The following is a 128,162-nucleotide window of genomic DNA, read 5'->3' as shown; positions in this document are numbered from 1 at the left end:
TCGACTCTCCACCCTCCGACTCCTTCTCGTTTTCCTGACTGACGAACACCGTCCTTTTATCCCCCCGTAGCTTCGCCTTTGACCCCCTCCCTTTGACCTTTCACCTCGCTCCCCATTGGCCCGAGAAAAAGTGGGCGTGAAGGCTTTTTGATCCACAAATTTGCATATATCGATCGTTCTGGAGGCGGGGCCAAATCGCCCCTCGCTCACCGATTGGACGGCAAAAAGTGGGCGTGTGTCGTTTTTGATCCGTTTTTGAAGCACAAAATCCGTGATTTTGTACACGCTGTTCAACGTGCGCCCTGCACGAGTCCAACACCGGTACCCACAGCGGGGCAAGAACGGTGGCGATGCTACGGTTGCGAGGTGTGACGGGAAGGTCGTGGCGGTTGTGGTGAAGCGGCGTTGTGGTTGGTGGTTGATGTTGTGGTTGTGGTGGTAATCATGGCGGTTGGTCCAAAATAAAGATAGTAAAAGAAAAACGGCTATCCTGAAGAGTCGCAGCACGTATAAATGACATGTATTCCCACTAGACAACGGGTTTGGGCCTAACTACACATGTACTTGCCGAGATACCTCACCTAAGGGACCTGAATGGTGGTTTGCGAATCTGGTAACCACAACAATATATATATATATATATATATATATATATATATATATATATATATATATATATATATATATATATATGTTGAATAAGGCTCACTTGGCTGTTCCTGGATGAGTTTGAAGGGAAAGGTCGAGCAGCTGAAATGTGAATCCGATGCAGGTTCCTTCTGATGACTTCATCTTTGTTCTTGCTTGTTTGGGTTCCTTCTGATGACTCCAATGTTCCTATTTGGTCTTCCATTTGATTTGAATTGAATTTATTTTTTTTATCCCATGATACATTCAATTGAATATGAATGAAAAACTTTTTGGTCAGGTGTCCAATCAAAGCGGGACGTCTTGGTACCCGGTCATCACTACCAGCAGTTATAAAGTGACAGTTCTAATTATGTCTCTTATCAATTATGTAACAGCAATATACAAACACCACACAAAACAAGTTCTGATGAGTAGAGTGTACGAGGTGCAGTGGAACACGAGAGCAAGCGTGCCAGCATCCACTCCGCTTTATTGCGCGTCCGGATGTACATTCCTGCCACCCCGAGCGGGTGAGGCATGATATACGAAAACCCAATCACGTGATACAGCACACTCCTCCACTCGTAAAATGACAAGTCAAATGAGAAAGGACAATCATAACATGACCACCCGAAACCAATCAACACTCATAATCCTCCAAGTACCGCGGCCGCACCCTGACCTGCCTCGGACGGGCAGCGCCGCCAGATAGCCCAGGCTCAGATGCCTCCCGGCTTGGTCGAGGTGACACCCTCGCCGGACTCGCGCCATCTGCAATAACAACCGCCCCCGGCCGACCAGCCTGCCCGACGTCCCCGGGTAGGACAGAATCAGGCGAAGACCTCCTGGGCGTCGGCACATCCGGCCATGGCGAGACAACGTCTGGCCCCGGCGACTTTACAGGTGGGGGTCCCACATCGTTCGGCCCGGGGGTTGGTGTGGGGGGGGGTGACGCTGGACAACGATCATGCATTTGGTCCACGTGCCGCTTCCACACTTCCCCACCATCAGTCCGCACCATGCAATTCGCCGGCCCCAGTACCACAGAGACCACAGCCGGCACCCATTTGGAACTGTGGAAATAATCGCGCACCATTACTCGCTGCCCCACATCGAAGCCGCGCAGCCGCGTCGGACGCGACTCCGCCCCACTCCGCGACCCTCCCAATCGCAGCAAATCCAGTCTGGACCGCAATACCCGTCCATAGAGATGAATGGCAGGCAAATCACCCGTGACAGGATGAATTGCGTTCCTGTAATGGAGCAAAAAGACATCGACCACCGTCTACACAGGTGCAACACCCCCCCTGCACAAAGCCCGTTTCAACATCTTATCAAACGACTCAGCTTGCCCATTCGTCTCAGGATGATACGGTGCGGACCTTAGATGTCGAATACCATTTTGGCACATAAACTCATCAAATACACCCGCGATGAACTGCGGACCATTATCAGAGACCAGGATCTCCGGTAATCCTTTCTTAGCAAAGATCGTCCGCAGTTTTTCTACTGTAATGTTTGCTGATGTATGCTGCATTACTACAACCTCCGGCCATTTCGAGAATGCATCGATCACAATCAAAAACATTTTGCCATTAACCGGCCCCGCAAAATCTACATGGACCCTGTGCCAGGCTCTTCCTGGGGTAGGCCATAGTCCCGAAGCTCGACGCGGGTTATCAGCATCTGTTTAACACGTGGCGCAACGCTTAACCAACCGCTCAATGTCTTTGTCCAACCCTGGTCATCACAACAGGCTACGAGCAAGACTCTTGGTCTTCACGACGCCAAGGTGACTGACATGCAGTTCTTCCAAACACCGCTGCCTGAACTTCGGTGGAATCACCGTCCTCATTCCCCACATAACGCACCGTTGGACCAACGACAGCTCCAATGCGCGTGACGTGAAAGGTTGAAATGCCGGTGTCGAAGGCAGATCGCTCCAATTCCCCATAGAAATCGCCTGGACGACATGGACGAGCACCGGATCACGAGCCGATTCCACCGCGACCTGTCTGGCCGTGACCGGCCCGCTTTGGAACTGGCCCAGCGCGTACACATCGACCCGGTCAGCCAACTCAGACGCAGCTGGACCCTCCGCACACGGCAAGTGTGAGAGCCCGTCGCAGTTAGCATGCTTCTCGGTGCTTCGGAACTGAATATCATAATCGTAAGCACCAAGAAACAGACACCACCGCTGTATTCGCGCGGTCGCTACCACCGGCACCCCGCGTTCCAGTCTCAGGGTGAATTGAAGCAGTTTGTGATCCGTCTGCAAAGTGAAATGCCGCCCCAGCAGGTATTGATGAAACCTCCGCACACCCCAGACGAGGCTGAGAGCCTCGCGCTCGATCTGGGCATATCCCCGCTCTGCTGCGGACAGGGTCCGGGATGCAAAACAAACAGGCTGCTCGGAACCATCGTCCATCCTGTGGGAGAGCACTGCCCCGATGCCATATGCAGAGCTGTCGCATGCCAATAGGAGCGGACGCGCAGGCTCGTAGTGCACGAGGACTGTATCCTCTGTGAGCAGCCACTTGATGCAGTCGAACGACGCCTGGTGCGCAGGCCCCCAAGCCCAGCGCTCGTCCTTCCTGAGCAACCGTGTTAATGGCGCAAGTTGTGAGCTGAGCCCTCGCACGAACCTTTGGTAATACTGGGCCATACCAATGAACGAGCGCAGCTGCGTCTTGTCGCGAGGCGGTGGCATGTGTTGAATCGCTTCCACCTTCCGAGGACCTTTCAACAGCCCCTCCGGCGTGATGATGTGCCCGAGGTATTCCAAGCGCTGCTTGAAGAACGCGCACTTGTCCCTGTTCAAGCGCAGGCCGCACGCTTCTAGCTTTGTCAGAACTTGGGCAATGTTCGCAAGGTGCTCGTCCGCCGTTTTTCCCGCAATGAGCACATCGTCCAGGTAGGTCTGAGCGGGCAGGCCAATGCAAACCTGATCCATGGCTTTCAGCCACAAGGCTGGGGCCGAAGCAATCCCAAAACAGAGTCGGGTATATCGATAGAGTCCTTGACACGTGTTGATTGTCAAAAGCTCGCTACTCCCGGGATCCATCGCCAGGTGAAAATATGCATCACGCAGGTCAAGCTTCGTGAAGTATTGACTCCCCGCCAATCGCGCATATATTTCATCGATTGACGGCAGTGGATATTGCTCCACGCTGAGCCCCGGGTTAACCGTGGACTTGAAGTCCCCGCACAATCGGACGTCTCCATTCCGTTTCAGCACCGTGACAACCGGGGTGGCCCAATCTGAGTATGACACCCGTTCAATCGCTCCACAGGCCTCCAGCCTATCCAGTTCACCCTTGACCTTGTCCCGCAGGGCATACGGCACCGGATGTGGTTTACAAAAACGAGGAACCACCCCCTCCTTCAGGAAGAGTTTTGCCTCCATGCCCTTGAGTTTCCCAAGGTCGTCGCAAAACAAACCTTGATGTCTTTGAAGAATCTCCTCCAACTGATCCTCCCACCAGCTCGGCACGGGTTGCACAAGGTGAACTGCGGCCCAGTCTAGCCTGATGCGGGCCAGCCAATCTCGGCCGAAGAGAGATGGTCCCCTCCCCCGCACGACGTACACCCGAAGCGTGGCGACCTGGCCTTGGTATCACACAGACACGTCTGCCATCCCGACTGGCATTATCTTCTCGCGGGTGTACGTAAACAGCGTGAGCTTTGACCTGATAAGCTTCAGGCCATTGAGTCTACACGCGGTCTGTTCGCCGATGATCGACACAGCCGCTCCCGTATCGACCTGAAACGTGATCGGCGTTTTGTTCACTTCTATTTCCACCGTCATCGGGCGCGCCGCCGCCGGGCCAATTGAAAACAGGCTCAACAACGGCCGCCGGTTCCGCCCCGGGTCGCCTCGCACATCGCCGTCCATGACCCTAATGGTGGCCAGCGCCCCACGGCACACACGCTTCAGATGACCCACCTTGTGACAATTTAAACACACTGTGCCTTTACACGGGCATGCACGGCGCAGGTGTCGACCTCCGCATCTCAAACACGTCCGCACGGTCACCTCGCCGCACGTGCGGCCGCGCGGCGACGTCCGACCCGCACTGAAGGTCGTGCGCTCGTCCCGGAGTGCCCGCGACCTCGCGTGGCCGGTGATGGCCCGAACATCCCCGCGAGTCTGCTCGACCGCTGTAGCCATGCTGACCGCCGAGTTGAATGTAATGGCTTCACCCTTCAGCCGTAGAACTGCCGAAACCATCTTCGCATCTTGTAAACCAGCGATAAAACGATCTCTGAGCCGCGCTGGCCGCTCCCCCGCCGTGAACTTGCATTCCACGGAAGAATGCTTAATCCGCGCCACGAAATCAGCGACGCGCTCCTCTGCACCTTTCGAGAGGCGATCGAACTGGTATCGAGCGAGTTGTAATGACATCTCCGGCGCCATGTGTGCTTTCATCTTCTCCACAATGTCCCGAAACGACAGCCCGTCATCACGGGGCTTGTCCGGCGCCACCAAATCACTCAGTAGTCGATCATGCTCCGCCGAAAGCGAAGCGAGCAAGATCGACTTCTGTTTGCTCTCGTCGACCACATCATTCGCGTGGAAATAGCATCCCAATTGCTCCGAAAACAATTCGAAGTCGTCTCCGACGAAAACGGGCGCATGTCCATTTCAACCATCCTCGTCACCAACTCGAGTGTACGAGGTGCAGTGGAACACGAGAGGCAAGCGTGCCAGCATCAACTCCGCTTTATTGCGCGTCCGGATGTACATTCCTGCCACCCCTAGCGGGCGAGTCATGATATACGAAAACCCAATCATGTGATACAGCACAATGAGGGTCTGCAATCCCCAATTGCTCTTTTTCTTGTTTACAGACTCTTGGGAGTATCGATGACTTGGTAAGAACTCCACTTGTCCTCCCCTTGGACTCACCTTCCAGAAGGCCCCTCAGGACATGGGGCTGGATTCTCTTCCTATTATCCTCCTTCATAAAGTTCCAATCTGGCCTCCCTGGACTCTCGAATCCCCCCACCTCCACTTGGATCTCTGGGGAACACGGACAGGGCTAATCCGATGGCGTCTCGCAACCAGGCAATTGAATTTATTAATTTGAATTGGAATCACTCCGTGCATGTCTATATGGATGGATGGATCTAAAGAACCCTCTCGAGGGAGAACAGCCTCTGCAGTACTGTACGTATCCCGGACCTCAAGGTGGTCAGATCAGTTCAGCTCACCAACCATCTCTCGGTTTTCTTGACTAAACTTTTTGCTATCGTGTTGGTCCTAGAATGGGTAATTGAATTGAATCCTCTCTGATTCATTTTCTGCGTTGTAGGCATTGGAATCCCTGCATGATGGTGGCAGATATGGCCTGGTTCTTGAAGTGCCGCATTTGGTGGACATTGCGAGGTGGAGGGGGTCTGATCGACCTGTGCTTGGGTCCCCGCTCATGTGGGAATTGGTGGGAATGAGGTTTGTGATCCGGTGGTGAAGCAAGCCCTTTTCAAGTGATAAAGTTATGGAATCTCTCTGGGCCCATCAGGAATCGTCGGTCGAGTTAAGGAGCGGATCATGCAAAAAATGGCAAGTCCAGTGGGGGACACTGGCATGAAGGCAAGATTTTGTCACATGGTGCACCGGGATGTGAAGCCTCCGGTGGAGCTTCCCCAACTTGCACGAAGAGATCAGGTGGCTTTAGGTACAGGGTAGCCTGGTGATGGCTTCGTGGTTCGGGTCGTGGCTTTAGGTGCAGGGTAGCCTGGTGTTGGCTTCGTGGTTCGGGTGGTGGCTTTCGGTACAGGGTAGCCTGGTGATGGCTTCGTGGTTCGGGTGGTGGCTTTAGGTAGAGGGTAGCCTGGTGATAGCTTCATGGTTCGGGTGGTGGTTTTAGGTACAGGGTAGCCTGGTGATGGCTTTGTGGTTTGGGTGGTGGCTTGGGATCCTCGGGTCCTGAGTTCAAGGGCTGCGCTCGATAGAGAGAGGTACAGGGTGAGAATGGGACACTGTCGTCCAAATTCTTACCTTCACAGAATAGGATGTCATTCTGCAGGGCATTGTGGGTATTGGAGGAAGCCTGATTTGTTAAATGTCTACTTTATGAGGAAGGTTGACAGCGTCTTATCTGGAATTTTTTCAGAGACGGAGATCAAAGTATCAAACCCGCCAGAAATCTTAAGCAATGTGAAACAGAAGCACCCTCGACTCTGTAGGGCCAGGCTGAGATTCGTAAAAGAGAGCGGGAGGGCCCTATAAAAATTTTGGGAAAACATTATAGCTTCTTTATTATGACGTCAAAGTTTGGCTCCGTGGCATATATAGAGCCTCGTAGTTCTGAAAGCGCCAAAAAACCCTAAAAGAGACGGTAAATCCCCCTTTTCCCCCTCCGATTCGCACCCTGGCTGGGGATTGGGGGCACCAGCGCACAAGGGCCTACTGCTTTGGAAATACATCCCCGTGACTCGTCGTCAATCTATTAATCAGACCGAATGGCCGACTCCGGTCCCCGTGTTTATTTAATTTATTTGAATGAGTCACGTGATAATGATACGAGTTTTCCTCCCGACCTCCCGTCGTCCATTTACGAACCTCACGGGTATTTATTGGCAGGTTGTTTCATACTTGAGCGAGATTTTGTTTGTTGTGTTAAAATTTGCTTTGACATTTTGAACCAATCTCGCTGCTGCGTTCATCTTCTGTCTGTGGAACCGGTTTTGGCGGTGTTGCGGATGCGTTTGTTTCGTGAATGGTGGTGTAAAGCGATGAAAGTAGATTATTTTATTTTTTGGTGTAAAGCAATGAAAGTAGATTTTTGTTGTTGTTGTTGTGTGGTTTGTATTCTTGCTGCGGATCTTCACTTTCTGTTTCATGAGCTTGTGGGTTAAAAAAAAAATAAAAAATTGCGTGATTGCGTCACGACGTTCTGACGTCATCACCATTCCTCCGCTGCAGAAGCGTCCGCTTTTTTTTTTTTTCTTGTCAATTTACTGCAACGGTTTTGGTTTCCATCGCTTTCACCCTCCAATCCTCTCGTCAACCCGAACACAAGTCCAAGTCGCCGTCATGTATCGCGCCCTGTACGACTTCAAGTCGGCCGAGCCGAATTCCTTGCGCTTCAAGGCTGGTGAGCGGTTCGTGGTTCTGGAGCGAAGTAATCAGCACTGGTGGCTCGCTTCGCACGGAGGTGCTGTGGGTTACGTTCCGGCTTTGTACCTGCACAAGGATGAGGTGGGTCACTGCACGATCCGCACACACTTCACTCTGGCATCTTATGAACACCTTCGTTTTCAGGTGTCTGGACATTCGGTGTGGAACTCTCTCCTTGCTTCTCCCTCACTGCAGATTGGATGTGCCTCTTCCCTCGGACCGTTCACCTGATACTGACCCTCCCCCTCTAACAGCCTTGGTGTTGGCTCAGAATTTTAAAACTGCGTTTGCTGTGATGAACCAACAAAGCAGAAACATTTGACCATTTATTGTGCTTCAAATGTTTGTTTGGAAGGAAACTCCAGCTCGCTCTTTTGATACCTCTTCTGAGCCCAATCACTCCCCACCCTGACCTCCCTCTTCTCACTCCCCACCCTGACCTCCCTCTTCTCACTCCCCACCCAGACCTCCCTCTTCTCACTCCCCACCCTGACTTCTCACTCCCCACCCTGACTTCTCACTCCCCACCCTGACCTCTCACTCCCCACCCTGACCTCCCTCTTCTCACTCCCCACCCTGACCTCCCTCTTCTCACTCCCCACCCTGACCTCCCTCTTCTCACTCCCCACCCTGACCTCCCTCTTCTCACTCCCCACCCTCCCCTCCCTCCTCTCACCCCCCCCCCTGGCCTCCCCCTTCTCCCTCCCCCCCCTCCCCCCCCTCTTCTCACTCCCCACCCTGACCTCCCTCTTCTCACTCCCCACCCTGACCTCCCTCTTCTCACTCCCCACCCTGACCTCCCTCTTCTCACTCCCCACCCTGACCTCGCTCTTCTCACTCCCCACCCTGACCTCCCTCTTCTCACTCCCCACCCTGACCTCCCTCTTCTCACTCCCCACCCTGACCTCCCTCTTCTCACTCCCCACCCTGGCCTCCCTCTTCTCACTCCCCACCCTGACCTCCCCCTTCTCCCCCCCCACCCTGACCCCCCTCTTCTCCCTCCCCTCCCTGACCTCCCTCTCCTCCCTCCCCCCCCCCACCTCCCTCTTCTCACTCCCCACCCTGACCTCCCTCTTCTCACTCCCCACCCTGACCTCCCTCTTCTCACTCCCCACCCTGGCCTCCCTCTTCTTACTCCCCTCCCTGACCTCCCTCTTCTCACCCCCCCCCCTGACCTCCCTCTTCCCTCTCCCCACCCTGACCTCCCTCTACTCACCCCCCCCCCTGCCCTCCCTCTTCTCACTCCCCACCCTGGCCTCCCTCTTCTCACTCCCCACCCTGACCTCGCTCTTCTCACTCCCCACCCTGACCTCCGTCTTCTCACTCGCCACCGTGAGCTCCCTCTTCTCACTCCCCACCCTGACCTCCCTCTTCTCACTCCCCACCCTGACCTCCCTCTTCTCACTCCCCACCCTGACCTCCCTCTTCTCACTCCCCACCCTGACCTCCCTCTTCTCACTCCCCACCCTGACCTCCCTCTTCTCACTCCCCACCCTGACCTCCCTCTTCTCACTCCCCACCCTGACCTCCCTCTTCTCACTCCCCACCCTGACCTCCCTCTTCTCACTCCCCACCCTGACCTCCCTCTTCTCACTCCCCACCCTGACCTCCCTCTTCTCACTCCCCACCCTGACCTCCCTCTTCTCACTCCCCACCCTGACCTCCCTCTTCTCACTCCCCACCCTGACCTCCCTCTTCTCACTCCCCACCCTGACCTCCCTCTTCTCACTCCCCACCCCGTCCTCCCTCTTCTCACTCCCCACCCTGACCTCCCTCTTCTCACTCCCCACCCTGACCTCCCTCTTCTCAGTCCCCACCCTGACCTCCCTCTTCTCACTCCCCACCCTGACCTCCCTCTTCTCAGTCCCCACCCTGGCCTCCCTCTTCTCACTCCCCACCCTGACCTCCCTCTTCTCACTCCCCACCCTGACCTCCGTCTTCTCACTCGCCACCGTGAGCTCCCTCTTCTCACTCCCCACCCTGACCTCCCTCTTCTCACTCCCCACCCTGACCTCCCTCTTCTCACTCCCCACCCTGACCTCCCTCTTCTCACTCCCCACCCTGACCTCCCTCTTCTCACTCCCCACCCTGACTTCTCACTCCCCACCCTGACTTCTCACTCCCCACCCTGACTTCTCACTCCCCACCCTGACTTCTCACTCCCCACCCTGACTTCTCACTCCCCACCCTGACTTCTCACTCCCCACCCTGACCTCCCCCCTCACTCCCCACCCTGAATTCCAGCTCCCTCACTCCCCACCCTGACTTCCAGCTCCCTCACTCCCCATCCTGATTTCCTCCTCCCTCACTCCCCATCCTGATTTCCCACTCACTCACTCCCCACCTTGACTTCCTGCTCCCTCACTCCCCATCCTGGTCTCCCTCCCCCCCTCACTCCCCATCCTGATCTCCCTCACTCCCCATCCTGACCACTTATAGCCCTGCTCCTTTACCTACAGTCTCTTGTCCCTTTTCCCCATTTTTCTTCCGCTTCAATCAGGATGTTCACCAGACTCCTTTTTTTTGAAAACTAACCATGCATGCGCTCCAACCCCATCCTCCCCCCGCCGCCCACTCCCTCTCTCATTGCTGACTGTGCAACCCCATTGAATCTACTCTTACTCCTCAGTGTTACTTCTGAATTTGTGTGCACATTGTTGAACACCTGATCTGAGCCTCTTGCCTTGATAACCTTTTTCTGAAACATCTTAACTTTACATTGGTCCAAGTAGCGATGAGAACGACTCCTCATGAGCATATCACGTTCGTTGTGTTTGGAGTACTTGGTATGCAGATATCGCTGGCATGCCTTGTCTGCCCAGAAGCCTCCGTCATCAAACCCACATTGGAGTTTGTTTCTGCACTGGTTTTACCTACCTTCTATGAATCTTATCTACCCTTACCTACCCTCGCCTCCCTTGTTGTCAGACTCCATTAATTTTTTTTTCCCTTCGCCCTGCTCTTGGCATCTCTTTGCTGTTCATTTTGGTTTGTTGCATATAGATCTGTTCTGTGTTCTAGCTCTTCCACAAGCTCTGTAAAGAAAAAAAGGTCTGGGGTGGAACCCGTGTCGGCGGGGGTCGAGGAAAGCCAACACTGCAAACAACATTCTTCTCGATTGACACCTCTGGGCATGAAATGTAGCTCAAGGGGACTGGGGGCATGGTGGTGGCGGTAGGTTATGCCGATGGCGTTGGGTTAATATTCTTTTTTCACGGCCACAATTATTCCCATGTTCTTGTGGGGTTATCTGTGAAAATCTTGGCCGAAATCTTTCACGAACCACCTGCCCAGGACTCTCATTCGACGAAGGTATTCGTTCATAGCTCACCTACTCTTCATGAAGGACACCATGGGATCTTCAACATCCACCAGTTTGCGCTGGCAGATGGGATGCCCAGCTTCGCATCCATCCGAGGGACGGCACACATTGATGAATCGCCTTGCTTGTGAAACACCATGATGACAATTCATCGCTGCGTCGGGATTTAAATCCACATTAGACCCTTTTAGAGGAGTGTGTGCGTTACGAATGGTGTTATGCATCGAATAAAAGTCCCAATTGGGTCGTAAGTGGATCAAGGGCGATATCGCACGTCACACTTGAAGCCACGGCTGGGAGAAATGACGTATGAGGCCCCAAGGTACAAGTTGTAAACAATCCATGTACAGTCCACAGAATCTTGCGTCGAGAAAAATTGGACAGGGAATGGGATTCATCATTCATTGAAGAAGTATTACAGTAGATAACTTTGGGTGCTCCTCCTGTGCCATGCTATGTTCTCAGCCAAAGTGGTTCATGCTCTCGTACCGTTGGAATCCCTACATTGAAGCTCCAGATTCTGCTTCCTCTTCTTTTTCTTTTTTTGGAATGACAGGCTTTTCAAAGCAGCATTTTTTTATGATTAAACGGACCGAAATTTTTGTTCCATATTAATAGATTATTCGCTTTCCAACCAAGTAAATATATTCTTAGCTTTAAAAGGATACCTTTTTATTTATTTTTAATAAATGCTACAGTTCAGCATCTATTACTGAAGGGAAAAGCGTCTATCCTTCACTCTTTAGAACGAAGTGCGACGGATGGATAAAAGTTCATATTCTCCTTTTATTCATAGATTAAAATTTTATTTTATTACTTGCGAAATCTAAAGATTTCGTAAGTATATTGATGCCTTCTGTTTCTGTTTTTTGTTTGTTTGTTTGTTTGTTTGTAGGCATGATAACTCGAGAACGGAAGAAGCTACCGATGTCAAATTACACCACGTGATTCAAGAGGGTGATGGCTAGTGCTGATTAGATTTTGGTCAAAATCGGTCAAAGGTCAAGGTCACAGTGAGGTCAAACATAATTCCGTAAATTCATGTGGAGAAATGGAGTATTTTTGCTTCGCTCGACGTTACGAGTTCGTTTTAACTTCGATTTTAATTTTGTCTTTGGTTTTTGCGATCGCTTTGGACGCTTAAAACTCGGTTGTCGAAATTCTGGAACAGCGATGAATAACTGATATATATATATATATATATATATATATATATATATATATATATATATATATATATATATATATATATATATATATATATATATATATATATATATATATATATATATATATACACGTCTTTTATCAGATTCTTCTGAAAAGTAATACACCTATTATCTGGCATATCCTGCTGGTACTGAATCACTTTAAAAAAAATAATAACAAAAAAATGGAATTTTTTATAAGAAATCTGGTTTTGTCTGGGACTCATTATCTGCAAACCACAGTGTAAAATCGTAGACCACAATGAATTCAGAATTCAAGCTCCCCTTGGGCTTCTGACTGATTCATGCTTTTATTAGACAAGGTCAGAGGTCAAGTTGAGGATTTCGTAAGTACCAGTCTATGACTGCTTGTTTGTTTGTTTGTTACTTACGAAATCTAAAGATTTCGTAAGTATATTCATGCCTTCCGTTTCTGTTTGTTTGTTTGTTTGTTTGTTTGTTTGTTTGTTTGTAGGCACGATAACTCGAACGGAAGAAGCTACTAATGTCAAATTACACCACGTGATTCAGGAGGATGATGGCTAGTACTGATTAGATTTTGGTCAAAATCGGTCAAAGGTCAAGGTCACGGTGAGGTCAAGCATCCAAAAAATGATAACTCGAGAACTGAAGAAGCTTCCAATGTCAAATTTCACCACGTGATTCAGGAGGATGGTGGCTAGCGCTGACTAGATTTTGGTCAAAATCGGTCAAAGGTCAAGGTCACAGTGAGGTCAAACATCCAAAACATTCGATTTTTGATGGTTTGGTGCAGAATCATCATAGAAACTTCTGGTTTGCGTCGCGACCTTCTCAAGAGACAGCTTTTGTTGGACAAGGTCAGAGGTCAAGTTGACGATTTCGTAAGTACCAGTCTATGACTGCTTGTTTTTATTATTACTAATCTTTATTCGTAACAGCATTGAAAGTGCTTGGAGAAACTTGCTCTCAGTATCCTACATGCAGAATGTGCTCTTTAGGAGATATCGGTGAACGTTTGCTGAAATTACAGTCATTTGTAGACAAAAAGCATGACTTATAGGATTTTGGTCTGTCTTATGATTTCATGATGAATCTTAAAAACTCAAATTGGAACACCAAACAGGCCAACCCAACGTTTGTTGTCAATTTTTTTTTGTGGCTTTTGCAAGAGAATAACCAGCTCTCACGTGACGTTGTTTCTGATTAAAATAAAAATAAAAGGTGACGTCCTCAACAAATGTGTGTTTGATGAAACATGTTTGGACAGAACCTCCTTGAGGAGTCCTGGCTTTAGTCCTGGCCTTGTTTTTCCCACAATGTGTGCATCTCAGCCTTTGCTTGCCCTGCTGTGCCGCATACATTGTGGAGGTTATTTTTTAGTTTTTTTGCATGACTTAAGTCCAATCTTTCTGCCCACTTCAGCTTCCATTCTTCCATTCCCAACTTCATCAGTTGATGGATAGACTCGGAGAGGCGATTTCCAATCGTTCAAGTCCATAATCGCACAACCATCTCATCCTGTCGTTCCATGGTTACTATTGATCTCGAGTAATTTTGCCAACTCTGAACCCCTCTCGACCTGTCGTAGTATATTTTTCCATCCTGTCTTTTTCATTTTTATTTTTTAATAGTTGTCTGCATGTGTAATTGTAGCACCTGCTAATAGGATCCCAGGGCTCTTTGCTTTGATACCAGCTCTTCCATGATGCCGGATCTGTGTGAAAATGGATTGATTTTTTTTCCTTTCTATTTCAGAAAGCCAATTATCGAGTTATTTGATTTTTGTATATCACGAGAAGGCTCATGGAAGAGTAAGGTGACAGAGGGCAAAAAATGCCATGACACTGGGCTCACTGGGACCTAAGTTGGACACAAGCACAGGAATCAATTGGGGCTTTAATAATTTTTTTTTCCTTTGTGGTGTTAATTGCACATTTCATTAAAAAAAAATGTTGCTTTTGTAGTAAAATTGTAACATTATCGGTTTGGGATTTCCTCCGAGGGGATTGGCGCACTGCTGAGCAATCGCATCTCGCTTGCGTTCCCGCTGGTTTGTGAAGATATTAATGAATTTCATGATTGCACAATGTCAACATATTCCAACCCTTCCCCCACTCCCAGACCCCCGATCCCCTTCTCTTGGTCAAAATGTAATGATCTGCTGTGTGTAACTCGTATGGGTCTAACATGTTGGAGTCAAACTGCCAGGATCCAGGCTCTCCTTGGAAACTCTCAGGAACAGGGACAGTAATCACAGGGCAGTGAAAACATAACTGGCAAACTTGTTTTTCCCCAATCGCTAACTTCATTGTGAAGAATTCCAGTTAAAAAGTTAATGGTAGATATCCAAATAGTAAACCCTCTTAAAACAGTGAAATGGAGTGCAATGCAGTCAAGCTGTCCTCTTGGAATATCTTATATATATATATATATATATATATATATATATATATATATATATATATACATATACATATACATATACATATACATATACATATATATATATATATATATACATATATATATATATATATATATATATATATATATATATATATATATATATATATCTTCTTCTTCTTCTTTCGGCTGCTCCCGTTAGGGGTCGCCACAGCGGATCATCCGTATGATCCGCATAGTGATTTGGCACATGTTTTACGCCGGATGCCCTTCCTGACGCAACCCTGGTCGCCTCTTACGACACAGGGACAAAATATATATATATATATATATATATATATATATATATATATATATATATATATATATATATATATATATATATATATATATATATATATATATATATATATATATATATACACACACCTTGTCGAGGCTCGTATGAGAGCTAACACACAACGCACAGCAAGGGGGGCATGAGACAGGAGGGGCGGGAGTGGGAAGGACAAAACAGTCGCAAACAGAGACATTAGGAGATCTGTGGAAGAGAGGGATGGGGTGGGGAACATGGAGTATACAAGATGGACATTACAGGGACTTTCAGGAAGGAAAGCAGGGAATTTGAAGGAGGTGGGTTTGGGGTGGATTAACGGGGGTAGAAAAGATCGACGATTTGGATGGGGTACGATAAGAGGTGCCGGTGAACAGCTGTTTTGAAGGCCTGGGGGGAAGAATGGGATATCTGAAAGTTTAATGTAAAACTATATTTTTATAACCATTTAGTGTTTTGAAAATGGCTGCAAAGATAGCCTAAAGATATGCGCATTCATCTATGAGCTGTCTCGCCTGGGTTTAAATCTCGACCCAGCTACAAATGGTCACCCTGGTGTTTGACACGCAGGATGATTCATCAAACATGTGTATGCCATCCTTCAGATTGATGTTAAGCTGGAGGACCTGTCTGCCAGCACTGGTTTTTGGTGGACGTTAAAGATCCCACGGTGTCTGTCGTGAAGAGTTCCAAATTATCACCGGCACCCTGAAACAAATTACAAATTCATACCCAAATTGCCTTCAGTCGAACATTCGGCCTGGCCAGCAGGTTCTTGAAAGAAGAAGAAGAAGAAGAAGAAAACGTTCCCCCTGCCGACCACACAATAATGGGGTGGGGGGGGGGGTAATTGTGATGGTCGTGGTAGTAGGATGAGTAGTCGTCTATTTTCGGAACTTTCTTTACTTTTGATGTTTGGCCAGGGTGAAGTTTTTATTTATTTTATTTCGATGAACCTTCCAAATTATTTTCGTGATTGTATTCCTGGCATGCTTCAGGAAGTTTATAGCACAGGGATAGATTTGTTGATTGCTGTAATCTCATAAGCATCGAGGATTTTTTTTTGTAGGTTGTGATATTTGGAATGTAATCACCTATTCATCTGCTTCAGCTTATGTCCTCCTTGTTGCCTCTGTAATTGCAAGAGCACTGGATATACTGATTTTTGAGGCTGTACTTAATATTATTGGCTTTCTTTATTGTTTTGCTAATGGAGCAGATTTGAATTGAAAATGCAAATAATTAATTGGTGTGCATCCATGTACCGTACGTATGTCCAAAGACAACTCTGTTACTGTTTCGATTACTCCGACTACTACCACTGGCCCATTTCATGTCACGTAAGTTACAATTCAGCGACATTTTTAGGCTAAATGTCACTCCTGACTCCAGAGGACTTGAGTCTGGACAGCATTTTTATCTTCATGAAATACAAACATGAATTTGTTCCCTTTAATTTGGTATGATAATTCAACGTCACCCAGAGCTTCTGGTTGTTTATGGCTGGTTATTTCCGTCTCGTATAAGTTAATCGGCGAAATGCATGATTTCAAAACTTTTTTTTCCAAAACTGTAAAACCCTGTGAAGTTTTAAGAAAATCAAACAAAGTTTGCTTGAAAGGGGTATGCAAAGGACTTGAGTTTATTGTGACCAATATCATACCATTTGCTTTTGCCATCATGCCATTTGGCTGGGTGTGGGTACCTCACTCACCTGCCATGGTGCTTCAGCAAAGGACTTCTGTGTTACTCATTGGGACTGAGAATCTGTCAACTTCCCGACCCGCATTTCAACCAACGGTACTCCATCTCTTCTGGATCTGATTTTGACCAATTTCCCAGAAAATATCTGCTGCTGCTCTGCTCCAGTCGGTTCATCTGACCATATGTTTGTCAAAGTGGACATCTCCTGGCTGTTATTAGAGAACCACCTCAGCGCCGACGATTCTGGCATTTCACTCAGGCCGACTGGCAGGGACTTCAAGCAGCCATCAAACGTCTTGACTGGTCTCCCATCTCTACTCTCACCAACATCAATTCATCCTGGGAATTTTATCAAATAAATTTGCTCTCTCTCATGCACAGATTTATCCCATCTCGTCTTCAGTTGTCCTACTCTTCCTCCCGCCCATGGTTCACTGAAGCTTGTGGCGAGGCTGTTGTCCTGAAACAACTTGCCTTTGCCTCCTGGAAGGCTAATCCAACTGAGGGTAATCTCAGTTTCTTTCACAAAGCCAGGAAACAAGTGTGTGTCTACCCTGAGGAGAGCCAGAAAACAACATCTTTCTAATCTCAAGTCTGAACTGTCCAACGTGTCTCCCTCCTCCAAATCCTGGTGATGTCGAGTTAAGTCTGTTTCTGCTGTATGTTCCTCCTCCATCCCCTCCCTTACCTCAAATGGCGACACAGCCGACACAGCTGACATGGCACAAGAATAGACTGATTGCCTAAACTCTGTGTTTGCTTCTAAATTTTGTCTCCCAAACCCATCGCTTTCTGTTCCCACCTTTCCCAGTCGCACCCAGCTGTTCCTGGACTCTGTGTCCTTTTCTCCTGACAAGGTGGAGAGTGCTTTCTGTCAAATCTCGACTCAGATTCTGCAACCGGTCCACACGGCATCAGCCCTCGTGTTCCAAAAACCTGCTCTGCTGCTCTGGCCACCCTCTGTATTCAATTCACCCTCAATGTCATCTGCCATCTCCTTGGAAATCGGCAAACATTACCACTCTGCATAAAAAAGATGCAAAAAATGATCCCTGCAACTGAAGACCAATCAGCCTGCTCCCAATCATCAGCAAGGTTATGGAATTCATCATTGTTTCTGACATCAAATCCTTCCTCTTCTCCAATGGTTTTATTTCCGACCATAAATTTGGTTTCAGACCAGGTCACTCTAACCTGGACATGCTGCTTCTGCTTTCCCAACAATGGATGGAGGTCCAAAATGCCAATCATGAGATCAGCGCCATCTCCCGAGACATATCACATGCTTTCGATATGGTCTGGCATCTCGCATTGTTCACCAAACTTTCTTCTTATGGTATCCAAGGCAATGTCCACTCATGGCTCGCAGACTTCCTCTCCTGTCAGTCAACGCGTGGGTCTTGATGGAATTCTCCCATATCCTCTTCCCGTCCAGGCTGGAATTCCTCAGGGCAGTGTTCTGGGCCCTGTTCTTTTTCTGGTTTTTATCAATGATCTCTCTGACTCTGTGGAAAATCCTCCTGATCTCTTTGCTGACGACTCCACCCTCTGCCGTACCATCTGCCATCTCTCTGATTGGCAAGCAGCAGCCTCTTCACTCTGCAGACCTGGATAAAATCACAAGATGCTCAAACACTTGGAATATGTCTTTCAATCCTGACAAATCTCACATCCTCACAATGTCTCTCTGAAAGGACTGCTTGGAAACCCCCCCCCTCCCCTCAACAATCCCCTTGAAGTCCTTTCATTCAAGATTTTGGGCCTCACTATCTGCCACAATCTTTCCTGGGAAACCCACATCTCTAAACTGGCATCCAAAGCCAGTCATGGCCTGGGCATGCTACATTGTGCAACGTCCTTCCTTGGCACACCTGAGCTTCTAATCATTTACAAGGCTTTCATCCACAGTCTGATGGAGCACTGCTCTCCCCTCTGGGGTGGTGCTCTTGCCTTCCACCGAGATTGACTTCATGCTGTGGAAACCAAGGCTTTTCGGATCATTGGTATCTCCCACGATGAAGCTAATTCCTTGGGTGTCTCTCTGTGTCTCTCTGTCTCTGGAGACATGCCAGTGGTCTTTGTCTTCTTCCGTCTCCTCTCTGGCCTTGCCCCCCCCCCCCCCGCTCTGTCTGTGATCTGTCCCACCTACATTTCCCTCAAGGTCCATCAAAAAACCCCTTCTGGTGGAACTGCCAAAATGAAGAATCACTACTCACCTTCACTCTTTCATTCCTCTTCCTTCCCTCCCCCCCAACCTCTGGAAGAAACTCCCACACTCTTCAATCCCACTCCTCCCTCCAGGTCTTCAAAACAGCTGTTCACCACCATCTCTTATCTTCTCCCATCCAAAACCTTGATATTTTTCTATCCCCGTTAATCCACCCCAAACCCACCTCCTTCAAATATTGTTTTCCTTTCTGAAAGTCAATGTAGTACCATCTTATTTACCCCATGTACCCTGCCCAATCCCTCTCCCTTCCACAGATCTATTGTCTCTTCCCCACTATTTTGTGCTTCCCTCTCCCACCCCTCTTGTTTCCTGCCTTGTTTATGCTTCTGTGTATTAACTCTTAACCGAGCCTAGATATGGTATCCAAAAAAAATTAAAAATCATTTCCACGTCAAGACTTCATTTATTGTCACATAAGTTACTTGTGTAAATTTTCATGCTCAAGTAGCTCAAAATGCCAACATTATTGCATGTGAATATTGCACGATCAGTCATTGGACTGATCGGTGCAAGTGCAAGAAGCCTGAGAAGTTTCATCTCAAAGTCCAGACCATAGGGTTGTCTTAACTAAATGCATTTTGGTCAACCACGCTGTGCATCTCAGATGATTTGCAGTCAACATGCTGGAAGGAGGAGTGTCAAGAACGCCAGAGGGAAAAAGTTGAATGTCGATGATGCAGAAAAAGGGTATTGGAGTTCATGAATAAAGGATGACAAATGGGAGAATAAAGAAAGTAATGCATCATTTTTTCAAGGTCGGACAAAAGGTACAAATGACTTTGAAGACTACCGTGAACATGTCTGAGTCAAGAGAATCATGTCAAACTCTTTTGGTAATGACGAGTGACCATAAAGTCCACGGACTCCAAGTGGATTTTGCAATGGCGTATTGCTGCAAATATCAGGATGAAATCCAATCAACACTGTGGTCCTGGGAGAGTGTCAATCTCTTCACAGCAGCTATCTACGGCACCAATGGATAATGCAAATCATGCCATCATAATCGACACCAACGACCGACACCAAAAACAGTGTTTTGGCTTTTGTGAATAAACTTTGGAAAAAATTCAACTTTTCATCTGGTGAAGAGGAGTTTGTGATCTATTCTGATGGCCCATCAAGTGAATTCAAAAGCAACTTCATCACAGGCAAATTTGTTGGCCTTCTGGCAAGCAAACTTGGAGTATCTGTCACCTGGAAATACTTTACCACCTCACATGGCAAAGGAGTTGTTCTTGGTGTTGTATAGCCCTGGACAGTTCTGTCGAACAAGCCCGTGGCACAGATACAGCCGATTGATCTCCCAAGAGGGAGAGATGGGTCCATAGAAACCGATCGGCACTGACCACGGCCACGCTGCCCTGACCAACAATCTGGACAGCAGGGAAGAAGGGGGAAGATTTGGCTCCTGATGTGCAGTTAGGGCGACAACTTCCACAAAAAGACGTCCCCTGATAGTTGCACAAAGGAGTTGTTGATGGGATTGGGGATGCAGAAAAGGCTGGAGAAAGGGAAAAGGTTTAGAGTAAAGGGACCAACACTGGGTTTTTTGGATGTCTTGGATGACATGCTGGTGACATGTTTTGTGGATGACGTGCCAGTGGATGTCTTGGAACTCACCGCAGGGCAAAGAAGAATTTTGTCTCTAAAGGGACAATGGGTACCATTGACCAGAGTTGCAGGGCCAGGCTGAATGGCAGAGCTGAGCTGTTCAGGGCGCTGAGGCGTAAAACTGTACGTGCACTAAGGGTGGACAAGGAGGCCTATGTGCGAGGAATCTGTGAGGGGGTAGAGCATCACCTGTGGACAGATGATTCTCGTCCCGCTTTCAGGGGAATTCGCGCATTGCGTTCATCCAAGCCCATCCCTCGGAGCACTGCAGTTAGAGCAGAGAGTGGTAGACTCTTGACAGAGGAGTCTGAAGTGAAGGCCCGCTGGGTCGGTTACTTTGAGCGGTTGTACCAGGCTGATCCCCCAGCTGTCAAGTTGGACGTCAAGGGTGTTACAATCCCTGTTGCTGACCCTCCAATCAACTGTGGTCCACCTTCGCTTGTGAAAACACGGGCTGAGGTGAACCAGTTGAAACGGGGTAAAGCTCCAGGGATCTGTGACATCCATGCTGAACTTCTCAAGGCTGGTGGAAATGCTGCACTCCTGTCATTGCATGCAGTTTTGTGCTCTGCCTGGAACACAGGCATCATCCCAACTGATTGGAAGAGGGGCCTTGTTGTCCCTCTCTGGAAAGGGAAGGGTGATCGCCACGACTGCAACAACTACCGAGGGGTGACGCTGCTCTCAGTGCCGGGCAAGATCTTTGCTCAGATAATTCTTGATGGGGTTCGCCACCATCTGCTTGAGCACCAGCGTCCAGAGCAGTCAGGCTTTACACCAAAGAGGTCAACGATTGACCGTATCCTTGCTCTTCGTGTCCTCACCGAACGCAGACGAGAGTTTCAGCAGGGGCTGCTTGCAACCTATGTTGACCTCTGTAAAGCGTTCGATTCAGTGAATCGGGATGCCCTCTGGAGGATTATTGGTCTTCGTGGGGTGCCACCAAAACTGATCGATCTGATGTCTTTACTGCACTCTGGCACTGAGAGTGCGGTGAGATGTGGTGGTACCATCTCTGACTTATTTCTAGTTGTTACTGGAGTTTGTCAGGGGTGTGTACTGGCCCCCACACTTTTCAGGACTCGTATGGACTGGATTTTAGGGAGGATGTCGGAAAGATCAATCTGTGATACATCGTTTGGGAATATCAAGATCTCGGACCTTGATTTCGCAGATGATGCAGTCATCTTTGCGGAGACTTTAGATATCCTTTTGGGGGCCCTCGAGGTGCTGAATGAGGAGTCTGAGCCACTGGGATTACGGGTTTCTTGGGTAAAAACTAAGATCCAGGCTTTCAATGACATCTTGGATGCTGCTGTCCTGTCTGTGTCTGTTTGTGGTGAGGATGTTGAGGTTGCGGAGAGATTCACTTACCTTGGCAGTGATATTCATGTCTCTGCTGGCTGTGAGTCAGAGGTCAATAGATGTCTGGGTCGGGCCTGGGGAGTCATGGATTCACTGGATCATGGGGTGTGGCACTTGCCGGTACCTGTGCGGGAGGACTTAAGTCTGGGTCTTCGGGTCCTTGGTGCTTCCAGTCTTGCTCTATCGATGCGAGACTTGGACTCTGACCAAGGATCTGAGAAGACTTGATTCATTTGGTACCAGGTCTCTTCGGAGATTCCTTGGCTATCGCTGGTCAGATTTTGTGTCCAACGAGCGGTTGCTGAGAGAGACTCGGATGAGATTTGTTACCTGCATGGTCCGTGAGCGTCGTTGCGGCTGTATGGACATGTGGCTCGTTTTCCTGATGCTGATCCTGCTCACCAGATTCTCTCAGCGATGGAGTCTCGTGAGTGGAGGAGGCCAATGGGCCGACCACGTGCCTCGTGGTTGCAGCACGTTGATCAGCATCTCAAGGAGATGGGGATGGGCCTGGCATCTGCCTGGGGGAAGGCCAGACGGAGGCCCCTGGAGTACCGGCGGAAAGTGGACGCAGCGTCGTGCTGTTCTGGCACATGCTCCTATACCTGACCTGACCTGACTGTGGGTTTGCCTAGGCCGTATCGCATCTCTTGCCTCAGGTTGAAAGCTGTCTTGTCAAAGATGATGAGATATTAGCAGCTATACAAGAAAAAGATCCTTGGTCAGAAACAAAGGATGTGCAGGGTTTAAATAAAATTTATGAAACCAAAGCAGAGGCACAAAGGCAGGGCTTTTGAAAATGTGGGCAACAGCTTTGAATATTCATGATCTCCCAAAGATTGTTGTCACATATGATGCAGCTCAGGCCAACCCTGGAACATTGGAAATCACAATGAAGTAGATGTACATGCAGGTAACTGGGTGGTGATGCAGCATGATGACAAATGCAACTGAACTAAATTGCATTTTAAGGTCACCGAAGTTACACAAACGGTCAAAAGTTTTGGAACACCCCTGTTTTTCAGTTTTTACTGAAATTTAAGCAGTGCAAGTCCAGTGAATAACCTGAAATCATACAAAGCTAAGCAGTAAACTGCCAGAGGTTAAAAAAAAAAAGTTCAGGTTCCCAAAAACTGAAAAATAATGTAAATTTCAGTTGTTAAAAAAGGCCCTTTTCAGGGAACAAGTAATGGGTTAGCAACTGCAGCTGTTCTGCAACAATGGAAGTAAATTAAGCCTTGAAAGTTGATGCAAACAATTCCTACAGGTGTTCCAACTTTTGTTGATTAGTGACAAACCCTTTGTTTGTATAAAATCAGTGTTGGAACAGACTATTGCTACACCCTCTGAAGCATTTTTTGGACAATATTGCACTGCAAGAAGTGGCATATTGCTATCATAATGGGCAGAAAAAGACAATTAAAAAAGGAAGACAGACAGACCATTATCTATCTATTACTAAAACGCTCATCTTGTATATATGAATGTATGTATGTTCCCGAAATACAGCCAAAACGGTACACGATAGCGCAAAAATTTTAGGGCCACTTTACTCACCATTCTCCTGCGGTGTGCAATATCAAGTTTCGTTAAAATCGGGCAACAAAAAATTATTAAAAAATAAATTCCCGATTCAGTGAAGTACTCTTCGGGAGAATTTGATCATTGCAAACAACCTCAGCGGTATAGTTCGCTGGAGCTATCTTTTTTTTTTTATCAACCACTGTCATAACGGGAACCCAACAGTTTAACGGGTCGTCTAGTAACCCTTAAAAGTGTGGGTCTTTCCTTTAGAGAAATTGCAAAGGAAGCCAAGGTGTCAGTGAGTTCAGTTCCCCCACACCATCAAAAGGCACTTGGAAACTGGAGGAAACTCTGACAGGAAGAGGTCTGGCAGACCCACAGCCACAACACAATCAGAAGACAAGTTTCTGAGAGTCAACAGCTTGTGTGATAGGGGGCTCACGGGACAGTCGCTTCAAGCACAGCTTAACACTGGTTGAAGTAAAGAAGTCTCAGTTTCAACTGTGAAGAGAAGATTTTGAGCTGCAGGTTTGACAGGTCGAGTGGCAGTAAGAAAGCCATTGCTAAGATGGCAAAATAAGAAAAGAGACTTGCCTGGACCATGAAGCACCACCAGTGGTCCACTGAAAACTGGAAGAAGGTCTTATGGACCGATGAATCAAATTTGAAATCTTTGGTTCATCATGCAGGGTTTTTGTATGCCGTCGAGTAAGCGAAAGGATGGTCCTCAGTGTGTGACACCAACTATCAAACATGGAGGAGGAAGCGTGATGATCTTCTTCTCTTCTTCTTTCGGCTGCTCCCGTCGCCACAGCGGATCATCCATATGATCGGCATAGTGATTTGGCACATGTTTTACACCGGATGCCCTTCCTGACACAACCCTGGTCGCCTCTTGCGACACAGGGATCTGGTACACCTATTTTAACCGGGGTATACACCGGCCCAGTACACTGGTACTCATTTCGCCGACCTCGGAAGGATGACAGGCTGAGTCAACCCCCTGGTGTATTAATTCAGTGGCCCAACGGGGCTTGAACTCAGGATCTTTTGGATCCCAAGCCGCTGCCCTAACCACTGCGCTAACACCAGGCTATTGTTACTGGAGTTCGTCAGGGTTGTGTACTGGCCCCCACACTTTTCAGCACTTGTATGGACTGGATTTTAGGGAGGATGTTTGAAAGATCAATCTGCGATGCATCGTTTGGGAATATCAAGATCTCGGACCTTGATTTCGCAGATGACGCAGATGGAGGAGGAAGCGTGATGATCTTGGGCTCTTTTGCTGGATCCAGAATCGGCGACTTGCACAGAGTGAGTGGCACCCTGGACCAAAAGCGCGACTACAGCATTTTGCAGCGCCATGCAACACCCTCTGGTCTCCGCCTAGTTGGTCAGGGTCTCATCCTACAGCAAGATAACGACCCAAAACATACCTCCAGGCGATGTCAGAACGACCTTTAGAAAAAAAGAACAAGACGGTAGGCTTCAAATCATGGAATGGCCAGCACATTCTCCAGACTTAAACCCCATCGAGCTGGTTTGGGATTAACTGGACAGAAGGGTGAAAGCAAAGCAACCTACAAGTGCAACACATTTGTGGGAACTTCTGCAACAGTGTTGGGAAGAACTTTCCAAACAATATTTGATTTCCATTGTGGAAACAATACCACGAGTATGTTCGGCTGTTATATCTATATATATATATATATATATATATATATGTATATATATATATATATATATATATATATATATATATATATATATATATATATATATATATATATATATATTAGCGATACCCGTGCACATGCACGGAATAGCAGTACAACATAGCTGGTAGCAGACGACAGACCGTACGCGGGGAATGACAAAAATACGCATTGTGCAAAATGCAAGTGGTACTATGGAACGCCAAGACTTCCCAAACATTGTCGGCATGTCCGCTAAGTGCCACAGCAATTTCATAGGGATCGTGTGACGGCGAGCCGAGTTTTTAGTGTGCAAGCTTGGTATTATAATTTATTTATTTTTATATATATATATATATATATATATATATATATATATATATATATATATATATATATATATATATATATATATATATATATGCCTGGTGTTGGCGTTGTGGTTAGGGTAGCGGCTTGGAATCCAAAAGGTCCTGAGTTCAAGTCCAGTTGGCTGCTTGAATTAATACACACCAGGAGGTTGACTCAGCCTGTCATCCTTCCGAGGTCGGCGAAGTGAGTACCAGTGTACTGGGCCCGCTGTATGCCCCGGTTCAAATAGGTGTACCATATCCCTGTGTCGTAAGAGGCGACCAGGGTTGCGTCAGGAAGGGTATCCGGCGTAAAACCTGTGCCAAATCATTATGTGGATCATAACGGAGATCCGCTGTTGCGACCTCCAACGAGAGCAGCCGAAAGAAGAAGAAGATGTTCGGCTGTTATATCTGCAAAAGGTGGTTACTTTGAGTCAAAAATTTAGATTAAATTTTGTTCAACAAACTATTCCATGATTTCTTTTTTATCTGCAATTGTTTATTTGTTCTGTGCTTTAATTTCAGAGTACACTGAAACATTAAACTGCTTAAATTTCAGTAAAAAACTGGAGAAATGGGGGTGTTCTGAAACCTTAGACTGGTCGTGTCTGCTGATACCGTTACTCTTTATGCTCATGAAAATTATTGCTGGCTTGTTAAATTTTCAGGTGAATTTGTTTCATTGAAAAGAGAAAACGTACCTTTCTTGTGTTCTGAGCATAAGAACAAATGTTTTGAAAGTATATCTTTTCATTTGTCTTCAATTTGTATAACAATTTGATGCCTTTTCTGCATGAAAACGCATGCTCATCTTGTCCCCTATTTTCAAATCCTGAAGCTGAATCACAAAGTTGAGTGCTTTTCAGAAAGACAAACGTTTTCCTTCCAAAATAGCATGTGTTGTCAGTCGTATCCAAGTTTACAATTTTCACTCGTCAGGCCCACCTTCTATGAAATGAGCCTAGTATGACTCTGACTACCATGATTACTACTACTACTACCACTACTACTATTATTATTCAGCCCCAATTATTCCCAGCTTATTGGAGGGTCACCTGGGGAACATTGTGTGGCCCAAGTCTTTCATGCATTGGCTTGCCTGACGTTTGTTTGACTAAAAGTAGCAGGGATTTGTAGATTTGTTCAGGGTTCCGAGATCGATTTGCCGACTCGTCGCAAAAGATATCTTGGGATCTTTAGCGTACACCAACTCGTGCTGAAAGATGAAAGATGGGACACCCAGTTTTTATCCCCCACCGCGTGGCGGAAGGGGGATATTGTTGTCACCCGGGTCGTCCGTCCGGCTGTCCGCCCGTCCGTCCGGCTGGCTGGGCGTCAACATTTATAGCTGTGAGTGCGATAACTCAAACTATTCGCCATATTGATTTGAAATTTGGGTCACACATGTACCACCTGAAAAGGAAGAACCCTATTGATTTCTGGCATGGCCGGATCCAAGATGGCCGACTGGGGTGGCCATCTTGAAAAAAATGTTTTTTCGTCATATTGATTTGAAATTTGGGTCACACATGCACCACCTGAAAAGGAAGAACCCTATTGATTTTGGGAGTGGCCGGATCCAAGATGGACAACTGGGGCGTTCCGTCCGTCCGGCTGGCTGGCTGAGCATCAACATTTATAGCTGTGAGTGCGATAACTCACAAACTGTTCGCCATATCTATTTGAAATTTGGGTCACACATGTACCACCTGAAAAGGAAGAACCCTATTGATTTTGGGGGTGGCCGGATCCAAGATGGCCAACTGGGGTGGCCATCTTGAAAAAAATGTTTTTTGTAATAAATGGAAAAACGCTTATCTGATTTCAATTATTTTTCAATGGCAGGGGATTCCCCATCTCTGATGGTATATTTAACATCAATCTGATGGATGGGCACACACGTTGATGCATCTCCCTTCATGCGAAACACCAGGGAGATTGTATTTTTGCAGGTTCAAGATTCAAACCCAAGCCTGACAACTCAAAAGTGTATGTGTGTCGTTGGAAGCTATTCTTGTGTCCCTCTCCTACAGTTACATGACATATTCATTTTCATGTACTTCCAATATTTTGATTCTCTTTGCATGCAAAATCGCACCTTATTCCAGCCTCCAATTTGGGTGCTCAAATGAGCAAGGCAGTGCCGTGTATGTGTATGTGTATGTGTGTGTATATATATATATATAATATATATGTATATATGTATATATATATATATATATGTATGTATATGTATGTATATGTGTATATATGTATATGTATATATGTATATGTATATGTGTATATATGTATATGTATATGTGTATATATGTATATGTATATATATATATATATATATATATATGTATATATATATGTATATATATATGTATATATATATGTATATATATATGTATATATGTATATATGTATGTATATATATATATATATATATATATATATATATATATATGTATGTATATATGCATGTATATATGTATGTATATATATATATATATATATATATATATATATATATATATATATATAATATAGAGAGAGAGAGAGAGTTGAGACAATGAAGAATTGGAAGCCATTTTGTGTGGGACAGTGTGTGATTGTATTTTTATTCTTACCCAATGAGGAGAATGTGTTCATACTTTTCCATTTTCATTGGTGGATGAGTACCAACCGAACTATTTGTTATCTGAATAAAAATAGCCAAAACTTTAAATGTACTTTTTTGTTCCAATTTCATTTTCCTCCCTTCCTACATTTTCAAATACAAGTTGGGATTTAGGGTCACGGATCAAAACGGGGAAAACATTTTAATCTCAAAATTTCATATTGGAGCCTTCCTGGTGGAACTTTATGCCGTTTTTCGACTGTGCTTTAGGTGGGAAGTGTGGGGATTTGTGATGGCTCAACGTATCGTTTTGAAACTTGGCATCATGATTCATGACATGGATGCACAAAAACGAATGGAGTCCTTTAAAAAAAAAATTCCATCCAGGTGGTGAGGTAATTAGCTAATTAACTCAAAAAATGTAATCTGTATGTCCATCACAAATCATGACATTGTCATCTCAAGAGATGTTTTGTTCTTTGGTTTAATCTCTTGATTTAACCTTTGGCTTACCCTCGTCAGAGGAGAGAGCATTGCATTTCGGTCCGTTTGTCCTCATAGAACGTGTGTAGGTGTATGTTAACGACATTATTTAGAACCCGAAAGCCATCTTTATCACCAAATGCAGGCCAACTACAACGGTCTCCCTCCATTTGGAGACGAATGTCTGACCCACTTGGGACTGTTCATTTAATCTTATCAATGGTGCTGATGCTGAAAATCCCAAAGAGAAAATAAACTTTGCTTTGTCTTTAATGTCATAATTATGCTATCTGCAAGATATTTGATGTAAACCTAGACAATATTGTGTAGGCTATGCATCGCTGTGATGACCAAGCACACTGTGAGTAGGCCTAGTGTAGAGGCTCGGCTCGGTCTCGCCGACTTGACATCCACATTCTTTCAAATGTAGTGATTGATACGAGAGGCTTTTAACCAATCGATTAATAATGTGATGATAAACTGGAAATATATACACATTCGGGCAATTCCACAGAAAATGTTACCTCAGGGTGAAAAAATGAAATTCATTGAATAGCTTTGTTTTCCCCTAAAGAGTCATGGAAAAGGTCCATATTTTGAAGACCAAGTAAAAAAAAAAAGTCTGAAATTATATGAAGAATCTATATATTTTTAGCTCTCCAAACAGAGCACAGTTGAACCAAGCTGTAGTGAAAATATCAGTCTTTTTCATCCATTAAGTGTTAAATGAAAATTATAATACCAAATAAATCCTGTGAAGCAGTAATTATAATTCTAAAAGAAAGCTTAGGCCTTATATTAACAGCTTACAAGAGGAAATCATGAGAAAGTATCTATTATTTGAAACACATACCCCAAAGGAAGGGTTGATTTGCACTGCACATCAGTGTAATGTCTGTGACGTTTTAGACAAGTTTTTGTAGCATCATGAGTTTTTGGTCACTTTTGTTCAAAAGCCATTTTCAAAGCTAGAATGTGATATCTCATAATATCTCAAGAGGATTAAAAAAAAACTTTCTTGGTTTGTCCACATTTAGCGTCACGGACATTACAATGGCTACACGTCACGGACATCACATAAAGCATATATGTTCAAACGTGAAACTTTGAATTCTACAGCATAGTCTTATTTTATAGTCAAAATCGGGATAATGTGGCCTGATGTCCTATAAAATTGAGCAAGGCCTGCATTCAGCACAAGCCTTACTTCCAAGCAGATGCAAGCCAGTTGGGAGTGCATTTCTTCAGCGACACTTACCGACCAGAAACAGACAAGGAGCAACCACAAAGTCACCAACCCACATCAATTCAGATTGGATCATTTGTCCGTGTGAAGTTTCTTACAAAAAAATCAGAAAAGTTTTTTTGTTGCACAAATAACATGTACTCACAATGATGGATGCACAGTGAAATTTCTGAAGAGGCAAGGCACCTCAAGTCTCTTTGTTTACAGTGAGGAAGAAGTCATTCATTGAACAAGAACAAATCATGGAATTGCTTCCTGCTCCCATCATGGACAACAGGGACAGATATTGTTTTCAAGATGATGTGGAAGCTGAATGAAATATATAATATTGCTCCTCTTGATTCACTGTCTATAGACATTTTATTATGGTATATAGACTCATTTTACCCACTTTGTAACAATTTCTGCAACAAAACAATTTCTCTATCTAACAGTAAGGATTCATGTTGTTTTATTGTAGATCCGGGGTTCTCAATGTAAAATGAAGATGCACTAGTACTGACGAGCCTCTCATGTCCATCATAAGCAAAAGTGTAATGTCCGTGACATTTAGAGGACTTTACATTCTTAATCATTTTCAGTGTCAAAAGACGTGCCAGTGTCTAGACTCGAGAATGTCAAACTTTACATTGCATATTAGGCTCCCTAAAATATTTCTCACAAAACGAGTGTTTCATATCGTGCTATAATTCAAAATCGGGCATCCGTGAAATTGTATATAGATTATATAACATTTTTCATCGCATTGAAAATTCTTTATGCTATGATAAAAAAGTACATCCTGAAAACCATTTGGACAAATGTAAACTTGATAATAATACTGAAATATATGAAAAGAATTCAAAGTTTCCTTGACTTTAAACAATTTTATGAAAGTGGACAAAACTGTTATGTCCGTGACGTTGAAAATGTAATGTCTGTGACGTGATTTTCTTTGTTCTACAGAGCACATGCTCAATCCTTTTTTTTCAAAATGAATTCACATACTATTATACCCTGCATTGCAAATCATTCAATATGAAAATTGCCTTTATATCATCTAAAAACTGACAGACTTTTCAACAAACATACTAGTGTGCAAAATGTAATGTCCGTGATGGCAGAGATTATTTATGATAACTACCAAACCATTTACAGAATCCATCTCAACCTCTCAGTGCATACTGGCCAGGATGAGTGTGTGGTAATACCTGTAGATAATTTCAGATTAAACATTTTGTATGTATGAAATGAGCTCTTAATGGTACCATAAAATGTGTGAAATGTAATGTCCGTGACGCTGGAATTTCCATTAGCATAAACTGAATGTGTCCAAAAATATACTAATAAATTTACCTCGCACAGCCGAAGATGATACTTGCGAAGATGATACTTGCCAGTTCATTCGATTGACTTTATCTTCTCATATTATCTTTGTTGCGGTATTTGTGAGAAACCTGTATGTTAACATTTTCTGAGCGATTGGTCCATCCCCAGGCACAATAGGTCATTTTTCTCATCAGGTTTTTTATTTTTATTTTTTGCGTGCATGTTTTTAACTCTGATGTCTGAGTCTCTGCTCTGATGTGAACACACAATGGTGACCATGCATCACGTGATCATGAAAAAAGGAGGATGCCATTGTTTTAATTCTCTGTATATGGCTCTATACCAAGGCTTTCCCAAATTGTTTCTGCCTGAGGCTAGTTGGTAAAATGTACATTATTCCTGTAAACAGCCATTTCACAGGACGCATGTTCTGCTTTGATGTATTCAATTTTTCTTTCAGGCCGACCTAGATTCTGTGGTCCTTTCCATTGACCGTGCCATCGAGACGATCCACAACTTGGCAATGGAGAATGGAGGAAAGTATACCTTGGAGCAGCGAGAAGTATTGCAGTGAGTTGGTTGAAACCTCTCCAAATGCTCTATGTTGCTGTTAATGCAAAATTGTGACGTGTTTATGTTCAGCTTTTCATGGTGCAACAAACCAACTGCTTATGTTGTTTGTAGTTATTTTTAACTACATCCTTGCAGAATTTTTTTTTTTCTGGAAGGCTCACTTGGTTGTTCCTCGATGGGTTTGAGGGTAGAGGAGTAGCAGCTGAAATCCAAAACCTATCCAGGTCCTCCTGATGACCTGATCTTTGCTCTTTACTAATTTGGGTTCCTTCTGATGACTGCAATGCAGTATTTGGTCTTTCGTTTGATTACCCTATAACATCGTGTTATGGTTCTGCGAAGCCAGCGCTCCCCCCAGGCAATGGCACACAACATTTAGCGGTCCCAAGACTGTTATTTCATTAGTATTCATTTTCGATAGCCCTTCCTTGATGTCTAGTGGGTTTATAAGACAAAATGTGTTGACGGATTTTAGGCAGGTCTTTATTCCCATTCTTTGTCCTTTATTTCTTTTCCCTCACACACAGGAGTCTTTCCCTTCACGCATGCATGCACGCCACTGACTCTCGCAACATGAGCACCTCATTAGCATATTCCGCTAAAACCTCATTCAAACTTCGCAGCATTCTTCATCGGCACATCACCTCATACCTTCACCGTACTCGAACCCTAATGCTACAACATTTTTACAACTACCACAACGCCTTTATATAAAGCCCTACATCAACCTAAGCCCACTTACCTTCACCATTAGGCGCCACAACCGCGACTACGCTTCAACCACCTTGCCATAACTCACTGCTATGACCTCCACAACCAGTCACCACCATAGACGCCCACCACTGCCCTTTGGAGGTGGTGGGGAACAATGGGTGCCACGTTCCATTGCAGATGCTTATGCTTGGGACATTCTGGCATGTAGTTTGAGGCGCTAGTGTGTGCTAGAATACATTCAACATCGTATGGATAGCCCTCGCGCTCTGCTAAATTACGGCCCCTATTTGATGTCCAGCGCATGTTCGTGGCCAGAGAGCACCACCCGATACCCTCGCTCCATGTTAATGTCAGAGATGAAGTGCAGAGCGAATGAAGCCATTTCTGGTGCCAAGTCCACGCATGGGTGTGGCCAACACTTGGGGAAGCATCTGTGCCCCAACGTGGGTGCTCGGAAACTCCTACCATCCGTCGTGATTGGCGTTTAGGCTCCTCCCTCACAAAACAACAATAAAGACACCTGCAGTTGCGATCGCAGATGCTTTTGGCTTGGCCGGTAGTATGGGATGGAAGGCGGAGCTGAATAGGCAGATGTAGCTCGTCAAACAGAGTGTTGGGTGGGCGAGCGATTCGGACACCGTGCTAAGCGCATTCATTCGGGCCGAGCTGATAACACATTTACACTTGAGAGCTGTCTTCTCACATGTCAGAGCTGTTTTCTTGCACGTTCTGTCTCTTGTTTTTCTGCTTGTCTGCTGTGGATGCAAAAGAGCAATCAGCAAGGCAAGTCCCCAAACCATCGCTATTGTTAGAGCGACCCCACAGACATGCACCTCTTTCCATTTTCTTCTCTGCACCTCACCCGCATTCCACCTGCACCTCATCGCACCTCCTCTGACCACGCACCATTTGACATCCTCAGTTTTCTCCTTTCTTCTCCCCCTCCAAAGTGACTTGGAAGCTTGGGTCCATCAACCGCGCAAGGTATTGAAAAGGTCGCACACCTCATACTGTTTCTCATCTTTCTTTGCTTTCCAACCTTCCGTGGGGAATGAATCTTGAAGCTCCTGTCATGTTCATATAACTTGCGCTTGCAGAACTTTTCAATAACTCATGGCGAGTCTTGAAATCCGGATCTGGAACAAAATGTACAGCATTCATTCTGTCTAATTATATTTGTGTCACTGGTACAAAACAATGGAAACTTGTTCAAAAAGGCCAAACTGTTTTCACCATTAATGGGCAAGTTATCAAATACGTTTGTGAAAGTTGTGGAATTTTTGATAACGTACTCTTCCTTTCTCGCCCCTCTTAATTGCCATACAGTTCCTTCCCATCTCCTTCCCTGCCTTTCTCATTCTTCGCCCTTCTACTCTTTCATTACCCTCGCCGAAGGAGAGGGTATTGCATTTGGGTTTGTTACTTACGAAATCGAAAGATTTGTCCTGTGGCACTATGGAAGTGGAACTATGGAACATAGTAAACGTGAACAGAGACACGTGAAGACACTTCACGTGAACAGAGACATCCATACCTCTGACCAGCTGAGTCGATCGCTTCCGTCCTCTGTTTGTGTGTTTGTTTGTTTGTAGGCACGATAACTCGAGAACGGAAGAAGCTACCATTGTCAAATTACACCACGTGATTCAGGAGGGTGATGGCTAGCGCTGATTAGATTTTGGTCAAAATCGGTCAAAGGTCAAGGTCACAGTCCAAAACATGATAACTCGAGAAAAGTTACCACAGGTATTGTTGACGGAGCGTGGGTTTGGAAGATCGAGGTAAGTTCGGCGGAATTTGTGTGTCAATTCATCGAGTTACGGCTGTTTTAAAAATTTCAGTGTTGTAAAATAATAAATAATTCCGTAAATTCCTGTGGAGAAATGGAGTATTTTTGCTTCGGTCGACGTTACGAGTTCGTTTTAACTTCAATTTTAATTTTCTCTTCGGTTTTTGCGATCGCTTCGGACGCTTAACACTCGATTGTTGAAATGCTGGTAAAAATCGGATGTTTTGGAGACGTTTTAAGATTGTATAAAAATATTTCACCCGCCGCATCACGGCTCGTCACGTGGCGCAGCGCACTCGAGCAGCCGCGTCGTTGAGTCACGTAAAGGTTTTGCGTGTGCGCGCTGACGTCATCGCGCTCGCCCCGGCATCCTTTCGTGTTGGGTGGGGGGGCGTTGAGTGTGGCCTTTACGTTACGTTAATCCTCGGTAACTCGAACGGAAGAAGCTACCAATGTCAAATTACACCACATGATTCAGGAGGGTGTGATGGCCAGCGCTGATTAGATTTTGGTCAAAATCGGTCAAAGGTCAAGGTCACCGTGAGGTCAAACATTCAATTTTTGATGGTTTGGGACAGAATCATCGTAGAAACTTCTGGTTTGCGTCGCTACCTTCTCAAGAGACAGCTTTTATTAGACAAGGTCAGAGGTCAAGTTGACGATTTCGTAAGTACCAGTCTATGACTGCTTGTTTGTTTGTCCACACAGAACTTGAGTGTTTTTCTCTGCAACCACTTGACTGGTTGAGACAATTTTCACCATCGGTGTGACGACTCATGTAGAATGTTTTAATGACAATTATGATGGCACAGGTCATGTGGTGTGGCAGACATGTTGGAAAAACTTTGCACCTCTATCTCTGAAACCACACCAAGGGAAAAATTGAAACTTCAAACGTGGCAAGTACTCATGGGGAATGTGCAATTATTATTACTATTATATTTTTTAATTACTTTTTCTTTTTTTTTAATGATTACTATTTATATATTTTTTTTGTATTTTTTTTTTTAATTATTGCTATTTTATTATTGTTATTATTATTTGTATTATTACTTTTTTATGACATCATAGGTGCCTTCGTTATGATGGCCTTGCACTCGCCGAAGGAGAAGGTATAGCATTTGGGTCCATTTGTCTGTTTTTTTTACTTACGAAATCTAAAGATTTCATAAGTATATTGATGACTTCCGTTTTGTGTGTGTGTGTGTGTGTGTGTGTGTGTGTGTGTGTGTGTGTGTGTGTGTGTGTGTGTGTGTGTGTGTGTGTGTGTGTGTGTGTGTGTGTGTGTGTGTGTGTGTGTGTGTGTGTGTGTGTGTGTGGGCACGATAACTCGAGAACGGAAGAAGCTTCCAATGTCGAATTACACCACGTGATTCAGGAGGGTGATGGCTAGCACTGATTAGATTTTGGTCAAAATCAGTCAAAGGTCAAGGTCACAGTGAGGTCAAACATAATTCTGTAAATTCATGTGGAGAAATGGAGTATTTTTGCTTCGGTCGACGTTACGAGTTCGTTTTAACTTCGATTTTAATTTTGTCTTCGGTTTTTGCAATCGCGTAAGACGCTTAAAACTCGGTTGTCGAAATTCTGGTAAAAATCGGATGTTTTGGAGACGTTTTAAGATTGTATAAAAAATATTTCACTTGCCGCGTCACGGCTCGTCACGTGGTGCAGCATGCTCTAGCAGAGGCGTCGTTGAGTCATGTAAAGGTTTTGCGTGTCCGCGTTGACGGTGTTTTCGATAAAGATGGTGTTTAAAAGTCATTTTTTATCCCAATAAAGGTTATCGTCGCATGCCTGACTCGCTAAGCCGTCGGATTATGTAAAGATTGTTGGTGGATGGCCGAATATTATGGTTTTGTGACAAATAAAATAATATTAAATAATTGCGTGGAGAAATGGAGATTTTTGCTTCGGTCGACGTTACGATTTTTGATGGTTTGGTACAGAATCATCGTAGAAACTTCTGGTTTGCGTCGCTACCTTCTCTTGAGACAGCTTTTATTAGACAAGGTCAGAGGTCAAGTTGACGATTTCTTAAGTACCAGTCTATGACTGCTTGTTATCTTGCCAAAACGAAGTTTTTGCAAGATATGTTAGTCAGCTTGTATGTTTTTTTTTTGTTTTTGTTTGTTTGTCTGTAATCATGTATAAAAAAATTCTGCAGAGCACAGTTATCATTGGAAATTTTTGTAACTTCGCATATCAGAGGCCTATAGAGGTCCCTTTCAGCGCACAAAATTTTGAAGGTCAAGGTCACTGTCGCAAATCGGGGGAGTCGACGAAACCCTTATTTTTTGAGTAATTTTGATCGGCCATCTTCAAACTTCATGGGAATATAGTTCATGGTCTGGAGCTCAGCTGATTCATTTTTGGTGGCGATTGGCCTTGACCTTCATATGTTTTTTTTTTTGTCTGTAATCACGTATAAATCACTGCAGAGCACAGTTATCATTGGAAATTTTTGTAACTTCGCATATCAGAGGCCTATAGAGGTCCCTTTCAACGCATATAATTTTGAAGGTCAAAGGTCAAGGTCACTTTGTCGCAAATCAGAGGAGTCGACGAAACCCTTATTTTTTGAGTAATTTTAATCGAATCGTCTCCAAACTTTATGGGAATGTAGTATATGGTCTGGCGCTCAGCTGATTAGTTTTTGGTGGCAATTGGCCTTGACCTTCATGGTTATCACCTGAGGTCAAACATATTTGACCCCAAGGTCAAATTTTCAAGTTTTAGGAACCATATCGTGTGGTACCTCAAATTGAACACCTCGATGAGTGCTTTCTAGATATGTCAAGCTTGAGACATTATGACGTCATTTGGTGACGTTATGAGGCAAACACATATTTTTCATGGTTACTCTGTAGAACGATTCTCATCGGAATCTCTCGTAGGCAGATATTCCTCAAGGAGTCGCTCCTGGTGGATAGCAGCTCTGTTCACCTCAGTGTGACCTTAAAGAAGTCACACGTGGTCACCTTTTGGCAAGATACGGGTCACCCTGCGGTTGACATTGTTTTTATTTTATTATTTATTTTGTTTGTTTGTTTGTCCAAACAGTACTTAAGTGTTTTTCTCCAACGGCTTGTCGGATCAAGACGAAATTTTGCCAATCGGTGCAACCACTCATGTAGAATATTTTAATGATAATTATGACAGCTTAAGGTCACGATGTGTCGCAGCCATGTTGGTAAAACGGAAAAACAGTGGACCAATATCTCTGACACCACACCAAGGAAAAAAATTGAAACTTGGCACAGCAAGTAGTCCTCATGGGGAATGAGTGTGATTTTTTTTTTTTTGTGATGTCATACATGTCTGCTATGACATCATAATTTCATATGCAGAACACTACATCCAATGAGTATGAAAACTTTTGAGGGTCATCGTGGGATAAAATGGTCCACAAAAGAACATGTTTTGATGACACCATCGGTCACATGATTCGGCAGCCATGTTGTTAAAAAAAAAACCTTCAAAAATCTTCTCTGAAATGGCTGAACAGATCGAGGCGAAACTTTACACGTATGACTTCCTATCCATGACGAACAAAAGGTTCACGCACATACTCTACCTGTCAAACATTTTAAAATACCCCCATTTTTCTAGTTTTTACTGAAATTTAAGCAGTGTAATGTTTCAATGTACTCTGAAATTAAAGCATAGAACAAATAAACAATTGCAGATAAAAAGAAATCATGGAATCGTTTTGTTGAACAAAATTTCATCTAAATTTTTGACTCGTCAAAGTAGCCACCTTTTGGAGATATAACAGCCGAACATACTCGGGGCATTCTTTCTCCAATGGAAATTAAATATCGTTCGGAAAGTTCTTCCCAATACTGTTGCAGAAGTTCCCACAAATGTGTTGCACTTGTAGGTTGCTTTGCTTTCACCCTTCTGTCCAGTTCATCCCAAACCAGCTCGATGGGGTTTAAGTCTGGAGACTGTGCTGGCCATTCCATGATTTGAAGACTACCATATTGCTCTTTTCTTCTGAGGTAGTTCTGACATAGCCTGGAGGTATGTTTTGGGTCGTTATCTTACTGTAGGATGAACCTCTGACCAACTCGGCTTAGACCAGAGGGTATTGCATGGTGCTGCAAAATACTGTGGTAGCCCTTTTGGTTCAGGGTGCCAGTCACTCTGTGCAAGTCGCCGACTCTGGATCCAGCAAAAGAGCCCCAGATCATCACGCTTCCTCCTCCATGTTTGACAGTTGGTGTCACACACTGAGGAACCATCCTTTCACCGACTTGACAGCGTACAAAAACCCTGTGTGATGAACCAAAGATTTCAAATTTCGATTAATCGGTCCATAAGACCTTCTAGTTTTCATTAGTCCACTGGCAGTGCTTCATGGTCCAGGCAAGTCTCTTTTTCTTATATTGCCATCTTAGCAATGGCTTTCTTACTGCCACTCGATCTGTCAAACCTGCAGCTCGAAGTCTTCTCTTCACAGTTGAAACTGAGACTTCCTTACTTCGACCAGTGTTAAGCTGTGCTTGAAGCTGCTGTCCTGTGAGCCGCCTATCACGCAAGCTGTTGACTCTCAGAAACTTGTCTTCTGATTGTGTTGTGGCTGTGGATTTGCCAGACCTCTTCCTGTCAGAGTTTCCTCCAGTTTCCAAGTGCCTTTTGATGGTGTAGGAAACTGTACTCATTGACACCTTGGCTTGCTTTGCAATTTCTCTGAAGGAAAGACCGACACTTTTAATGGTCTGTCTGTCTTCCTTTGTTAATTGTCTTTTTCTGGCCATTATGTTAGCAATATCCTACTTTATGATCGCAATGTACTACTTCCTGCAGTGCAATATTGTCCAAATAATGCTTCAGAGCGTGTAGCAACAGTCTGTTCCAACACTGCTTTTATACAGACAGAGGGTTTGTAACTAATCAACAAAAGTTGGGACACCTGTAGGAATTGTTTGCATCAACTTTCAAGGCTTAATTTACTTCCATTGCTGCAGGACAGCTGCAGTTGCTAACACATTACTTGTTCCCTGAAAATGGCCTTTTTAACAACTCTGAAATTCACATTATTTTTCAGTTTTTGGTAACCTTTGCTTTTTTTCATTTTTTTTTCAACCTCTGGCAGTTTACCGCTTAGCTTTGTACGATTTCAGGTTATTCACTGGACTTGAACTGCTTAAATTTCAGTAAAAACTGAAAAATGGGGGTGTTTCAAAACTTTTGACCGGTAGCTTCTCATGTCATTGGTCACATGGTTTGGCAGCCATATTGGATTTACCCGAAAACATATAAAATCTTCTCTAGAACAGCTGGACAGATCGAGGGAAAACTTCATGCAAATGTTCCCCAAGGCATGCATGTACAAGTTTGTAAAGGAATATTTAAATCATATGGTTTGGCAGCCATATTGGTTTTAAGAAAAAAATTAACGATGTTTTCTCTGGAACCCCTTAATCGATTTTTTTTTTTTTTTTTTTTTTTTTTTTTTTGTATCCAATGTCGAGGCTCGTTTAAGAGCTTACACACAGAATGTACAACACAGTGAACAGGAGACAAGAGGGGCGGGAGAGGGAAGCACAAAACAGTGGGGAACAGAGACATTGGAAGATCTGTGGAAGGGAGAGGGTTGGGATGGGGTACATGGGGTATACAAAATGGACATTACATGGACCTTCAGGAAGGAAAGCAGGGAATTTGAAGGAGGTGGGTTTGGGGTGAATTCATGGGGTCGAAAATATCGAGGATTTGTATGGGGGAAGATATGAGATGGTGGTGAATAGCTGTTTTCAAGACTTGGATTGAAGTGAGTGTGGGAGTTTGTTCCAAAGGTGGGGAAAAAATAGAGGAGTGAAAGAGTGAAGGTTTGCAGTGATTCTTGATTTTGGTAGTTTTACCAGAAGGGGGTTGCTGGTGTACCTTGAACGCCCTGCAGAAATATGGGAGGTGCAGGTCGCAGACAGAGCAGGGGATGGGGTCGGGGGGAGGGGGGTGAGGCTGGAGAGGAGACGGTAGAAGACAGAAAGAGCACTGACCTGCCTGTGGTGAGAGAGTGAGAGGCCCAAAGACTCGGCCTCATCTTGGGCGATACCAATGATCCTCAATGCCTTGGTTTCCACAGCGTGAAGCCGAGAAAGGTGAGAGGTGGGAGCACCAGCCCAAAGGGGAGAGCAGTACTCCATCAGGCTGCAGATGATAGCTTTGTACATGGTCAGGAGCTCAGGTGTGCCAAGGAAGGACTTTGCATGATGGAGGATTCCCAGTCGGCGACTGGCTTTGGAGACTAATGCAGGACTGTACCTATTTGGTCTTCCATTTGATTTGAATTGAATTTATTTTAATCCCATTCTGAATTCAATTGAATGATAATTTAAAAAAAAACATCATGGGTCTGGGTCAGGTGTTCGATCAAAGCGGGGTGACATCAAAATTGGACGTCTTGGTACCCGGTCATCACTGCCAGCAGTTATAAAGTGGCAGTTGTAGTTATGTCTCTTAATCATGCACACACCACTTCACAAACTCCACACAACACACTACGCAAAACAAGTCTTGGCTTGTTTTGACCATACCTCTTCAGGAAAGGGGGCCATGGCCCCTTCCCCCCTGATCTCTCATTTTCACCACCCCCTTGTTGTGGAAATATCTGTCAATCCCCCATGGGGCGATTTTTCGAGATTGGTCTAATCTAAGGCCTTCGACCATGTAAGCCATTGTTCTTTTCCCAAAACTGCATAAGTACGGTCCATGTGGACCGATATTTAACTTGTTCTGTGTTCTCTGTTCTGTTCTGTTTTCTGTGTTCTCTGTTCTGTTCTGCTTTCTCTGTTCTGTTCTGTTCTGTTTTCTGTGTTCTCTTTTCTGTTCTGTTTTCTGTGTTCTCTTTTCTGTTCTGTTTTCTGTGTTCTCTGTTGTGTTTTGTTCTGTTTTCTGTGTTCTCTGTTATGTTCTGTTCTGTTTTCTGTGTTCTCTGTTGTGTTCTGTGTTCTGTGTTCTGTGTTCTGTGTTCTGTGTTCTGTGTTCTCATTTCACCGACCTTGGAAGGATGGCAGGCTGGAACCAACACTTGGTGTTAATTCAGCCACCAACGAGGCTCAAACTCAGGACTCTAAGATCCTAAGTCAGCCACCATAACAATGAAGCCAACACCAGGCTCCTGGTCCCAGTCATATCTCAGTAATAGACTACAACGGGTTCAGTTCATGGGTTCTCATTCTGATTGAGCTGTCTTCTTCACAAACCACATTCTAGTGTATCTCAAGGACCTGTACTTGCTCCTGTACTTTTCAATTTGTTTTCTTTTAATATGCCGATAATGCTTTTTTGTACAGAATTATCAGAAAACTCAGAAGTGGTACTCCAAAATGACTTGCAACACATAGACGTTTGTTGGAATTTAAATCACATTGCTCTCAACACAAATGAATGTAAACTTGTATGCATTACTCGTTCTAGAAATCCGTCAAAACCAACTTATCAAATTGGCATTCATACTCAAGATAATGTGGAAAGTTACAAGTACCTTGTTTTTATCATTTTCCAGATACTTTAGCGGGACACATTAACTGTGTTACCTCCAAAGCGAGCTCATGAAATGGTTTCTTTGGGAGAGTCATCAAATCAAGAAATCCTAAAATTCTCACTGCTCTTGAATGTTCTGTTGGTTTTTACCCAAAAGTTTGAGTGACTGAACCTCTTTGAGAGGGTTGTTGAGAAACTCGATGGAAGGGTTTGTGATAAGACAGACACATAGAGATCTCAGGATTGAAAGACGTGTTCCAAGTGTTTGATCAGTTTGTGATTTTTGTCAATGTCTGAGGAGAGAGGGAAGAGGCTGTTACCTGTCTGTCAGAAGATGTCATGACAGAGTAGTCATCAGCAAAGAGATAGAGGGGATTTTCCATTGTCAGTGAGATCATTGATGAAGATGAGTAATAAATGAGGCCTAGAACACCTCTTTGTGGTGCTCCAGATTTGACAGGGAGAGGAGAAGAAAGGGTAACGTTGGCTACAAGTGTGGAGGAAGTCAGTAACCCAAGAGTGGAGTTGGCCTTGGATTCCATCGGCAGAGAGTTTGGGAGAGCAAGGCAGGATGACAGACTTTATCAAAAGCTTGAGATGTGTCCAGAGAGACAGTCCTGATCTCATGTCGGATATTGACATTGAGGGCCTCCATCCATTGTTGGGTAGTAGAAGCAGCATATCCAATGTTGAGTGACCACATCTGAATCTGAATTGATGATCTGAGATAACGCTGTTGAAGAAAAGGAATGATTTTGTCAATTGTGATGATGGTTTCCATTTGACCATTTTGTTGCCTTACACTTTACCTACCTATAAGCATTATGTAAACAAGGACAAATGTGTCCAAGAGCAGCGTCCTAAAGGTTTTGTCGGCTAAAAAAAAAAAATTAATAAATTTTTTTTTTTTAAAGCAACAACAACAACAACTTCCGATATTTCGTCACGTGCCTTGATTAAGCCAATAGCGAAACCCTTGATTTTGGTAGTTTTATGTATTTACTGTATTTACGTATCATACTGTACGTATCATACTGTATTTTACGTATCATACTGTATTTACGTATTTACGAAATAAATAATGTATTTACGAAATTTCAATACGATAAATGGAATAATCTTTAAATAGTGACGTGAACTTTTCGAAACTTTAAAGCAAATGTCCGAATATATTTAAAAGTTCATGATAGACGCTCTCAAAAGGCACCGTCTATGTGAGGATATGTACATGTGCTCAGTATTTAAGGAGATCCGGATCTTGTATATCCAAGAGCCGAGTCCTAAAGATTAAGGTTCTGTCTTCACAAGAAGAAGAAGAAGAAGAAGAAGAACAACAACAACAACAACGCCGGGCTCTCTATGAGCAGCGTTCGCTATGCGAGATGCTGCTAAAAAGTATCTTTTTTCCAAAAAACGAGTCGTTTTCCCCCCCCCCCCCAAGTTTGATCTTAGCCATAGTTGGTTAACTTGAATTTGGACCACCAAGGGAATTTGAATACTGAATAGCCATGATCATAAAATATGCATATTTACATCTTTCGATCACATACACATCTTTCTTGTTTCCAATATTTTCATTTTTCCTTATTTGGTAAAGGAATGGAATGTAGTAATCGGTTGCCATGGCAATTCAATTTCAACCGATAAGCTGCTGTGACAAGTCCACGTGACATTTCCATAAAGTACAGGTTCTGTTTTCAGAATATATCTGGTGGCATTTTCCCACCCAAATTGTACTGACATGTCAGTTTTGGGGTTCTGGTTTGTAGACGAATATCAAGACTGAATCAAATTTTTGCTCTCATGGAGTTTGTGTACAAAATGAATGAAAGATGAAGACAGCACTAATACAATACAAATACATCAATCAATCAATCAATCAAATGTACCATACTTTGTCAGTGCTGATGATTATCATTTCATCTATGGGTTCAGGAAGCTGGTTATGTCAGTTGACATAACAGATTTTGAAACAGATTACGAAGGGAATTATTTCAAGGCTTGATGAGGGGGAACAGTGCAGAAGCTTGAAGACACATTTATGGAGGGGAGGGGTCATGATGGACATCTCCTGAACAAATTTAAACTTTTGCCCCATCATTTTTACACTGATAACACTTGATAAGGAGTTACTTGACTGGGTGGCTCGCGGTTGCCTTCCGAGCGAATTTGTAATTTGGTCAGGGTGCTGGCACTAAGTTGCTTTCTTTCCACAAAAGACACCGTGGGGTCTTTAATGTCGCCCATTGCTGACAGACGGGTCCTCTGGCTTAACATCCCTTTGATGGTTGGTGCATACATTGATGCCTCACCCTGCGTGTGAAACACCAGTACGACAATTTATGGCCGCATCAAGATTGAAAGCCAGGCAAGACGACGATAAATGTACATAACTCGTTTGAATTGAGCGACGATCCTACTTTCTACACTTCAATATAACAAGGTATAATTCCCCTTTTTGATGCACTCCCTAGCTAATATCAACACTTGCATTGATGAAACGGTGAGATGAGAGGCATCAAAATACGTTACCTTTTTGAAACTCTGTGGTGCAATGGTTAAAGAGCGTCTGCTCCGAGTCTGGGAGGTCGGCGGTTCAAACCCCAGCTGAGTCGTGCCTAAGACTTTTAAGTGGTACTTGCTGCTTCCTTGCTTGATTCGAACCATTTAAACTTTAAAGGATAGAGCATGGATTAAACCCCTCAGGTTTTTTTTTTCCTTCTTTCTTTTCTTTTCCCCAACAGCTTGACTGCTCCTTCAACCCATTTTATTTTTTTCAGGTTGTTTGCAGAATGCGAGTCTGACAGAGCAAGATGTAAAAGAGTGGCAACCAACCTGACGGAGACGTGATGTTGAATATTGTCTGTTTTGTATCACTGACGTCTCATTGTTGCAGTTGTATTACACCATGTTGTGTGTATATGATGGAATTCTGTAGCGCTCCGCTGCTTGCAAGAGAAGGACTTTGAAGTTGTTTTGGCCTGTCATCTTCCTGTGCCCTTCAGACACTGTTCTGGCTGTGTGCTGCTCTTTGTCCTTGCCAGGCTTTGATTTATGAGACTGCCACTTTCAACTGCGTGCGAGTGAGCTTGCATGCAGAGGCGAGTGCTTCTGTCGTGAAAGAATTGCTAAATTGACCTGGCATGTGTGTTCTTGTCACACGGCCTAGTTTCCAAGGCAGATAGCTAAGCTGATAACGTAACTCTTTTATTTATTTCATTTTTTTGGTCCCAAACTGCTTTTTCTTTCAGCATATTGAATCCTTCCAATGCAATGAAGGAAATGTGTCACATTATTATAACTTTCTCTGCTCATCTTGAGATTGATAGACGATGCATGTGTAATTGCCTTTGAGGGATCTCGTCGAGTGGAATCCTGATTGAATTGGATGCAACTTGAAACACCCTGGACGTGTGTGTGTGCGTGCGTGCGTGCGTGCGTGCGTTCGTTCGTTCGTTCGTTCTACTGGCAGGGAGCATTTGCATATATTGCACTGTTCTTTTGGAGGGGACACTTTGCCAATTGTCATGTCTGCTGTCATGAAAATGCTGAACTACCTATTGGAGAATGTCAAAATCTTTATTTATGTTGTTGCAGAAATGCATTACGAAAAATTTCAGTTGAGAGTAGGAAATGGACAAGGAATTTAAGATTGTTTTCGGGTTTGCTGCCTGGAGGAAAAGTGAGACTGAAAATTTTGGCAATGGGTTACGCAGGAAGATGATGTCTTCATCGATTGACTTCACCGAATTAGAACCTGTGGTCACTTGTTAATTTTATTTTTTTTTCATTTCACTAATATTAACCGGTTGTCCGACAACACTGGTGTTGTTTGCAATTTGAATTGTACTAATATTCTGCCTTGAAAAAACATTGGCAGAATAGCTTTGAGCTGTCTCGTGTGGGTTAGAATCCCAACCTAGTTATAAACTCTCACCCTGGTGTTTCTCATGCAGGGCGATGCATCATGTCGTTAGCCTCATAACAAAAGTGCTGAAGTCGTTATTTACCAGTTTTGAGAAAAATACAAAAAACTGCAGCAATTCTTCATTATGACTTGGACTTAGAAACTGCACCAATGACTTAGGCATATTGACACAAGAAGTGATTTACGCAGAAAATCTCAAAACCTGGAAAAATGACTTGGGCACTTTTGTTATGAGGGTGACGATGTGCAATGTCCGTCGGAAGGACATTAAGCTGGAGTACCTGTCTGTTGTTTGTTGACGTTAAAATATCCCACGGTGTCTTTTGACAAATGGTATGTGACCCTTCGTCGGCACAAATTCCAAACTTCTGCCCAAATGTCCTTCAGTCGAATATCAAGCCTGGCCAGCAGGTTTCTGAAAGATTTTGACCATAACCTTTCTCCCCAGCCGACTCCACAAGATGTGAATAATTACCTCTGCCACCGAAGGTGGATGGTCATTGAGAGACTGCACTGTCTCTTGCACAATGCTCCTCAAAAAAAAATACTCAACATAAACATTTGATGCTTGAGTTTTGGTGAAGCAACAGGTTGAAATTCTTAATCAACCTCCAATGATTACCAGAAAACCATTTTGTTTTTCCTTTAAAAATAAAAAGTCAACACAACCTCCATCCACCAAAGTTGTGTTTTCACCCCTGTTTGTCTGTCTGTTTGTTCGTTCATCTGTTAGTAAGCCTGGTGTTTACTTGGTGGTTAGAGTGGCTGGCTTGTAATCTTAGGGTCCTGAGTTTGAGCCCCCGTTGGCCACTCAATTAACACCACGTGGGGTTGATTCGGCCTGTCATCCTTCCGAGTTTGGTGAAATGAGTACCAGTGTACTGGTAGAGGGGCACAACATCAGCAGCATATTCACGTCCCAACAAAATGAGACCTACCCAGCAGCCAAGCTGCCACACAGGAGGAGAAGGAGACGAAGTAGACTATCTGTGAGCAGGATATCTCGGAGTTGTGGATCGATTCGGATGAAATTTGGTCGACTGGTTGCGTGTGTGACAAGGAAGAATTGATTCAATTTTGGTGAAAATTCGGATTTGGATACTGTAATTTTTATTTATTTTAATTTCTGCAAGTGATTCTTCACCATTGAAGCATGGGGCCAAAAACGATATGTAGCACGATATCTCAAAGTTGTGGATGGGTTCTGACAACACGAGGTTGATCAGTTGGTGAGGTGACGAGAACAAGCCGATTTATATTTTGTTTCAGGTCCGGTTCCGGATCCAGATCCAGCCCATCAGTGGGATACAAAACGTAAACTGTTCAGCCTGGCAGAAGTATGCACTCCACCGAGTGCCACTCTTGTTAGCACCGTTATGAAGAAGAAGGAGCTCAAAGGAAACCAATCATAAATGAAATGAGCTGATTGATGAAAAACGTTCTCAGTGAAGACGTACCGACACGTGCTTTTGTTTGGAAATTCAATCAAATTATTTTCACCTTCATATGAATGATTTTTATGGTCCTCATTTTGTAAGGTGTGGAACTTTTAAGTTCTCTGTGATTTGAACCGAGGTTACCTGCATCATAAGCAGAGGTTCAGATGAGAACACGAACGAGCCAAACAGTTTAGAGCAATTGCTTGATCATTTTTGGTTGCACATGATCTGTACATGTTTGACTTGACCATCCACTGCTTGTGCTCCAGCAAGTCTGTAAATGCTTAAACAGGAAGCGCCCTCCAAAACGATGAGGTTTTTGGTTGAAGTCGTGTGTATTCACCTTGGGTTTTTTTTTTTTTAGCACCTATTGTACACATCGTGCGAAATAAATTATCCTGTAATTCTATCGTCGCACCTCAAAAAGGTCGGTCGTTTGCACCATCAAGTGTGATCAATCGTTATCTGCTCAAATGATAGTGGAATGGCCAGCAGGGCGCTTCATTTGCGACATAGATATTGCGACATTGAAAATTGATATCCGATCCAATGTACCATCCTGATTGAAAACTTTCAGGTGCCAGCAAAGCAGTCTCTTGGCAAAATGAGAGGTTTGCCTTTGCCTTTCCATTCCACAGACCTAACATGTTTGCCCCAAGGAATTGTGGGATACACCCATGGTGAGTTTATTCCAAAATGGCAGATGTTAGACTTGCTTGAAAGAAAGACAGAGTGATGATGCTATAGTGTTTGGTGATTACCAAAAATTATCCAGATAATCTGTGAAGATGGTTGTGAATGAAGAGTACAGGAAAATATCAGCATTTTGACTTCCTCATTTATTAGGGGACTATAGGTTTGCTCTCTGTCTCACTCTGTCTGCCCATTCCACCTGTGGTTTTTCTGACTTTTTGTTTTTTACCCCGTACCCTTCAACACATTCAACTGAAACGTGGTACGTATGGCTTTATTATAAGTTCCAGAACAAGTTCGAGTTTCAAGGAGTTTTTCTCAGAGTTGTGCTTTTATGAACTTAGAAAATATGACATCGGTCGGGGACATGTATTGTAAAGCGATTCTCGCTCTTGTTTATCTTGTAGCTGATGTTATTTTGTTAAAGGGAAATCCTCTCAATGTCCAAGTTTTTGGGAAAATAATACTGTTATCAAAAATTATCGTCTCGTGTCGTGACATCTTAACAAGTTTGTCAATTATTAGTTTTCACCAAGGAGTTAAGTTTGTCTTATGGGTTTTAGGAATGTAAGCATTGTGATGTCATTGATTGTTCGGTCCATTTTGACCAGGGTACGAGCACAATCTGTAACCTCCTCTTCCCTCCAACAGTTCACCAAGGTGTGTCAAATGTTCGAGGTGGATGTGTGTCCAAAGCTGAGTTGATTAAAGTTTTAAGGTCATTCTCCACACATGTTTACCTGCATGTTGCATTATAGTTGCCATACTTTTGTTTGTTTGTTTCTCGACATTGTCTGTCTGTTGAAGAGCAAGTGCCAGTTTGAGGTTGCCTCCAAAAGGATTTTTTATTTTTTAATATTCACTGTCGAGGCTCGTATGAGAGCCAACACACAGAACGTACAACAAGGGGAGCAGGAGACAAGAGGGGTGGGAGAGGGAAAGAGAAAACAGTGTGGAAAACAGAGGCATGAGGAGATCTGTGGAAGGGAGAGGGATGGGGTGGGGAACAAGGGGTAAACAAGATGGACACTTACAGGGACTTTCAGGTTTTTACACGACAGGGTCTTTCAGGAAGGAAAGAAGGGAATTTGAAGGAGGTGGGTTTGGGGTGGATTATCTGGGGTAGAACAGATCATGGTTTTGGATGGGGAAGATAAGAGATGGTGGTGAACAGCTGTTTTGAAGACCTGGAGAGGAGAGTGGGATGGAATAGAGTGTGGGAGTTTGTTCCAAAGGTGGGGAAAAGAGGAATGAAAGAGGATTGCTCAGACAAATACAACTTCTTCCTTGTTGGGCACCAAGGTGCCATTTTGTAGTTTGATCTTGTTCGGTTGAGTATCAAATCTGGACTATACCACTTAAGAGCAATTGTCATTCCAAAATCAATGCCATCATAAAAGTGTCATTGTTCCTTTGTCATTATTTAAATAAGTTTTTCCTCCGCCACCGAAGGTGGACGTAGGTTATGTTTTCACCCCTGTTTGTCTCTGTCTGCCTGTTTGAAGGACACCTTACAACGTTCTGGATGGATTCGGACGGAACTTGGTGGAAAGGTTGGATGTGTACATGGACTCATTGATTCGATTTTGGTGAAGATCAGGATCTGTATCCAGACACGATAATTTTTTTTTTTTAATTTAAAAGTGATTTTTTTTCGTCATTGAGTGATGGGGCCAAAAACAGAACAGCATGATATTGTTGCGGTTCCGGGTTCGCCACAAGGGGAAGCCCACGGGTTCCCTCCGAATACCCGGTCCTGAGGCCACCAGCTGCAGATAACACTGCGGTCTGGTGGGTTGTTAAGCAACTACAAATGTCAATTCACCTCGTCAACTCCAACAGGGTTATCTGGCTGACACAATTTACCTGAGAAGGTGACTAAATGAACTGAGTTTCGTACCCTCTGTGCACACTCGGGTTATTACCGAGCGATACAGTGAGTGTACGCTGCCTAACGAGAGCAAATCAGGTGGGGGCACAACTCTCTGCTTGTACACTGTGTTGGACCAATGGAGGAAACGACATCTGAGACAGATTTGAAAGAACAACCAGCAACTATTTATTTACACACATATACACACACACAATAATTTAAAAGCATGTATTTACAGGCAACAGGCACAGAAAGCAGATTTAACCTTAACATGTATTCTTACACTATCTTATTCACACAAAAGACGCATGGCCATCATTCAATCCGTGGAGAAGAAGAAAAAAGTGCAGAGTGTGGGGTCGACTCGTCCCCTCAACTTAGTCCCACGAGGGTGTACCGGTCCAAATATACAGGGGGTAGGGGGAAGGATGGGGGAAATGATCGTTAGGAGTGGTGATGGGACATGCAGCTGCATTTCTGAGGCATCAAAACAAGTAAGCAAGTCCTCTCTGGCATCCCTGGTATGCCAATAGTAAGTAGCTCACATACTAATGCCTTTCTGTTCCATGCTCCCACGATCGCTGCTCAAACAACCAGGCAAATTCTATGAGGTGTCCAGACCCAGTCAGCAAGTCCTCTCTGGTGTTCCTGGTACGCCAATGGAAAGCAACTCGGTTTCCTCCAGAGCAACGTTCACAGGAACGCTGTTTCTGGTGCATTCCATCCCCCTCAAGCTCTGCTTATTCTCTGTGTCGTACTCTCCGCACGAACCAAGCCGTGTTCTGGGGTTTTATTTCTTACTCAACGGACAATATTTGAAGCGACTGTTTCGTCCCCTATCTTCGTCCTCCTTTGCAGGATCTTGCTTTTTCCATGTCTTGCGTGAGCCTATTTCTTATTGGTCCACATCAGGTGTGGGTGTGTTTACGGTCCTGCGTGTGGGAAATGCTGCTGTTTCTGAGGGAACTTTCACCACAGCCCCTCACCCCAGATTGCTTGTCAGGTCAGGCCAGATTAGATCTGTGACTTGCTACAGGTACCATGTAAACCTGCACGAACCTGTTTCATGGTCGGGTTGGCAGCGACTAAACCGTCTCCCCCCAGCAGGTTTCCTGGTGAGGAGGGTGTAATGGATATGGACATCCGGCAGGATTAAAAACAAAACCTGTCAAAGGGCAGAGGAGCTCCTTGTGAGCCAACGGCCATCCATATCTCGTATCGAACTGTCTGCGGATGTCTTCCTGCGGTTGGGTTACACTTTTTTTTTCTTTTTTTTTTCAGGAGGTTGGCGGCACGATTTGCACTCCGGCCACCATAAACCCCCTCATTCTGCAAAACATACTTAAAACCCAAAGAAAACTGAAAACCCACTCCGTGGAGGTACCTCCTTTGCAGCTGCCCTTCGCAGGACCGCTCACTGGATGACAGGATTGGAGCAAAGCCTTCCGAACCCCCACTCTTTGATGGGAGGAAAACCACGGGGTAACCTTTCACCTACTATTGGTCTGGTCGCTCTGATGGTTACCATTCCCAAGGAGTTCCTGCAGCTGTGACCAATTCGCTGACTCCAATGATAATTGAGGTAACACTGGACAACGAGTGTATTATGCGACGAAACATTCGTCACTCCTTGGGTATCGTTTCCTTGGTGTCTGTGTATGCTCGAACTGAGGTGAGTGAATGACCGTGAGGGATGCATTCTATGCCACACTCGAGTCAATGGTTGATCAGTGCCCCAGGCGAGATACTCTTCCAGTCTTGGGGGATTTCAATGCATCAACTGGAAATGACAGGGATGGTTATGAGATGTGTGTTGGTCCCCACGAGTCTGGAACTGTGAACCAGAATAGCACTAAGTTCCTTGACTTTGCAAGAAGTCGTGGACTCGGTGGCTGGTTCATGGTTTCAGCACCCACAGGCTCATCGCCGGACTTGGTATTCCAACGCTGGCGGTGTGGCAAAGGAGATTGACCAGGTGCTCGTTGATGGTCACTGGAGGATGATCCAGAACTGCAGGTTTGACCAGAGTGCTCAGTTCCTCAATACTGACCACCGGCTTGTTGTAGCATCTCTGAAGCTACAGCTTAAATCCAGGAGAGTGGTACCATCTCAGCCGAGGCTGGATGATTGCAAGCTCAAGGATGAGAGGGTAGCTGAGGAGTTTGCAAACAGGCTGAGTGGGGATTTGGGGGGTCTGAGTGCTTTGCGGTATCCTGAAGAGTTGTGGAGTGCCTTCAAGACCAACATCCTTTATGTTGCCGGTGGATGTTTTGGAACTCACCGGAGGGTGAAGAAGAATTTTGTCTCGAGGGACACTGGATACCATTAATCAGTCACAGGGCCAGACTTGATGGCAGAGCTGAGCTGTTCAGGGAGTTGAGCTGCGGTGTACTGCAGTTAGAGCGGAGGGTGGTGGGCTCTTCACAGTGGAATCCAAAGTGAAGGCTCGCTGGGCCGGTTACTTTGAGCGGCTGCACCAGGCTGATCTATCAGCTGTTGAGTTGGATGTCAGGGGTCTTTCTATCCCGATTGCTGACTCTCCAATCAACTGTGATCCACCTTCGTTTATGGAAACACAGTCTGCGGTGAACCGGTTGAAATGGGATAAAGTTCCTGGGATCTGTGGCATCCATGCTGAACTTCTCAAGGCTGGTAGAAATGCTGTTGCATGCAGTTCTGTGCTCTGCCTGGAACACTGGCATCATCCCAACTGACTGGAAGAGGGGCCTTGTTTGCCCCTCTCTGGAAAAGGAAGGGTGATCGCTGAGACTGCAACAACTACCGAGGCATGACGCTGCTCTTTGCTCGGATAATTCTTCATAGGGTTCGCCACCATCTGCTTGAACACCAGCGCTCAGAGCAGTCAGGCTTTACACCAAGGAAGTCAATGATTGACCATATCCTTGGTCTTCGGGTCCTCACCGACCACAGACGAGAGTTTTGGTTGGTGCTGCTTGCAACCTATGTTGATCTCTGTAAAGCGTTTGATTCAGTGAATCGGGACGCCCTCCAGAGGATTCTTGGTCTTCGTAGGGTGCCACCAAATCTGATCAATCTGATGTCTGAACTATATTCTGGTACTGAGAGTGCTGTGAGATGTGGGTGATACCATCTCTGACGTATTTCCCGTAACTGGAATTTGTCAGGGGTGTGTGCTGGCCCCCATACTTTTCATTGCTTGTATGGACTGGATTCTGAGGAGGATGTCGGAGAGATCAAGCTGTGGTGCATCGTTTGGGAATGTCAATATCTCTGACCTTGATTTCGCAGATTAGATGATACAGCTCATATTTGGAGAGATGCTGGATATCCTGTCATACATGCGATATGTGCCGCACTTTATGAGTGGGAAAAACTTTGCACTTCATGCCACGAACATGCATGTGAGAAGTGCTGTGTTGCACCACGAATGTACCAAGCATCGTGCTTTGTGCCATGAATGTGTAAAATGGAAGAAGGAAGAATGTGGGAAAGCAATTTGTTGCCGGTCCGGAGGATCATTTGTTTATGGTGAGTGATGGGTTGTTGGTGGTTAATAATAATAGAATGAGTTGATTCGAATAATGAGGAAGACAGACTCACCGAAGGACGAGAATATACCTGTGGGGTTGAAAAAAAGACTGTGATGAAAGAGTGGTTATTGAATTGAGGTTTGGTGAAGGGGATTATTGGGGGATTGAGAGAGGCAGAGGGTGGAATGGACCGATGGGGTATTAAAAGAAAGACTCAAAGGAGCAGAGTGGGGAGGGAAGACATCAATCCAGGGAAACACAAACTAACCTCAGTGCATGCCCCCCCCCCCAAACCCTTCGGCAAAGGTCCACCTACACGGCAACTGTGAAAATAACTCATCCTCGGGTCACCTACGTGTCCATGTATGCTGTCCCCCTGGGGTTCGTTTCCAAAACCATCATAATATTTAAAAACATTGTGGACAGATTCGGATGATTGGGTGTGTGATTAAAAACTAGCTGTGAATAGATTTTGGTTAATATCCGGATCTGGCCTGTCGGTGGGATACAAATTGTGAACTGTTCAGCCTGGCGGAATGTCGGTCTCGTCTTTTGTTGTATTGATTTGCCTTTTGTTCCCCCACTCCCCCCCCCCCCTTTTCAAAAAATCTGTTTTTGTTATCTTCGCAATGACATTCCATAAGCTTTCTGTCCTCTTTAGCTATTTTGCATGATTTTGTTATCGTTGCTTCCAAGTATGCAAAAATTAAATGAAAAGGAATGCATTGCTGTTATAAAGGATGTTTTCTCGGTGGGAGTATGATGACCAGTGATACTTTTTATGTAATCATACTGGCCAAGGTACCGGGTGTTGCCCGGGATAAGTTTCACATTATTTCCCCAGTTTAAATAAAATATTGTTTTTAAGACAAATGGCTTTTTCTGAGGAGATCGTCTTTCTTGCAATGTTTCTGTTGCTCTGGCTGTTGCATGTCGTTCACAGTCAGCTTCAAGGCATGATTGTCTTACTTGGAGGTTTTCTCTTGCTCTTGTAGCTGGTACACTTTCTCAGACGACTTCAAGGCATGATTGTCTTTCTTGTGAGCTTTCCTGCTTCTGGGCTTCTTCTGTTTATTTTTTTTCTGGCTGCTGATGTGGATCTGCCCAAACTTGCCCGTTTCTTTGGTGGCTAACTCTAACCCAAACCCGAATTTCCTGTAACATTACACACATGGCGGGACCTGATGTAGCAGAAAATGATAGGACTGATTTTTTGGGAAAAATGCACCAAAATCTAGAATTGCGCCAAATCGAATTGCAGGTACAGTCAAATGCAGTGTTGTTGCAGACCCTGAGCGCTGCGCACTCTTTAGTAGCTTGTGGTCAAACTGTTTGCGCTTGCATAAAGGACAGACAGGCCAAAAAAAAAAATATATATATATATATATATATATATATATATATATATATATATATATATATATATATATATATATATATATATATATATATATATATATATATATATATATAAAAAATCATGAATAGTTTTTAGGCTTCTGCACGTAGATATGTGGATCAGGCATTTAAAGGTTGATCATCACCGTGGCCTTTGTATATCATTATATTGCCATTTATGTTCCAGGAAGTTGATTCGCCACCGCAAAGAGACACTTGGCCGTCAGTCCATGGACCGACCAGCCAGGCAGCAGTATACCGATTCAACTTCGACCACCAACCGGCCTCGGGACGGACAGAGACGGAAGGAGAAAGCGGATGACCTCAGACAGTCTTCCATTGAGCAGGACTATCAGGTCAGTGAAAATGTTGGTGAGTGGAGTAAATGTTTTCTCACAATTACAGTACCAACATGGACATTTCACATCATATTCCTAGTCATGGTGCATATTAAGTGAAAGCAATTCAGTAATTGAGGGGGTTATCATGGAAGTAGTTGAGAAAGTTCCTTGAACAGGGAAATGGGTTTGAATTGGTGAATAGGTTTGATCCGATATTTGTAAAATTTATCAATAAGCACTTTGGTGCCTTCTATTTATTATATGATGCATACAAAATGGCTGAATCGTTTTCACTTCCCATTACCTCCCTTACCGACCATCCACTCACTCATCTGACCACCTTCTATCTCGACCTGCATGTGTATTTTTTAAATCTCCTTTCCAACCTTCCCTCTCTATCTTTTTCAATGCTTCAATAAGTGGATTGCACTGTATCTGCTTTGTCTCAAAAATACCTAATTGTTTTTGAAATGCATTGTGTTCAGTTTATTTTGTACACCTTGAAGGATGTTTCTCTCAAAATTTGCTGGGAACAAAGTAGCATGTTCAGTGAGGAGGTGAATCCTATCCAGGATATGATGATATAGAATTTTGGTTGCATTGATACATAATGTATTCAGAGGCCACCTGCATAGTGCATCACCATATATATATGGTGGTATTTTGATCTTCTTCTCCCCTTTATCATATGTAGCATTCATTCCACTTTTATTGAGGATCTGAAATTAAATTATTCTTGCACTGAAACCAACTCAACTTGACACTTCTGACTTTAAAATCAGACTCTCAGTTTTGTTACTCACCTTCGTAGCTCGATTACAAGGCTCCGAAGGAAAACAAACAAAAGTGGAAATGTGAAAACTATTTTGAATCGATGTGTCAACGGAACCCAATGAAATCCAGCGCTTATCACACTCAGCTAAGCCTGTACCTGTTGCATTCTAGCGAGGGAAGGATATTCCAACATGGCGGCTGCTTAGCCCCAGAAGCACGTGGTGTGTGTGTGTGTGTGTGTGTGTGTGTGTGTGTGTGTGTGTGTGTGTGTGTGTGTGTGTGTGTGTGTGTGTGTGTGTGTGTGTGTGTGTGTGTGTTGTTACGGTTCCAGGAACCGTATGCATACAAACATACAGTTGTCCCGAAGTTAGTTATGCCATTAAGTATATGTGCTGATCAAACCCCTCCTTTTATGTCGTGGGAAAGCAAAAGGGGGTGCGTTGCGATGCTTTTTTTAGTTAGATTAATAAATCTTTATATCCCCTCCATTACGATCCACGGTATCATAGCGCTTGCAGCCCTCTGTTCGCTGGCCACAGCGCACCATTGTCCATCTGCTGTCTCCGGAGGCTCGTTCTGAGGCAGAATCTTCACATCCGCAGTTCCTTTTCGGCTTCCCCAAACGCTCCAATTCAATCTTGGTTGTACCACCGTCCACCTTCCTCAAACACTCTTGGAGTGGGCGGGCTTTCCCGGCCTGGCCGAAACTTCGCCCAGGAAGGGTGGACCCTATGAAGGCCCTGTCCAATCAGGACGGACGATGACGTCGGCTTCGCCAAGGCCCCTCCCCACCCAGGGGATCTATAAATTACGACACCATCCTCAGAGTAGAGTGAGGGAGTTCGGTGGGTTCGTTGGCTGGTTGCAAAGAAAGGAGGGTCGTTAGTTGAGTTGGTCCCTTGGTTGTTGGTTGAAGAAGGAAGGTCGTGATCACGGAGTGTCTGCCCACGTCTCGCCTCGGCGGCCCGTCTGTTGTGCTGGTCTGAGTACACCCGACCTTGACCGGGTCTCTCGTTGGGTCCTGTCTGCTGCCCTGTTCTACCTTGGAATCCGCGCTCTCCACCCGGGCTCCTTCGCAGACACGGTTTCCACACGTGCAGCTGTGGGCCGTGCCGCATGACCTCTGCGGGGTGCCGCACCATGGAGCATCCCTTCCCTCGGAACGTTCCGGTACCAAAAGAACTGCGACCTTAGCTCCTTCCCTCCGTGGCTACAAAAGTCCTTTGCTATTCAACTGGGTTTATTTTGTCTGAGTGTGTGGTGCTGTCCTTTAAGTAGAACTGTATAAGTTTTTGATCATTGTAATTCTTGCCTGTATTATTCTCACGACATGTCTGCTCTGTGTCCTCTTTTGTAAGTTGCTGTAAAATTGTCGCACTACATCTCTCTCTTCTGTCCCCTGCATAATACACCAATAAACCTATTCCTGTACCACATTCATTTCCTCGCTTAGTGCAAATAAATGATTGCAGAAATGTTCCCAGTTCGTTTTTTTCTCAGTTCGTTTTTGTCTTTTCCTTCATTGGTCCAGCATGGTTCGGATCTAAGTTTAGCCGGGTCTTTACCCCCGATAATCTGTTCATTGTCGCCGGTACGTTCTTGGCAGTTCCGCTCGGCTGCATCCGATCCGGAGTTGGTCGTTGGTAGTTGGAACTCTACCGTAGTTGGTAGAGTGATCCGGTTAGGGGAAGGCGTACTTAGGGCGTGGTTCCCCGGTAGTCGAAACCGCGTGGTTCATTAGGTAACTTGGTTCTAGACAAGAAGACCCTACGCTACGCGGTTGAGGTATTGGCGTCCACGGTCGGTTAAGCGACCCGCCGCGTCACAGGATTATCCGTGAGCGACGGCCTACAATTCCGGGAGTCTGATGGGAGACGACGAAACTCCCCCACCAAGTGGTCGCTCTCGCCACCGGACCCCGGCCCACAACAATATATTACACATGTACATAGCTCGGTGGGTAATGGTGATATGCACCGATGATTGTATATTATTTCAATGATCTGAATGTGTGTATTTTGCTTTCTTTATGAACTCTTTTATATATTCCGGCTAAAAAATAGAAATAAAAAAACAAACAGAAACAAGAAAAAAAATATAAAAAAGAAAAAAATGATAATCTCAAAAAACAACCAAACAAGATAGGAATGACACCACATTACGACACCACAATCCTTTTGTGGATTACCATCACGATATCTTTTGACATTCTACTTTTCTTTTGGGATTGTGATGGATGAAGAATGACATCACATGATGATGCCACAATATGACACAACAATCCTCTTCTGGTTTAGCATCATTTCTTTTGACGTTTCATCACAATCCCACAACAAAAGTAAAATGTCAAAATATGTGATGGTATTCCATAAGAGGATTGTGGAATTATAATGTGGTGTTATTCCTACCTTGTTTGATTTTTTTTTTGTTTTTGTGATTTCATCCCTGTTTTTCCATTTTTTTTTTAAAGTTTTTTTGTTTTTCTTAATGTTTTTTTGTTTTGTTTTGTTTTGTTTAACAATGTTTGCAATGTACACTGTAGTATTGATACTGCATTTCCAACATTTGAACGACGTTATATCTGACTTGAGCGAGTTAAATCAACTATTGTCCCATAATGTGTTAACAACGTTCTATTGAAATGCCTCAAATAGACAACATAAATCAGCAACTTGCTGAATAAATATAACAACACAAGCCTCTTCCTTAAATGTAAAAATATTACACTAGATATAAAACACAAAACTCATAAGAGTTAAGTAAAGATGATAATTTTGGGGGGAGGTGTTTAGAAAGATGCTGGGTCCTTTTCAAGGCCATCCTGGGAGAAAGGGGACCCCACTGAGGCAGCAGATGGAGAACTTGCGATGGCGGGTGGATCATTGGGTGAGCTGGTTGTGAGGTACTGTTGGTGGTTGGTGTGGTGGTGGTGGTGGTGGTGGTGCTGTCAACCCTTGTAAAATGGTTTGTGATGGTCGATTGCTTCGCTTTAATTTGGATTTCCCTGTTGGTCTCTTTATTGGGCCTCATAACAGGCTCCAACACACCTTTTAAATTTTATGCTTTTCTTCATGAATGGATCCATTCATGAAGAAAAGCCAGCCAGGAAGATCGCCAGCACCTTGTCAACCAGGGCCTTTCCCGTCTGCAGCACTCCTGCCAGCATCTTGGTCATTAGTGATTTTGGCACCATCACCTCCTCTTCATCACTCTCGTCGTTTGAGCGTATGAGCTCTTCCAGATCCTCCTCCATTAACTCCTTGGTAGGATTCAAAGAGTTCCTTCACCTTTCTTTTGCATGTCCTCAAGCTCTCTCCTCCGTCACTTGCAATCTTCACAATCCTCTGCACGTGAACCCGCCATTCACCTTCCTGTGCTGTGTTTGCTTATTTTGCATTTTCATTTCACTTTTCTTGATGCAATATAGTCGGTCATTTTATGACTCGGTGGGTAATGGTGGCGTACTTCTACCCCACCGTCTTCTAGTCATTTTTAAAATCAACATGAACATCTGGATTAAAGGAGATTTAATACAGATCTTCATGGAGTAAGACAATTTAAAATAGCTGTATTCTTCTCTCTTTTGAGACAAATCCAACCTCTGCCGCACAATATTGCACCACCATTTTGTGGTGGGTGGTATAAGTAGCTCAGAGTTTTGGCTTGAAGTGAAACCATGAGTGCAACACGATCGACTTTTTTTTTTAAATCCATGAAATGATTTAAATTGATGGATTAACTTAAACTTTTCCTGTCACTGGGGACAGGTGATTTTGATAGTTTAAGATAAAACACAGATTGGTGACAGGATAAAAGAGACACAAGGATGATGGGTGACAGAGAATCTGAGACGTACGATTCTGGTCGATGCAAATTGGGGTTTGCAAACACTAACGCTGACACGCACTAAGATATAACCACTGAATAATTAACGCCAAGTCATTTTCGTAACTATTTTTTCCCCGATGCAGGCAGGCATGTGACGTGCTCATAATTCATTGTTCATTTTGGAGCACATCAGATCTGAATCAAGCTGTGACATCATGTACTCTTCCAATTCGACATTTGCACATCCAAGAAAACGTGTGTGTGTTGTGTGTTGTGTGTTTATGAAACGTTCCACACAAAATTGGTCAGGTTTGATTGATTGCTCTGGTGAGCTTGGTTTTCACGTTCTTCAGCTTGGATGTTATACCCATGCATTCATAAATGGTGACTGAGATTTGTCTTTCCCCCGCAAGACCTTTTTTTTTTTTTTCATTCTATGTGAAGGTAAAATGTTTTCACCTCTGCCACCAAAAGTGAAGGAGGTTATGTTTTCACCCTTTTATCTGTCTGTTTGTTAACAAGATATCTCAAAAACTTGTGGTAAGATTTGGACAAAATTTGGTGGACAGGTTGGGTATGTGACGAGGATGAACTGATGAGATTTTGATGAAGATCCGGATCCGGCTCCTAGAATATTTTAAAGTGATTCTTCACCATTGAGAGAAAGGGCTAAAAACTATATATAGCACGATATCTCAAAAAGTTGTGGACGGATTCGGACGAAACTTGGTGAACACGGGTGTGTGACAAGGAAGAATTCATTTGATTTTGGTGAAGATCTGGATATGGATATGAGAATTATTTAATTTTTGAAGTGATTCTTCACCAATGAGAGATGGGGCCAAAAACAATGTATGGCATGATTTTTCAAAAATGTATTGGGCCCAATATATTCTCGGGGATCAGGCATTGCATGGCGGAGGTATGCGTTCTACCGAGTGCCCTTCCAGTTATTAAGTTTTTATTATCATAAACATTGTTTTTTTATTCTCACAGATATTGCCCGAAAGTAAGATCATGTAAATCTATTTGAATCACTCTGTACCGTCGATTTAACGCAAATGCAATTATTTAAGAACTCAACTTAAAATCCGTTACGCTTACAAAACATCCACATCCTATTTACGGGAATCTTTCAACAAGCTCTCTGGGCAATTGTTCCTGAGACCTACTTTTGTAATATATATGTTGTTGTTCGTCTTTCGGCTGCTCCCGTTAGGGGGTCGCCACAGCGGATCATCCGTTATGATCCGCATACTGATTTGGCATAGGTTTTTTTTTTACGCCGGATGCCTTTCCTGACGCAACCCTGGTCACCTCTTATGACACAGGGATAAGGATTGGGTTTCGCCATGATTCCGGGCTGTCCTGCACCCTCTCATAGCGCAGCCCAGCGCAGAGTGCCCGTCCTCAAGCAATCCTCCAACCCAAGCCTCCGAGTAGCCGGATTACAGGCGCACGCCACTACGCCCGGTACTACTTTTGTATTATATATATATATATATATATATATATATATATATATATATATATATATATATATATATATATATATATATATATATATATATATATATATATATAAAAAAAAAATAATATAATCAGACACACCTCCTGACTTATGGTGAGCATCGCCACGGATTATGTCTCACACAGTAAAACCGCATAATTTGTAAAGAACAACCATTCATCTGCCGCCCAGACGATTGTTCTTTACTAATGCAAACCATTCAACCAGAAGGCACGTGATGTGATCGGCGGGAAAATCGAAACATGATGAGTGTGATAAGCACTCCGCTTATCCCCATTGGACGCAGTCCTCCACCAAAGCGTCACCTCCAACACAGTTGTTTAACTTCCGTTTGATGTTTAACTGATTATGGCCATATAATATTTATCTCTCTGTCAGAGGCCAAAGCCTCTGTGTTGGAGGCGACACTTTGGTATGGACTGTGTCCATTGGGGATCAGCAGAGTGCTCCTCACACCCCTCATGTTTATATATTGTTCCGGTTGTGGAAATTCACAGAACACCATACAGGTCCTTTAGATCAGCTATGTCGATAAGTGCGTGTTCGGAATAGATTTCCCCACCGATGTTTGTTTAATGGGAAATTATTCGTGTGCAGGGCTGTGAATCTTCAGTTAGCCGTTATTCTTTCGCTGTCTTTATTTTGGAACAACCACCTCCTCCAAAACGACAACCACCACCACCTTCACCACAACCACATCTCCTCACCACCTCCTCCAGAACAACAACCACCACCGCCTTCACAACAACGACCTTCTCCACAACCGTCAACATCCCCACAGACAACGGCCTCCCCAACAATTAACACCACGCCAACCAGCAGTTAAAACAACAGGGTGCTCTGAAGAGAGAAATCCCGATAACGCCTGGGATTTCCCTTCCCCCTTCCCACCCCCCCGCCCCCGCGCTGGGAGGGAGGAGTGGCGGATCGAGCCAAGGTTCAAAGGTGAAGTAGGGGAGGGCGCTCATTTTGGGTGGAAAGGGCCCACTGCCACCCCTCCCCTTGGGGGCAACAACAACTGAGCTCAGCCGAGCTCTGCTGGAATTTTCCCCCATGCGCCGGGAAGGGAGGAGCGAGGCTCCGTGGCTATAAAAAGGTAGCGTGGGTTGATGCCGAGGGAGTTGTTGTCGACAGTTGTTGTCGAGAATGGTTGGAAGAGAGTCGTACAAGAAGGTCGTTGTTGACCAGTTGAGTTGAGGGGCTGAGTGGAGGTGGAGAGAGGAGACGCCGACCAGCAGTAGAGTCTGGGGTCTGGAGAACGGAGGCGGACCCGGCGAACGGAGTCCCAAAGACCCCCGGACACGGTCGTTTTCTTTCTTTCTTTTCTGGGGTTTTTGAATGGAAGTCTGTGGCGCCTTGTCCCTAAGTAAAACTGGTTAAGTGCATGTGAATAATAATCATAGACAACGGCTGTGGGTCTTTTTCTGCTCGTGTCCTGTCCCCATTCCCCCATTCAGTGCTTGAATACGTGTATAAATAAATGTCCTTGTGTGAATGTGACCTGTTCGTTGCGTCCTTTCCCTCGATTGAGCTGCCGTATTGCATTCAGGATTTTAACTGGCTTATAAATAGTCGATAAGATAATCAAGTCCGACAGAGCCTTGCGATAATACACCACTCGGCAAATCGCAAACGGAACGAGCTGCTTAAGAACGGCTCGTTTTCGTGAAGGCTCCGTCAAGGTGTAAATTCCCGGCATTTCTGTCTGCGCGCATACTTAGGTAAATCGACAATTCGGCGATCGGACCCTGTCGCGCGTGGACAGAATAGTTGGCAGATTTACGGTGTGATTAAAAACACACCCGTAGCTGGATTTCGGCGTTTATCCGAAAGCTGCGACTTGGTTTGCCCTTCTGGTGGGCGAGAACGGCCGCGATTGGCAAAAAGCGGTCGCCTGCACGCCAAGCGGGTGGGAAACCACAGCAATATACATATATATATATATATATATATATATATATATATATATATATATATATATATATATATATATATATATATATACATATATATATATATATATATATATATATATATATATATATATATACATGTATTGTTACGAATTTGGGAATTCGATTGCACACAACATTCAGGTTCCTTTAGTCAGTTGTGTCGATAAGTGCTTGTTCCCGAGATACCTCACCTTCCATTGTTTAATGAGCAGAAATCGATTAAGTGCGCTGCGATTCAATTTATTTGTTCGGGAGCGATCACAAAACAATGGAGCCACCCCTCCCCCTCTTCTGCGAAGAGGAAGAAGAGCCCTCCCGTCCTGAATCACGTGACGTAAACAACTCCCTCCCACCTGCGGTTGTGTGGGCACGGGGGGATGAGTCACGCCGGGAGCGGGGGAAGGGCGGAGGAGAATAAGGAAGAGATCCTCAGTTGGTTCGGTTGGTTGTTCAGTGAGCTTCGGCTTCGGCTTGGCTCGGGTTAGGGTTCGAAGCTTCTTGCTTCGGCTTGGCTTTTTTTTTTAGCAGGCCTTCGGGTTCTGCTTGGCGAGGGTTGAGGCCTTTTGGAGAGCTTTTTGCTTCGGCTCGGCTTTTTAGCAGGCCTTCGGGTTCTGCTTGGCTCTGTTCGCTTTTTGGGCTCGAGCTTGGTTCGTCGAAGAGTCGGCTGCTTTGTTCATCAGGAGAGAATTGAGCTGGTTGCTCGGCTCGAGCTACTGGTGGTTGCTTCTTGTTCTCGGTTCGTGTTGTGAGAGGCTTTGTTCATCGAAAGAGAGTTGAGCTGGTTGTTCGGCTCGGAGCTCTTTGTTCTCCGCTTGGCTACCGGCTTGGTGCGACTCCTTGGCCTCATCTTGGAGGTGGTTCTTCGAGGAAACGACTCGTCGACGGGAAGGATCGGCACCTTGTCTCACCAGCACGTGTTCAGAAGCACGAGAGGATTCGCTGGAGCTCGGGAAGGATCGCCGCTAATGGCGATTGGATCCAGCTCGCTCTCGCTGGAGCCCGGGTCCGAACAGCTTGAAGACCACACGAGGTGGAGAGGTTCGAGATAGGTTCTGGGTTTCAGCTCATCTGTCCTCTGAGTTGGAGTCCTTATTAAAGGCATCAGCCACCATTTCTTGGGTGTGTGTGTGTGCGTACGTGTGTCCGTGGGCCCGTCTTACAAGTTGGAAACTTAAGTGCTTTGTGTGCTGTAAATGATTGTATTGCATTTCGTATCGTCAGTATATAGTCCATGGGCCCAGGCATATATCGGTACCATCTGAGGAAACCAAACTTTAGGGCTACTAAGTTATTGGTAGGGACTATATGATTATTTCAATATGTGATAACCGTTCCAGAAGAGCAGCTTAGTGTATGTATTTTGCATTTTTACCATTTTACCATTCTGAGATATTGACGTTTTGGGGGAAAATAAAAAATAAACCAATGTCACCCGCAGGGTGACCCGTATCTTGCCAAAAGGTGACCACATTTGACTTCTTTAAGGTCACACTGAGGTGAACAGAGCTGCTATCCACCAGGAGCGACTCCTTGAGGAATATCTGCCTACGAGAGATTCCGATGAGAATCGTTCTACAGAGTAACCATGAAAAATATGCGTTTGCCTCATAACGTCACCAAATGACGTCATAATGTCTCAAGCTTGACATATCTAGAAAGCACTCATCGAGCTGTTCAATTTGAGGTTCTACACGATATGGTTCCTAAAACTTGAAAATTTGATCTTGGGGTCAAATATGTTTGATCTTAGGCGCTAACCATGAAGGTCAAGGCCAATCGCCACCAAAAATTATTCAGCTGAGCGCCAGACCATGAACTATATTCCCATGAAGTTTGAAGACGATCCGATCAAAATTACTCAAAAAATAAGGGTTTCGTCGACTCCCCTGATTTGCGACAAAGTGACCTTGACCTTTGACCTTGACCTTCAAAATTGTATGCGCTGAAAGGGACCTCGATAGGCCTCTGATATGCGAAATTACAAAAATTTCCAATGATAACTGTGCTCTGCAGAATTTTTTATACGTGATTACAGACAAACAAAAAAAACAAAAAAAAAACGTACAAGCTGACTAACATATCTTGCAAAAACTTCGTTTTGGCAAGATAAAAACAAGGACCACTGGGAGGAAGTGGCAGAGCTGAAGTCCACGCAGGAGGAAGCAGACACCCGAATGCTTCTGCATGCTCTGCATGCAGCAGAGGCTGGGTACAAGGCTGTGGTGATCACTGCCGAAGATACAGATGTCCTCGTTCTGTGTCTTTCCTTTGATAAGGACATCCCATGCCCCGTGTATCAGAAGTGTGGTACGCAAACCCGCACACGGTTCCGGGACATTGACAAGCTTGCTAGATCGATGGGAGACAGTGTCTGTGATGCCCTGGTTGGACTGCACGTGTTCTCCGGTTGTGATACAGTCAGTGCCTTTGCAGGCCGGGGAAAGATGGGCGCCTTGAAGCAAATGAAGTCTGATAAGACCTACCAAGAGGCCTTCAGTCAGCTCGGTCATTCATGGGAAGTATCCACCGAGCTCTTTCAGAAGCTGCAAGAGGTCACCTGCCACATATACGTGCCATCTACCAACACCTCAAAAGTCAATCAACTAAGACATCAACTCTTCTGTGCCAGATGGGGAGAGATAGAGTCCAGTCAGCTTCCACCATGTGAAGACTGCCTCTTCATGCACGTCCTCCCTGCAAACTACCAGGCTGCTATTTGGAGGCGCTGTCTGCAATGCCAACCCTATGTTCCAAGTCCCAAGGGTTGTGGATGGACCACTGATGATGACGGGAAGCTGGCCATCGAGTGGATGCAGGGTTCTCCAGCACCGGATGCAGTGTTGCAACTGCTTTCCTGCAAGTGTGGACGGTCGTGCAAACTCCCAGACTGCACGTGCCCTGCCAATAGCCTGAAGTGCACTGACATGTGCAAGTTGCGAACCTGCAGCAACCAGCCCGCTGATGTCGAGGAAGAGGTTGTAGACCTCGAGGATTCTGATGCTGATAACAGTGATGAAGACTAGACTACTGATCCATGGTGTGAATGTTTTGGCACAATCACCAGGACATTCATGGCTACAAGTATGCATGAGTAAAACATAGTACATAAACATGCCACAGTAGCGTGGTGAAATTTGGGTTATCTGTAAATTTCACATTTTGGACGCTTGTTGGAACTAGGGTAGGGGAAGGGCAATTCCTTTAACTGTGGTAAAAACTTGGAAAATGTTCATAAATGTTTTCCTCATTCAACATGTGCATGTTGTAGGCTACTGCGGTTCAGTCGCACGACCCAGGGAAATTGTATGACAATATTATAAATTAAAATGTCCTGAAAATCACTAATCAGCAACATTTTGATAGGCCCTATTGTTCGCCCCTTTCTGCCATAAAACAAATTCTGCCTTCAGGAATGACAGGATTATTCAGATGGTATAAATAAAGCATTTCAGACATGTATTTGTGGTTTGCAGTTCATTCTAGCCCCATGTGGAAACAGCAATTACATCATTAGTGAATGTTTCTGAGTTTGCCTTTTGGCTTTCATTATGCGGAGGGTGGGTACATTCCAGAGATGATAACTACCAATAAGCTGCCAGTCTGCAATGGTTATCACATCAAAATATGATCTATATATATACACCAATTCAAAAATCATAACTAGGATTGGTTTCCTTAGATGGTACCGACAAGTGGAATTTCTGGCCTGGGCCCATGGACTTATAGTTCTGCTCTTACGTGCTTCCCTAGTTCCCCATTATCTATATATTAATACTGAAGGACCAATTTTGTGCTCCTCCAAGCGGTCGCGTCACGTTTTTCTCGGGACTGTGGCCTGGACTGAAAGAAACTTCGTACCTGTAAGAGTGCATCGCGTATAGTGGCAATAGTCAACTTTCAACGCTGAAGCAGAATAAACACTTTTCGTTCAGATGGGGGCAAGGAGTGAAGAGGCAGGGGGCAAGGTAAGCAAATTTTTGGGCGGAGGTAAGCAAATTGAAAGCGGGAGACAGGGGGAAATGGAGCGGGGGCTGGGTTGAATGAGGCGGAGTTGAGTGTGAGGGGGTGAGCAGGGGGTGGGGGCCCGGGGGCAAGTGGGGCGGGGAATCAAAAGACGGGGGCGGGGAGTGAAGAGGCGGGGCTGGGGTAATTACATTTTTGGGTGGGGGTAAGCAAATTGAATGGGGGCAGGGGCGGGGGATGAGTAGGCGGGGGCAAGCACACCCTGTCCAGTCCATGTCCCTCGAGTGTGTGTGAGCTCATGAGGGTGGTTGAATGAACGGAATCCGTCTGTGACGGGGTTTCAGCTAGTTATTAATAAATACTCCAATTGTTAAATGTTTTCAGCTCGTCGCTTCGATTCTTTCATGGACTGAGCATTTCGTGTGTTGGTAGTTAGAAAGCCGTTGGTTTGCCGTAAAAGGGGGAAATTCGGATCGATGGTTCTCTGCGATTAAGCCGCTCAGAATCGCGCACGGGACAGGCTCGCTGAAGCGGTTTGTTTCGTACGAGTTCCGTCGAGGGTGAAATACCCCGGTAGTTGGATCACGTGGGTATTTAGGTAAATTGAAGTTGGCAATCGATCCTACCCCACGTGGTCTGCCCATTGGCGTATTTCAGTTCTTGCACAAGGATCCATGTTCTTGCATGTTCATCCATGTTCAAATCCCATATTCTTGCACAAGGACTCTATCGGCTTCGGAGTTATCCGGGCGGCGATCTATATTCCGGGCGATCGGTCGGACCGACTTTACTTGCGGCTCCATCAGAGCGGTCGGCTCGCGGCCGACCCCCGGCACCGTAACAGTATGTATGTATGTATGTATGTATGTATGTTACATGTGTCATATGCAGGACCGGAACATTACGTGACCTTGGTAGATGCATAAATTCAGAATATGGGATTTGAACCTGGAATCCCAGCAACACGAGCTATGTCCTCAGATATAAATGTAGCAACCATGCATTGGTGCTTGTGACACTTGTATACAAGGTTCAAATCCATAATGCCTTCTTTTTTAAACAGAGAAATCGAGACTCAGGGATGAATTGAATGACAGAGGGCAGCAGGTTTACAGGCTGATAAAAGATCTAATAGGGAAAGAAGAAGATAAAGGAAAGGGAAGTAGTGGGTGAGAGAAGGGCATCAGTAAGTTTACGATGGAGCATTGGATATGAAAGATCGAGCCACAAAGCATTGAGGTGATTGATGATTGGCAGCACTCGTGAAGGTCATTATAATACAGACATCGAGTGCGAGTTCTATGGCTAAGAGAATTGAGAAATGATGGGAATGGAGAGATGAACGACGGGAATGGGGGGGGAGGCGGTGTGGGGTGAACATTGGAGATGCTGCATTAATTTGTCTTTATTACCTCTGCCACCGAAGGTGAAGGAGGTTGTTTTCACCCCTTTCTGTCTTTGTGTGTTTGTCTGTCTGTGTGCAGGATATCTGAAAAGTTGTGGACGGATTCGGATGAAATTTTGTGGACAGGTTTTGTGTGTGTGACAAGGACAAACTGATTAGGATTTGGTGAAGATCCGGATACGGATCCGCGAAGTTAAAAAAAAAAAAAAAAAAAAAGAAGTGATTCTACACCATTGAGAGAGCCAAAAACGATATTATATATATAAATAATCCCGATATCTCAAAAAGTTGTGGATGGATTCGGACAACCTTGGTGGACATGTTTGTGTGTGTGACAAGGAATCGATTCAATTTTGGTGAAGATCCGGATCCAGATCTGATAATTTTTTTAAGTGATTCTTCACCATTGAGAGATAGGGCCAAAAACGATATTTTGAATGATATTTCAAAAATGTATTGGGCCCGATATGTTCTCATGGATCAGGCATTGTGTGACAGAGGTATGTGCTCTACCGAGTGCCCTTCTAGTTAATGCAGTATCTCCTTAAGCTGCACGTGAGTTATGTACAAGCTCCTCTATGAGCCTTAAATTACTACAAATAAATAAATAAAAAGCACTTCCGCTTCGTGGAGTCGAGGTGTATTTCACTGATAACGCACATCGATTGTGACAAAGAACATCTCCAACATGAGTAAACGTTGATTTTACAGCGAAACCATTTATTTGGTTTATAAAAACAAGGTTTGCCTGGAAAGCACCATCTCGGGCTGTGAGAATGTGATGAGTTTCTGTTGGAAATGTGTTGAGCGCACATTGTGTGTGGGCCTTTTACGGAGGTGGTGCTGCTTCCAGCCTCCTACCTACTCCATGTAATCGCAGTGCTGATGTGTCAGGTTTTGACTGCGGTGAATTCTCAAGCTGTGGTCGAGCATGCTCAGTGGCACGTCCTCTATGGGCACTGACAGAAGGGCTTTGTTTTTTTTTAATGGACTTATCTGGAGATTAGCTGTGTTCATTTGAAATTGAGGCGAGCTCTTGCAGCCCTTCTCTGCTGATTGCATCCTTTTTGTCTGTGACTATGAATATGTGTTAAGACAGATGGATGCTCAGTTTCGCTCACAATGCATATTCATTCGATGTAATGCAATATGCTCACTTGGCTTTGTTTGGTTTCATTGGACACATTTATCAGTTTGAATTGTTTTGCAATTTGTCTGCGTTTTTGTTGTTTGTTTTGTTACCTCTGCAGCCGAAGGTGGTTATGGAGGTTGTTTTCACCTATCTGTCAGCAAGATATCTGAAAAAGTTGGTGGACAGGTTGGGTGTGTGACAAGGACCAATTGATTCGATTTTGGTGGAGATTCTGATCTGGATATATGAATTTTCAAAAAATTTTAAGCGATTCTTCACCACTGAAAGGTGGGGCCAAAAACGATATATAGCATGATATTTCAAAACGTGGATGGATTATGACAAAACTTGGTGGATGAGTTGAGTCGGTGACAAGAACAAGCCAATTGGATTTTAGTTCCACCGTATCAGTCGGATACAAAACGTAAATTGTTCAGCCTGGTGGAGGTATGCGCTCAACAGAGTGCCGTTCTAGTTTGTTTATATATTCGTTTTAAAAAAAAACAAAAACAAAAACATTTCATGTTCAAATAGGCTGCTTTGCAAATCTGGGCTATAAATTAGGTCATACCTTTTGCAGCATTAACAGTTTCATGGCAAACTAAAGTGGATTATCCAAATTGCCACAATGTTTAATATTCATGTGATGTCTTTTGGCTTTATGCAGTTTAAAAAAAAAATTTTTTTGAGCATTAATTATGTCGGCTTTGGGTTAGCTTTTGTTGTGATAACGTGCTTCCATCTTAGCGTTTTATTTTGATAGAGAATTTTTTTTTTTTTTTGTTGTTTTGTCCTTGGCAAACAAAGGACCAAACAAAGTCCTTAGCAACGTATACCAGCAATAGTTTCTCAAACTCCAGAAGCTAATATCCGGTTATTTCGATTTTCCCAATAACGTGTGTTTAAAACTTCATCGTAAGATATCTTGGTCAGTTTGTGACGGACCACCATGTATGATACACCATTGTGAAGCTTATTTTATGGGCTTTCAAATAAACCCAATAACTCAATATTGAATTTTTGCGACTTCCGACTGGTTTTGTCCTGGAGGGTCACATATAGTGTTTGCAATACTGTATATTTGCCTGGTGTTAGCTTGATGCTGAGGGTGGTGGGCTTGGGATATGAGGATCCTGAGTTCCACTCCCCCTTTGTTGTTGAATTATTACCAGGTGGGGTTGACTCTGCCTGTCATCCTTCTAAGATCGGCAAAATGAGTGCCAGCTTGCTGGAACACTGTCGGAGTGGTGACCCGTCCAGTATTGTGTCCAATAGCCGAGGAGATTGCTTAGGCAGCAACAACGCTCTGCACAGAGTATGGTCCCAATGGATGGAATACTGTATCTGTATCTAACATTTGCTTCAACTGCAAATTATTGTCATGTTTGCAATATATCCACATTCGCTTTATCTGGGAGGTAAGAAGTTCGGTTCTGAGCCTCACTGAGTTGTACCAAAGACTTCCACAACTGGTACTTTGCTTCCTGCTGCTTCCTCGCTTGACATTCAAATCTTGAGCCTTTGCTTGTTAATGAGTGGTCAGATTTTACCGAGTAACCTTTAGGACACATTTTCATTGAAGTAAAGCGATGTAGATAAGATGTTGAACATTTGGTCACAGTTTCAATTTATTGTGTAATGTAGCTTTTGTCATCTTAAAATGTCAATCTTTTTGTGCCGAAGTCGCCGAAGGCAGTATGTCTTCATGTTGTCCGTCCGTGCTAATTTTCTCCGTTTTCTCTGCAATCGCTTATCCGATTGACAAGAAATTTTCACCATCAGTGCAACCACTCATGTAGAATGTTTTTATGATGTCATAGGTCACGTGGTTTGACAGCTATTTTTTTTTATATTTTTACGAATAAACCTTTAAAAATTTCCTTCTCCAGACGGCTTGACAGATCGAGGGGAAACTTCACCCGCATGTTCCTCAAGCCTTGGGGATACCATGGTGTTCACGAATAATTAATAGGTCACATGGTCTGGCAGCCATGTTGGATTCAACGAAAATCTTTGTCATTTCTCATGAACTGCTTCATCAATCGATGTGAAACTTCACAATTTATGATCTTAGTCATGGGGAAATATATGTTTTAAATTTGAACCTGATCGGATGCATGATCTGACAGCTAGAATTATTTAATATATTTTGAATCTGGGTTCAAGGATTTAAATCAAACTTGGTACAAGTATGTATAATGATATTGTTACGGATCTGGAAACCATTTGCATTCAACATACAGGTCCCAAAAGTCAGTTATCTCGTTAAGTATGTGTGTAGTTTGAACCTCTCCTTTTGGTCTAGTGGGACGACAGGCTGTGTGTTGCGTTGGTTTAGGTAGGTTATATCTTCAAACCCCATATCCTCCAACGCCACATCCAGTGGACCATCCAGCCTGCTACTGAGCGGGCGCTTTGCTCTCCCAACCCGAAATCCCGCCCAGGAAGGGCATGCCGTGGAACCCTGTCCAATCAAGGCGGACACTGGCACGTGCTTCACGGAGCTCCGCCCCGTACGAAGGCATTCTTTTTTCCCTCGTGGTATTTAAGAGAGGGGCGCGTCTGAGGAAGGAGGAGGGGTGAAAGGAGGAGTTCTGTGGACGAAAGTTCTGGTGTGGTTACGAGCAGCGGTTGCGAGGGACCAGTTTGTTCATGGTGGCTGAAGAACCAGTTTGTTCACAGTGGCTGTTACGAGGACTTCTTGGCTGGCTTTGACCCCGACTATTCACCACGCGAGCTCTGCCACGAGTCCCACATGTGCGACTGGGACCAAACCGACGACCTTTGGCAGGTGCCGCACTGCAGAGCACGCTTTCCCTCTGACGACCAGGTACCCACCGAACTATGACCCTCAGCTTGTCTCTCTTCACGGCTGCGAGGGTCAAATAAAGACTCTGGGGTTTATTTTCTTTTTGTGTGTGTGTCTGCGTGTGGGCCCGTCCTTAAGTAGAACTAAGTAAGTGTTTTTGCTGATTGTAAATATTTCCCTGATTGCATATTCGCGTCAAGTCTGGCCTTTGTCTTTATTTTACTGTAAATAAAACAATTGTAGAAATATTCCCAGTCTGTTTCCGTCCTCTCTTGTATTGGTCCAGCATTGTTCGGGTCTGAGTATAAGCGGGGTTTCATCCCCGGTAATCGGTCTACCATAGCCGGCACGGCTTTGACAGTTTCCGCTTGGCTGCACCCGAACCCGAGTTGGTAGTCAGTAGTTGGAACTCGACCGCAGTCGGTGGAGTGACCCGGTTCGAGCAAGACGTGCCGAGGGCGTGGTTTCCCCGGTAGTCAAAATCGTGTAGTTAATAAGGTAAATTGGTTATAGACAAACAGACCCTCCGCAACGCGGTTGAGATATTGGCGTCCACGGTCGGTTCAGGGACCCGCCAGCTCACGGAATTATCCGGAGCGACGGCCTACAATTCCGGGGAGTCTGGTGGGAGACGGCGTAACCTCCCCCACCTCGTGGTCGTTCTCGCCACCGACCATCGGCCCACGACAATATAATCATGTGGGTGGAGACCTATCTGGCAACGTTGAAGTGACATTCTAATGAATTGTCTTCTTTCTCCAGCTCTTTTTATTAATTTATTTATTGTCTTCCCTCTTACACTTTCAGGTTCCTGCACAACCATGCTGTACTTCACCGATCGCTCCAATGCCTCCAGAGAAAATGCACTCCGTGTCGAATGCAATTGACACGAATAGCAACGGTACATTGCATAGCTCTTTCCTCTCACCTGGCACTGCCTGGCTTGATCACCTTCCCTTCTCATGGGATTTTTGTGAAGCAAAAGAAGGCTATTTAATCAAATTGTAATGTTGCAAATCATTTGGGACAAACAAAATTGCTTTAATAAAGCAAACGGATTCTTGTGTTTATATAATTTATTTTGTTGGGAAACGTTTAAGGGTCATCGAGAGGTGAAGTTCCGAGTTCCTTAATAGGAGTGATAATGCAATCGATTTTGGTGAATGTTGCTTCCTGTTGATAATGCTTTGATGATCTGTTTCGGGATTTGGCTTGAAAATCGTTTGTGTTTGATACGTGCATTCCAGTTTGAAAATAATTGGTATTCGAGAATTTTATTTGATCCTCACGTTTGTCTCAAACCTTTTCTGTTTGACCACATCAGAGCAGGCTTTGTTTGAGATGTTTCCTTTTGATTGGTTAAAATTGCATCTCCTTTACTCTTTGTGACATTTGATTTGTTTATTTATTTATTTGTTTGTTTTTTATTTTCATCTTTCATTTTTATCCTCCTCTCCAAACAGCGACAAAGCATGAGAAAGAGTCGTCATCTTTGTCACGAGTTACTGCTCTGCCCCCACCTCCTCCCCCTTCCCCATCAACCTCATCCATCTCATCCACCTCATCCACGCCATCTGTCACCGTTGCTGAGCATTCTGTGTACAACAGCACTTCCGTCCGGCTGCCCAGCAGCATGCCTCATAATTCACAACAAGATAGCAGACGAGCTTCTTTAACCCGGGTTAGTTTGGAAGGAAAAGACTGTGTGCCACTACCGAGCAAAGTTGGAGATGAACAAATGACAGGCGACACTAAACCTGGAGGCAACGTTGTGGTATCTTCAATGCCAAGTGCGCCTCCACTGTGCAGAGACAGTGGTATTTCCAACAAGTCTACCGAACTTAAGGGACAAGTTGGTGCTGGGCCTAAGGGAGAAGCTGAAGAAAGCCAAAATTATCCTGCTGGCGTTCAAAACTTCAAAGAGTTGGTGGATACATTGCTATCCCCACGAAAGACAAGGAATACAGGTAAAGATGAACTGTTGATGCTTTGGGGACAAAGTGCTTTTGTTTACTAACTTATTGTTGTTCAGGCAGGACGATGCATCTTTGCGGCCCTGAATTTGGATCTGCTGTGGTTGTACATCAGAGGCTTGTTGCTTCATAATAATTTTGTTTTCATCTTTGCTTCATTTAACCATCCTTCTTTCACATAGCTTTCACTTTTTTTCCACTTTTCTCACTTGCTAACCTGACTTTTTTTTTCTTTTTCTTTTTTTTTCTCTTCCTTTTCCCTTTCACTTCTCCCTTCTTTGTATTGTTACTCCTATTTGGTTTTGTTTTTTTTGTTTCCTTGCTTTCTCTGCTCACCCCCTATTTCTCTCCCTTCCGTTTGGGTTTCTCCTCCCTTTCCTGCTTTTCCTTGCGTTTAGTATGTTACGTGTCTCAAGACGACTGGATCTGTCGAGCTGCTTCTTCCGACCTTCCTCGAAATTCCAACCCCTCTTCTTCCTCTTCCTCGCACCGTGACACCACGACTAAACCAGAGATAAATCACAACATGTGCACCTCACCTGGAAGTCAGCACGGTCAGGAAAACAGCATGTTGCTTTGTCATAATTTGGAGTCTTCAGCACAGAATACCAGCATGCCTGACTGTAATCAATCGACTTTTTCTGCATCCGTGAGTGATTTTGTGACGGTCAACCCAGTTGGACTACATTGTGATGGCTCAGCTGCTGAGCCTGACACAGAGCTCATGTGCGACCAGGGATGTAAGCTGCAGGAGCGGTCTCGGGGCGAGGGTTCACCGTGCAGCCGCTGTTTGTTTGCCGATTTCCCGTTTGCACGCACTGATTCGCCTTCGCGCTGCCTCGGCTCTCCTGTCAAAGTACAGAACCTTCGTGGCAGCTTGCCTGTATTACCAATGCGACCTGCTCGTGCCTCGCTTGCCAAGCTACGCATGGCTTACTCCTCTGGCTCTTTTTCTCCCACAAAGCATCGCTCCCCCTCTTTTTCACCGCCAACTTGCAAGGTAGAGTCTCGCCTTAAGCACTCTGCAGATGGTACAACCTCCTCAAACTCCTCCTCTTGTACCTCCTCACCCGCGAAGCTCCCTGGTACCTCTTCTGGGTCGGACAGACTGTCAGACCATGAATCGCCAACTCTGAGACCAGAATACACATTGACTCGCAACCACAATGACGACGACAGTGACTGCAATGACACCTTAACAGAATGGCCACGGAGACGCTCGGTCGCGCTTAGCCCCATGTCATGTCATGCCGCAGAGGATTGTTCCTGTCAGCCGGCATCTCTGTGTGAAGAGTTGGTGGAGATTGTTCGGAATGCCACGGGTCTCAGCTATGAGCTGTCGCGCGTTGCTGTTGCCGTCATGGCTGGTCATCTGCGAGACTCATTGCCAAGTGTGGCGCCGGCCATGGGACAATTGCTTCTTTCCCTACTCACACCTGTGGTGAGCTCTGCTGCAGCAAACACCTCAAGGCCATGGCAAACGAATTAATTTTGAAATAATCCACCAACACTTGTCAATCTGCGAACTTGCTGCCCTTTGTTGTTGAGGTCCTTCCTGAGCCTAGATTTCTGGATCTAAAATACAAACAAACAGGAATATTGCATTTGAACCTTGGATCCTAGTCTCTCAAGCACCAATGCCTGGGTGATGTTCCTGTTTGAGGACATAGCTCATCGTGCTGGGATCCCAGGTTCAAATCCCATATGCTGTATTTATTTGTCCACATATGTCCCCTCATGCCCTTGTCCTGCATGTAATGTAAGTACAACCTCAAAATAGCCTCCTTTTTCATAAGAAGGGACTAGAGGAAGAAAAAAGGACAGTATTGGAAAATGGGGGAAAAAGGGTAAAAGAGTAAAGGAAGAGGATTGAAGGTGGATGTATGGAATATATAAAGTGTTGGTCAAAAATGCTGACATTTGTCCATACTATTAAATAAAGGTCTCCTTACGTTTACATCATAAAAGCTTTAAAAAGTTAATCTTTGCACATGATCACCACTAGTTATTGAATTGATTGACCATTTCACCTCTGTTTCGCAAATAATCTTCCTAAAAAGGTACTCGCCAACTAGCTATATTGCCTTTTCAACAACTTTCCAGCCACCCCGGTAATTTTGACTTGCTTTCGAGCCACTCCATAAAATGCATTCATCAAATATCTTCACAATCACCAGCACAAAAGAATGTGGCCCCAAGTTGGCTTTCGCTTCAGAATTGTGTTCTCAACCACCAAACCCAACACATTTGGCTTACGTCTTGCATCCATGCAGAAAAAGAGGCTAGCTGTTTATCCCCCCCCTCATGCTATGTCAAATCATTGTGTCAACGCTCCCCCTCCACCCTGACCCTCTCCCTACCACATTTTCCCATACCCTACTTCACCCAACACGATCTTGTTCACTTGCCTGCTGATTAATCTGTAGAGCACACACTGAGGTAGCAATGCAAGCATGCTGCAGTTTTATTTTGGTTGCTATTAACATCGCATGAATAGCATGCCCAGTAAATGGTGAATAAGTGGGTTTTGTATACCTGTCTGTCTGTCTGTCTGTCTGTCTGTGTATTTTATATGCATGTAAGGAAGTGGTGTTTTACTCTTCATCTTTCCCATTTTGCGACGCATGCACTCTGTGTATCCACTTGACCATGGCTGCAAATGGCTCAGTTTTCACCCATTCCCTCCTCCACCAACCCTTCTCTTTTTTTTTCTCCCTTGCAATCAAAATTTTAATTTGCCTCTTCGGAGGCAATGAATGCTCTCAGTTTGATACCCCACGGCCTGCAATAATGATGTACCACGGCGAGCTGCTCGGATTGGTCCTTCCATAAAAGCTTCATCGGGGCTTTTTCCTCCTTGCTTTCAATGCATGCAAAGCACAATTTGAACCCCCTACTTTGAAATGCTTCAAAATCCCAAGGTTTTAGAGAAACTCCTCCTCCCCTTACCAGCACCAACCCTCCATGTAGCCTGGTGGTCATTTCTGATGCTGCTTGTGAAACTGTCCTCACTGTGATGGATGCCAGTGTTGCATTTTTGTTTTTGAAATCCATCTGGCCTAGATTCTTGACTTTATTTTTCTCACGTTTGTCTGTCTTGCATTTTTTGTTTTTTGTCTTATTTTATGTATACAAAGTCTTGGGTCATGTAGGAGCTAGAACACAGAACGGATAAGGACGGAACAGTAGAAAGACGACAAGGTGGGGAAACATCAACAGTGGAGTTGAGGGACAAAATAGGAGACTTTGAGAAATAAGGGTTGTGGGGAAGAATGGGGAGGACACATGGGGTGGACAAGATGGATACAGAAGCAAACTCTCAGGAAGGAAAAACTGGAAACTTGGAAAGGGGTGGGTATGGGGAGGATTAACGTGGGTGGAAAAGAATATGGTTTAGGATGGGATATGATCTGAGATGGTTATGAACAGCTGTCTTGAAGAACCGGAGGGAAGAATGAGATTGAGGAGAATGTGTAAGTTGGGTCCACAGGCAGGAAAAATGATGAACAAATGAGTGAAGGTGAGCGGTGATTCTGGATTTTGGGAGTATTGCCAGAAAGGAGTTGTTGTTTGACCGCGTGCACCTTGCAGATAACTGAGGGGGACAAAGCACAGAGAGGGTAGAGGGTGCAAGTCCAGAAATGAGGCGGAAGAAGACTGTGTCCGCTGACCTGTCTGTGATGCGAAAGTGATAGGCCTGTAGACTCATCTTCGTCATGGGAAATTGCATTGATCTTGAAGGCCTTGGTTTCCATGACATCAACCTGAGCAAGGTATGATGCAGGGGTTCCAGCCCTAAGGGGATAGCAGGACTCCATGAAGCTGCAGATGAAAGCGTTGTAGGTGGATAAGAGTTCAGGTGTTCCAAGGAAGGACCTTGCATGATGCAGGATGCACAGTCTGCAACTGCCTTTGGAGGCCAACTATGAGATGTAGTTTGTCAAAGAAAGATTGTGGCTGATCGTGAGACTCAGGTGCTTGACAGATTGAACTTCTTCAAGAGGATTATTAAGAAAGTAGATAGGAGTGCTTGCCAGATGGTCCTTTTCAGAGATAAAAAAAAAAGTAAGATTGTGAGATTTGTCAGGATTTAAAAATGTATTCCAAGTGTTTGACCAGCTTGTGATTCTATCAAGGTCTGAAGGGAGGGTAGAGGCTACTGCCTGCCTATCTGTCTGAAGGATGAGGAACTTCAGGGAAGATGGTGGAGTCATCAGCAAATTTATAAAGGGAATTTTCCAGTCGGAAAGATTGTTGAAGATTAAGAATAGGATGGAGCCGAGAACACTACCTTGTGGCACTCCAGGCTTGTTGAGATGATTCGGATTCTGAGAGCCACGTGTTCGCTACAAAAGGAGAGGAAGTCAGGAACCCATGAGTGGAGTTGGTCTTGGATGCTGTGGGCAGAGTTTGGAGAGCTAGGCGGGGTGCCAGACTGTATCAAAAGCACAAGATGTGTCTGGAGAGACCGCCCTGGCCTCAAGTCTGATGTTGAGAGCTTCCATCCATTGTTGGGAGAGTAGAAGCAGCATGTCCAAGGTGGATTGACCTGATCTGAAACCGAATCGATGATTTGAGATGAGATTGTTGGAGAAAAGGAATGATTTTGCGTCGACCCTCTGATGATTGATTGCATGACCTTGTTGATAATTATATGTAAGCTAGTCTGTCGTGAAGGGGATCCATTTTTATTCCTTGTTCATGTAATGTGGTGATCTTGGCTGATTTTCAAGCAGATGGAAGATTACCTCAGGCAAATGATCAGGTGCAAAGGGCAGAGAAAAGTGAAAAAAAAGGTGAAAATTGCAGCACAAGAGCAGCATAGCAGGATTTTAACACGAGCTTATGCTCTCCGCTCCAGTTGCAGAATCAGAGTTGAGGGTTGCCAGAAACCTCTCCACATTCTCAGGTGCAAAAGAGGTCCAGCGGAGTCGGCTGTGGTGCTTTTTGAAGTGACAAGAAGGGCGAGAGAGGGAGCATACACCAGCGGCAGACTCAACAAGGTGCCACCAGGTTTCAGAGGAGGGAGGCAAAGGGGGAGCACACACATTGATGCCTCACCCTGAATGTGAAACACCAAGGTGACAGTTTTTGGCTGGGTTGAAATTAAAACTTCGGCTCGACAACTCGTAGGCGAGTGTGTATCCCTCCTAAGCTATCCAATCACCCTCAACTTTTGTTAAGTTTGTTTAAGTGTGGTGGGGGCGGGGGGGGGGTGTGATCAAACCAATGCAGCCATGTAATTTGAAAATGTAAGCAGCACATAGATATGTCTGTTTAAATGCACAGTAGAACAAGGAAAAAAAAAAGACATAAAATGTAATTGTCCCTGTTTTATTAATTTTGCTGTTTGGAGTTAAAGGGCGAATCCAAATTTATATACAACTAAAATGGCCGCCAATCTATCAGTAAGCCATCTTTGATCAGATCACAAAATAGTTAGGTGTAAGTGTACTGTATGCCATCGTGAACTGTGCTTGTGCCACGTTTGAACAAAATTGGACCATGCATATCCGAGAAATGGTTGAAGACATGTTTAAGTCACAAAATGGCCGCCATTCAACGACCTTGGATCTGATCTCGAAATGAAATGACGTGCATATGTGAGCTGTCATTCATTATCCGTGTGCCAAGTTTGAACAAGATCTGAAAAGCATGTCGATGGTTGAGGACGTGGTCAATACCGGGTTTTTACAAGTAAAATGGCCGCCAGTCGGCCATCCTTAATCGCATCGCGAAACAAAATTATGTACACCATCATGTGTTGTCTTTGTGCCAAGTACAAATAAAATCGGTCCATACATGTCCGAGATATGGTTACGGACACGCGCACACAGGCATGGACACGAAAATCGAGACCAAATCCATAAGCCCACATTTCGGACTAAGTCCAACGGGGGCTAATAACTATTCTAATAATACAGACCTATTAAAAACCAATTGACCTTCATTCATCGCTGAAAAAATATAAACAATGTGAATAGTCAGCGCAAGTGGGTACCCACCCACCCACACATTCACTTATTTATTTATTTATTTATTTATTTATTCGTTCATTTCATTCGTACAATGGATTTCATGTGGCTTTTCTAAAGTATGTTAGAAGATCATTTGGTGAATGCATTTTTCTTTGTGGTTGGTCCTTTTTCTTTATTCCGCAAGCACTCGTTATCTGCATTCATTGTCCTGGTTTGTGATGAGAATTAATAATCATAATTGTATTTGTACAATGGCTTTTGCCAATGGACACAATGCATTGGAGCTTAAATGCCTTGCAAAGGATGATCCTTTTATTTTTACCTTCGCATTCTGCGAAAGGTTATGTTTTGGTCGGCATGTATTTATTTATTTATTTATTTGTAATCTTGTGATTCGTATAACTCAAAAAGTATAAAACCGAATTGCATGAAATTTGGTGGGATGATTGGTTATTAGCCAGGAAGCATTCGATTAAATTTTGGGATCGTTCGGGTCAAAGGTCAATGTCAAGGTCACGAAAAGGTCAAAATCGTCTTTTTACGATAACACGGTCAATTTTTATTCAATTTGCATGCAACTAACGCCAAAATGTTCAGAATTCAACGCCTCATCTTGTGATATACAATATGACACAATGACGCCCATACTCTTGTTACCGGTTAGGGGTCAAAGGTCAGGGGGGTCACGACCTTGAAAAATATGCGGTTTTTGTCATAACGCGGTCAATTCTTGTCCGCTTTACATGAACCCAGCACCAAAATGTTCAGAATTTAATGCCCAATCTTGTGACACAATGACGTCATAACACGTCACCGGTTGGGGTAAAATGTCGGGGGGGGGGGGGTCACGCCCTTGAAAAATATGCGGTTTTCGGCATACCTCAGTCAATTATTATTCGATTTGCATGAAACCAGCATCAAAACGTAACCTTTCGCAGAATGCGAAGGTAACGAGATTACCTTCTCTTGTTTATTTATTTATTTATTTTTGTAATCTTGTGATTCGTATAACTCAAAAAGTATTAAACCGAATTGCATGAAATTTGGTGGGATGATTGTTTATTAGCCAGGAAGCATTCGATTAGCTTTTGGGATCGTTCGGGTCAAAGGTCAAGGTCACGAAAAGGTCAAAATCGTCTTTTTACGATAACACGGTCAATTTTTATTCAATTTGCATGCAACTAACGCCAAAATGTTCAGAATTCAACGCCTCATCTTGTGATATGCAATATGACACAATGACACCCATACTCTTGTTAAGGGTCAAAGGTCAGGGGGGTCACGACCTTGAAAAATATGCGGTTTTTGTCATAACACGGTCAATTCTTGTCCGCTTTACATGAACCCAGCACCAAAATGTTCAGAATTTAATGCCCAATCTTGTGACACAATGACGTCATAACACATGTCACCGGTTGGGGTAAAATGTCGGGGGGGGGGGTCACGCCCTTGAAAAATATGCGGTTTTTGGCATAACTCAGTCAATTCTTATTCGATTTGCATGAAACCAGCATCAAACGAGATTACCTTCTCTTGTTGAAACGTTGTATTCACCGATCTTGCGAGTGAAGACTCGCCAAAACGACGCGAGTTGATTGTTGTTTAGTCCGTAGTCCCCGAAAGTCGGGGGGGGTCATGACATTATAGATATGTGGTTTGTGTCATAAGACCATTCATATGAAACCAGTTCCCCACACTCATACCAAGAACAAAAAAAGTCGTGGCGGCGAAGGTATGCGCTCTATGAGTGCCCGTTCTAGTTTGCAATGTTTTGCATCCTATCTTTCCAAAAAAAATTGTCTCCAAAATATGGTAAGAGATACTTACAACTGTGCATGGATATCAACGTGCTTGCTCATTGATATTTTTGAGTGATGAGTGAACATTGTTTTTGTTTTTTTAATTGGTCCACATTACCACCTTTGTCATTATACTCTGCATGTTAACTGATAGACATTTATGTGCTATTTGTGTTTTTAAGTTGCATGGCTATAATGGTTTGATCCTTTTTTTTTTTTTACTTTTGTTTTTTTCTCTGAACATAAACTTAATTACGGTTAAGACTGGTAGGATAGCTTTGAGGTGTGCACACTCACCTCTGAGCTGTCGAGCTTGGGTTTTAATCTCGACCCAGCTGTAAACTGTCACCCTGGTGTCAGGGCGAGGCATCAATGTGCGTCATTCCTTGGTGGGTACATCACGCTAGAGGGCTCCTCTGATGACACTGTTAGTAGACATTAAAGATTCCACAATCTTTCATGAAGAGTAGGTGAGTTATCACCATCACCATGGAACAAATTACAAATTCCTGCCCTCACCGATTCAGTTTACGGGGATGGATGGACAAACCACCCAGCATAACCCTTCCCAAGAGACTCATTTGGCAGCAGTGACACACTAGTGAGATACATTTGATTGGCACTAAAGTTAAGCATATAAAATAAATAATGCATTATTTTGAAAATTCTCTCCGTCTCAGTTTAACAACAGTATTTTAGTACCATGTTTCATGGGTTGTTCATGTAAAACACATCTGTATATACAAAATACATTAAATTTATGGTTATTTTTGGTTTGGATGTTGGCACCGTGTCATATTTAGCAGATCTTCAACTAATTAATTGGGCTGATGTTTCACACGTTTGTCCAAATACTAGATTTGTAAATTATAAATATACCTCAGAAAAAGAAAAAAAACAACTTTGATCACAATGGATTGTTTTGTGCACAAATGCTGACTCGTGCTCAGGACCTTGAATCTGAAGTCCCACGGGGACTTCCAAGTCGTGATGCGCAAAGGTTGGACGAGATCTTCTTGGATCTGGCCCGGCACAAGGACGACGCACAGCAGCGCAGCTGGGCGCTTCATGAGGATGAGGCAGTTATACTAGGATACCTGGAGGAGCTCCTCTCTATTCTGGTGATGTTTGCATGTTGACTGCTATTGAGGCTGAGGCTTGTGTTTCCTGGTAAAAGTGATGTTTATAGAAATCGATCTCTGTGCGTTGTTCCACCTGCAGACAGATGCCAACCCTGATATCTGCAGGAAAATGTGCAAACGTGATGACTGTGATCCTGTTCACTCGCTGATAGCCTATTATCAAATGGTAAGGGTTTTACCTTTGAGTTCACACTCCTGCAGTGCTTGCCATTTAAGCTGACATCACATGAGCAAGCTATGGTTAAACTCTCATTCAATGCTCGTTTCTCTGCACTCAACACCAGATTATTGTCCATTTTCTAGTGTTTTTGTCTCCTTCCCATCCCCTTCTTCCCTATATACTGTAGTCTCTATTAATTATAAGTCAGCCTGAGCAACTTTTCTGCATGCTCTGTGGTCTCTCGCTCTGTTGACCTTTTCTTTTGTGAAAACCACTCGTGTTGCAAATATTCCACAGGAGCACAGGATCTCTTTACGCCTGCTACTCCTTAAGGTCTTTGGTGCCATGTGTCACCTTGACGGTGCCGTTATCTCAGGTCTGCTCAACTCTGTCCTGCCCATGGAGTTAGCACGAGATATTCAGGCTGATATGAAAGGCAGGTTTCTCTCCCATTCACTGCTTGGCTTTAAATGAGGAATCTTACTGGAAAATGATAGTTGATCTCCCAGCTTAACTTTTCAATGCAGTCATTACAAAATGCAAAGTTTTGATGGTGAGCATGTTATTTTGTGTCAACGAGCATGACTTTGTTCTCCACAATAATCACTGCAACTTGTCCTGTTCACTTTGATCATTCTCATCTCTGTCGTGTTGGAGTGTGAGCACCAACTGTAGCCAGTGCAGTGACCCGTGAGCCTTGAAGATGAAATGTAAAAAGAGTTGCTTCTTCATGTTTTATAAATCCCTATAAAGCGCATTTATTCTTGTTTCTATAATCCCTCAGAACTGCAGAAATTGTGCTATTCTGTACTGCTACTTACCATGGTGTTCAGCATGGGAGAACCACTTCCTTACCACCACTATGGTATGGTGATGTCTCGACCAAATCGTTTTCCTTGTTATCAAGCTTTGCATGTGTGTATGACATCATTCAAATCGTTAACAATATCCTGCATATGTATTCCTTCAAATGTATTCGGCATATGAAAGAGTTGAACCGTCTGCATCATTCATCTTCAAAATTTCACGAACTTTCATCCAACAGTACATAAGTTATGAATCCTTCGCAAATGACTATTTTACGACCGGAGTCAAAAAATTTATATTTCCAACTTCTTGGGGTTCGCCCCGTGAGCAAAAACGATGGCACTTTTTTTTGTTGTTGCTGTTGTATACATTGTCGAGGCTCGTATGAGAGGTAACGCACAACAAGGGGAGAGGGAAGGAAAAAACAGTGGGGAACAGGGACATTTGGAGATCTGTGGAAGGGAGAGGAATGGGGCAGTGTACACGGGGTAAACAAGATGGACACAACAGGGACTTTCAGGAAGGAAAGCAGGGAATTTGAAGGAGGTGGATTAGCAGAGTTTGGGATCTGAGCGGAGGTAGAAAAAATTGTGGTTTTTGATGGGGGAAGATAAGAGATGGTGGTGATCAGCTGTTTCGAAGACCTGGAGGGAAGAGTGGGATTAAAGAGAGTATGGGAGTTTGTTCCAAAGGTGAGAAAAAAGAGGAATGAAAGATGGAAGGTGAACAGTGATTTGTGATTTTGGTCGTTTTACCAGAAGGGGCTTACTGGTGGACCTGGAGCGCCATGCGGAAATATTGGGGGGGGGGACAGATCCAAACAGAGTGGGGGGAGGGGCGAGACTGGAGAGGAGACGGAAGAAGACAGAAAGACCACCGACCTGCCTGCAGTGAGAGTGAGAGATCTCAAGACTCAGCCTCATCGCAGGAGATGCCAATGATTCTAAATGCCTTGGTTTCTACAGCGTGAAGCCGAGAAATGTGAGAGGCAGGGGCACCAGCCCAGAGGGGAAAGCAGAACTCCACCAGGCTGCGGACGTAAGCTTTGAATGTGGTCAGGAGCTCAGGTGGGCCGAGGAAGGACTTTGCACGACGGAGGATTCCCAGTCGGCGACTGGCTTTGGAGGCCAGGTTGGAAATGTGGCTTTCCCAGGAAAGATCATGGCAGATTGTAAGACCCAGAAGCTTGACTGAAAGGACCTCTTCCAGAGGATTGTTGAGAAAGTAGGTTGGGGGGGGAGGAGTTTCCAAACGGTCCTTTAGGAGAGACACAGTGAGAGTGTGAGATTTGTCAGGATTGAAAGACATGTTCCATGTGTTGGACCAGTTTGTGATTTTATCCAGATCTGCAGACAGCGAAGAAGCAACTGCTTGCCAGTCTGAGAGATGGCAGATGGTACGGCAGAGGGTCGAGTCATCAGCAAAGAGATCAAGAGGATTTTCCAGAGTCAGAGATCATTGATGAAAACCAGAAAAAGAACAGGGCCCAGAACGCTGCCTTGATGAACTCCAGCCTGGACAGAAAGAGGGGATAAGAGAACTCCATTTAGGGCCACACGTTGGCTGCGACAGGAGAGGAAGTCAGCGAGCCGTGAGTGGAGATGGCCTTGGATACCATCGGAAGAGAGTTTGGTGAGCAGGGCAGGGTGCCAGACTGTATTAAAAGGACGTGATATGTCTTGGCATATGGCTCTGATTTCATTTCTGACATTGAGGACCTCCATCCATTATTGGGAGAGCAGAAGCAGCACATCCAGGGTAAAAGTGACTTGGTCTGAAACCAAATTGATGATCGGAAATCAAGCCATTGGAGAAGAGGAAGGATTTAATATCTGAAGCGATGATGGATTCCATAACCTTGCTGATGATTGGGAGAAGGCTGATTGGTCTGTAGTTGCAGGGATCTGTTTTTGCACTTTTTTTATCAGGGCAGTAATGTTTGCTGATTTCCACGGAGATGGCAGATGACCTTGAGGGTGAATTGAATACAGAGGGTGGCCAGAGCAGCAGAGCAGGTTTTTGGAACACGAGGGCTGATGCCGTGTGGACCGGTTGCAGAATCTGAGTCGAGATTTGACAGAAAGCACTCTCCACCTTGTCAGGAGAAAAGGACACAGAGTCCAGGAACAGCTGGTGTGACTTGATAAGGTGTGTACAGAAAGCGATGGGTTTTGGACACAGGATTTAGATGCAAACACCGAGTTTAGGCATTCAGCCTTTTCACGTGCAGTGTCAACTGTGTGGCCATTTGAGGTAAGGGAGGGGATGGAGGGGGAACATACACCAGAAACAGATTTGATTAGACGCCACCAGTATTTGGAGGAGGGAAAGAAGTTTGAGAATTCAGACTTGAGATTCGAAAGATGTTGTTTTCTGGCTCTCCTGAGAGATGACACACACTTGTTCCAAGCTTTACGGAAGAAACTCAGATTACCCGCAGTTGAGTTTGCTTTCTATGAGGCAAAGGCAAGTTGTTTCAGGACAAATGCCTCACCACAAGCTTCACTGAACCATAGGTGGGAGGAAGGGTAGGACAACTGAAGATGAGAGGGGATAAATCTGTGCATGAGAGAGAGCAAGATTCATTGAAACAATTCCTCGGGCAAGGTGATGTTGGAGAAAGTAGTAATGGGAGACCAGTCTTGAAGTTTGATGGCTGCTTGGAGACCCTCCCAGTCGACCGAAGTGAAATGCCAGACTCTATGGCACTGAGGTGGTTCTCTAATAACAGCCAGAGAGATGTCTACTTTGACAAGCATGTGGTCAAATGAAGCGATTGGAGCAGAGGAAGAACAGCAGATATTTTCAGGAAATTGGTCAAAATCAGATGCAGAAGAGATGGAGTACTGTTGGTTGAGATCCGGGTCGGGAAGTTGACAGATTGAGTCAGTCACAATGAGTCACAGACGTCTTTTGCTGAAGTGCCATGGCAGGTGAGGGAGTTACCCACACCCAACCAACTGGCATGATGACAATTGAAGTCACCACATATGAGGAAGAGAGAGTTGGGATGAAAGGAGAGAAGTTGGTCCATGTTTTTGTGAGCCAGGTGTCAATGGAGGAGTCATTGTTTGGTGGATGGTACAACACACACATCAACTTGAGGTGGGAGTGGTGTGGAAGCCGTAGCCAGAGGTATTCCTGCGGGTGTGGGGGAGTGAGTGCAGTGCATGGAGAGTGAGAAAGAGTTTTTGATGAAGAGAGCAACTCCGCTGCCAGGACGAGGCTCAGGTCTGTCATACCAGAGGAGGGAGTATCCAGGAAGAGATACGAGGGAGTCAGAGATGTCTCGGAGGAGGAAAGTTTCTGTTAAACGGATTGTCTGATTTGTCAGTGGCAACCTGTGTGGAAAGGCCCCGAATGTTTTGAAACTGGTGTTGATTTGGTGATTTGGGTGGTGTCTTGGGATCCTAGGGTCCTGAGTTCCAGCCCCGTTGGCCGCTGAATTAACACCAGGGGGTTGACTCAGCCTGTCATCCTTCCGAGGTCGGTGAATGAGTACCAGCGTAGCAGCCAGAAGGCTGCACACGAAGGGAAGGCGTATTGATGGATTTATTAAATATGTTATTGTTGTGGCGCAGGCATGACGGGCCGAATGGCCTCCTCCTGCGCATAATTTCCTTGTAATCCTTGTCCACACTGTTAAGAAAGAGGGAGGGGGAGGCTTTGGATGCAGGGAAAGGGGAGGGTAGAATGAGGGAGGAGGGGTAGGGGGAGGTGGGGAGAGTTGTCAGAGTGTGGGGGATTGCAGAAAAACTCAGGGAGAGGGCCGGATGATGAGGAGGAGAAAAGGCTCGGTGATGATGGGACGAGGAACAGTGGGGAGTAATAAGAGAGGGTGCAGAGGGAAGTTGGAGACTGGAGGAGGTGGAAGGATGAGATGGAAGAGAGAGTGCAGGGGAAGGAGGCAGCTTTGTGGATGTGACAGGCGGTGGGGGCAGCTTTGTGGATGTGAGGAAGGGCAACTTTGAGAAGGGTGAGAGTGAAGATTGGAGGGAGAAGGGTGGGAGTGAAGATTGGAGGGAGAAGGGTGAGAGTGAAGATTGGAGGGAGAAGGGTGAGAGTGAAGATTGGAGGGAGAAGGGTGAGAGTGAAGATTGGAGGGAGAAGGGTGAGAGTGAAGATTGGAGGGAGAAGGGTGAGAGTGAAGATTGGAGCGCAAAGAGTGTGAAGCTTGCTTTGAGAAGAAGGGTGAGAGGGAAGTTTTGAGAGGGAGGGGAGATGAGAGCAGGCACGGCCAAGGGGCAGGAGGGCGATGGGATAGATGGGTTGAGGGGAAGGATGAGATTATGTAGTGATATGGTGAAGAAGGGAGGAAGCAGTGGGAGGTACAATATTTGAGGGTTTGAGAAGAGGGGAGGTGTGAGAGGAGAGAAACAGCATGCTTGAAATATTGAGGAGTGGTACTGATTGAGTGAGAGTGAGATATCTGTTCGGTTGGAATGGAGCCCACAGATGTTAAAACACCACAAAGTTTGGGACATCAGAGGAGGAGCTGATAATAAATCAGAAGACAGTGAAGAGGCGCAAAGAGCGGAAGTAGGATGAGAGGTAAGATATGAGGGCTAAGGAGGGGGTATAACAAGTGAAGGATTAGGAGGAGGTAGATGTAAGGAGGTGGGGTGAATTAGCACTGAAGTTAGAAAAAAGGGACGATTGAAGGAACGCAAACATGCATTGCAAACTGGGATTTTTGAAATTAAGTCAGGGATGCGATTAAAGACATTACATGAGAGATGCAACAAAGGAGAAGAAAAGAAACGTTGTAACAATGGGATGTTTTAGACACGGGAGGAAGGAAAGGTCGAATTAAAGTCTTTTGAAGAAGAACAAGAAGAAGAAGAAGAAAAGTGAATTATGATACAATGCAGAGAACCACACGTGTGAAAGATGAAATTGAAACATTTTAAGACACTGTTTTTTATAGAGATAAGGTAAGATAGGTAAAGGAAAGGTTGAAGAATAAAATAACCATGAAGGTGTACGGTGAATTTGGATGGGCTAAAGTGGGAGGAAGATGGTAGGTCGGTGAAAGTTACAGGAATAGGGGAGTAGAGAAATCATGTGGTTAAGGGAGGTTTAAGGTGAGAAGTGAAAAGAATGAAGAAAGCTTCTTTTTTTTAACATGAGGTAAAGGAAAAGTTGAAGAAAAAAAATTATGAAGGTGTGTGGTGAATGTGGATCAGCAAAGTAGATAGTAGATCGGCAGAAGGAGGAGGAAGAAGAAATCGGTACAGGAGGTCACATGGTTACATGGGGTAAAAGATGAGGATGGAAAAGGTTTTTTTTGTTGTATTTTTTTTTTACATTTTAAGCCGCTGTCACACCTTGACGATTTAGCCAGCGTATGCCGATTTATGAAAAATTTGTCTAAAACGCTGGCACACGTCGAATACGTTAAGAGCACGCTGAAAAACACTGCCATACGTCGTAGTACGCTGGCTTTAAACGTTGTACTTTTGGGTTGTCCTCAAATTTTTGCATGCTTGAAATTTTACGACGTATGCCGGCGTATGACTCACACGTTCCGCTACGCTGGCCATAAGTTGTAGGCACGTAATGCGATCGTTGTCACACGTCGACACACGTTACTTGTAAGTTACTCATAAGTCGAAACACGTCGAGGTAATGTTTAGCGTACCCGAAACTTATTTCTCACCTGTGAGTAACGTTTTGTAAGCACGCTACATGAACGTTGTTCACACTTCGCAACACGTTACTTGAAAGTTTCTCATACGTCGAAACACGTCAAAGTAATGTTTAGGGTGCCCATGACTTATTTATAACCTATGAGTAACGTGCTTGCAAATTATTTGTAAAGCATGTCCAATGCACAAATACGTATGTAGACGTCTTCAGGACGACCACAGAACTTACTGAACGCGTTTCTAACTTACAGATACCGTATAATGGCGTATTGGCAGCGATTAGGGGAATTGGTATATAAAAAGGGGCTTCGCAGGAGGAACCCGTCTTTTTTTAGACTTCGTGGTGAGTACATGTCCATGTCATTCTGAGAGATGGAGGATACGGAAAGGCTGAGACGACAATACCTTCCTGTCCTCCAACATCAACATGACCTCATCGAGTTGACACTGCACCAGTTGCATGCCAATAGAGCCGGGAGAAGAAGACGTGAACGGAGGAGAAGGAACTGGGTCAGACCATGGATCAGGAGGCGATGCCATGACAGCAAATATGACCAGCTCATGGTGAAACTCCGTAACAAGGACCATGCATCCTTCATCAACTTCCTACGAATGCCCCCAGCGATGCTCGACGAGCTGCTAGCCAGAGTGGGTCCAAGGATAACCAAGCAGTACACCTTCTACAGGGATCCGCTTGAGCCTGGCATGAGGCTGGCACTGAGCCTGCTGCTGTTGGTGCCGTGACTGCAGTGCTGTGGAAGCGATATAGCTCGTTCAATGGAAACGATTTCAATTGCCGAGCACCAGCGTCCAAAAACAATAGGCGAGTGACAGACATTTATTAAAAGTGCAGTTGCAGCCTATGAATTGAAAACCTCACGTAATCGTCGACGATACGCTGCCACGCTATGCATACGTTAGACTATCGTTGGGCATAGGTTGTGGATGCCTAAAACACGCAAATCAATCGTTGGTATAACTTATCTATAAGTTATCGAAGCGTTCTGTGTTCATTACTAGTACATTATGCATTTGTCCAAGTCGTTTTGAATACTTTAAAAACTGAAACAAAAAAAATAGTTCATCGTGGGAATGAGAAAAAAAAATTAGCCGAAAAGAACATCAAACAATGGTGCAAAGTAGTCTCCTATTCATGGACGCAACGAGGATCCATCATCACCCACACCCTTCCCATCACGCTCACCTACTACTACTTACATGGACCCACTACTACTACCAATACTACTACTACTACTATTGACATCGACTCAACATGGAGTCTGGAACACTGACGAGTTCCTCTTGTGAAGCCCATTTGTATATACCAATTCCCCTAAACGCTGCCAAATCGCCATTATACGGTAGATGTAAGTTAGAAACACGTTCAGTAAGTTCTGTGGTCGTCCGGAAGACGTCAATCAAATTCGTCTACATACGACAATGTGCGTTTGTGATACGTTACACATAGGTTCAAAGCACGCTACTCATAGGTTCAAAGCACGTTACTCATAGGTTAAAAATTAAGTTTCGGGTATGCTAAACATTACCTCAACGTGTTTCGACTTGTAAGTAACTTACAAGTAACGTGTGGCCGACGTGTGACAACGATCGCGGAGCATACCGAGAACTTATGCCAGCGTATGCGGAACTTGTGAGCCATACGTCGAGTACGTCGTAAAATTTTCAGCATGCTTGAAATTTCACGACGTACTAGACGTACCACGGAATATGACAGCATACTTCATTGTTTTTCAGCGTGCTCCTAACGTATACACAACTTAACCATACGTATTCGACGTGTGCCAGCGTTTCACATATTTTTCATAGGTCGGCACACGCTGGCTAAATCGTCAAGGTGTGACTGTGATGTTGACACTTCCAATTTTCAGGCGGTTATAATTTAAATCGGCGTGCGGCAGCTTTTTAACAGAGAACGCCACGAGTTCATCGGCGATACGTGCAGCGCGCTATGCCTAAGTTAAACTATCATTGGGCAGAGGTTGTGAACGCCGACAACAGGCTAAGCATTCGTTGGTATAAGTTATCCATAAGATAACGAAATGTTCTGTGCCCGTTACTGATATGTTATGCATACGACCAACACGTTATGAATACGACCAAAACTTTAAAGAAAAACCTCAAAACTTCAGCGTACGCCAATGTTTTATATACATTTTTATACGTTGCCATTGCTGGCTAAAACGTCAAGGTGTGACAGCGCCTTTAAGACTGAGGGTATTGTGGGGAGGAATAGGAGGTCAGGTCAGGTCTGGTATGCGAGCATGTGCCAGAACAGCGTGTCACTGCATCCACTTTCCACCGGTACTCCAGGGGCCTCAGTCTGGCCTTCCCCCAGGCAGATGCCAGGCCCATCCCCATCTCCTTGAGATGCCAATCAACCTGCTGCAACCACGAGGCACGTGGTCGGCCCATTGGCCTCCTCCACTCACGAGACTCCCTCGCTGAGAGAATCTGGTGAGCAGGATCAGCGTCAAGAAAACGAGCCACATGTCCATACAGCCGCAACTGACGCTCACGGCCCATGCAGGTAACAAATCTCATCCGAGTCTCTCTCAGCAACCGCTTGTTGGACACAAAATCTGACCAGCGATAGCCAAGGATTCTCCGAAGAGACCTGGTACCAAAGGAATTAAGTCTCTGTCTCAGATCCTTGGTCAGAGTCCAAGTCTCGCATCCATAGAGCAAGACTGAAAGCACCAAGGACCTGAAGACTCAGACTTTCATCCTCCCGCACAGGTCCCGGCAGCGCCACACCCCATGATCCAGTGAATCCATGACTCCCCAGGCCCGACCCAGACGTCTATTGACCTCTGACTCACAGCCAGCAGAGACATGAATATCACTGCCAAGGTAAGTGAATCTCTCCATGACCTCAACATCCTCACCACAAACAGACACAGACAGGACAGCAGCATCCAAGATGTCATTGAAAGCCTGGATCTTAGTTTTGACCCAAGAAACCCGTAATCCCAGCGGCTTCGACTCCTCATTTAGCACCTCGAGGGCCCCCAAAAGGATATCTCAAGTCTCCGCAAAGATGACTGCATCATCTGCGAAATCAAGGTCCGAGATCTTGACATTCCCAAACGATGCACTGCAGCTTGATCTTTCTGACATCCTTCCTGAAATCCATTCCATACAAGTGCTGAAAGGTGTGGGGGCCAGTACACACCCTTGACGAACTCCAGTAAAAACTGGAAATAAGTCAGAGATGGTACCACCACATCTCACAGCACTCTCAGTACCAGAGTAGAGTTCAGACATCAGATCGATCAGTTTTGGTGGCACCCCATGAAGACCAAGAATCCTCCAGAGGGCATCCCGATTCACTGAATCGAAAGCTTTACAGAGATCAACATAGGCTGCAAGCAGCCCCTGCCGAAACTGTTGTCTGCGTTCGGTGAGGACACGAAGAGCAAGGATACGGTCAATCGGTGACCTCTTTGGTGTAAAGCCTGACTGCTCTGGTGCTCAAGCAGATGGTGAGGACCCTATCAAGAATTATCCGAGTAAAGACCTTGCCCGGCACTTAGAGCAGAATCACCCCTTGGTACTTGTTGCAGTCTTGGCGATCACCCTTCCCTTTCCAGAGAGGGACAACAAGGCCCCTCTTCCAATCAGTTGGGATGATGCCCGTGTTATAGGCAGAGCACAAAACTGCATGCAACTACAGGAGTGCAGCATTTCCACCAGCCTTGAGAAGTTCAGCATGGATGCCACAGATCCGAGGAGCTTCACCCCGTTTCAACCGGTTCACCGCAGCACTGTTTCCACAAGCGAAGGTGGACCACAGTTGATTGGAGGGTCAGCAACAGGGACTGTAACACCCTTGACGTCCAACTCGACAGCTGGGGATACCCTGGTACAACCGCTCAAAGTAACCGGCCCAGCGGGCCTTCACTTCAGACTCCTCTGTTAAGAGCCTACCACTCTCTGCTCTAACTGCAGTTCTCCGAGGGATGGGCTTGGATGAACGCAATGCGCGAATTCCCCTGTAAGCGGGACGAGAATTACCTGTCCACAGGTGATGCTCTACCCCCTCACAGATTCCTCGCACATAGGCCTCCTTGTCCACCCTTAGTGTACGTACAGTTTTACGCCTCAGCTCCCTGAACAGCTCAGCTCTGCCATTTAGCCTGACCCTGCGACTCTGGTCAATGGTATCCAGTGTCCCTTGAGAGACAAAATTCTTCTTTGCCCTGCGGTGAATTCCAAGACATCCACCAGCAACATCAAGGATGGTGGTCTTGAAGGCACTCCACAACTTTTCAGGACCCCCCAAAGCACCCAGACATCCCAAATGTCCACTCGGCCTGTTCGCAAACTCCTCAGCTACCCTCTCATCCTTGAGCTTGCCAACATCCAGCCTAGGCTGGGATGGTACGATTCTCCAGGATTTTAGTGCAGCTTTGGAGTTGCTACAACAAGCCGGTGGTCAGTATTGAGGAACTGAGCACTCCGATAGACCCTGCAGTTCTGGATCATCCTCCAGCGATCGTCAACGAGGACATGGTCAATCTGCTTTCCAACACTGCCAGCGTTGGAATACCAAGTCCAGCGATGAGCTTGTGGGCGCTGAAACCATGAACCAGCCACCCTAAGTCCATGACTTCTTGCAAAGTCAAGGAACTTAGTGCTATTCTGGTTCATAGTTCCTGACTCATGGGGACCAACACATGTCATAACCATCCCTATCAGTTACAGTCGATGCATTGAAATCCCACAAGACTAGAAGTGTATCTCGTCTGGGGCACTGATCAACCACAGACTCGAGCGTGGCATAGAATGTGTCCTTCACGGTGAGGTCACTCGCCTCAGTTGGAGTATAGACAGAGACCAGGGAAATGACACCTAAGGAGTGATGAATCCGTCGTCTCATAATACGCTCGTTGACCGGTGTTACCTCAATTATCATTGGAGTCAGCTTATTGGACACAGCTCCAGCAACTCCTTGGAAATGGTAACCATCAGAGCGACCAGACCAATCGTAGGTGTAACCACCCACCATGATCTCGCCGCAATCCGGTCTCCGAACCACAGAGAGTGCTGCAATACCGATGTCCAAACGCTTGAGCTCAGATGATAACAGAGACAGGTGATCATCCTCTCTTAGGGATAGGACATTCCAGGCACACACCCGAAGGGACCGCCTCAGGTTAACCCAAAGAGTCTGGTTAACCGCCGTCTGGTGGACGACACCTGGAAGGGTGGAAGGAAAAGTGGAGAAAATAAAAACTGATGGTGATGAGGAGAAAATACAAATAAACACGATCGTGGACATCGATGGGAAGACGGGTCGGCCTCAGGGAAACCTGACATGACAAACTGACGAATACACACAAAATTAGCACAAGTTTTGAACCAAAACCAAACTGGGAACACACAGTAAACATGGAGGCAACACAATGCGACAAACAATGACCAGAAACTTATCTTTGAGAAAATCGGCAGAGGCCCCTGGAGAGAACCAACCGTCGCTCAAAAACCGGAAGTCCCTATTGAGTCCGAACCAGAAGGTTGAAATTGAGAAAGGAAGTCAAGGGAGAGCGATTAGTGAAAGAAAACATGAAGGAGCTGGAGGAGGCAGGGAGTTGTGTTATTTCGGGTCGGAGGATGGTTGGAAGGGGGACGTCCAAAAAAATTCACATTTTTGTGTACATAATATAAATGGCTTTAAAAATGTTGTCTGTTAAATAGGTAATTATTTTTTTACCATGTAAACACGACTTCCTTTGTCTCCCATGACAACACCACAAGAGCATCTCAATGAAGGTTTTGTGAACTTTCTGCTTGACGTGACTGAGGACGGCCTACCCTGTGACCCCTCTGACCAATTGCCTGATCTTGTGGTGAATCTGCTCCTGGCTTTCAACCTCCATTTCCAAGGTGGATTTCTGATAAGCACTCCCCTGCTAACCAACATTTTATTTGCATTCAATATTTGCCATATTTTCTATATTTGGAATGATTTAAAACATTTGCGCTTGTGCTTGAACCCTCCTCCCACAGTTCCTTCCAATAATATTGTCATGGAAACTCTGGCCAAGAAACTCACTGTGAAGGCATTCGGCGAGAAGCTGCTCCTTTTGCTCAACCGTGGTGGTACGTTGAACATGAATAATAATCGCAAGTTATGTAGTTATTATTATTGCCGCATTCGATTTTGACCCCCCCCTCCCCCCAACAGTGGACTAACAGTTGCAGAGGAAAAATATTTTTCATGCTGAACAGATCAAGCATTGTACTTGTTGAATTGTGACATTTTAATGAAGGCAACAATGACATCATCAACATGTGTTATTCCCCATTGGGAGTACTTGACACTGAGCCTTGTTTCAATTTTTCCATTGAGCGGTTTGGGAGATATTGAGGTGTAACGTTTTTCCAAGATGGCGTCCATACCACGTGGCCTATGACGACATTATATATTCAAAAAATTATGCAGGCGGAGGCACTCCTCTTGCAAAATTTTGTGTCAATCGGACCAACGGTTGCCGAGAAAATGATTTTTTGGGGGAAATGCAGATACACACGCAACGAATGCCTAACCCTGCTTTTCGCTTCACGAGCGCAATCATCTCTATATCGTTTTTGGCTCCATAAATTAAATAATTATCATATCCACATCCAGATTCGGATCTTCACCGAAATTGAATCCATTCTTCCTTGTCACACATCCAACATGTCCACCAAGTTTTGTCTGAATCTGTCCAACTTTTTGAGATATCGTGCTATATATCATTTTCGGCCCAATCTCTCAATGGTGAAGAATCACTTAAAAATTCCAGTAGTCGGATCCGGATCGTCACCAAAATCTAATCAGTTAGTCCTTGTCACACACCCAACCTGTCCAAAAAATTTCATCTGGATCCGTCCAAACTTTTTGAGATATCCTGCGCGCGCGCGCACACACACACACACACACACACACACACACACACACACACACACACACACACACACACACACACACACACACACACACACACACACACACACACACACACACACACACACACACACACACACAAAAACATAACCTCCTTCACCTTTGGTGTTGCAGGTAAAAATCTGGAAGATAGACTAAACGGCAAAATAGCTAAGAATTTGAATTTAACACTTGAATTGCACGTGATACAAATGACTTTTTGAAAATGTTCTTCTTCATCGGCCAAGCACGAAAGCATCTCCCCCTCATGGCAGTTTTTCAAAAAGTCCCTACAAGAAGTGGCTTTCATCGGTACATAGTGCATCGTCTTCCTTTTCAATGCTCGCCAACACACACTCCATGCTGGTTGAAGGCCCACCCACTTTAAATGCCGGTGTTATGACCTCTCTCGGTCTTGACTTATTCCGCACATTTAGATAACTATACCAGGAAACTAAATTCATTGACAAGACGCTGATCAGCAAGGAATTGGTTAACATCCGCATTAGGGTGGTCCAAAAACAGCAAAAAAAAAAAATTAAAAAATTCAGATGTTGTCTCCACAAGCCTTAAATTATTCCACCATGATTCAATAACGCACATAAAAAAATTTAAGTTGATCGGAGGTGATTTAGAGGTCGCTCCATATGACAACTTTTAGTTTCATGAGTTGGTTAAATTAGGGTATGGTCAGGTACGATTACGGGTACTTCTGGATGTCCGAGGTGGAGTGCATTTTCGAACTCTATGGGGTCGATTTACTCTAAGAAATGACTGCACCGACATTGAATTCCCTACCATTTCGAAAATATGACTTAAAACAAGATTTATCATTACTGGAGTTGAGTAACTAATCCTACTCATTTCGATATTTTCTGATCTATAATTAATTTGTTGTCCGTCTAAACATTTCTCAGAGTAAATCGACCCCACTGAGTTCGAAAAGGAAGTTCAGAAGTGCACGGATTCGCATCTCACCATACCCTAATTTTTCAATCAATGGAATTACAAACTATTAGAATATTTCGTCTCATTTACCAAGTACCACTATCATCTCCGCCTCTATTGCTGTCTCCACTCCCGCCTGAACTTATTTCTAGCCGGCCCAACATCCAGTGTTTTAGATTCAATGATTCACGAAAAATATGTTGGTTATTTATTTAGTTATTATCTACATATTAATATTGAAGGGCCAATTTTGTGCTCCTCCTCGTGGTCGCGTCACGTTTTTCTCGGTACTGTGACCTGGACTGAAAGAGACTTCGTACCTGTGAGAGTGCATCGCACATAGTGGCAATAGTCAACTTTCAAATCTGAAGCAGAATAAACACTTTTCATTTTGCATTCGTTTGCATGGCGACGTGTGACGTCACCGCTGAGAGGCGTCAGGACGTCATGACATCATCAGTCATTCGGTGACGTCATTACGTCTGCCGTCGACAGACCGTTACCGCTGAGAGGTGTAATTCCACCCCTCGAAAATAGCATCTGCAATGTAAAACCCTCTTCTGCACATGCTGACGACCTCAGAATGTGAATTTGACACAAAAAATGTAACAAGAAACATTGTATCTTCTATATATTAAAACTGAAGAACCAATTTTGTGCTCCTCCGAGCAGTCGCGTCACGTTTTTCTCGGTAATGTGACCTGGACTGAAAGAAACTTCGTACCTATAAGAGTGCATCGCACATAGTGGCAATAGTCAACCTTCACCTCTGAAGCAGAATAAACACTTTTCGTTGAGATGGGGGCGAGGAGTGAAGAGGCGGGGGCGGGGGATGAAGAGACGGGGCAGTGAGTGAAGAGGCGGGGGGCAAGTTCAGCTAATTTTTGGGCGGGGGTAAGCGAATTGAAAGCGGTAAACGGGGGGAAATGAGGCGGGGGCTGGGGTGAATTTAGCGGGGTTGAGTGTGAGGGGTGGACAGGGGGACGGGGGCCCAGGGCAAGTGGGGCGGGGAATCGAGTGACGGGGGTCGGAGAGTGAAGAGGCGGGGCCGGGGTAATTACATTTTTGGGTGGGGGTAAGCAAATTGAAGGTGGGGGGAAATGGGACAGGGGCGGGGGATGAGTAGGCGGGGGCAAGCATGCCCTGTCCAGTCCATGTCCCTCGAGTATGGGTGAGCTGGTGAGGGTGGTTGAATGAACAGAATCCGTCTGACGGGGCTTTGGCAAGTTATATTAAATTAGGGTATGGCGAGATGCGAATCCATACACTTCTGAACTTCCTTGGTGAAAATGGACTGCATTTTCGAACTCAGTGGGGTCGATTTACTCTGAGAAATGTTTCGACGGACAACAAATTAATTATACATTAGAAAATATCGAAATGAGTAGGATTAGTTACTCAACTCCAGTAATGATAAATCTTGTTTTAGGTCATATTTTCGAAATGGTAGTGCATTCAATGTCGGTGCAGTCATTTCTTAGAGTAAATCGACCCCATAGAGTTCGAAAATGCACTCCATTTCCACCTCGGACATCCAGAAGTACCCGTAATCGTACCTGACCATACCCTAATTTATTCAAGTCATGAGACTAAAAGTCGTCATATGGAGCGACCTCTAAATCACCTCCGATCAAGCTAAAAAAAAGTATGCGCGTTATTCGATCATCTATATTAATATTTCGGCACGCCCCTTTCTTTGTTCCACCATCAGATTTTTGTGACTGCATGAAATGAAACAAGATTTGGCACATATACTAATGATATTATTGTCTTCCTTACGAGGCCCCTCAAAATTCGTTTTGATGCATTTTCACAAACTCCAATGGATTCCATTCAAATTCGGTACCATTATGGCTTTTGGTCCAACTTAAGGCCCGGTCACACCTTGACGTTTTAGCCAGCGATGGCAACGTATTAAAATGTATGTAAAACGCTGGCTTACGTTGAACTTTTGATGTTTTTTTTTTTTAAAGATTCGGACGTATTCATAGCGACTTGGTCTTATGTATAACGCATTGGTAACGGACACAGAACGTTTCGTTGTGTTATAGATAACTTATACCAACGAATGCTGAACCTGTTGTCGGCCTACACAACCGATGCCCAACGATAGTCTAACGTAGGCATAGCACGTTGCACGCATCGCCGACGATGTCGTGACATAGCCTATTAAAAGGCTGATGCACAACGATTCGAATCATAACTGCCGTAGAAATGGAAGTGTCAACATCACAGTCACACCTTGGCGATCTTGCCAGCGTATGCCGACCTAAGAAAAATGTGTCTAAAACGTTGGGGCACGTCAAATACGGTATGAGTAAGTTTGGTATACGTGAGTACAATGCTAAAGTACGCTATCATACGTTGTAGTAAGTAGAGTACGTCAAGAAATTTTAAACATGTTCAAAATTTTACGACGTACTCGGCGTATGACACACGTTCCGCATGCGATGGGGATAGGTTGTACACACGATATGTGGACGCTTACACACGTCCACAAAGGCTACTTATAAGCTACTCGTAAGTCGAAACACGTGGCGGTAATGTCTTTTTACGCGAAACTTATTTCTAACTTATGTTTGACGTGCTTTGAACCAATTCTTTACGTAGTCCCAACACACATCGACGTATGTAGACGTATTCCAATGACGTCTTCCGGTCGACAAAAAAAATAAATTAACGTGTTTCTAGCTTACAACTGCCATATAAAGACGTGTTCCCAGCAGTTTTGGGAATTGGTATATAAAAATGGTGTTCATAAAAGGGGAACCCAACAGTGTTTTCGAGTCCTTTTTGAGTCGATGTCCATGTCAGCAGTATCAGTATCAGTATTAGTATTAGTAGTAGTAGTAGTTTGTTCATGTTGGCAGTAGTAGGTGAGTGTGAGGGGGAGGGTGTGGGTTATGATGGATCGTCCTTGCGTCCGCGTGTCCACGTGTAGGTTCATAGGCTGCCACTCAACGATTTAAATGGCTGCATCTCCACTATTGAAAGTAGACGCTTGCGCTCAACAATTGGATTTTTTTTTACACTCAACGACTTTTAAACGGTACCACTCAGCTATTTTCATTGTTTACAATGAACGATTTAAATTGCTGTCACTCGCCTTTGTTTTTTGACGCTGGCGCTCGGAAATTTTAATCGTTTCTATTGAACGTGCTAAATCGCTCCAACACCACTATTGAAAGTAGACGCTTGCGCTCAACAATTGGATTTTTTTTTACACTCAACGACTTTTAAACGGTACCACTCAACTATTTTCATTGTTTACAATGAACTATTTAAATTGCTGTCACTCGCCTTTGTTTTTTGACGCTGGGGTTTGGAAATTTGAAGCGTTTCTTCTGAACGTGTTAAAACGCTCAAACTCGACTATTTTAAATAGACGCTGCCGATGGACAATTGGAATCATAGCCAAGCTCGACATCGAAGTGTGAGCATCCTCGTCATGCTGAAGAAAAGTTTGAAGAATGCTGCAAATAAGTGTCCTGGCTGTGGCCGTGGACGCTGATGCAAGGATGATCCATTATAACGACGTCTTTCAGCCTATGAGTAACTTAAAAGTAATGTCTGTCGATGTGTGGCAACGATTGCGTAACGTGCCAACAACACGTTAATCATAGGTTAGAAATAAGTTTCGGGTACGCTAAACATTACCTCGGCGTGTCTCAACTTATGATTAACTTACAAGTAGCATGTGTTGACGTCTGTCAACGATCGCAGACCGCGCATACAACCTGTGGCCAGCGTAGCGGAACGTGAGTCATACGCCGGCATACGTCGTGAAATTTCAAGCATGAAAAAATTTGAGGACAACCAAAAAGTACAACGTTTAAAGCCAACGTACAATGACGTATGGCAGTGTTTTTCAGCGTGCTCTCAATGTTATCAAAACTTACCCATAACGTATTCAACGTGTGCCAGCGTTTTAGAAAAAAAATTCAAAAATCGGCATACGTTGGCTAAAACGTCAAGGTGTGACCGGGCCTTTAGGTCATTGGCTATAAATTTTTTCCATAACACTTCCGATATTCGAAAAAAATCGATAAATCGATATCCCTTATGGGATTTTCCATTCAAATCCACTCAAGTGTAAGGCCTACGGGGGACGCAAATTTCCACTTTGCCCCAGGCGCTGTTTACCTCCGCTATGCCAAGCTGTTAGGGTTAGGTTTAGGGTTTGGGTTAGTGTTAGGGTTAGCTACCCTAACACTAACCCTAACAGCTAACCCTAACTCTAACACCTCACCGTAACCCTAACAGCGACCTCCAACCGCAACCCAAACCCTAACCCCTAACCGCTAACAGCTATTCAGGAAATTTGCAAGTAAGCCTGGGCGTTGTCCGAGCAACGCCGGGCTTTACTACTAGTATTAGAATAATTTTAAGCTTGTGGAGCAACATTCTATTTTTTTCGACTTTTTTGGACCACCCTAATCCGCATCACTCCTGAGCTCACACCAAGTTAATTCAACTTCCTGAGAAAGTACAACCTTCGCATTGATTTATTGTATGCATCAGTGGTATTTTCATAAAAAGTTAGCTTTTTATCAATAATAGTGCCCAGGTATTTGAATTTGGTAACAATTACCACCTTTTCACCATTTATGGTTGCAGGCTCATAATTGTGACCTTTCCTTAAATCCAAAATCATCTCTCTCGTTTTGCACACATTCAGAGTGAGACAAAAGTCCCCACACCACTTCTCGAATGCATCAATCTCATTGAGGTACGATACAAAGGACGATTGATCAGAAAGACAGCCAACAATGGCAGAATCGTCCGCATACTTGATAAAGTTACACACTTCTTTGAGGATCAATAATCCATTGATGTACAGACTAAACAGTAGAGGTGATGAGACACAGCCTTGTGGAGTACCAGTATTCAAGATTGATAACTTTGATAAACTACCATTCACCCTCACCTGCTGAGGACTGTCTCGTAAGAAACTTTCCACCTACAGTGGGATATGGGGATTCAGACACTGGTCACCCAACACTTTCAGAAGGGTAAATGGTTGCATAGAGTTGAAGGCTGATCAAAAATCGATAAATAATACACAAACGTACAATAGATTCCATTCTGATCAAGGTGACTTGTGATTCGATGAAACAAGCTGAGCCAAGTATCTTTGATGCCGCGTTTTGCTTTGTGTGCAAATTGTAAAGAATCGAATCTGGGTGCTACATCTGATATTGTAAACTTCTCGATCAATTTCTCCATGCATTTACACAGAATGGAGGTAAGGGCAACACGTCTAGAATCATTGAGCTGCCTTGAGTGAACCTTTTTTTTGGCACAAGAATAATGATGAACTTTTTCCAGCAAATAGGAACACTAAAAAAAAACAAAAAACGTTTTTACAGCCATTTTTCCCTGCTGTGCAGGGGTTTGGCTTTTTCTTGAGGCAATGTTTTATGGCCGGATGCCCTTCCTGACGCCAACCCTGGTCGCCTCTTACGACACACAGGGATATGGTACACCTATTCTAACCGGGGCATACACCAGGACCAGTACACTGGCACTCATTTCGCCGACCTCGGAAGGATGACAGGCTGAGTCAACTCCCTGGTGTTAATTCAGCAGCCAACGGGGCTTGAACTCAGGACCCTTGGATCCCAAGCCGCCACCCTAACCACTAAGCCAACACCAGGCTTCAAATAGGAACACTGTGAGTAGTTAAAAGTAACTGAAACAATCGAGTACCGGATTGTCCGGTGCATAAACTGCACTTTTTTATCGGCGAAAGAGGTAAAAGTTGGGGGTGCGTTTAATACATGGGTATAGAAAAAAAAATCTGTCTTAAAAACGATCAATGATTAATTTCAATTACATTCCAAATGAACAATTTTTTTTTTTTTTTTTTAGCAATCAGAGCTGCTGTTGAGCTCAATTCGGCCATTTAAATTTTGAAAATCGGAAATTTGTACAGCATTTTATGAACCGTGGGTGAAAATTAAATAGTCACGCTCGGAAATGTCCGGAGCCGCCTGGAGTTTCGGTGTGTGGCGTATATAGAGTCTCGCGGCTCTGAAAATGCCATTAAACACAAAAGAAGAATAACACCTGGTCTCGCATCAAAAGAAGAATTATTCACAATCGCTGGAGTCTAATAACGGAGCATCCACCTCATATAAGCTTGCGTGCATTCGATAACAGGCTGGGGGCAGTCACATGACCCTCGAGAAGGGCCGCTTTGTGCTTTGCAAGTGTCTCGGCTTACGTCACCAGATTACGTCACGTATCATCCATTCTATCCATCAAGATGTCAAGGCGCTCATTCACCACAACGTTCAAACTCTCCCTCTGCCAGTCTATGTAAGAGTTTGGGAACCGGGAAACTGGGAGGCGATTCGGTGTGGATGAGTCCGTTATCCAGCGCTGGAGAACAAGCAAGGCAACATTGAGAAGATGCCAAGGAAGAAGCAGGCGCTGAGGGGAAAGTCAGCAAAGTGGCCTCAGTTCCGAGGAGTGTCTCGTTGCTTGGGTCCGGGAGAAGAGAGCAGAGGGTTGCGCCATCTCAACACTTGCTCTCAGGCTGAAGGTGAAGAGCTTAGTTAAGAATTATGACATTGGAGACCTCACGGCCCGCCCGTTGTGTACCGACAGGTTCATGCCCCTCGATCAATTGTTGGTTCGACGCCACAAACACATCTCCCATCAACAAGCCAAGGATGGGCTATGTCACTGCTGGTCCGACTGGATAATGAGTAGGGAGAAGACCCACACCAAGACCAGGAGGATGAGAAAGGTCAGCCTTCTGATGATCTGCTGCTGGATCGTCAAGGTGTGGGGGAGATACTGTTACGAATTTGGAAGCTTACTGCACAAAACAGCCAGAGTCCTTATCGCTCAGTTATATCGGTAAGTGTGTATTTCTAGTTAGAATCCATCCCCTGTGTCTCGCGGGAATTTTGTACATGCGCTGTAGGTTATTTTATAGATAGGATTTGTTACATTTTACATCGACAACGACAACCCTCTGCTCGCGGCATTGTCAGTGTGCTTCGTGCGCTCGCTGGCATGCGGGCATGTCTGGAATTCCATGCCCCAGGCGGTGTGCGTTTCGGTGTGGATTTCGCACCGCATATGGTCACAAAGCGTTTTGCTTTGGGTGCGCACCAAATAAGGGTATGCGTTGTTTTCCGCCCAATGGGCGACGAGCAGACCAGAGTCGGGGCGGTCCTTGGCAAGAAGGCGGAGCCGTGACACACCATCCACCCAATGGGAGCAGGCCACGGGAGCGGACGGGCCCCAAAAGAAAAGCGACAAAGGCGATTGATTTGCGTCTAGTCTGATCGAGTGCGCGTCTCTGTCCGGGTCTGCGGCTGACTGCACCACGCGGATCCGAGGCGTCTCGTCTAGCGCATTGCTGCGGGCGGTCGACCATCTCAACTCGGGAGATCATCTCGTGTCGCCTGCCTGCGAGCCAGAGAAGCGTGCCAACGCCTGACGCTACCCGCCGTACCTGGTGCTTGGAGCATTGTGTTGCGGGTTCGAGTCCCGTTACCCCAAGATTGTCGAGAACCACACGAGGTGGACAGGTCTATCTCTTTCTGGGCATTTGCAGGGGTTTCCTTAGTTTTGGGAGTAGGAGGCTACCATTAAAAAGTAGCAGGTTACCATCACCACGAGCGAAGCGAGCGCAGCTGTATGGCCGGGGTCCAGGACCCGCCTCAGGCCCTGGAAGCCGGAGGATCCCAGATGACTGGAGATGCATTCCAGCATGATTTCTGACATGAAATGGTTCTCATATTATCATGCTGTTGGGGTGGAAAACTCCACAAAAACAGGTGGTTTTATTTTTCTTTCATTCATTTTATGCATATTTCCCCTCTTCGATTTCATTTTACTTTGTTAAATATTGTTTATTATTATTTTATTGTTTTATTTTGATTTAATAAACAGCTCAAACTAATAACTTTAGACTAGTTTATTGTTTGAAAATGAATGATAAACATGTATTTAACTTCACTCGTTTTCTGATAATTTCTTTATTTGATGTCAGCTAGCTTCAATCAGTCAACCAATCAAACAGTCTAAGTGTGAATACTGCGTCAGTCACAATCCCAATTTTGTTAAACTTCCACCTTACATTATCCGCCAATAACGTGTTGTTATACCGTCAAGAAAAGCTCGCAAGTCCATGGTACATGCATGTACCTTCGGTACCAGTATTCAGTTGGCCAGTTCACAGCTGCTCATACTTGGCCTTCACTTCAGTGAATAAACGGTGATTTTCAGTGCAAATAACCACTAATAATAAGATGTACAAAAAGCTGCTTTAAGCTTATAGGCTAATTACTTTATAAATTAAAAAGGCACAACGGGTGCCCGTGTATTTTGGAGCCGTATCACTTGTCAAAAGCTCAAAATGGACGAGGTGAAACACGTGTTTCGCGAAACAACAACGTCGCACTCGTGACAGTGAAAGTTTAGGCCCATTACTGATGGCCAGAAGCTTACCTCCCATGTCTTTGGACTTCTTCGAAAATCCAAAATCAAACAGGGATTTTCGTTTCGATGCCATCGTTTCGGCACCGAAACTGCAAGGCCTCCGAAGTTTATTTTCTTGAGGTCATTGCTGTATGGAATCAGGGTATCAGGCCAACAGTCCAAAACGTGGCTAAAGCGGAGAACTCTCCATTGCAGGAGGCGGTTTTAGCTGCTTGTGTTATTTTTAGTTGTGTTGTGCTCGACCTGGCGAGAGTACTAACAGTAAAAGTAAGCCCGCTTTTATCGAAATACTCATGTGTTTTCGTCTCGGATTTCAAAACGGGGTGAGAGATTTCGTGGTGACAAAAAATAATAATGATAATAAAAAAAATAGAAATATCGGCGCTGAAGTAGGCGGCGACCTTTGACATTTTTTCTCTGAGTAGACGGCTGCGGGTCGCCGGTAACCAGCTTCTAAGGAAACCCCTGATTTGTGTGTCCTTGGGCCCCGTCTATAAGTAAACTGTGTTAGCGCTTTCTTTGCTCATTGTACATTGCATTTCTTATCGTCGTGATAACTCTGCTCTTTGTGTGCTTCCCCTCCCCGATTATTGTAAAATAAATTCCCCTTTTGTTGAATGTCCCAGCTCATCCTCATCCTTGTCCTTTCTGCCATTGGTTTGCCACGGTGCATATTGGGGATTAGGAAGGCCGTTGCTGCCGTAATTGTGCATTTGGACCGACGGACCTCGGTAACCATCCGCTCGGGTTACACACGGTTCGAGCACGGTAATGGCTCGTTCCGCTCGAGGCCTGCCAAGGGTGTGGTTCCCCGGTAGTTAAACTGCGTGGGCATTTAGGTATATTGAAGTTTGCAATTAACCCAACCCCACGCCGTCGAAGTATTGGCGACCACGGTCCTTTAAGTGACCTGTCGGCTCCGGAGTTATCCGGGGTGACGACCTATAAATTCCGGGTGTTCGGTGGAGCCGACTCTACTTCTACATCTTGCGGTCGTGCTCGCCACCGAGACCCGGCCCCACAACAATACCATCGGACATCATCAACGAGCATTTTTGAAATGCTGCATCTCCAACAATTTGGACTGCACAGAGGAGGACGACATTTGGGGGGAGAAGGCTGCAAATGATGGTGACAGTAATGTGGACTTGCTCGACCCTGATTCGGACAAGGAGTTACGTGCCGTCTTCGACAAAAGCATTGATTTCCTCGGGTTTCGTTGACGAGCTTCATCAAACCCAAACGGCCCTTTTCAGGGCCACAAATCCACAATAAATATGTATGATACTTGTATGAATCCCTTTTCTTCATTTTTCGAGTAACAAAAAAAAAAAATCCTCTTTATAATATTAAAAAATAAGAAAGAAAAATGTAAACTTCTTGGTATCCTCGCCACTATCTTCAACTTCTTGAAAATGGGAATAAGACTTGGATGAAATTAAGCGGACATGGGAGTAAGCATGTTGAAACCTCCGTCACTTTGTTCCATACAAACTTAATGTACGAACATATTTAGATCTACATCAGAAAATAGAATGATCAATATATTCATTTTTTTTTTGAGGGTGAAAAACCGGTGCGGTTAATGCACCAGAAAAGTATTTTTTTTTTGTATTTTTATTTTTATTTTTTTAATTTTAATTTGTTTTTGTTTTTTAGAGGGTGAAAAACGGGTGCGGTTAATACACAGCCACGGTTTATACACCGGAAAATACAGTAAAAACATTACTAAGTTCTAAACAGCACTCGTTCAAAATATCACTCAAATCCCACTTGGCTGTTGAATTAATACCAGGTTGGGTTGACTCTGCCTGTCATCCTTCCGAGGTCAGCAAAATGAGTGCCAGCTTGCTGGTATCCTGTGTCAGAGTGGTGATCCATCCAGGATTGTACCCAATAACCAGGATTGTACTCGATAACCCAAATGCTTAGGCAGCACCAATGCTCTGCACAGAGTATGGTCCCAATGGATGGATGGATGGGTCACGGTTCATGGACCAAGCTGTGAAGTTTTCTGTTCTCAAAGTTTTGTGCCGAGGGCTCTCTTCAAGATCGTCGCTGAGCAAGGGACAGCTTCCAACTGTAGTTTGTTTGTCGTAATATTCCCAGGGATGGTTTTCAATATCTCTGAAGTTTTTCGTCATCATTCCCGTAGCTCCTACTATCACTGGTTCAACATTGGCATTCTTCAGCTTCCAGGATCTTTTCACTTCATTCTTGAGGTCTTGGTATTTGGTCATTTTCTTGATTTCTGCATTGTTTTCTCCAAAATCACCGGTATTAACACCTTCTTCTCTCGCTTTTTGTACCGAAGTATGATATCTGGTCACAATGCTTTGTTTTTGATGTTCACGCTCGATGGGATCGTTAGGTCCTATGTGAGCGGTACTTGAATGTTTTCAGTGATTGCTTTTGGTTCATGTATCCACAAATTTTCTGGAACTGGGATAAAGTTTTTGCAGATATTCCTTCGGATTACTTCACAAACTCTGTCGTCGTGGTGTGTACAGCTGTTCTAACACGTTTTTTTTGTGTTCAACCATTAAGCATAACATACCACTTTCTTTGCAAACGCCACCTCCACTTTGCAAACCCACATGAGCCATTTTTCAAGGTGACATTGCTTTATTTTGACCAGAGAATTGCCTCCTCCCCCTGCATTGATTGGAGCTGAAAAAAAATCAATCAAATCTCAATTGTACCAGTGGCGCTTCCAGTTTTGGCCAAATGCCACAACATCTTCACTTGTGTGTTTCACACCGATCATTATTCATTGTTGCCGATTATTATCAATATTTTGCATTTCTTGCGGATGTGATGTCTCACATGTAATTGATTGCTGTTTTATGATGGAATATGCCACTAGAGGATCCTGTGAGGATGTTTAACCATGAGCCGCGGCCACCCCACGCTGTCCTAAAGTTCCTTCAGGACATGTTTTCCAACCCGTTGACGGCGGCCATCTTCTACCACACTGACATGCTTGTCATGATAGACATCATTGTTCGACAACTGTCTGACCTTTCTCCTGGAGACGAGGTATCTTCACACGCATGAGTACTTTGATTGGTTGAACTTTATTAATCTCCAATATATAAAGAGTGAAAGTGAAACCTCTGCTGATAGAATACCTGTGTTTGTGGTGAGTTCATCTCTCGATTGTTCAATCATGAGTTTGATTCCTGGCCGAGTTCAAATTTGACTCGATGTGGGAGCTCCAGTGGAAAACCTCATGATGTGGAGCACTCAGTCTTTTGGGGAGCAAGTTCATTGAATAAGTTAAGGTCTTCAATTTGTAATCATTGTGAAGGTAAAATATTCTTGGCTGCCTTTCACAAAAGTAGGCTTTTGACTGTTTCTGGGGCGATATGTTTGTTTGATCTAATGTGATCTATTTATTCCACATGTATGGCTGACATGATGGCTGCTCACTTACTTACCTCTCGGCTGTCTAACCTGGGTTTGAATCTTGGCCCAGCTATAAACTGTCATCCTGGTGTTTAACAGGCAGGGTGATTCTTCATTGTGTGTGTCATCCCTCGGATGGACGTTAAACTGGCCGTTTCTTCTGCTGGCATTAGTTTGTGGATGTTAAAGATCCCATGGTGTCCTTCATGAATAGTAGGGAAGCTATTGGTGGCACCATGAACAGTTTACTAATTCCTGCCCTCACTACTGCTGTGAAGGAAATGGCTAACCACCCAGCGTAACCCTTGCGAAGAAACTGTTTGGGCAGCACCGACGCTCTGTAAACAGAGAATGTTGCATCAGAATCAGAATGTGGGATGTGGCGATGGCACAGCCTCGGTTTCATTTCGCTTTCAGACATTGTTACAATTTTGCCATGCTGTTTCTCCACCGTTTGACTTGACTTTTCATTTGTCTTCTAACAGTGATTTAACTGATTACATCTTGCATTATAATGAGTACTGTACCTTAATAAAGTGTGCAATTATTTTATTTTTTGGTGGTGGGGTGGGGGGGGGGTCTGCTTCTATTCTGTCAACTTCGAAATGACTTGTTTTGTACTAAATTTTACATCTATTGAGAGTCCAAGGATTGATTGTTTTTACTTCTGCCACCGAAGGTGGATTGAGGTTATGTTTTCACCCCTGTCTGTCTGTCAGCAAGATGTCTCAAAAAGTTGTGGACTTAGTTGTGGAAAAATAAGGACCAATTGATTTGATTTTGGTGAAGATCTGGATCCAGATACGAGAATTTAAGTTATTCTTCACCATTGAGAAATGGGGCCCAAAACTATATCTCAAAACGTTGTGGACGGATTCGGACGAAACTTGGTGGACAGCTTGGGTGTGTGACAAGGACGAATTGATTTGATGTTGAGAAGATCCGGATATGATAAATTTTTTTAGTGATTCGTCATAATTCAGAGGTAAGGCTAAAAACTATATATAGCACGATATTTCAAAAAGTTGTGTATGAATTGGGTCGGTTACAAGACCAATCTGATCAAATTTTGGTTCAGGTTCAGATCTGGCCTATCAATGGTGTACAAAATGTAAACTGTTCACCCTGGCAGAGGAATGCACTCGACTGAGTGCTGTTCGAGTTGCGACTGTAATCTCAAAATCTGATTGTTCACTGACTTTTTGAAAATTTTCTTTGGTGTGCTCAATTTGTTGTTTTTTCTCTTGTGCAGTTGCTTCGCTGCCTCGAATGAATAAGACAAAAATCCAGATACTAAACTCTCCTGTAACCCTTTCACTGTTTCACGCTGCACCTCTTTTTCTTGACCCCCCTTTTGTTGTTGTTTTTATCCTTCAACCAACCTCAGATACGAACGGAATACTTGTCCCTCATGCATGCCACGATTCGTACAACGGACTACCTAGAACATGGGCATCGGCTCCAGGACCTTCGACGCTGCCTGCGGCGGATTCTCTGCGAGGAAACCCCTGAGGGAGATGCCCACTGCCAAATGGACAAGAGAATTGCCAAGCAAATCTGCGAGGACTTTCCATCCATTGCTGACGAGGAGGGATGAGCACGTATCCTTGGCTCTTTCTTCTTCTTTCTTTTTCTTCCGTTTGCATTCGCGGAAAGGATGCGTGAAGCCAACAATCCTTGGACTTGTATCGAGAACTCTGGTTGATTATGGTGGTTCTTGCAGCCACTTGCACTTGTCAATGGCTTGGTCAGTCGCATCTTTGAAAGTGCACTCGAGGTGAATTATTGTCAAATCACAAGGGATAATGCATCCTGCGATCCGATCCACTCCTGTCGCTTCATATCCCATTCCCTCCGTGAATTCTTCCTTTTCATCTGGCTCCAATTTTCAGTGCTTTGCAACTGCCCAGGACCAGTTTGAGATCCGTCAACGGGGGCGTTCAGATGTTGCACGACTGACTTTTCCATTGAACGTTATCTCAGGTCGTGCAGTAACGAACATATCATTCCATGACTTTGGAACACTTTTTAGTATTTGATACTTGGTCCTGTCCTTGCATCATACCATGTTGTGCCTGTCCACATTTGCTGTTACCTGCCCTTTCTGAGATAGATTTGTTCATCTCTTGAATACCATTAAGGCAGGTCGATTTGGGGACAATCAGATGGAACCTCTTCTTTTCAGTGGGCAAGTTTCAACTTCAGTTATTCTTCTAGAACTTGCTTTTTGTTTGTTTTATTTTTGCTTTGTTTTCTTTTGAATTCCTTCACATGCACCCTTTTTGTTTTTGTCCATTTGGGAATGAATATCATCCCTCTCTAATTGGGCTCTTCATAGTCTGGAGGTTTGTGCTGCCGATACACCTTGTAAGCCAGACCTATGGTCTGATGTCTCACACCACAAATGTCTGTTACAGCAAGTAACTGTTTTTGATCTCATTGTTTGCCTCAGTCCATGCCACGTTGTAAGCACTACCTTATCTCAACCCACACCCACGTCCCTTTCTGCCCCCCCTTTCCCACCACCACAATCTCTTCCAGCTTTTCTTGGCGCTATTGCCAGCCTATTCCCCTTATCTTTGGTTAACTGTTCCTTTTTTTTCTAATTTGATTGATCATTGCTCTATGCCAAACTGTATACAAATGTTGCTTTCACAGCTCCCCATTCACTGCATTATGTATATAATTGTTAAATATATATATATATATATATATATATATATATATATATATATATATATATATATATATATATATATATATATATAAAATTTCACAACACTCCTCTCCAAAACACAAGTGCGACCGACCTTTCCATGTGAGAGTCAAACCAAGAACTCTAGTTTTGTTTGTTTTTGGGGTGGGGGAGTTGTGGGCTTGTGCACCGTGTATTGGGAGCAGTGCTGTGTTGACTTATGGTGGCCTGGTAATGTTGTGGTGCGTGCCCAATCACATCTCGACTTGCGCATATAAATGAAGTCCGAGTCACCGTGGATAATGCTGCCAAAGTATAATCATACGAGAAGTGCTTTTCGCTCTGTGCACACACTGCGCTCAGCTCATTATATCAATGGAGATTTTTCGAGGGCACATGCATTGTTGGTAATACTGCTTTCTACACTTGCATGTTTACTATGAAATTAATAACCAGCAGAAAGACGCAATGTTTTGCATGATTCGGCGATCGACAAGTGCAGAACCTGCTCTGGATAACAGCCCAGGAAGTAGAGAAATAAATGTATTTATACTGGCTTTGAGTAATGTTAAATAACTGGTTCTTGCCAAATAGCTCCTTCAGTTTGACTCCCAGTGAGTACTTTGCCCGCACATCTCTTCTACTCTACTCTACTCTGTCTCACACACCAATAAAAGGGTATATCCTAGAAAGGAAGTCTGCAACACTTTTTCAAGCAAGTTTCAAATAATGAATTTTTTTTTTTTTTTACCGTTTTTTGCATCATCTCAAACAGTTCGTCTTGTCTGATGGACACGAGGCAACACGGGAAGTGAGTCTACGACTGTCAGTACGTCGACTCGACAGCATCTTCTATTATGATCATTGGCGGAAAAACTCTGGGCTCCTTGTTGGGCAAATGCAAGTTTAGGAATTGCCCATGCTGTTTCGGCAATTGATACGGAGTTGTCACCTTAAATATGTGGGGGTTTATCTTTCTCTTGCAAGGCTTCATCATCTGATATAATTGGAACGCTGGAGGATGGAATCTTCGCTAAGTTGAGACAGATGGGTCATGGAAGGTCCTCTCTCTCTGCATGGAAGAACACTTTTGCTCAAGCATTTTGTAATTAAACAGTTTTTCAAGGTTTTCTGTGCAAGTATTCCAGAAGATTTTCTGGCTCATCTGCAAAAGAAATTGGATTGCCTTTGCACTGGGTGTCATTGGGTGTTCTGAGCTTGCATCTTGCAGAGGGAGGACAGTGTTACCCTGCATTTGTTGCCATATTTATAGTCAGGGTACAGACTCTGCAGAGGTATCTCTCTTTATGTGAACCCAATGGTGCACACCAGCTTCATTTTTAGCTCGCCTGTTTGAAGAACAGAGAGCTATAGCGATACCCCTGGCGTGAGCGTCAGCATGAAAACGTTAAAGTTTTTGGTGCAAGTTATTTTTTCCTTTCTAATGTTTTTATCTACCACACTTTTTTATACACCTGATATATATATATATATATATATATATATATATATATATATATATATATATATATATATATATATATATATATATATATATATATATATATATATATATATCGGGGCATATTATGTGATAGCGGTCGTCCGTCTGTCTGTCTGTCTGTCTGTCTGTCCGTTCGTTCCTGTCCGCACTCTAACTTCCAAAGTTTTCAACTTTCACATTTCATATTTGGTACAGAGGCACAGACTGTGGAGAGGGTGTCGCAACATACATTCGTCATATAAAGTGGTTGCCATGGCAACCAGGATGCTGTTTTCCATGTAGTAGCACAATTCTGTGTATACCTTCTTGTTCGGGCATATATTGTGCTCACTTGCGCTCTTGTTACTGATTACAATATACAAATACATATATTGCTTTAAAATTATACTTCACTGCAATGCTTTATAAAAAGATTAATTTTATTAGACGTCTTTTAAAAACTCCTCCTCTTCTTCTTTCGGCTGCTCCCGTTAGGGGTCGCCACAGCGGATCATCCGCATGATCCGCATAGTGATTTGGCACATGTTTTACGCCGGATGCCCTTCCTGACGCAACCCTGGTCGCCTCTTACGACACAGGGATATGGTACACCTATTTTAACCGGGGTATACACCGGCCCAGTATACTGGTACTCATTTCACCGACCTCGGAAGGATGACAGGCTGAGTCAACCCCCTGGTGTATTAATTCAGTGGCCCAACGGAGCTTGAACTCAGGACCTTTTGGATCCCAAGCCGCTGCCCTAACCACTGCGCCAACACCAGGATACACGTCTTTTAAAAACGATAAATGTATAAACAGGCAAGCATTGGGTGGCTTTGACACCAACTCTGGTTCTTTAAGCAAGTATTCAGTTGAGGGTACAACCTCCTGGTTAAACTTCCAGAATCTAGGCTGATTACATCAACTCTCTCATTCCTTGCTCCCATCTCTGGAACCAAATTCCAGAGGTGGTTTTGTCTCGCTCTTCCCTCCAGGGCTTTACGCGAGCAGTGCGCCACCTTCTCTTTGCCCAATTCTGTTCCATCTTTATTACCCTTTCCTAAGCCAACCATATTACTTGCGAGTTTGTTTCCTCCTCTCCTTCATTTTCCTGTTCATTCATTCCCTTGATGTTTGTGTCATCGGATCTGTCTTGCTCTTCCATGAGCCTCACTCCTGTAAAGAAACAAGCTCAAATGAGCTAAGATCCTCATCCTCTTAGTGATGACATCATAGTTATATTATCAGTTATGTATCAGGTGTGTGGTAAATTATCTCCAATGCCCTATTCGATTCCATCTGAAGTATTCAAAAAGCTTGCGTTGTTTTGGAGATAATTGTTTATGCGATTTCCATTGCGATATTAAGACGTGATAACTTTTTTCTTGGAAGAATTTCCTCAATCTGAGATGGTTACTGTCGCATGTGAACTTTCTGCATGAACATGTCAAGTTTCAAGATGTTCTGATGAAAACTCTTGGTTGTGAAACAAAAAATTTCAGAAAATATTGATGACATAAAAGGAATATGACGTCATTGTGATGCATCAGATTTGCGTCAACCCATCTGTGCAAATGCCCCGTTTGATTCCTGCAAACAGAATTCAAAAAGCTTCCCGAGTTTCGGAGATAATTGTATCGGCGATTTCCATCAGCGGTGATATTATGACGTCATAACTTTTTTTTTCTCCGAAGAATTTTCTAAATCGGAGATGGTTACTGCCTGCGCATGGACTTTATGCATATACATGCCACTTTTCACAAAGATCCGATAAAAACTCTGGACTGTGAAACAAAAAAATGTGAAAAAATAGGAATGACGTCATATAAACGGATATGACGTCATAATGATATTATTTGTGCGTTAAATTATCTCTGCTAATGCCCCATTCCATTCCCGCAAACAGAATTTTAAAAGCTTGCCTAGTTTCAGAGATAATTTTTTTGGGCGATTTCCATTAGTGGAGACATTATGACGTCATAACTTTTTTTCTTGGATGAATTTTCACAATCAGAGATGGTCACTGTCTCTGCAGGGTCTTTTTATATATATATATATATATATATATATATATATATATATATATATATATATATATATATATATATATATATATATATATATATATATATATACACCAAGTTTCAGGAAGTTTGATGAAAACTAGGCTGTGAAACAAAAAAGTCCACAAGAAGAAGAACAAGAACAACAACGTAAGACTGAGAGATCGTCCACGAGGATCTAAAAAGGGCAGATATCCCTTTTTGCCTCTGAATGCCTTGGCCGTTGCACATTACCTTTGTTTTATCAGGAAGTAATGAACACTTAGATTGCAGTTGATACGGAGCAAGCACAAGGATACCAATTTATCAACACCAGATCAAAACCAGAAAATGCAAAATGTTTTTTTTTTTGTATTTTTTTTTTCTTTCCAGGGCATTGGTGAAGACTGTCTTTGGTGAAAACATCAACAACACCCCCTTGATGAGGCCCATAAACACTCTGCATGCATGTATACAATCACCCATCAATTGCCAAACTACAGAAAAGTCATGCCAACATCCCTACACCCCTTGATCTTCATAACTTCCAGGTACCTATCTAATTCTAATTTAAACTTATCTCCTGTTTCTGCTGCCACTTGCTTTCCAGGGAGACCATTCCATGCATTAACTCCTCTATGAGTAAAAGTCCCTTGCCTTGCTACCGTCTTAACTCTCCTCTTCTTTGCTCTCAGGCTATGGCCCCTGGTCCTATCACTGTCTTCTCTGTTGAATATAATTCATCTGAACTTATTTTATCGATACCTTTCATGATCTTAAACATCTCTATCATATCTCCTCGTAACCGCCTCCTTTCTGGTGTATGAAGCCCTGTCTCCTTCAGCCGCTCCTCATAGCTGAGTAATCATCAATCTGGTAACCTCTCTGTGACATCTATATCTGTGACATCTATATGACTGAACCCTCTCTGTGACATCTATATCCTTCTGTAACTGTGGTGACCAAAACTGCACACAATATTCTCGATGTGGCCCTCACTAAATTCCTGTACAATGTTAACACCACCTCTTTTGATGTTTTAATGATCCCCCTCCGAATACAGCCGAAAACCCTATTCGCTTTACCTGTAGCTGCCTTGCATTGTGCATGTGCTCTCTGCTTACCTCCCGTATCTATAACCACCCCCAGATCCTTCTCCTGTGTGACAAGCTCCAAAATTACCCCTTGCATCCTGTAATCTCTATTTTCATTGCTCTTTCCCATCACCTTACACTTGCTCAGGTTAAATTCCATCTGCCAGTCTTTTTGCCCAATCTATGCAAGTATCAATACTTTCCTGAATCTGATCACCAACCCCCCCCCCCTATCCACCTCACCTCAAAGCTTTGTGTCATCTGCAAATTTGGAAAGCCTACTCTTCACTCCATGATCCAAATCGTTGATGTAAATAATGAAGAGTAATCGTCCGAGTACTGAGCCCTAAGGTACCCTACTACTTGCATCCTCCCAGCAAGACGTCCTCCCACTCACAGCCACTCTTTGATTCCTACCACCAAGCCAGTTTGCAATCCAATTAGCTACCTCACCAGCCACTCCACAAGCCCTCACCTTGGCTAACAACCTCTGATGTGGTACCTTATCAAATGCCTTCTTAATGTTTAGATATACTATGTCCACTGCCTTTCCCTCATCCACCCAATCAGATACTGCTTCATAGAACTCGAAAAGATTTGTTAAACAGGAACTACCTTTGGTAAACCCATTCTGACTTCTTTTAATTAGTTTGTATTTCTTTAAATGATTCCTCATCTGGTCCTAAATTAATGTCTCCAACACCTTCCCCACAACTGAAGTCAAACTAACAGGTATATAATTTCCCAATTCTTCTCTGGATCCTTTCTTAAATAATGTTGTTACGTTTGCTACTCACCAATCCTCCAGTACCTGTCCTGACCCCAGTGAGCTGTTGAAAATATCCGTTAACATCTCGCTTACCTGCTCAGCCACCTCCATCAATATTCTTTAGTCATCTAGTGCATATTATCTGGACACGGAGCCTTATCGACTTGTATTTTCTAGCTGTTCCTTTACTTCCTCCACTCCACCCTGGATCTTCTGTAAAAGCCCTTCCTCACCTCCTTGATATACTCAAAGTTGTTGGCAATTCTCCTGACTGTTCTTGTATAAATGTTGAAGCAAAATACCTGTTTAATAAGCCTGCCATCTCACTTTCATCACTAACCACTCTTCCGATGCTATTCCTCAATGGGCCCACACTGGTCCTAACCTGTTATTTACCCATTATAAACTTAAAGAAAGCCTTGCTGTTATATTTAATATTCTGAGCCATGTCCTTCCCATGCTCTTTTTGTTTGCCTCTGTTTACTCGGATAGTGATACACACACGTCTGGAAGTGTGTGTGTGTGTGTGTGTGTGTGTGTGTGTGTGTGTGTGTGTGTGTGTGTGTGTGTGTGTGTGTGTGTGTGTGTGTGTGTGTGTGTGTGTGTTTTTCCAAAACCATGAAACCAAGCAGCCTGAAACTACATGCATACTAAGATTACTCCAAGGAAGTGCATGTGTGAAGTTGGGTGTTTGGGTTCATTAAAACACCCCTTTTGAAGACAATTAACAGCCTTATTTAATTATATCCTTCATCAGGCGATCCTCGACCACCTCGCTCTCGGGGATCTTAAGGCTTATGCTGAGTTAACTCACTGGGGTCTGAAGCCGCCATGTTTTTTGGCCTGCTCAACCATGCCTTGACTTGGAACAGGTCCCAACGATTTCTTAATGATTGTGTAGTTTTTTGTGTTTTTTTTTTTCCACTTTTCTCACTCATTATTGAATGCCTGTTCATCATAGCCACCAATTGCTGGATACATTGCAATGCTTATAAACACCCTGAGATGCCAGCGTTCATGGCTTTATTTCATTTCCGCCCATGCATAATCTCGAGATGCTTTATATGAAGCCGAATTACAAAATTTAGGCTCTAGAATTGAACTTAGCAGCAGTTTTGTCTCCTAAAAAAGTGCTCATTTTTCCAATTGGGACACATTTGACATTCCGGGCGTCTCCGGAAGGTGTATGTTTAATGAATGTTCGGTGATTGCTTATCGCGTGCCAAGCGAGCCGTTTGGCGACAGTTTCGTTGGCGTGCTTAAGCCACTTGGTGAGTACTCTGCAATATTCGCATTGTTACTGAATACTATATCGATCGACTTGAACAAAGCTCAAGGGCCACTCGCCTGCATTGGCCACATCTTCTGTGGTGCAACAGGTGCTGGCTGGCTCACTGAAAATGTGCAATTTTATTTTACACGACGTTTCTCCTTTATGTACGATCTACCATTTTACGACCTGTCACTTTGGCATAAACAAATACAAATAAAAACAAGAAAAAGACAAATACAAAAAATAATTAAATGTTTTGTTTTTAAGAGTTTCTTCAACCATTTTGTGGATTGCTTAGTGAAGCCACTTGGCGCGCGTTCTTCAATGGCGAAACTAACAGCTTGGTTCAATACCAGAGGTGGGAAGGCAAAATAAATTAAATGATCACAATGAGTAAAAATTGCTTTCAAGTAATGAATCGCCACATCATGGCAGGAAAGCTGAGAGGGATGCGTGCTTGCTCTAAGCTGTCTTGCCTGGGTTCGAATTTTGACCCAGCTACAAGCTGTCATCCTGGTGTTTCATCAATGTGCCATCTCTCGGATGGACATAAAACTGGGCATCACATCTGCCAGAATTCCTCTCCCCCTCCCCTCTCTCTCCCAATCCGACCGCCACTCACCATCTTTCTGACCCCAACCTCTCTGTGTCTCTGACTGTAGCATGTATGAATCGGATACAGAGTGAGCTGACTGGAGGGGTGCAAAGGTTGCTGCATGTACGAACATGCATGCATGCATGCAAGCAAACCTTTACCAAGTAGATAGCATGGGTTTTAAATGCTCCTGTCCCAAAGTATAACATGAGTCATCAGCAACGAGATCGAGGATTTGTCAGAGAGATCATCGATCAAAACCAGAAAAACCACAGGGCCCAGAACACTGCCTTGAGGAACTCCAGCCTGGTCAGGAAGAGACGAGAGAAATCCAATAAGAGCCACGTGTTGATTGAGACAGGAGAGGAAGTCTACGAGCCATGTGTAGAGATTTCCTTGGATACCATAGGAAAAGAGTTTGGTGAGCAATGCGGGGTGCCAGACCATATCAAAAGTTCACGATATATTGAGGGAGATGGCTCTGATCTCATGTTTGGTGTTGAGGACCTCTATCCATTGTTAGGAAAGCAGAAGCAGCATGTCTAGGGTAGAGTGACCTGGTCTAAATCCAAATTGATTGTTTGAAATCAAGCCATTGGAGAAGAGGAAGGATTTAATGTCGGAAGCGAAGATGGATTCCATAACCTTGTTGATGATTGGGAGCAAGCTGATTGGTCTGCAGTTGCAGATATCTGTTTTTTGCACCTTTTTTATGCTGAGTGGTAATATTTGCCGATTTCTAAGCAGATGACAGATGACTGAGCAAAGGAAAGGGTGAATAGAACAGCAGATAAGGTTTTTAGGCATAGCCTGGTGTTGGCGCAGTGGTTAGGGCAAGGGCTTGGGATCCAAAAGGTCCTGAGTTCAAGCCCCGTTGAGCCACTGAATTAATACACCAGGGGGTTGACTCAGCCTGTCATCCTTCCGAGGTCGGCAAAATGAGTACCAGTGTACTGGGCCGGTGTATACCCCGGTTAAAATAGGTGTACCATATCCCTGTGTCGTAAGAGGCGACCAGGGTTGCGTCAGGAAGGGCATCCGGCGTGAAACATGTGCCAAATCACTATGCGGATCATACGGATGATAAGCTATGGCGACCCCTAAAGGGAGTAGCTGAAAGAAGAAGAAGAAGAAGAAGAAGAAGAAGAAGAAGAAGAAGAGATAAGGTTTTTAGGACACTGCTGATGCCATCTGGACCAGTTGTAGAATCAGAATTGAGGTTTGACAGCAAGGTCTTCACCTTGTCAGGAGAAAAAGACACAGAGTCCAGGAACGACTGGGTAAGGTAGGTACAGAAAGAGATGGGTTCGGGACACAATATTTAGAAACAAACATGGAGTTTAGGCAATCAGCCTTTTCACGTCAGTGTCGGCTGTGCAGCCATTTGAGGTAAGGGAGGGGATGGAGGGGGAACATAACCTAGAAACAGACTTAGATGCCACCAGGATTTGGAGGAGGGAGACAGGTTTGAGAGTTCAGACTTGAGATTCGAAAGATGTCGTTTTCTGGTTCTCTTGAAGGTAGATACACATTGGTTCCGAGTTTTCTGGAAGGATCTGAGATTGCCTTCAGTTGGATTTGCCTTCCATGAGGCGAAGGCAAGTCGCATCAGGCCAACTGCCTCACCACAAGCTTCAGTGTACCATGGGTGGGAGGAAGGGTATGACAACTGAAGACGAGATGGGATAAATGTGTACATGAGAGCAAATTTCTTTGAAAAAATTCCCAGGATGAGTTTATGTCGGAGAAAATAGAAATGGGAGATCAGTCTAGAAGTTTGATGGCCGCTTGAAGTCCCTGCCAGTCCGCCCGAGTAAAATGTCAGACTCGTGGGTGCTGAGGTGATTTTCTAAGAACAGCCAGAGATGTCCACTTTAACGAGCATATGGTCAGATGAACCAACTGGAGCAAAGGAAGAACAGATATTTGTTGGAAAATTGGTCAAAACCAAATCCAGAAGAGATGGAGTACCATTCACTGAGATCCGTGTTGGGAAGTTGACAGATTGTGTCAGTCACAATGAGTCGCAGAAGTCCCTTGTTGACGTGCCATGTCAGGTGAGAGGTACCCACCCAGCCAACTCGCATGATGTCAATTGAAATTATCACGTATGAGGAAGACAGAGTTGGGATGAGTGGAGAGAAGTTGGTCCACGTTTTCGGCGAGCGAGATGTAAATTAAGTCCCTATTTGGTGGACTGTACAACACACATAAATGAGAGGTAGGAGTGGAGGGGAAGTCGTAGCCAGAGATATTCGGTATCAGTTTATGGTTTCACCTTCTCCTGTTGATGGGTGGAGCATGCTGCCGGAAAGGCCTACTTTTTCTTCTCTTCTTTTGCTTTGGAGTTTTTAAAGAAAAAGAATATAAATAGCTCTTTTCGGAGGTAGTACATGTTGTAAACTGCAAACCTTTTACTTTGTAGTTATTCCACCATCGAAACTTTTAAACAGCACTTGTATCTCTCTTAATTACTTCCACCACCAGAGGTGAAGGAGGTTGTTATCACTGCTGTCTGTCTGAAGGATATCTCAAAAATTTGTGGACGGATTCAGATGAAATTTGGTGTACAGGTTGGGTGTGTGACAAGGACGAACTGATTAGATTTTGGTGAAGATCCGGATCCGGCTCCGAGAATTTTTGAAGTGATTCTTCACCATTGAGAGATAGGGATGAAAACTATTTGGAGCACTATATCAAAAAGCTTTGGACTGATTCGTAAGAAATTTGGACAGGTTGGGTGTGTGACAAGGACGAATTGATAGATTTTTGTAAAGATCCGAATCTGGATCCGATACGAGATTTATTCAATTTTGTAAAGTGATTTTTCACCATTGAGAGATGTGGCTAAAAACTATATCGTACTGTATAGCATGATATTTCAAAAATGTATTTGGCCCGATATATTATTGTGGATCAGGGCTAAAAACGATATATTTCTTGGGCCTGATATATTCCATTGTGCGGCGGATGTATCCGCTCTACCGAGTGCCCTTCTCGTTACATACTGTTTGAACAGCAGTTGCACTCTGATTACATGTCGGTCTATTAATTACAAAATTAACTTTTGAACATTTCATTTCAACCCCATAGACTGCTGAGATGCCTTATACCTTTGAAGACCCTTTAAGATCCTTTGGACTCCTATATACCTTTTGACTCATTGAAACCCTATAGACCATGAAGACCCTTTAAACCTTAAGGCCCTTTAAATCCTCCTACGACCATTATGACCCCCAAGAACCTTGAAATCCCTACGGACCTTTAAGACCCCCCCCCCAAAAAAACACCCTTCAGAGCCCCCAGGACCCCCAAAACTTGCAGCAGAGGCCAGTTACAAGGCTGTGGTGATCACTGCCAAAAATTGAGGTCCTCGTATTGTTTCTTCCACTCAATGACATTCCATGCACTGTGCATTAGAAGTGTAGAATGTAAAACTGTGCAGGGTCAGTTCCTTGACATTTGCAAGCTTGCCAGAGCAATTGGAGGCGAGGTCTCCGATGCCCTGATTCGACTGCATGTGTTCACCGGTTGTGACACTGTCGGTGCCTGTGTAGACTGTGGAAAGAGAAGCACCTTGAAACAAATAAAGGCAGCCAAGACCTAAAAAGATGCCTTCAGGGATGTGATGTATTGCCTAAACTCGTTCATGGGATGTATCCACTGAGCACTTTTAGAAGCTACAAGAGATTACCTGCCACAGTAGGCCTTTCCACCTTCTTCCCACACCTCTAGCATCAACAAGCTGTGGTATCAAGTTTTGTGTGCTCGATAGGTAAAGATGGAGTCCAGCCAGATTCCACCATATGAATGGAAGACTGCCTCTTCAACTACCAGGCTCCTGTTTGTAGGTGCTGCCTTCAAAGTCGACCCTTTGTGCCAAATCCTAAGAGGTGTGGATGGACCACAGATGATGGGAAGCTGGCCATTGATTGGATGCAGGGTTTACAAACACCAGATCCAGTGTTGCAACTGCTGTAATGCATGTGATCATGAAAACTACCAGACTGCAAATGCCTCACCAATTGTCTGAAGTACACAGACGTGCAATGACCAGCCAGCTGAAGATGAAGACGTTGTGGAGCTAAAGGACCCTGATGCATACGACAACTATCAGTATTAATAATGATTCATGAGGTGAACGGTAACTTTGTGGACTGTAATCGGCATTCTGTAATCGGCCGATCTTTAATCGGCATTCTGTAACATTGTTACAGATTGGGGTTTCGAGGCTCGCCACGAGCGTAAGTGCTCGGGTCCCTCTCGAACGACCAGTTCTGAGGCCGTTGGGCACAAATAACTCCGTGCACTAGCAGGTTGTTGAGCAACCACGAACGCCGATTGGCACGGCCGATCCTGGTTGGGTTACACTACTTTGCGTGATACCTTACCTGTGGACGGCTGCTCAATTAGGGTCAAGTGCTCTCAGCGCACACTCGGATTACTGCTAAGTGTTACAGTGAGTGTGCGCTGGCGAACGAGCAAATTATTGGGGTAGAACCTCCTGTCTAACTATACTTGTGCACTGTGTTAGACCAATAAAGGAAAACACAACCGAGACAGATTGGAAAAAACAACAAACATTTATTACACACACACACACACACACACACACACACACATATACACACACACACACACACACACACGAAGCAATCATTAAAAAAAAGCAACCATCGACGAGCAAGAAAGCAAAAGCCACACGGCAGATTTAAACATAATAGGAATTCTTATTCAATCTTACTTACACAAAAGACTTGGCCATCATTCATTCAGGGGAGAAGAATAAAACAAAAACTTGAAAATAAAAGTAAAGTATGGAGAAAAGAAAAGAAGTCTTTTCTTTCCTCCCTCAGCTCACACAAATATACAAGAGAATGTGGAAGGAAATGGGTGGGGAAGATGGGCAGTGGTGATGGGACACGCAGCAGTGTCCTTGAGGTGCCCAGACCGAGTTAGTGAGTCCTCCGGCATCCCACATATTCGAGCTAGATATGCGACTCACCTTCCTCTGCCTCAGCTTCTTCCTCCTCAAGCCCCCTTCGATGAGGTGCTACCGTTTATCCTCCTCGTCCTTCGTAGCCGACAGGATCGAGAGGGCAGGATGACACTCATGGAAGGAGTGTTCTTTTTCCGCAGAAGCTCGACACCAACTGCTTGTGAAACCTTCCTTTCTTCACTCTCATGCTTTTTTCCTCCCCTCACGTGAGCCTTCTCCGTATTATGCATCTCTTTCTCCCTTCTCTCACGAGCTTTACCCATCTGTCAGCCTTTTGCTTCTCTCAGATTTTTGCTCTCGAGCTCTTTTCGTCCCAGCTCGTGCGAGCTTTCCCTGTCCACTTCTGCCTTTTCTTCTTTTTCACAGCCTTCTGCTTATAAGCTCTTTTTTTCCTTCTCTCACGAGCTCTTTGACCTGGCTCATGTGAGCCTGTCCCGTGCGCTTCTGCCTTTTCTTCTTCTTCTTCACGTCACTTTTTTTTTTCTTTTCTTTCCTCATGAGTCTCTCTCTCTCTCTCTCTCTCTCTCTCTCTCTCTCTCTCTCTCTCTCTCTCTCCCTCTCCCTCTCCCTCTCCCTCTCTCTCCCTCTCCCTCTCCCTCTCTCTCCCTCTCCCTCTCCCTCTCCCTCTCCCTCTCCCTCTCCCTCTCCCTCTCCCTCTCCCTCTCCCTCTCCCTCTCCCTCTCCCTCTCCCTCTCCCTCTCCCTCTCCCTCTCCCTCTCCCTCTCCCTCTCCCTCTCCCTCTCCCTCTCTTCTGCATTCGTTGGGGGCGGGTCCACGACATCAGTTGTGGAAAAATGACACGTCAGGAAACGCTCGGTACAGCCCTCGCCCTCCATTCATGTATCAAAAGTCACGATGGAAGCCCCCACCATGTCTCTTCGCATGCAAGCATTCACTTGTACAATTCTGCTCTGCACCACGCCTGCGAGAAGCGTCGTGCCTCGCAAGCCACAAACACCAAGTGTCATGCGTTCTGCCATGAACAGGCATGTAAGAATGGAGAAAAAACAGAGAGGGATTCCGCCAGACCGAGGGATGACCGAACGGCTGCAGAATTGAAGGTAAGACTGATGGGGAAAAGGAGGGGTTGTTGAAAGGATGTTTGGGTGAAGGGAAGATAATTGGTGGATTGTGAAAAGTGGGGGTGGGGGGACCAATGCGGCAAAGGAGGGATTGAACAGAACTATGGTGTGAAGGAAAGATTGAACGTAACGGGGGAGACATTACATTGGAAAAATACAACCGAGCCAACGCATGCATACCACCCGAACCACCCTTCAACAAGGGACCAAGAGCTATCTACACAAAGGCTAATGAAATAGCTGATCCTTGGGTCACCTATGTGTCCATATATGCTCTCCTCCTGGGGTAAGCTTTCCAAAACCATAACAATATCAAAGGAGAGTGAAAATATCTCCATTATGATTCCATAATTTTGCTGCCGTGTTAGGGTTGGGAAAGAAAAATACTCTAACTTTCGTAAAAACTTGTCGATTTTCGTAAATTTTCCTTTCCTGAAACCTACAGACAATTTCTACTCAAGTTCAATACCATTGGGACACTTATACCTGACCAGAATATATTTCTTTGGAAAACATTCAACTAGAGGGGGAGCACTCGGTAGAGTGCAAAACCTCCGCCGCCAATGCTGCTTGGTCACGCAAGTGAACCTGATATCCTATTCATTCAATTTGATGTCAACAGTGCTCAGAGTTAAAGTTTGCAACTTTCCCTTTTAACTTTTACATACTCAATTCATTCGTCATAACTAGATTCCTTGAGACAGAAATTGATTTTATGTGGGTATATCCACCTGAAGTTCCAAAATCAGCCGCAATTATAATTTTGGCATGTTTTTTGTTGGAAATCACTTAACATGTAGAAATTCAAAAAAAAAAAAAATCGAAATTTTGTTGAAAAAAAAAAAGTTGCAAAAAACTCTAAAAATTTTTTTGGGGGGGGGGGGGGTTGGAAATCACTTATAACATGTAGAAATGCAAAAAAAAAAAAAATTCAAATATTTTTTCAAAATGGCCGCCATCGCGGCCATATTGGATTTTTGACAAGTCCAAAATCTAATGGCATGATCCTTAGACCATACCTAATCCCCCCACCAAGTTTCGTCGAAATCCGTCGAGGAGTTTTTCCGTAATATTGTTCACAAACAAACAAACAAAGGGGTGAAAACAGTAACCTCCGATCTTCGATGGCGGAGGTTAACAAAATCGTCAGAGCATCTTTTTGCTTTTACCATACATGGGGTGGGTACATTCAAGAGATGATGACGACCAATAAGCTAAGCTGCCACTCTGCAATGGTTATCTATCATATCAAAATATAATCTACAAGAAAAAAATTTAAATGTAAAAAAACAGAGGAATGAAATCTCAAAAAAAACACCACATTACAATACCACACGATGATGCCACAATCCTCATGGATTCCATCACAATTTATTTTGATATTTTACTTTTGTTGTGGGATTGTGATGGAACGACGTCAAAAGATGTGATGGTAAACCAGAAGAGGATTTTAGTGTTGTATTGTGGAATCGTAATGTGGTGTCATTCCTACCTTGTTTGGTTGTCTTTTTTTTTTTTAAGGATTTCATCCCTCCATGTTTTTACATTTTTAAAAAATGGTTGTTTTTCTTGTTTCTGAAAAAATTTTTGTAATAATAAAATGCATAATGTTTTATACATTTTCTTATTTTGTAATGGATTAAATCCATCAATGTTATTAAATTGTTTTAATACTTGTTTCAGTTGATTTTAGGAATGGTTTGGATATAGCGTGCTTTTGGAATGGTTCTGTCCATCTTCCCCCCCCCCACCCCCCACGATCCTGTCCTGGTTTGGTTGAATCCACATTTACGTTTGATTTATTTTCCAAATAAAACGATTAATGTTTTATATATCTTTAAATTTTTAGGTTGTGTGCACTAGCCCAGGGACAAAGTGACTTCCTCAAGTTGGAATCACCATCATGGATTCAGCAGTTATTGAGGTAGGGTGGGCTACAGTTTTATATTGTTTTTAGAGGGGAAGAAGAAGTACAAATTATTGTTTTTGCGATCTCTCGTTGTGCTACTTTAACGATGTATTCTGGCATCTTTTAAAATCTTGGTCATTCAGAAGATGCTCAAGAATAAAAGGTATGGCTTTTAAATGCTTATGACTTCACTCTATTTGGAGTATAGAGGAATATCATATGTGTACACATTTGAATGGGCGGCCATTTTTTTTCCCCATATCATCCCTCTATATGGAGTACTCCGACTGTACTCTATGAAAGATATGAAAGAAAGATAAAAACCCATTAAAAAAATCTTAACGAGAATTTGCCCACCCAAATGCAACCGATAAGTGTAATTTCTGTTCTGGACCCTGAGACAACCAGAACAAAAGCATCCACCAGAATCAAACCACTCGACAGAGCCAAACCATCCACCATAACCACCACCCATCATAACCAATAAACCCAGCACAACCAACCGAGCTGGCATAACCAAACTACACAGCACAACCAAACCACCCAGCACAACCAAACCACCAACAGAACCACTCCATTCAGTATAATGAAATCACCCATCATAACCAAACCATCTACCATAACCACTGACCATCATCATCAAACCACCAAACAACCAAACCATCCACGA

At 44.3% G+C, this 128,162-nt stretch overlaps 1 protein-coding gene across 6 annotated transcripts; it reads left to right on the top strand.

Moving 5' to 3' along the window:
• The first annotated feature begins 7,510 nt into the window (after positions 1-7,510).
• Positions 7,511-112,935, top strand: NCKIPSD (NCK interacting protein with SH3 domain). 6 transcript variants are annotated; one of them, XM_085870535.1, is made up of 14 exons: positions 7,519-7,834; positions 31,586-31,695; positions 54,726-54,894; positions 73,084-73,177; positions 73,740-74,243; positions 74,648-75,690; positions 82,977-83,147; positions 83,248-83,334; positions 83,626-83,764; positions 84,113-84,193; positions 95,562-95,690; positions 95,814-95,906; positions 109,007-109,179; positions 110,936-112,935. In XM_085870535.1, the coding sequence occupies exons 1-14, from the start codon at positions 7,670-7,672 to the stop codon at positions 111,143-111,145; spliced, it is 3,168 nt and encodes a 1,055-aa protein (XP_085726661.1). In that variant the 5' UTR covers positions 7,519-7,669; the 3' UTR covers positions 111,146-112,935. The 6 variants fall into 6 exon arrangements, 5 of the variants coding, with proteins under 5 accessions (XP_085726661.1, XP_085726663.1, XP_085726665.1 ...); XM_085870539.1 differs by having other exon boundaries at positions 7,526-7,834; positions 75,506-75,690; XM_085870537.1 differs by lacking the exon at positions 73,740-74,243 and having other exon boundaries at positions 7,520-7,834.
• Positions 112,936-128,162: the final 15,227 nt, after the last annotated feature.

This window comes from Eptatretus burgeri, chromosome 2 (genome assembly GCF_056783735.1).
Source record: "Eptatretus burgeri isolate ZD-2024b chromosome 2, Ebu_testis_v1, whole genome shotgun sequence".
In the NCBI taxonomy this organism is placed as follows: domain Eukaryota; kingdom Metazoa; phylum Chordata; class Myxini; order Myxiniformes; family Myxinidae; genus Eptatretus; species Eptatretus burgeri.
Note: the sequence above shows the minus strand (reverse complement) of the source record. Positions and strands in the feature narration are given on the sequence as shown.

Coding starts and splice junctions, on each gene's coding strand:
- NCKIPSD (XM_085870535.1), top strand. CDS start 7,670: ATGTATCGCGCCCTGTACGACTTCAAGTCGGCCGAGCCGAATTCCTTG. Junction 73,178..73,739: donor AATTGACACGAATAGCAACG/GTACATTGCATA, acceptor CTCTCCAAACAG/CGACAAAGCATGAGAAAGAG. Junction 95,907..109,006: donor CCTTTTGCTCAACCGTGGTG/GTACGTTGAACA, acceptor ATATGCCACTAG/AGGATCCTGTGAGGATGTTT.